General features: G+C 42.5%; 1 protein-coding gene across 2 annotated transcripts; it reads right to left on the bottom strand.

Annotated features, from left to right (window-relative positions):
* Positions 1-10,206: 10,206 nt before the first annotated feature.
* LOC309549045 (cytochrome P450 2K4-like) lies at positions 10,207-86,829 on the bottom strand. Of its 2 annotated transcripts, XM_082249006.1 has the most exons (10): positions 86,775-86,829; positions 82,406-82,602; positions 72,801-72,963; positions 69,858-70,007; positions 65,926-66,086; positions 48,803-48,979; positions 45,589-45,730; positions 44,971-45,155; positions 20,674-20,815; positions 10,210-10,455 (listed from the first exon to the last, which is right to left on the bottom strand). In XM_082249006.1, the coding sequence occupies exons 2-10, from the start codon at positions 82,586-82,588 to the stop codon at positions 10,277-10,279; spliced, it is 1,482 nt and encodes a 493-aa protein (XP_082105132.1). In that variant the 5' UTR covers positions 82,589-82,602; positions 86,775-86,829; the 3' UTR covers positions 10,210-10,276. The 2 variants fall into 2 exon arrangements, with proteins under 2 accessions (XP_082105133.1, XP_082105132.1); XM_082249007.1 differs by lacking the exon at positions 20,674-20,815 and having other exon boundaries at positions 10,207-10,455.
* Between the last annotated feature and the right edge of the window lie 30,282 nt (positions 86,830-117,111).

Raw genomic sequence — 117,111 nt, 5'->3', positions numbered from 1 at the left:
CAAAAAATAAAGTAACACTTTTTAATCAAAGTATAGCATTGAGTCATTTAAACTCCTGGGATATTGATCTGGTCAGTTAAGTAGCAGAGGTTAATCAGTTTCAGCTACTTTGGTGTTATTGAAATTAACAAAAGGTATCAGGATGAAATCCTTGGATCCATTGTCCTCGTGGTGCATGACAATGCCTGGCCTCATTTGGCAAAAATTGCAGCCAGTTCCTGGACGATGAAGGAATTGATACCATTGAATGCCGCCCGCGCTCTCCTGACCTAAATGCAATTGAACACGTCTGGGACATTATGTTTTTCTGTCCATCTGATGCCGCCAGGTTGCATCTCAGTGTGTTCAGGAGCTCAGTGATGCCCTGGTCCAGATCTGGGAGGAAATACCCCAGGATACCATCCGACATCTCAATAGGAGTATGCCCTGATGTTGTCAGGCTTGCATACAAGCACATGGGGGCCATAAAAACTACTGATTACTATTTTGAGTTGCTGCAATAAAATTCCTTATGTGTTTTCAAAGTGTTCCTTTAAGTTTTTTGAGCAGTGTAGTTAGCTTTGTGACATCACAATGTAAATTGGAGAGACAAGGCAGGTTTTATCTTGAAATTAAAAAAGAAAATAAATAAATAAAGTATTATCTGGGAAACAATCGCTTCAAATATTGTACAGTGTCTGGACAGTACTTAAGCAGCTTGGTTAGGCCAAAAGATAAGAGGGAGAGATGAAGTAGGTTTTATCTTAAAATAAATATTAGAATATTAGTTCAGAGACAATATATGCAAATATTGTATAGGGACTGGAAAGTATTTAAAGTGGTTGTTAAGACACTTTGTTGCCTCCGTCCATTCTTTGTGTTTAATAAAGTTAGGTGCCCCAGTGTCTGTGCTTTATAAAATAAAATGGCGTTCTATACCTTTTTCAGAGTGCCTCTTGGTGCTCACATGACTGGCCAACTCTCCCCACTCTCGATCTGACAGCTACAGCGGGAGGGGCAGAGAATCCCCCGCTGATGTCAGACGGGAGGAGAGAAGGTGAGAGGGGAGAAGCGGCCGGTCACATGATCGTTGAGCAGCGCTCTGAAATAAGGTATAGAACGTCATTTTTTTTTATAAAGCACAGACACTGGGGCACCTAACTTTATTAAATACATAGAATTGTATGAACATTTAAATTAAATTTCAAGAGCAGGAGAGGAGGGGCGGGCACTGTTACTAGCTGACAGGCAGGGAGGGAGGGGAGAGGAGGACAGAGGAGAGCTGCGGATGATGGAGTCACGTAAAACTGACAACGGTGTCAGGGCTCAGCAGCCATGATAAACCATGGTTAGTTTACAAAGGGGAGAAGAGCACCAGGCAGGATCAACCAGGTCTTTCAGGTGATACAGGGGGCCAAATTACACAGCACAAGCACTGTCCTGCATAACATGCTTTAAGAAAACACGATCAACATTTTTTTTTTTCTTAGGGTAACAAACACTTTAAGCAAAAGGTTGGACCACAATATGAGGCACTTCATAAGCATCATTGTGGTGGGCTGCATTTTGAAAAAAGGGTTTTTCGCTTTTTTTTCCATTGTGGTTTGTTGGCAACCTATTCATGATGAATGGGCTGTCTAAACTCATGGCCTGGTAATGCATTTTATATCATGCTTTAAAGAGCGTTGCTTAATGCACAACAGCGGAAGGCATTCCTGTGAATCAGCCCTCCGGACCACCATACTTTGACATCAGCACATGACCCGGCAGGCACACTCATTGCACAAGGGGGTGGTTTTTGTTTACATTCAGCCCACAGCATATACATTGTAAAAAGACACTGTCTTTTGGAACGCCCGAACAATGGCTTTATCTAATTGGATACAGCTGTCATTTGGGTGACAATTTTCTGGCTGGCTCCTTCAATTTTTCAATCAAAGGATGTTGAGAGAGGGGGCAGACAGGAACACCCACACAGTAGTGACCAGTGTATGGCCAGCCTAATGCCCACAAACGAGGGAGATGGGGAGTAGCAAAATTGAAAGAATTAACCAAATACACCTTTTTTCACAAGGAATTGTATTATTTTATTTTTAAAGGATCATAAGAGTTCTTCTTTAATTTTCTTTGGGCTTTTCAAGTTAATGTGTATGGACAAGTAGTAACATGCAAGAAACATCTATAAAGGGGAAAAGAACTGGCTAACCAGTGTCCAAAAAAGGCAGGCACTGGTCAAAGAACTAGTCACTATCAATGCCAATGGCCTTCTTGCTGTTCATCTTTCTCTGAGATGGCAACCATCTTGGTAGTGGCAGATCCTGTGCCTCATTATGTCAGAGCTTCCAGCAAGGAGAATAATGAGCAGCACAGTGGAAACATCACCAAATTTCACTCAAAATCTCAGTGCCAAAGGAAGGCCTAACACTGCGGATATACAGCATCCTCACATACCAGAAAGTGCACAGCTCTTTCTCAGGCGGAATTCCAAAGAAAATGTAAATTAATCAGAAGACTGCTTTTGTACTTCTAATATTTCTAAATTCCCCATGCAACATAGCAAATCTTTACTTTTTGAGTTCAGTTCCACTTTAAAGCAAAGCACAAGGCTTTCATTAAAGACTGAAATGTGAGTTTCTTTGGGTAACTACACTTTTGCACATCAGCATTCTTCTTTGCACTAATTAAAGAGTAACTCTTCTTTTGTTGAGAAAAAAACATTCCCCTCTGGGTGATCGCTGTACATTGCAGGGATTTTAACAAACTTTGTTGCAGATTCCTACCTTTTGTTATTCTGCAGAAATCCACGTTTGTTCCTCTGTGCCCATGTGGGAAAGTGAGTCTAATGGGAGTGGTTTCTTAATTATGAACCAGCTGTGCACCTGCAGAGCACTAATAAGGTAATCTGCTGTGTCTGCATCCCTTTGGACGTGTTCCTATTGGGAGTATCTCACCGAAAATGACATTTTTTTCCAGGGAATGCCTGAAATCTGACTTGTATCTTAGTGTAGACTTCTGGGAAAATCAGTGAGCCAATCACCCAAGCAGGAAATGATATTTCTGGGATATGGTCAGTATACATTCTGTGTACAGAACAGCTACAGGTAGCCATATTGTATTGCATGTTCAGAAAATGACAGTGGCTGCAGATTGAAAAGGAAAGTTAATTTTGTATAACATTCAATTACAATATGATTTGTGTCTCAATTGTATATGCTATATTATTTTCCTTTGTTTGTTATTTTTCCCCTTAGTCCCCGTTCACACTGGGGCGACCTGTGAGGCGACCTGGTCACCTCACAGGTCGCCGTAGGTCGCCTTCCATAGGGAAGCTGCGGACCCGTTCTAATAGCACAAGTCGCTCCGACTTAGAAAAAGGGTCCGGAGCTTCTTTGGGGCGACCCGGAGCGACCGTCATAGACTTCAGTGTTATGAAGTCCGTGGCGGCCGCTCCGAGGTCACGGCGCGCTGCTCACACCGCGACCTCGGAGGTCGCCCCTGGAAGTCGGATCGCCCCAGTGTGAACGGGGCCTTACGAAAAGGAAGTTACCCTTTAACCACTTTAGCCCCGGAGGATTTGGCTGCTCAACGACCAGCCCTATTTTGCGATTCGGCACTGCGTGACTTTACAGGACAACTGCACGGTCGTGCGACGCTGTACCCAAATGAAATTGACATCCTTTTTTTTTCCACAAATAGAGCTTTCTTTTGGTGGTATTTGATCACCTGTTCAGTTTTTATTTTTTGCGCTATAAACAAAATAAGAGCGACAATTTTGAAAAAATAACAATATTTTTTCACATTTTTTTATATGAAATTCTCAAAAAAATGTAAAAATCTAAATTTTTTAACATTTTAGGCCAATTTGTTTTCTACTACATATTTTTGGTAAAAAAAAAAAAATCGCAATAAGCATATTTTGATTGGTTTGTGCAAAAGTTATTACTAACTACAGGAAAGATTTATGTCAGTTTTATTGTTTTTTTTTTTTAACTAGTAATGGCGGCGATCTGCAATTTATTTTTGCGGGACTCCGACATTGTGGCGGACAGATTGGACCCCTAACTGACATTTTTTACACTTTTGGGGGTACCAGTGACATTACTACAGTAATCAGTGCTATAAATATGCACTGTTACTGTAAAAATGACACTGGCAGGGAAGGGGGTTAACTTTACTGGTGATCAAGGGGTTAAGTGTGTCCCTAGGGGCGTGATTCTAACCGTCAAGGGGCGTGGCTTGTGAGATCATCACAGAGACATGCGATCCTATATAGCAGGATCGTATAGCCTCAGTGATGATCTAAGGGAGAATGACAGACGGCTGTGTTTATATCAGCTGTCTGTCTTTCTATCTCAGCTGCGGGAGATCTCGAGTGGCCAGCGGCCATCGGAGCCGCAAGTCACACGCGCTGGCTCCCCACGGAATGAGCGGGGGGCGGGAGCGTGCCACTGGCAGTGCGTGCTCGCCCCCCACAGAAGCCTGAGTAAGTGACGTAGTGGTAAGTCGCTTTGCCCAGCAGCGGGAGAGTGCCACAGTATATGTACGTTGGGCGGGGCGCAAGTGGTTAAACAAATTTGGTAATATTACTTGTGTTGTTAAGCCATTAAGCATCTTTGCAGGGACAATGTGGCAAAGCCCTATTTTGTCCCTTCTGTTCCCAGTACAGTATTTTTATGGTTCTCTCTCTAGTTCTGGATAGGATCACTACACATTTTCTTGCAGAGGCCTTATATACTGTGATGTAAAAACCAGCTGCTATCGGAATTTTCCCAGGTGTTAGTTGAACATTAGGGATGACCTTAAGAGTCTTGACTGGGTTCACACTGAATTCGGATACGGCTTACAGCAGGGGGTTCGGTGCGTCCCTGTTCTCTGTTTCAGGGATGAATCAGGCCTGAATTGTTGGCTTGATTCAGACATTAAACAGAGCCAAGGACACACAGGACCCTTGTGCAAACCGCTCCGCAGCCACCCCAGGGATGTGTGAACTGGATCCTTTAAGAGCTGGTCACAGTCTCCTGTCATGTGAATTGGATGTGGGGAAACCCGCATTCAATTTGCATAAGTGTGAACCCAGCTTATAGTTCAATAATAACAGTTTGGACCAAACCCTGGCTATTTGGGTATTCGGACAAATGTACTATGTACCCTTTACCTATTCACATAGGGGAGGAGCAGATATCTGAGGGCCCCCTTATTTTAAGGGGGGTGTCCACATTCTGCTAAGTCCATCTGCACCCCCACAACCACTGGGTCAGGATTGTGGGAAAGAGGTCCTTGTCCCCAACAATATGGGCCCTCCATTAATGAGGATGTGTGGCCTGATGTGGCTTAGAAGGGGAGGGCAGCATGGCTTCCCCCACTTTCCTTACCTATCAGACTGTTTGCTTGGATTAAGGGTCTGGTAGTGATTTCGGTGGTAGATGCCCATGCTTGGGTTTCCCATTTAAAATTTGTAACATATCCAATAGGTATGGTATGGAATTTGGGGGGGACCGATGTAATGTTTTTTTTTGCAGGGTTTCCCCTTAAAACCTTACCACATCTGAAAGGTCTGGTATTGAAATTGGGGGGTATCCCATGTAATTTTTTTTTAATGTATAGCAAAAGTGACATATAGAAAAAAAAAACAATGAATTTACTTTTGCCTGCCAGCTTTCTTTATTTTGTAGATAATGCAATAGGGACCCCCCAAAATACACAGCAGACCCTAATCCTCCTAGATGGTATGTACTTTGAGGGGGGGGGGTCCCCATTGCATAATTTACAAAATAAAGAAAGTTTGCAGGGAAATGTGAATTAATTAGATTTTGAACTACTTTTTTTTTGTAAAAGTCACTTTGGCTATACTACTTTGTTTGGCAATGCACCGCCACAGGTTTAGGGGACCCCCAAGCAGGTTCTGTAAGATAACTTTTTCTATATGTAACTTTTTAAAGATACACTTTAAGAGTCGGTTCACACTGGGGCAACACGACTCTGTACTACTTCGGGGGCGACTTTTGCATTACCATGCACCACAACTTCGGAGCGACTTGCAGGGACTTCACATAATGGAAGTCTATGCAAGTCGCTCCGAGGTCGTCCCGAAGTAGTACAGGACCCTTTTCTAAGTCGGAGCGACTTGTGTCGCTCCTATTAGAACAAGTCCTGTAGCGGTCAATGGACCGCGAGGGAGCGCGACTTGTCAGGCTGACAAGTTGCCTGACAAGTCGCGCTAGTGTGAACCGACTCTAAGCATTAATAAATTGACTGCTCCCTGCAAAATGATATTTAAAAAAAAAAACATGCACAGTGCCCAGGCGACCATGAACTTTTTTTAAATTACCCTTACAAATGAAGAAAATTGATTTGAAAGATTTGTCTCCCATTGACTTCAGTGGGGTTCGGATTCAGAATCCAAAGTTTTGATATGTTCAGCTGAACTTCCCAGAACCAAACATAGGCATATTCAGCTCATCCCTACTGTCAACTCCATCTACTTGATGGACAATGGTGCAAGACTTTACTTCTGAATGCGACTGCCTGCAGTTTTTAAAAATTTGCACTTGTTTCACAAATGGCTCATTACACTCAGCTTTATTACATGGATGCAAGATTGTTTTTCTTAAACTGTTTTATTGAACAATTTTTACATGGCACAAATGACAATTATGATACACAACTGCAACATCACATATTAGTAACACAGTTCCTTTCCAAATATTTGGAGGTTTTATTCCTAAATAAATGGAAAAAGTCCATTCCTATAGAGAACCTCAAAGTTCACAAATTCATACAGAGGGGTTAGGAAGGGGTGCTTACTCTCTGCTTACTCCTCCCCACTTGTTATAGGTCAGACTCTACCACCATGCCAATGGGCAGGTTAAAAAAAGAATGCAGTAAGGTAAAAAAAAACCTTTAGCCTTTACAAAAACTTTAATGGCCGTGTTTCCCAAGTTGATATTTATAGAGCTTTTTCTGTCAGATTACACTGATCAGCACAGCAGCCAATTGACTGCACCGCTAATCAAAAAGAAAATGCCAACAAACCAGTTTGTGAGAAGTCATTCAATAGATCAACTTCTCATGAACGGAAACAGCCATACATATGGATTGAAATTCATTCCCTGCTGAACCAGCCAAACTTCAATCCATCTGTGGCCAACTTTACACCAGCACATCCTCAATGATTCTTCCTTTGAGAACAGTGCCAGGTGATAGTGTCAGGCCTAGCAGCCAATCGTTAGGCCCAAGAATTGTCTGAGAGATTGGCATCATTTTGCCTTCTTGCATTAGGGTGTCAGTTGGCCCTTTTGAAAAGACTGTGACTTTGCCCTGTATGGGGACAGGTACCGATTTGCATTGGCTTCAGAATTATCCATTGACTTAAAAAAATCAAAACTTTTGAGGTTGGGCCAAACCCATACTGATTGAAATGTTCTGAAGTTCACCCATCTCTAGTGCTAAGTCACCTATTAACATGTCTACCCTAGATGTTGCCATGTTTCCTTAGATGTTGCCCCTATACCTCTAAGAGGGGGTTTGCTTACCAGTGCAATGAACTTTTAAATATTGAGAGCAGAGGTAAAAAGGGGCAGAAGCAGTTGGCTGTAGGCCCATTGATACTTGCACTGAGAGATTGGATAAGCATTGTAGAAGTGCGAGAAGTTAAGTTTGACTCTAAAACACCCTTTGGAAAGGCTTGTCACAAGCTCTGCTGATGTACAGTTATATCGGAGTTATGCCCTGGCTCATTATGCCTTTTTACTTACCTACAACCTTGTTTTTAGGGAGACTCAAGTGAATATGAGAATACCATGCCAACAACCTGGGATGCCAACAAAGCAAGGCACAAGTGCTAACTATATTTCTGCAATTTAAAAGGTTTTTGTTTACTTGAGCAGACGCATTTTTTTACAGCAGTCCTATTAGTAACTTTTCAAGTCTGTATAGATACAGCACATTCCTGACAAGTCAAAAAATATATACTGTATGAACAGATGACCAACTGTGATTAATATAGTTAGGTTCCATTGATGATCCTGTAGCCACCCTGCCTTGTGCAGGAGTATCTAAATTTGGTTCTCAATGGCTGTATTTGGCCAGTGCTAATTTGTAGTCTGTGGTTTGTTCAGTGTCCCCTAAGCTTAGCCTGGCTGTCGGTCCTCCCTTCTGTCAGTAGGTGGCTTTGTTTCCTTTGGTATTGGCTGTCAACAGTACAACTGCATCTCTAGTGTGCCCACGCAGGGACCACCTCATCTTAACGCGTTTCATCAATACTGGCCTAAAGTGATTGTAAAATACATTTTTTAGAAGTGATCACATTCCCTCTGTTCTTCAAATCCCCTGAGGAAGACACGTGGCCCCCTGTGTCGTCACGCGTAGGGGAAGGGCAAGGACGGACGGAGCGCTTCGCTGAGAGATTTGCGAGACTGTCAGGCTGTTGGACTCCCACTATACCACAACGGTACTTTAAAGATTGTTACACGTGGATGGCTTTTTAAAGGTGCATGGATGCACCAAAGCATGTGAGTGCATTACCACATTTTTAATAAAATTAAAAGGTTTTTAAAAGGTATAAGCACCATTGTGAGCTTTTATATTTTTCATGATATGCTGATTACTACGGAGAAAGTGGCTGATATATGGGATATGATCACCTGGAGGCGTTAACCATTTGATATCCAGCATTTGAGCCCAATTGAATCTAACATAAGGTGAGCGCCCAATCACAAGAGGGTGCACGATTAGGAGTGAGTTGTGACACCCCGGTCACTCCCCTGGTTTGGGGACACCGCCACGAATTGGTGGCTTGAGCATTTATAGAAGATTTATTTGCACAGATTATCACAAAAGACTTTATTGGACACTTGATTGCTATTTACCGCATGGACTTTTATATTTATTATTTTACCACAGATACTACTTATCATTTATAGCATTGTATGGATTGATATGCAGTATATTTAAGCACAAGGATTTATTGTGATACACACTTGTGATTTAGCACTTTGCACTGTTTTCTAGCACAATTCATATTCATTTCTAGGAATCGCACTGTACACAACTGTATATATTTTTTTACCTTTCATCATTGGATTTTATTCATGATACAGCATTTTAAGATCATGAAATTGGAATCTTTTGCTTGAGGGTTATACACATATATATATTTATATTATTTTTAGAAATCGCACTGTACACAACTATATATTTTTATTTTTTATTTTTTTTATATATACTTTTCATCATTGGATCTTATTTATGATCTAGCATTTTAAGATTATGAAATTGGAATCTTTTTCTTCAGGGTTAGACACATATATATATTTATATAATTATTATTATTTATTTTTTTTGCTACATATTTTAAATTTTTACACATTTGGATAGATTTTTTTTTTGCGCAACACTAATTATATATTTATTAGCTCTTTGCACTTTATGAGAAGTGAAGTGTTTGCGGCATTTTTAAAAATCTAAGACAGGAAGGTTGCTCGCAGGAATCTTTGATTCTTTTGATCACATTCCTTCTGTTCTCAGTTGCATAAGCTGGGGGAGGAGAATCAGCAGCACACTGAGCTTCCCAGTGAATGGCTGTGCAGCGGCGTGTCAGGACAAGTCTGATCATTGGAGGAGAGCATACTGAGTTCCCAGCATAGCTAGAGAACTGACCATGATGTGTTCTCCAGCTTAGTGTGGTCAGTTTTTAGTAGGAAAGCAAGGGGACTGGCAGGAACACCAGGGATTTCACATAAAGGAAGCATTACAAATATAACAGGACAAGTACAAGTACATACAAGTACATGGTAAAGCAGTCTCATATCAGGAATATGAAGTGTTGGGGTAACAAACGCTATAACTGCATGCCAGTAGTGGTGAAATGCATTAAGTAGGGCTGGTCTAGAGGGGACACTATGGATGCATGTATGATGTTGTACTGTTGACAGCCAAATAAACGTATCTGGAAGAGCAGATATTGGAGTGGCCTTTTTCATGAGTATCTCATGAAGGTGAATATTCATCAGTATCTTATGATAGTGAGCAGAGACAGACTTTTTGAGCAGGCATACTGGGCATCCGCAGACAGCAAGAGGCGCAGGTCTTGAGCAATGCTGTGAAATTGGGGCATTCATCTTCACAATTTATTATTTCATCTTGTTTAGTTTTACAACATGCTATCTTCACCAATCAGGAGGTTTCCATATTGTACCACATTTCTACAAGTCAAAAGCATTCCTTTTGAAAAGAATAAACCCTGTTCACAATTATTATTTATATATATATATATATATATATATATTGCCAGTTTACTTTAATTGCGAGGGATTGCACAGATCTCATGCTTCAGTGGAGGGGTTGTGAAGCCAACAGCGCCTGTAAGGTCCAGTTTTGCTCCAGGTGGAGCCTGAAAGGTGAAGTTTTGCAGCAGTGTTGTAAAGAAGAGGAACAGTTCCATTTTAGCCAAAGTCTCTCCAGCACAACTTCTCTTACCTTGGAAAAAAAATAAAGTATAAAATCATAAAAAATTATTGACTTTTACAGCTGTAGGACAGACATCTTTCCATCTTTGTATCTTTCTAGGTCCAGTTGGGGACATACAGTATCTCACAAAAGTGAGCACACCCCTCACATTTTTGGAAATATTTTATTATAGCTTTTCATGTGACAACACTGAAGAAATGACACTTTGCTACAATGTAAAGTAGTGAGTGTACAGCTTGTATAACAGTGTAAATTTACTGTCCCCTCAAAATAACTCAACAAACAGTCATTGATATCTAAACCGCTGGCAACAAAAGTGAGTACACCCCTAAGTGAAAATGTCAAAATTGGGCCCAATTAGCCATTTTCCCTCCTCAGTGTCATGTGACTCCTTAGTGTTACAAGGTCTCAGGTGTGAATGGGAGCAGGTGTGTTAAATTTGGTGCTATCTCTCTCTCTCATACTGGTCACTGGAAGTTACACATGGCACCTCATGGCAAAGAACTCTCTGAGGATCTGAAAAAAAGAATTGTTGCTGTACATAAAGATGGCCTAGGCTATAAGAATATTGCCAAGACCCTGAAACTGAGTTGCAGCACGGTGGCTAAGACCATACAGCGGTTTAAACGGACAGGTTCCACTCAGAACAGGCCTCGCCATGGTCGACCAAAGAAGTTGAGTGCACGTGCTCAGCATCATATCCAGAGGTTGTCTTTGGGAAATAGACATATGAATGCTGCCAGCATTGCTGCAGAAGTTGAAGGGGTGGGGGGTCAGCCTGTCAGTGCTCAGACCATACGTCACACACTGCATCAAATTGGTCTGCATGACTGTCGTCCCAGAAGGAAGCCTCCTCTAAAGATAATGCACAAGAAAGCCCACAAACAGTTTGCTGAAGACAAGCAGACTAAGGACATGGATTACTGGAACCATATTAAAGTGTTGATCCTGCGAGCAAAAATGGGTATTGTAATTCTATGTAATGCAGCGGGCACAGCACTCTCTCATATGTGTAAAGCAGAATAAGACAAAACAGTGCCACGCAAAACAAATGAGGAAATTAAACAAATCCAGAAAATGTGTGCAATAAATACAAAGTGCAATAGTGCTAAATATTATAAATGTGAACAAATGAAATAATATAGATTAAAAGTAATATTCACAATAATAAAAAGGTGCAAATCGTGCAAACGATGATAAATCGTGCACACCAAAATGAGTGAATATAAAAGCAACTGAAAATATGTATACAGGGGCCACCCTGTATGCAATGATATAAAGTGCTGAGTGTGCAGAAGTAAACACAATAAGATATAATTGTATAGAACCAAGTGAAAATAAAGTGATTGTGACTAAGCAGATATAAACAATAATCAATTAATAAAGTGCTGATGCCGTTTTCCCGTTATCAGAGGAATATTGCACTCTCCAGAGGTGCACTCTAACAAGTCCACTATGAGTGATCCAGTGGTATCCTTTGTGGTGACAAGTGCCTTCACCTCTCCACCCTATCATATATTTTTCCCCCTGAGGAAGACACATGACCCTGTGTCGCCACGCGTAGGGGAGGGGCCCGGACGGTTTTCTGCTGTATCCAGGAAGTACAGGAGCAGCTTTTACAGATCTTCCACTTCTGCCTGGTTACCATCACACACGCTGATTAAGAAAGGCTATTTTTAGTTTGGTGCACTGCAAGCACCTTTTAAATGTGAGTACCTGTCTATATGTTTTTTATTATGGAATACATTTAAAGAGGTAAAAGCACTATTCGAGTCTCCCTTCTTTTCATGTTACAACCACCTGGGTGTTGTCCAGAGAGTGACGTTTTTCTGAGGGACTGTCGCTTACTCCCTGGCTCCAGGAAAGGTGGCCCTTGAGGGGCAATATTATGCGTTTAGATCTATGCTTAGCCGCTAGGTCACAGGAGCGGAGGTGAGGACCCAATCACATAGGGTGGAGAGGTGAAGGCACTTGTCACCACAAAGGATACCACTAGATCACTCATAGTGGACTTGTTAGAGTGCACCTCTGGAGAGTGCAATATTCCTCTGATAACAGGAAAACGCCATCAGCACTTTATTAAGCGATTATTGTTTATATCTGCTTAGTAACAATCGATTTATTTTCACTTGGTTCTATACAATTATATCTTATTGTGTTTACTTCTGCACACTCAGCACTTTATAACATTGCATACAGGGTGGCCCCTGTATAAATATTTTCAGTTGCATTTATATTCACTGTAACGGACCGTTTCAGCAGACAAGGGGTTAAAATCTGTTTAGGCGATATGCCCCTTTTTGAGAAACAGGCACAGCTACTTGCAGGACACCAAACTCCCGAACTGGATACAAAATAGCACTCCAACCTGGAACCTCACGAATAGCTGCTAGCAGACGAACAGGAAAAGCATACATAAGCTTACACTCCTAGCAATCAGTCTCCAACAGCATACAGTGAATCCCCCAAGAACGAGACAAGGCTCCGTGTGAGGTTCAAGCAGTGGTCTGACTTAGAACTGTTTATTAAATCCACACAAACACATTATATACACTATCAGGTAATGTGAGTCTCATTGCATTAGCATATGCAGATAGATTTGTAAACAGGCACAAAATAACACTAAACTAATTATCTAGCCACCTGGCCAGAACAATGCAAGGTCATTAGCATGTAAGAATGGAACAGGAATACTTAGCACACCCGACAATAGGTGAATGCAAACCCACCTCAGGCCAAAAGCAACATTTTCATAACTTCTAAAATATGCATCACATTCAAATAAAACTTAAATTTTTAGAATCAGCATACTTCAAATGCAAACATAACCAAAAATCATAGAAATCCCTCCAGGGGTTAAAAAGTTAGACGAAAGTCCTTTTCTGACCGACCGCAGGCACATTTTCATGTCCAAATACAGTCTTAAAGGGGTAAAAGCCCCTAGGTCCATAGTCATATTGCAGGAGGCAAGCAACCAGGCTTCTCCAACGCCCAGTGGCGAGATTGGTCTCGTCACATTTCTCCCCTTTTCCAAACAGACTAACAGGGTATCTGACCTTCTGCCGGTCAGTGCCCTTGTTAGTCCAACAGCCCACCCACAAAACAGAGACAGCAGTACAGCCCACCCAAAATAACTGGTTGCTACACCTGGGTAGAAGAGAAATTTGTCCATGTCCAGGTGCCTCACCTTGGCTGTGTGAGAGACTGGCAGACTGCCTTGGTGGGTTGCTGAGTGGGCAGAGACCTGCGGTACTCTGCCCTGGTGCCAGCGCTACCACAGAAGTAGCCTGGTTGGAGACGGGTTGTTGGAGGGGGAGACCGACTGTCTCCCCTTTGGCTAAACAGCCTTGTTGCTGGGGGTCAGGACCGACTGTCCCTACCCCCTGTGCTGTGAGTGCAGAGACCACGGTCCCATCTGCACCGTTGGGGGGCTTACTGTCTCCCCCTGGTATGTTAAGCTGCTGCTGTGGGATGGAAACTGGGCTCCCAATTCCCAATAGCTCAATCTGCCGCTGGGGGACAGGACCAACTGTGTCTGCCCCTTGTAACTCAATCTGCTGCTGAGGGATGGAGACTGCGCTCCCAATTCCCTGGATATCACTCTGCCAATGGGGAGAGGGGGTAACAAGCTCCTCTCCCAAATATACTTCCAGCCCCTGGGGAGGGAGACCGACTGTCTCTGCTCCCAATACAGTGTCCTGTTGCTGGGGAAAGGAGACTGGGCTCTCTGTTTCCTGCAGGACACTCTGCTGCTGTGGGATGGAGACTGAGCTCCCAATTCCCAACAAATCAATCTGCTGCAGGGCGACAGGACCGACTGTCTCTGCCCCCTGTAACTCAGCCTGCCGCTGGAGAATGGAGACTGGGCTCCCAATTCCCAATAAATCAGGCTGCCGCTGGGGAATGGAGACTGGGTTCTCCTCTTCCCTTAACTGTACCTGCCGCTGGAGTTCCTCCCAACGTGCCAGCTGGCCCTCTCTCGCTGCCCTGTCTAGCAGAGTCCCGAACACTAAGTTCTTCACGAACCACTTGGATCTCTCCAGTGGATTGGGTCCAAAGAAGTTCAGCCGTAACCACACCATACGGTCATATTCTCTCAGAGAGTATCTGTACTCCACTGCTGGTTCCATCCTGTTGCTTTAAGGGTCGCTGTACTGAGACATGCGTTGCCCCCAACTTGTAAATCCATGGAATGGTGCCTCCTGTAGCTGTCCTTCTGGCTGTGAGAACGATCCTGCCGCTTGCCACCAAATGTAACGGACCGTTTCAGCAGACAAGGGGTTAAAATCCGTTTTTTAAACTCCCGAACTGGATACAAAATAGCACTCCAACCTGGAACCTCACGAATAGCTGCTAGCAGACGAACAGGAAAAGCATACATCAGCTTACACTCCTAGCAATCAGTCTCCAACAGCATACAGTGAATCCCCCCAAGAACGAGACAAGGCTCCGTGTGAGGTTCAAGCAGTGGTCTGACTTAGAACTGTTTATTAAATCCACACAAACACATTATATACACTATCAGGTAATGTGAGTCTCATTGCATTAGCATATGCAGATAGATTTGTAAACAGGCACAAAATAACACTAAACTAATTATCTAGCCACCTGGCCAGAACAATGCAAGGTCATTAGCATGTAAGAATGGAACAGGAATACTTAGCACACCCGACAATAGGTGAATGCAAACCCACCTCAGGCCAAAAGCAACATTTTCATAACTTCTAAAATATGCATCACATTCAAATAAAACTTACATTTTCAGAATCAGCATACTTCAAATGCAAACATAACCAAAAATCATAGAAATCCCTCCAGGGGTTAAAAAGTTAGACGGAAGTCCTTTTCTGACCGACCGCAGGCACGTTTTCATGCCCAAATACAGTCTTAAAGGGGTAAAAGCCCCTAGGTCCATAGTCATATTGCAGGAGGCAAGCAACCAGGCTTCTCCAACGCCCAGTGGCAAGATTGGTCTCGTCACATTCACTCATTTTAGTGTGCACGATTTATCATCGTTTGCACGATTTGCACCTTTTTTGCCAAAAGCTAGAGGCCATAAAAGAGGTTATAAATTAAAGTCTCTCCCGGTTTTGCCATCATTTCAGAAGTTGGGTTCAGAACATACTGACCAAAACAACCTGCTGGAAGAAGAATAGTGAAGAATGAGAAGGATAACATCATCCATTATCCAAGGCACTTAAACATTTGAGGATACAATACTCTGGATGAAGTTAAGTGGTGGATCTGGTGCGGGACTTCGGTGTGGACCCTATCCGGGTGGTTATTTCCATGTTCTCAGCTCGGTTGACCTTCCGTAACAGGAGGTCTAAAGTTCTGGTAAGAGAATCACCTTATATGAGCACGTGGTGACCGTCAGGATTGTGTTATTACTTATGGTGTTGGACTTTCCTGCATTCATTTCTGCACCTTAGCATCTGGTTTCACAGTATTTCATGGACTTTGCATAATCTGTGTTCTTTTTCCAGTTATTTGCTATTGTGGCACTGTACCTCATTACATACTTTTTTATTATTGTGAATATTACTTTTAATCTATATTATTTCATTTGTTCACATTTATAATATTTAGCACTGTTGCACTTTGTATTTATTGCACACATTTTCTGGATTTGTTTAATTTCCTCATTTGTTTTGCGCGGCACTGTTTTGTCTTATTTTGTCTTAGATTACTGGAACCATGTCCTGTGGTCTGATGAGACCAAGATAAACTTATTTGGTTCAGATGGTGTCAAGTGTGTGTGGCGGCAACCAGGTGAGGAGTACAAAGACAAGTGTGTTTTGCCTACAGTCAAGCATGGTGGTGGGTGTGTCATGGTCTGGGGCTGCATAAGTGCTGCCGCCACTGGGGAGCTACAGTATATTGAGGGAGCCATGAATGCCAACAAGTACTGTGACATACTGAAGCAGAGCATGACCACCCTCCCTTCAGGGACTGGGTATTCCAACATGATAATGACCCCAAACACACGCCCAGGATGACCGCTGCCTTGCTAAAGAAGCTGAGGGTAAAGGTGATAGACTGGCCAAGCATGTCTCCAGACCTAAACCCTATTTAGCATCTGTGAGGAATCCTCAAATGGAAGGTGGAGGAGTGCAAGGTCTCTAACCTCCACCAGCTCCGTTATGTAGTCATGGAGGAGTGGAAGAGGACTCCAGTGGCAACCTGTGAAGCTCTGGTGAACTTCATGCCCAAGAGGGTTAAGGCAGTGCTGGAAAATAATAGTGGCCACACAAAATATTGACACTTTAGGCCCAATGTGGACATTTTCATTTAGAGGTGTACTCACTTTTGTTGTCAGCGGTTTAGACATTAATGGTTGTGTGTTGAGTTATTTTGAGGGGACAGCAAATTTACACTGTTATACAAGCTGTACACTCACTACTTTACATTTTAGCAAAGTGTCATTTATTCAGTGTTGTCACATGAAAAGATATAATAAAATATTTACAAAAATGTGAGGGGTGTACTCACTTTTGTGACATACTGTATGTAATTTGCTGACCAACCCCTACATACACCATCTTTTTTTATCCTTTGCAAAGTTGGTGCAACATGGTTTTTTTTAAAAAAAAATACTTTCATAGAGTTTTAAAGTGTTACTAAACCCACAACAGTAAAATCAGTCTGTATATGCAGTAAAGCTTGCTTGTTATACTCACTGTGGAACCTAAGGGGTTTATCCTTGTTTAAAAAGGCTGTTTGATCCTGTCTTCTCTGATCCTCCTCTTCTTCCACTGACCTCAATCCATCTCCTGATAGCACAGAGGCTGGTGGACAAGCTGCATATGCTCAGTTTGTTGAGTATTGCTAGAGAGTTTTTTTTATTTATTTTTTTTTCTTGGGAGAGTGAATGTGATCAGTACAGGGCCATTCAGCACTGTCCAGACAGAGGTTCAAGGGTCCTGCAGCCTGATAGAACCGAAAACTCCTCCTACAAGCTTTACTCAGACACTGATAGAAGTCACAAGACTGCTATATACTGCTGATGAAAAAAGGTATTTAGTAGTTTATATTTACTAAAACTATTGCATTTCCATGTTCTTTGTACTGTGGGAGACCAGATACAGTGAATGCAGGCTCCTTGGTTTAGTAACACTTTGATGGCTGTAGTCCCCAAATGGATATTTATGGAGCTTTTCTTTTTGTCTTACAGAGGCTTTTTTTTAGCCTGTACATTGCCCATTTTTCCATCTCAGAAAACTGGACAGTAAGAAGTTACTAAGGCCCCTTTCACACTGATACGTTTTTCCTGCGTTTTTACTCTGCAAGAAAAACACAAGTGTAGCACTTTACAGGTAGGTGCTAGGTAAAGATATAGTGGGTCTTGTCTGCCTAACAGCAGGGCTGTGATTTGTTAGGTAGGGTGTCAGGGCTTCCAGATGTGCCTGCGGAGGGGAGAAGTATCCCCACTGGCTCCTGTGAGAGGCTTCTCATAGGGCAGTGTGGGAAGCCCAATCAGGGGACACATCCCAGCTTGTAACTACCCCAGAGGGCAGATTAAGCTGCAAAGGATTCTGGGAGTGGGTATAAGTTTGGGGGGGAAGTGCGTGGCACGGTGTCTTTGGCGGGAGCAGAGTCCCAGGAAGGAGAGTGCGGCTGTCTCTCCTCCTGTCTGAGGAAGTGGATGTCGCGGAGTGTCGTCTGGGAGTCCAGAGAAGGCTGAGCTGAGCTGAGGGGATCCGGTGTGCCGAGAGCCTGTGGAGAGAGAGAGAGGTCCAGTCCCAGGAAAGCCTACACAGATCGTGAGTACTGAGGATTGCCCCTGGGGGTCTGCCTAGAGTCAGAGGGGACCACTCCGGAAGAGGTTCGGGGATCCAGTGTCAGCTAGCTGTAAAGGGGTACCTAGGTTGCGGACCCTGAAGTGTGAAGGGGGTAAATAGTCAGTGGACCATGAAGAGTTCAAGGAGCAAAGGGGGCACCTGCAGTCTGGGCCCTGAATTGTATTGCATGTGGCAGTTACAGTGTTAGCTATTTGGAGTTCTACATAATACTACCACAAGCTGTACCAGGCGGGGGAAAACTATTCAAAGACTTACACAGTTAAGTAGTGTCAGGAGTTCTACAATTCTCAGTCTTGGATCTACAGGACTATAGGTTGGGGATTCAACACTTCTGTTTTACAGAGTGTTCGCAGAGTCAGTGAGCGTTGGCTGGCGCTGGCCAGTGTCAAAGAAGTGCCAACAGGCATTTTTCCAAGATCAAGTCCCAATTGTAATTTAGTTCAAGCCAAGAGGAGTATCCCACTCATTCCCTTCTCTAATCCCCTTAATTTACAATAAAAACCACAAACAAAGATGCCGGAGTTGTCACTGTCTCAATTGTCGCACCTGGGGACTCCGCTCACAAGGGCTTGAGAGGATTCCGGTACTAATGGCAGACCCACATCAGGCCACAGGCCTGGAAACCTTGCTACACAAGAAAACATTTTCCCCTTAAATCCTATGGGACTTTTCACACAACTGCGCTGTGGATGCGGTGCGTTTTGAAAAGACCCGCATGCTGCATTTTTGGTGCGGTGTTGAAAACCGCACTAAAAACGCAGCTTTCCATTGAAATAAATATGAATTGTTGCAAAGTCGTGATTTGCATTTTTGGTGTGTTTTTGAGTCACATCCATTTTTCACAGGTGCAGACAACCCAAAATGGCACCAGAAACGCATCTGAAACAAAGCAAAATTGTGGTAAAAACGTATATTCCTTTTTATCGCGATTTTGCTGCAGAGTAGTGTGAAAGGGCCCTCGATGTGGCCTCATTTGTAACTATCGCATTGGTGCTATCTGCTGACTTGTTCTGTCTCTGTTTTGGTCACAACTATATCCAGATGCTGGGTTACATCAATATGGAGAAGGAGACATTGCCTTTTATTCTTTTCTCCCTCTACTGACAGAGCTTTTTTCAGCCGTGTGGTATGTAAAATATAGTTCTGAGCCTTGACCATACCCATTATTTGGCATTGCTTTACCTGTGTTCCCCAGGAAAAAGGGGTTAGGGTGGGATTGTGGGTGGAGTTTGGGTGGGCAGTTGGCTAAGGAGGATAATTTCCTGCGCCTACTGTATTCTCTGAGAAAAAAGCTCTGGATACTGAAATTATGCTGCACCATTCTTCTCTGGCCAGCAGGGGGAGAGATAAAGCCAAGCAAGCCCAAAGACTTCTATTGCACCCTATACCATGCTTATTCCAAACCTAGACTGCACTTATACCAACCCTATACCGCATTATACCTAACCTTTACCACATCTGAACCAAATCTACCTTGCACCTGTGCCAAGACTATACCATACTTATACTGTACCTATACTGCATGCAGGTTAACTGGAACTGTCAATAAAGTTGGAGTAAACCCTTACAGTGGAAGTAAACCCTTAAAAACTTTGAATAGACTAGCTCTCTGCTAATCTAGCTCTATGCACCCACCCCGACATAAAGTTCCAGCTGCTTTTATCTCCTGTGTCGGAGAACTTGTCAGAAGTTATCATGCTGATAACAGAGGGACAGAGCAGCAGAAAGACATAGGACTTATGGCTTTGGAGATAGATAAGAAAACACTACAGATATATGTGTCCAGGTCAAATTTCATGAATGGGGGTTTACATCCTCTTTAAGTGCACCAACACTCTTAAAAGACCCCTACAATAGCCGCTAGAAAAGCATCTTAAAGGACTTCCCCCTCCTGTAATAACTATTCGGCAAATCCCCTTGTATCCTGGCCCCCTGCACTACCATCTCTCTTTCGTTTTGGACAGTGCAAACCCATTCGGTCTAGGACTAGCATCACTGCCATAAATGTGTTATGGCAGTGTAGTTACAGCATTTGGTAGATTAACCTTTGCTACTGCTCATTGCCTGTACTTGCAGTGTCCTTGCTACTGTTTACCATTGCTAATCTATTTTATGCTTGCCTAGTTACCAACCATATTTGATAAAAATAGATTAAGTTTGCCTTTACTACTTGGTTTGGTGATTGTTTTCTTTCATATAACAATATTACTGGGTACTGAGTATTACTTTCAGTGACGTCCTGTGATATTGTTTGTTTGTGTACTCAACCTGGTGTGCCAGATTGGCTGAGGTTCTTGAGAAGGTTGAGGCAAAGAACAGGGGCTTATCCTATCCAGCAACTACTCGAAGGGTAGCGCTGCACAGCCATAGAGGGACCTTTATACATTTGTGAAAATTTAGAGTTTCTCCCCTTTGGTTTACTCACCTGCAGAAAATGGTATAAAAGCTTCATTATTAACAAAATTTTCCTCTGAATCCAAGAAATGTTGAGGATAAAACTCTTCTGGTTTCTGAAAGTGCTCTTTGTCTTGTAGGACAGAAAACAGTAATGGAATCACTTGGGTTCCCTGCAAAGAATATATGAGAGACATTTGGATAAGTATCAGGTATTTGTTGATGGATCTGTTCAAGGTGCACTCTGATCAAAACTAAAAATTACGTACTGAAATGCATTCTGAAAGCTCAGGCTACCAACTTAGTCCTTCAATCTTACTATCCAGACATTGATTCAGTGGGCAGTAGGGGGAATGCAATACTAATTTCTCAAAAAATCACAAATCTGCAACAAACCATTACGATTTAAAGTGGTTGTAAACCCTTACATATACCCAGAGAACTGACAAGCCCCACATTGCACCCTATCTCACAGTATTCACCCACTCTTATATCCTCCTAATGAGGTGAGTTCTATCCTTGTTTTTGGTTTGGTTTTTTGTGTTGCCTTACATAATACTGCTTTGGAAAAGTTGCATGCTCTCCTCCTGCTTCCTGAAGAAGCATCTGAGACTGTGAAACATGTTGAGGATGAGGCTTTTTCTGGAGATAATGTTTCCCTATATTTTGTTACATTGATATTTACACTCTGGGATCATACATATCCACTTAGGGAAATCATAATCTGTAATATGAGGTGCTGCATCATCTATTTTATTTGTATACCTTGATATAGGGTTTTTTGTTTGTTAATACACTTTTGTAATAAAATTGTCTTTTTTATATGAACGAGTGTATTGTTTCCATGGGGTACCAAGAAAGTCTGAGATGAAGTAAATTGAGAGAGAAGATCTTCTCTGAACAGGGGTCTTTACTGGGGATGGTCTTTACCGGGGGTAGTGGTTTTGTACTTCCGGGGTTAGGCTGGAAGGGGGGCTGTTATGAAGAGGGGAATCTTTATTGGGGGTGTTAGGCTAGGAGGGGGGATATACTGGGGAGAGTTGTCTGTACTTGGGGTTACGTTGGGATGGGAGCTGTACTAAGGATAGGGGTCTGTACTGGGGGTACTAAGCTGGGGGGGGAGGGGTGTGCTGGAGAGAAGGATGTCGAAGTGGGTAAGGGAAGGGCGCTGTACTTTGCGGGTGGATTGGGAGGGGTGATTTAGAACTGTTGGTGGCGATCTGTACTGTGGGGGACAAAGTCTTAGGGGGAGTGGTTTGTACTGGGAGGAGGGGGGTCATTTTGGTTGTATTCAGCACACTGGCTTGTGTGCTTTGCACCCCTAACCCCTGTACTTTGTGTGATAGACATTCCTGTCCTCTGCACTCCTGAGCCCTGCATTCTCTGTGGTAAGCACATCTGACCCATGCACTCTCTGTGTTATGCACCCCTATGCCCTGCACTCTGTGTGTTATCCACTCCTGAGCTCTGTATCCTCTGTGTTATGCACGCCTGAAACACACACAGAATTCAATTTGCATACACTGCCTTGTTCCTGCAAGTAATTTTTTTGGGGATGGGCCCTGGTTGCCATATAAGCTAGGTACACCACTGTAAGATCCATATCCTGTTTAATGCCAATTGAGTAACTATCGCTTTTTAAGGGCCAGTCACTCTGAAAGGAACTTAGCAAGAACAAAAGACCATGCAAACTTTGCTACGTACCTTTTTTTATTTAATCCATTTTTATTACTGTTGTAATTGTCTAATTAGGAATATCTTGGATTGAATTCTGTAAATATTTTTCTTGCACAATTTTTTCTTTTCTTTCATTAAACAATATTTCCAAATCGAACAAACAAGTAAAGAATCCTTGGCTTTATGGGGGCTACTATATTTTAGACTCTGTTCATTCCTGTCTGGGTGTGACAACAAGTATCGCAGACATTGATTAGGCCTAGGTTCACATATCTGCATTTTGGGCAGGCTTTGTTTGCCTGGGCACGGCAGCCCATTCAAATGAAAAAACTTGATTTTTAAATTTTATTTTTTTGGGAATGTTATATAGCAGAAAGTGAAAAATATATATATTTTTTTCAGAATTGTCGCTCTTTTTTTGTTTATAGCGCAAAAAAATAAATAAATAAATAAATTGTACGGGTATTAAATACCACCAAAAGAAAGCTTTATTTGTGGGGAAAAAAGTACATCATTTTTTTTTAGGGTACAGCGTCGCAATTGTCAGTTAAAGTAACACAGTGCAGAATCGCGAAAAATGTCTAAATTAATCTGAACACGCCACATTTGGAGCAGTGAAGATTACCACACGCACCCAAACAGTGATCGTCCCACACATGTGAGGTATCATCGCAAACATCAGATCATGGTCAGTAATTCTTTTTTTTTTTTTACTATTTCTTTATTTGATTTTCCATATACAAAAAGGTTAATAAATATTACATAAAGCTTTTAAGTACACTTTAACATATAGCCCTCCTAATTTCCCCCCCCCCCTATTTTCCCAGAGTTTGCCCTTTTATTTAATTTCTTTCTCTCTTTTCTCTACTTCTCCTTTTCCCCCCTCCCTTCTTTCCTCGTAACCTGTTCAATACATATTGCTGCATATTTCCTCATTCTCTTAAATTCCCCCCATCTTTCCCATACATCCTGGCCACTTTTTGCGATTCGGCGCTGTGCGACTTTAACTGACGATTGCGCGGTCGTGCGACGCTGTACCCAAACGAAATTTACGTCCTTTTTTCCCACAAACAGAGCTTTCTTTTGGTGATATTTGATCACCTGTGCGATTTTTACTTTTTGCGCTATAAACATAAAAAGAGCGTTTATTTTGAAAAAATAACAATATTTTTAACATTTTTTTATATGAAATTCCCCCCCAAAAAAATGTAAAACTCAAAATTTTTTAAAATTTTTGGCCAATTTGTTTTCAGCTACCTATGTTTGGTAAAAAGAAATCACAATAAGCGTATTTTGATTGGTTTGCGCAAAAGTTATTGCGTTTACTAACTAAGGGAAAGATTTCTGTCATTTTTGGTGTTTTTTTTTTAACGCGTAATGGCGGCGATCTGCGTTTTTTTTTTTTGCGGGACTGCGACATTGCAGCGGACAGATCGGACCCTTGACTGACATTTTTGACACTTTTGGGGGTACCAATGACATATCTATAGTAATCAGTGCTATAAATATGCACTGTTACTGTAAAAATTACACTGGCAGGGAAGGGGTTAATTTTATTGGAGAGGGAGGGGTTAATGTATGCCTGGTGCTTACTAACGTGTGTGGGGGGAGGTGACTGAGTGACACAGGGACAGATCGCATGTTCAGCTATGCTGAACACTGCAATCTGTCACTCCTTGTCACTTAGGAGATCCGCCCGCTCTGTTTACACAAGCGGACGGATCTCCAAACTCGATTCCCCGATGATCGGGGAAGAGCAGCGGCGATCGCCGCCGCTCCTCCCCTGGCCCGACTCCCACTGTGACTGAAAACAGCGGGAGCGCGCCTACAGGGGGAGGAGTCCAGCGACGTAGGTCTACATCGCTGGATGGAATTGAGCCACTTTGCTGCAGTACGGTCAACGTGACCGGTCGGCAAGTGGTTAATAGCTTCTCACGAGCTCACAAAATATGGAAACAAAATTTGACAAATTTGACACGTGACCTCTCTCAGCCAACAGATGTTCACAATTCAACATTTAAAAATGCATGGACAAAAATTGTTACACCATGCACCAAGACTTGCTAGAAGTCCAGATTGTTTTTGGTAAAATAAACTTCTACTAAGTTAATTTATTTTAAGAATACATCACACCTGCACCATTTACTATGAGCTGAAATCAGTCTCAAGGAGATTTAATACATATGTATATAATTCCCCAAGATTAGAAAATAGACCGGTCATACTGCAGTTAGAATGATCTAAATTCAAATCTTGATCCTCTAAAGAAAATCTAATGGTTCAGTCAGATGTATATGGCAAGCAAATTGCCTATAGAAAATATAGAAATCTATACTTTACCAAAAACTTCAATGTCTTTTGCCTGGGATGTCACTTTTCAATAGCCCGCCAAATGTCTTCCATCAGTGTGTCAGAACTTCTTCAGAGCATCCTACTTCCTTCCTGCTCTTTCCAATTCTCTCCCGTCTCTAACTTACATTAAACTTTTATTCTTGGTAATGTGCATGTGGATTTTGTTTTCCACGTGAAAAACACGTCAGATGGGGCCTCATTCTCTATGTGGCTCTACCTCGCCATTATCAACAGGGGGCACTGTTTGTCTGTATAAAAATTTGGGGAAAATAGTTTGATTCAACTATTTTCTCCAAGATAACCTTCTGACCGAAGCCTTGGAGAGAAATCTAAATCTTAGTATGTTAGCTATCTTGCCAACTTACTGTCAAGAATACTGTATCTTGTACGATATATATTGCTTGAATAGGGTCTGAAACCACAGCAATTAACATTCCTTGAAAGTTAAGTAAATTAAAGTGAAATCCTTGTATACCAATTAGTTCTTTATGCAAAAAAGGAACTTGTATACATATCACCCTATTCTATATATTTGACGCTTATGCCTACTGTATTAATAATAATACACATATAATTCAAGGAGTACCTCCCCCCAAAATATAATGAATATCAGTTGAATATTATAAAAGAATACATATAAAATGTTCCTTGAACTTATCCAATTAAGTAGGCCTATGTGTATGCTTCATGTAATACAACGATACAATAATATTGTCGCTAATACATTCACTACAAATAATAATAATGTTTCCTCAAGCAATTTTTAAATGAGCCCTTAAAAAAAATGAAATATCCTGATCCCTTGTTCATTGTTGAAATCGAGACAAGAATGATATCACTCCCATTATAACCTAACCTGGCACCATGGCTAGTCCTTATCTTGGGGTGTTGTCTGGGCCCCTTTAATTTATTTGCCTGAGAAGGTCTTTGCTAAGACTCTTAACATTTTCTGTAAGAATTTTTACCCAAGGACAATTAACTTACATTCACCTCATGAGTGACAAAAATGGCTGCCAGGATGCCCATGTAACAATATGTAAAATAATAATATGTATGGGCCTCATATAATTCCCTTTAGCCTCAATAGCTCTGACAGTCTAGTGGTTATCTTTTGATGTCTAAATTATGTTTAGAATTTCAGATTTCACAGGGTTGATCTTCAAATTTGGAAGTTCTCCATATCTTTTCATTTCTTTGAATAAATTTGGTAGTGGTATTCCGCTACCTTGTGTTCTTCATGTCCAATCATCACCCCCCATATCCCCGTTATTTCATGTAGTTGCCAGTAGTGGTTCCAATGACAACACAAATAGGAGGGGAGAGAGCGGACACCCTTGTCTTGTCCCATTGTACCCCTTTAAAAGTCCCCTTCGCCGCCCCCTCTTTCTTTTCCAAATTCAAATAACTGGGACGTGGGTACCTCTATCCTAAGTATCCTATATGTAATTATCTTTGGAGCTTGTCTCTTACTAGTATACTATACTATACTATAAATATACAGTGCCTTGCGAAAGTATTCGGCCCCCTTGAACTTTGCGACCTTTTGCCACATTTCAGGCTTTAAACATAAAGATATAAAACTGTAATTTTTTGTGAAGAATCAACAACAAGTGGGACACAATCATGAAGTTGAACGAAATTTATTGGATATTCCAAACTTTGTTTACAAATAAAAAACTGAAAAATTGGGTGTGCAAAATTATTCAGCCCCTTTACTTTCAGTGCAGCAAACTCTCTCCAGAAGTTTAGTGAGGATCTCTGAATGATCCAATGTTGACCTAAATGACTAATGATGATAAATAGAATCCACCTGTGTGTAATAAAGTCTCTGTATAAATGCACCTGCACTGTAATAGTCTCAGAGTAGTGCCATCTTAAGAGCATTAAAGGGCCCCGGGCAATGCAATGCACTGGGGCCCTGCCTACACAATCACCCACAAGAATACAAATTTCGAATTATTGATAAGGTGATATTTATTGGTACAGCAGTGCCAGGCTAATGACAGCTTCCAAGTTGGGCAACTGGGTCCAGTGAACACACACACACGGATGGGAGTCAGACTCGACTGTCCTGTGTGTGCCTGTTCCCATGGAGGCGGACAGGCATTCCTGCAGTTGTGGACTCCCCCCTCCATGGCCCAAGTGGCTTGACAGCAGCGCAGGGCCGACAGGCGCTTGCCACCTGCTAAGGTTCGTGGCAGGATGCACACAGGAATCGGGGCTAAAGCTTGGTTGGGGCTAGGTCGCTGCCCAGCGTGCCCATTCAGTAAGATGGCCCTGTCTCAGAGGTCCGTTTAAAGCACAGAGAGCATCATGAAGAACAAGGAACACACCAGGCAGGTCCGAGATACTGTTGTGGAGAAGTTTAAATCCGGATTTGGATACAAAAAGATTTCCCAAGCTTTAAACATCCCAAGGAGCACTGTGCAAGCGATATTATTGAAATGGAAGGATTATCAGACCACTGCAAATCTACGAAGACCTGGCCGTCCCTCTAAACCAGGGGTGTCAAACTCCATTTCATCGCGGGCCGCATCAGCATTATGGTTTCCCTCAAGGGGCCGGTTATATCTGTAGGATTAGATGTCCAGAGCACCCCACGCCCCCTTACACCCCTACATGAGATGTCAAGAGCCCCCTCCTACCATCAGAAGTCAAGAGTTTTGCACCCTTCCTTACATCACAATGCACCCCCTTTCCTTGTGCTGCTACCAAGAAGAAAATGCAGGTGGATCTGAGAAGAAGTGAAGGGTCTGGAGGAGAACCAGAGGAGGGCTGGTGTAACGCTCCTGCGTTTTTATAGTAGGCTGGATTTGCAGCTGCAGAATCTCCACTCAGTAGTCATGTAGAGATGTGTTGAATAACCAGATCCAACTCTCCAGACTCATCACTGTGGGCCCGTCAGCTTCAGCATACAGATATACACACACTCAATAAGATGTTCCTGGAGTGATAGGATGTATATGATAGTATGAAGGTGATGTGCTGAAGGGACAGGTGAGAACAGTGGCAGAGATGGTAAGCACTTGATAGAAATGTTCAGGAGAGTATTAGATGGTATTTAGGTAGAATGCAGATAGGTTAGTAATCGAGTATGGTAACTGGTGGTAAGGACAGCAGATGACAAATACAGGATAGGCTAACCCAGTGCAAGGATAGATGGTAGTAGACTCAAGAGCTAGCAATCTATGTAACAGTGCAGATGATAGAATTAGTATGCATAGATAGTAACAGTCCTTAATGTGCAGAGGTAGGTAGTGTAAGTTAGGTTATGGAGGATTCCCCTGTGGGGTACTTATCACTAGTAAGGTTTAGTAAGTAGAGGGGTCCAGTAGTGAGGGAGTGATCCGGTAGCGAGATACGGGGATCAGTAGCGAGGTTCCGGTCTGTTCCAGGTAAAAGCAAATAGCTGGAGGTTCCGGCAGCGAGACAAGCTTGTAAGCATGTAGACACACAGGCACAGGGACGGATAGGAGCAGAGAGTGAAAGCAGTAAGCCAAGAGTGATCCGGTAGCGAGATACGGGATCAGTAATGAAACTAGTTCAGGTAGCGAGATACAGGAGCGAGTGACATCAAGTATGGCTGCTTCGCAGACGGCCTGAACGAACTAACCATGCGGTTAGAACGAACAACGTGAGAGAGAACGCCGGCGGTTGAAATAGCCGCTCAGAGCGGCGCTCGGCGATGACGTCATCCGTCTTAAAGGTGTATGCGTACCACCTAATTAGAAAGGTGGGACGCATATTGAAAGGAAATGGAAATTAAGGGTACCAGAGGTACCAGAATCTTACAGTACCCCCCCCTTAAGGCCGGCTCCGGAAGGCCTATCGCACTGGTTTCTCCGGGTATTTCGAATGAAACCTTCGTATAAGCCTAGGTGCGTGAACATCAGAGGTATCCAACCAGGTGTCGTCTTGGGGTCCATAGTTCTTCCATCTTATGAGATACTGGAGTCTTCCTCTGTGGATACGAGAATCCAAAATCTCCTTAATCTCATATTCTTCTCCGCCTTCAACTTGTACTGGAGGTGGAGGCAAGATGGTAGGCCTTATTCCTTGGTTAGGAACATGGGGTTTCAGTAGCGACACATGGAAGATGGGATGGATCTTGAGATCTGCCGGTAAGGTGAGCTGTACTGCAGCTTTCCCAATAAGTTTCTTAATTGGGAAGGGTCCCAGAAATAAAGGTCCAAGCTTTTTGCTATGGATCTTTAACCTTAAATTTTTTGTCGATAGCCAAACGAGGTCCCCAATAGCATACTGAGGAGAAGGTCTTCTACGAAGGTCGTAGTACCTTTTTTGTTGACTATGAGCGTGTGAGATAGTGGTATTAAGTAAACCCAGAGAGTTTTTTATTTGAGTAAGATAGTCCGAGGCTACTGGGTTACTTGATGGTAGGATGCGTGGTGGAAGAAGTGTGGGATGAAACCCATAGTTCAAGTAGAACGGACTTTGCTTAGTAGTACTGTGGGTTTCGTTGTTATAAGCAAATTCCGCCAGAGGGAGAAGGTCCACCCAATCATCCTGTAGGTATGATGTGTAGCAACGCAGATATTGTTCTATACACTGGTTGACTCTTTCAGTCTGTCCGTTGGTCTGAGGGTGGTAGGGTGAAGAGAGCTTTCGCTCAATCCATAATATTTGACAAAGAGCTTGCCAAAATTTGGAGATGAACTGAGAACCACGGTCGGATAAAAGAGTCTTTGGAATTCCATGTAACTTGAACACGTTTCATCAGTAGTTCCGCTGTTTGTTTAGATGAAGGTAGTCTACGGATAGCGATGAAATGTGCCATCTTTGTCAGGTGGTCCACTGACACTAGAATGGTATTAAATCCTTTAGATGGTGGTAGTTCTACTATAAAGTCTAAGGACACAACTTCCCATGGAACCTGGGGTATTGGTAGACTGCAGAGTAGACCAGATGGTTTTGTAGTGTCAATTTTGGACCTTGCACAGATGTCACATGAAGAAACAAATTTTTGTATAGACGTCTTCATATCAGGCCACCAAAACTGCCTGGTAAGCAAATTAAGGGTTTTCGTAATACCCATATGTCCTGCCATGGGCACATCATGTGATAACTCCAAGATCTTGGTGCGCATAGTAGGGGGTATGTAGAGTTTGTCGTTGTATTAGAGGAAGCCTTCTGCATCAGTACTTAGTTGTGGTGGAGGTGAATCCAATCCTATACTGTGCAAAATCTCTTCGTTCAGGGAACGAACAACCCCAATAATACATTCATAGGGTATTATAGGAATAGAAGGGATTTCGGCGCAGTTATCTTCGGTTAATCGTGATAGCGCATCCGCTTTTTTATTTTTGTCTGCAGGCGTGTAGGTCACTAGGAAGTTGAATCTTAGGAAGAATAATGACCATCGTACCTGCCGGTGGGAGAGAGTTTTGTTAGTCTGGAGGTATTGAAGGTTTTTGTGATCTGTATATATGAGTATTGGTAACTGGGTACCTTCAAGTAGATGTCGCCAATTCTCCAGTGCCAGTTTTATGGCAAGCAACTCTTTTTCACCCACTGGGTAATTCACCTCTGGGCTGCTTAGTGATTTTGAGAAGAAAGCAACTGGGTGGAGTGGTGAAGCATTTGTTGGTCGTTGGGAGAGAACTGCTCCTACTGCCATATTTGACGCATCTACCTCTAGAATATATTGGAGGGATGGGTCTGGATGGCGTAGTATGGGAGCAGAAGTAAAGCTTGATTTTAACAAGCAGAAAGCTCGATTTGCTTCTTCTGACCATTTGAATGGTTTCTTTATACTTGTCAGTTGTGTGAGAGGTCTCACAATAGCAGAAAAGTTCTTGATGAACTTCCTATAGAAGTTTGAAAATCCAAGGAATCGCTGTAATGCCTTACGAGTTGTTGGTATAGGCCAGTCCAGAATACAGGATATCTTGCTCATATCCATCTTAATTCCGGTTTTGGATATGATGTATCCTAGGAATAATATTTCTTCTTTATGAAATAGGCATTTTTTTAATTTCACGTATAGATTGTGTGCGAGTAATCTGGATAACACAAGTCTTACATGTTTTATATGTTCAGACAGAGATCGAGAATAGATAAGTATATCGTCCAGATATACTACAACACAGACATCAAGTAAGTCTCTAAAGATGTCGTTTATGAACCTCTGGAAAGCTGCGGGAGCATTACACAACCCGAATGGCATCACAAGATATTCGAATAATCCGTATCTGGTTCTGAATGCTGTTTTCCACTCATCTCCGTCACGGATTCGGATTAGGTTGTATGCCCCTTTTAGGTCCAATTTAGAGAAGTAAGTAGCCCCACGCACTTGTTCGATGAGTTCAGGGATGAGCGGTAAAGGATAGCGATCCTTTATCGTAATCGTATTTAATTGCCTATAATCGATAATAGGCCTAAGACTTGAATCCTTATTGCGGACAAAGAAAAGTCCTGCAGCTGTGGAAGAAGTAGAGGGTCTAATGAACCCTTTTTTCAAATTCTCATCTAAGTATTCCTTGAGATGAGAAAAGTTCATCCTGTGAAAGAGGATAAACATGACCGAAAGGCAATTTGCTGTTAGGGAGTAGATCGATAGTGCAATCATAATCCCTATGGGGAGGCAACACTTGAGCATTTTTCTCAAGGAATACTTCGGACAGATCCTGATAGCATAATGGTGCAATCTCATCTGACACCACAGACAGGATCTTTCCAGAAGATGGGAGGTTACACGTAATCTCGCAATAGTGAGAAGGGAAAGTTAAAGTCCGTCAGTTTCAATCTATGATTGGTTGATGTGTGTGTAACCAAGGAAGTCCCAAAATAATGGGATAATGGGGTGAAGGTAGTATATCAAAAGTGGTGGTCTCCATATGAGACTCGTTAGCAGTGACAAGGAGTGCTTGTGTCTGGTTGGTGATTGGACCAGAAGATAGCGGCATACCGTTAATGAAACTAACAGAAACAGGTTTAGGTTTTGAAATAATAGGTATTTTATTTAAGGTAACAAAACATGTATCAATATAGTTCCCACAAGATCCTGTGTCGATCATAGCCTTGGTGGTAATCCTAGTCTGGTCCCACTGTAATGTTAGATGAACAAAGAGATAGGGGTTAGAAAAGGAAGTCGTTAATCCTCCTAGCAAGACATGTGAACACTCACCCTCTTTTTTGCAGACAAGGGGACAGACGCTCATCAAATGATCCAGGGATGCGCAGTACATGCAGAGGTTTCTGGATCTTCTTCTGGCTCGTTCAGTAGTTGATAAAGGTGGGCGTATGGTTCCTACCTCCATGGGAGTAGGGTCAACGGCCGAAATCCGAGAAGGACTGGACAATGGCATTCCCATTTTCTCAGCCTTTCTTTCACGCAGTCGCCTGTCGATGTTGATACTGAGTTGTATTAAGGCATCCAAGGTGCCAGGTAAATCCGCTCGGGCGAGCTCGTCTTTAACAGCTTCTGATAACCCGAGTCTGAATTGAGTTCACAGAGATGTATCATTCCACCCTGAATCAAGGGTCCATCTTTTGAACTCTGCTACAAAGTCTTCTACAGGTCTCCTACCTTGTTTTAAAGCCCTCAATTGAATGTCAGCAGTACTCTGCCTATTGGGGTCTTCATATAAGCTAGCGAGTTCCGCTAGGAATAAAGAATAGGAGTTGAGAAGCTGATTATTTTTCTCAAAGAGAGAGTCTGCCCAGGCCCGTGGATCACCCGTTAAGTATGAAATAACGGTATAGACTTTAATTTGATCAGTAGGGTATGTACGAGGTTTTAACAAAAAAAGCAATTGACATGCGTTTTTGAATTCACAAAATTTTTTCCGATCACCTGTAAACACTAGAGGAGGGTTTATTTTAGGTTCAGGGGGCTGAGCAGCAGTAAGCCGTGAAAGACGGGTTACCTGCTGTGTCAGAGTTTGATTTTCTTCTTTTACTTCAGTAAGAGCAAGTATTAATGCATTTACTTGTTGTGGTAATTGTGGTAATTCTGCTGAATCCATTTTTTGGGTTCGTTCAATCTGTAACGCTCCTGCGTTTTTGTAGTAGGCTGGATTTGCAGCTGCAGAATCTCCACTCAGTAGTCATGTAGAGATGTGTTGAATAACCAGATCCAACTCTCCAGACTCATCACTGTGGGCCCGTCAGCTTCAGCATACAGATATACACACACTCAATAAGATGTTCCTGGAGTGATAGGATGTATATGATAGTATGAAGGTGATGTGCTGAAGGGACAGGTGTGAACAGTGACAGAGATGGTAAGCACTTGATAGAAATGTTCAGGAGAGTATTAGATGGTATTTAGGTAGAATGCAGATAGGTTAGTAATCGAGTATGGTAACAGGTGGTAAGGACAGCAGATGACAAATACAGGATAGGCTAACCCAGTGCAAGGATAGATGGTAGTAGACTCAAGAGCTAGCAATCTATGTAACAGTGCAGATGATAGAATTAGTATGCATAGATAGTAACAGTCCTTAATGTGCAGAGGTAGGTAGTGTAAGTTAGGTTATGGAGGATTCCCCTGTGGGGTACTTATCACTAGTAAGGTTAGTAGTAGAGGGGTCCAGTAGTGAGGGAGTGATCCGGTAGCGAGATACAGGGATCAGTAGCGAGGTTCCGGTCTGTTCCAGGTAAAAGCAAATAGCTGGAGGTTCCGGCAGCGAGAAAAGCTTGTAAGCATGTAGACACACAGGCACAGGGACGGATAGGAGCAGAGAGTGAAAGCAGTAAGCCAAGAGTGATCCGGTAGCGAGATACGGGACCAGTAATGAAACTAGTTCAGGTAGCGAGATACAGGAGCGAGTGACATCAAGTATGGCTGCTTCGCAGACGGCTTGAACGAACTAACCATGCGGTTAGAACGAACAACGTGAGAGAGAACGCCGGCGGTTGAAATAGCCGCTCAGAGCGGCGCTCGGCGATGACGTCATCCGTCTTAAAGGTGTATGCGTACCACCTAATTAGAAAGGTGGGACGCATATTGAAAGGAAATGGAAATTAAGGGTACCAGAGGTACCAGAATCTTACAGCTGGAGTCAGCTTCCAGAGTCTGCTGAATGCTGAGACTAGGGGAGGGAGAGGCAAGGTGGTGTTACGGCTGCACAGACAGGTGCAGAATCTGTAGGAGGCGTTCTGCCCTCCTCTCTGATGTGAACTGCTGAGAACAGGTGGTGCAGGATCTAGCAAAGGAGTTCTATCCTCTCTGCTGCCGACTACAGAGACAAGGTGGAGGCAGAGACAAGGGGGGTGCCGCAGCTGCAGGAGAGGTGCGAGGGCCACATGAAATAGCCTGGGGGGCGGCATTCGGCCTGTGGGCCTTGTGTTTGACACCTGTGCTCTAAACTTTCAGCTCATACAAGGAGAAGACTGATCAGAGATGCAGCCAAGAGGCCCATGATCACTCTGGATGAACTGCAGAGATCTACAGCTGAGGTGGGAGACTCTGTCCATAGGACAACAATCAGTCGTATACTGCACAAATCTGGCCTTTATGGAAGAGTGGCAAGAAGAAAGCCATTTCTTAAAGATATCCATAAAAAGTGTCGTTTAAACTTTGCCACAAGCCACCTGGGAGACACACCAAACATGTGGAGGAAGGTGCTCTGGTCAGATGAAACCAAAATCGAACTTTTTGGCAACAATGCAAAACGTTATGTTTGGCGTAAAAGCAACACAGCTCATCACCCTGAACACACCATCCCCACTGTCAAACATGGTGGTGGTAGCATCATGGTTTGGGCCTGCTTTTCTTCAGCAGGAACAGGGAAGATGGTTAAAATTGATGGGAAGATGGATGGAGCCAAATACAAGACCATTCTGGAAGAAAACCTGATGGAGTCTGCAAAAGACCTGAGACTGGGACGGAGATTTGTCTTCCAATAAGACAATGATCCAAAACATAAAGCAAAATCTACAATGGAATGGTTCACAAATAAACATATCCAGGTGTCAGAATGGCCAAGTCAAAGTCCAGACCTGAATCCAATCGAGAATCTGTGGAAAGAACTGAAAACTGCTGTTCAAAAACGCTCTCCATCCTACCTCACTGAGCTTGAGCTGTTTTGCAAGGAGGAATGGGCAAATATTTCAGTCTCTCGACGTGCAAAACTGATAGAGACATACCCCAAGCGACTTACAGCTGTAATTGCAGCAAAAGGTGGCGCTACAAAGTATTAACTTAAGGGGGCTGAATCATTTTGCACACCCAATTTTTCAGTTTTTTATTTGTTAAAAAAGTTTGAAATATCCAATAAATTTCGTTCCACTTCATGATTGTGTCCCACTTGTTGTTGATTCTTCACAAAAAATTACAGTTTTATATATTTATGTTTGAAGCCTGAAAGTTGGCAAAAGGTCGCAAAGTTCAAGGGGGCCGAATACTTTCGCAAAGCACTGTAATAGCGTCGGGGAAGTAACTAGAGAGTGATTTACCACTCCTGCTGAACAAGGGAGTATTGCTTTACATAGATATCCTTCCTATTCCTTTGCAATAGACAGCCTGTTGATTTGTGGATGGCTGACCTCTCCCCTCCAGCAGCTCCTGCAGTACTCCCTGCCGGCTCCTAAGGTGTTCCGCCTCGGTAGGTTAGCGACTTCTGTCAAGTCTGACCGGGGACAGCCAAGTACCATCAAGTCCCGCAAGAAATTGCAGAGTCTCTCCGCAGTCCTTTGGTCTTGGTGTCTCAGGTCAGCAGGCCGTCCTCTCTCTCCTCCCATGAGGCTTTGGACTCCTTCACCCACAGCCACACAGGGTCTGCCGATACAGCTCTCCTCGCTGGTGCCTTACTCACCATCACAGGTGACAGAATCACTTAACAACCACCACCGGCCAGCCTCATACCGCAGGGGATTTGAGGTTAGCTCCTGCTTTACATGTGTGGGATAGGGTCTCTTGGCGTTCATAGAACGAGCTCTGTGCTGGCGCCATCAACAGGCCCCCCCATGATGGGCAGTAATGCTAGCACTAGACTTCCTCTGTAAATCTAAAGTGGTAACCTGTAAAAGCTTTTAAAGTGTCACCTATGTATTGTAAAATTGACGTCGTTTGTCGTAAGTACAAATTTGTTGATAGTAAAATTTACGTTGTTAAAGCGTGACATGCTTGGTATCTATTTACTCAACCTAACTTTTATATTTTACAAAAAAATTGGTTTGATTGTGTTTTTTTGCTTTAAAAAAAAAAATTCAAAAAAATTTATTTTTTCCCCAAAAATTTTGTTTGAAAAACCACTGCGCAAATACTGTGTGACATAAGAAATTGCAAAATCCACTAATTTGTTCTCTAGGGACTCTGCTTTAAAAATATATAATATTTGGGGGTTCTAAGTAATTTTCTAGTAAAAATAAATGATTATTACATGTAAACAAAAATTTCCAGAAAAGAACTGGTCTGGAAGTGGTTATACGCTAAGTTTTGGAAATAGACAGCTGCACGCCAAAAGGCGTTTAATGCTTAAGCATTCATTCATTACATTGGCAAGAGCAAATTAATATTTTGGCCAATAGAATCCATTAACTCTCAACAGCTTGACATGCCAAAGTGCTCCTAAATGCGTGTGCAATACATGGCTTTAGAGGCATTTTTGAAGCAATTTTTTTACCTGCCAGGAGTAAAAGACGTTCAGAGGAGAAAATCAAATGCCCTGTGTGCATGAGGTCTCAAAGTTTGACATTGGTACAGAAGGTGCTGTGTTTCTGGTAAAAAATATAGTGAAGGCTACTTTTTGTGTTTGTAAAGGGTTAACTGAAGGGTTATTTGACTCCAGTGGTGATCACTTTCAGTCTGTTGGTGCTTAGGCTGTTGTTCAGCAAGCTGGAAAATCTCTGTGCAGGCTTAGAGCAATCTTCACATTTTGGTGGCAATGGTGGTATCTGAGCCATCTTCACACCCCAATCCAAGCAATCCTGTATAGATAATAGAGAGAGCTGGGAACACTTCACCACTCTAATGCAGGAAACCTTTTACCAAACACACCCATCATAGACTCCTAGCTATCTCTCACATACACTGTTGTATTAAAGGATTAAAGTGGTGAAAACCACAGTTTTTTTTTTTGTTAATCCCGAAAGGCAATGTCATAATGTGCTAGTATACATTGCATACTAGAACATTATGTGAAACTTACCTTAGAGCGAAGCCCTTCAGCAGCACGCTGTCACCACTGAAGGCGCTTCCATTTTCACCTGGTCTTTCTTTTGGGTTCGTGGACTCCAGCTGTGTGAGTGGCCGGAACCACGATAATGTTACTCGCATGCATATGCATGGGAGCCACCGTTCATGGCACAGGACTTTGAAGGAACGGCACGGTATGTTGTTCCTTCAGAGCGCATGGCTGGCTGCATCAAATAAAAATATCTCCTGAACGGTACATGTTTATGAGATATTTACTGTACCACTGTACCTATAGGTATGCCTTACTATAGTCATTCCTATAGGTAAAAGTCATGTATGGGAGTTTACTCCCACTTTATTTATAAAAAAAATACTCACAGCCACTAGCACCAACAGTAAAATGTTGTAACGCTCCTGCGTTTTTATTGTAAGTTGGATTTGCAGCTGCAGAATCTCCACTCAGTAGTCATGTAGAGATGTGTTGGAATACCAGATCCAACTCTCCAGACTCATCACTGTGGGCCTGTCTGCTTCAGCATACAGATATACACACACTCAATAAGATGTTCCTGGAGTGATAGGATGTATATGATAGTATGGAGGTGATGTGCTGAAGGGACAGGTGTGAGCAGTGACAGTAATGGTAAACACTTGATAGTAATGTTCAGGAGAGTAGTAGATGGTAATAGGTACAATGCAGATAGGTTAGTAATCAAGTATGGTAACAGGTGGTAAGGACAGCAGATGACATATACAGGATAGACTAACCCAGTGCAAGGATAGATGGTAGTAGACTCAAGAGCTAGCAATCTATGTAACAGTGCAGATGGTAGAATTAGTATGCATAGTAACAGTCCTTAATGTGCAGAAGATGATAGTGTAAGTTAGTTATGAAGGATTCCCCTGTGGGGTACTTATCACTTAGTAAGGTTTAGTAAGTAGAGGGGTCCAGTAGTGAGGGAGTGATCCGGTAGCGAGATACGGGATCAGAAGCGAGGTTCCGGTCTGTTCCAGGTAAAGGCAAATAGCTGGAGGTTCCGACAGCAAGACAAGGCTTGTAAGCATGTAGGCACACATTGAACGAACAACGTGAGAGAGAACGCCGGCGATTGAAATAGCCGCTCAGCGGCGCTCAGTGATGACGTCATCCGTCTTAAAGGTGTATGCATTCCACCTAACTAGAAAGGTGGGACGCAATTTTTGAAAGGAAAATGGTAAATAAGGGTACCAAAGGTACCAGAATCTTACAGTACCCCCCCCTTAAGGCCGGCTCCGGAAGGCCTATAGCAGTGCTTTCTCTGGGTATTTCGAGTGAAACCTTCGTATAAGCCTAGGTGCGTGAACATCAGAGGTATCCAACCAGGTGTCGTCTTGGGGTCCATAGTTCTTCCATCTTATGAGATATTGGAGTCTTCCTCTTTGGATACGAGAATCCAAAATCTCCTTAATCTCATATTCTTCTCCGCCATCAACTTGTACTGGAGGTGGAGGCAAGATGGTAGGCCTTATTCCTTGGTTAGGAACATGTGGCTTCAGTAGCGACACATGAAAGTTGGGATGTATTTTGAGATCTGCCGGTAAGGTGAGTTGCACTGCAGCTTTTCCAATGAGTTTCTTAATTGGGAAGGGTCCCAGAAATAAAGGTCCAAGCTTTTTGCTAGGGATCTTTAATCTTAAATTTTTTGTCGATAGCCAAACGAGGTCCCCAATAGCATATTGCGGAGAAGGTCTTCTACGAAGGTCGTAGTACCTTTTTTGTTGACTATGAGCGTGTGAGATGGTGGTATTAAGTAAACCCAGAGAGTCTTTTATTTGGGTAAGATAATCCGAGGCTACTGGGTTACTTGATGGTAGGATGCGTGGTGGAAGAAGTGTGGGATGAAACCCATAGTTCAAGTAGAACGGACTTTGCTTAGTAGTACTGTGGGTTGCGTTGTTATAAGCAAATTCCGCCAGAGGGAGGAGGTCCACCCAATCATCCTGTAGGTATGATGTGTAGCAACGCAGATATTGTTCTATACACTGGTTGACTCTTTCAGTTTGTCCGTTGGTCTGAGGGTGGTAGGAAGAAGTGAGCTTTCGCTCAATCCGTAGTATTTGACATAGAGCATGCCAAAATTTGGAGATGAACTGTGAACCACGGTCGGATAAAAGAGTCTTTGGAATTCCATGTAACTTGAACACATGTTTCATCAGTAGTTCCGCTGTTTGTTTAGATGAAGGTAGTCTGCGAATAGCAATGAAATGTGCCATCTTTGTCAGATGGTCCACTGACACTAGAATGGTATTAAATCCTTTGGAAGGTGGTAGTTCTACTATAAAGTCTAAGGACACAACTTCCCATGGGACCTGGGGTATTGGTAGACTGCAGAGTAGACCAGATGGTTTTGTAGTGTCAATTTTGGACCTTGCACAGATGTCACATGAAGAAACAAATTTTTGTACAGACGTCTTCATATCAGGCCACCAAAACTGCCTGGTAAGCAAATTAAGGGTTTTCGTCATACCCATATGTCCTGCCATGGGCACATCATGTGATAATTTCAAGATCTTGGTGCGCATAGTAGGGGGTATGTAGAGTTTATCGTGGTAATAGAGGAAGCCTTCTGCATCAGTACTTAGTTGTGGTGGAGGTGAATCCAATCCTATACTGTGCAAAATCTCTTCCTTCAGGGAACGAACAACACCAATAATACGTTCATAGGGTATTATAGGAATAGAAGGGATTTCGGCGCAGTTATCTTCGGTTAATCGTGATAGCGCATCCGCTTTTTTATTTTTGTCTGCAGGCGTGTAGGTCACTAGGAAGTTGAATCTTAGGAAGAATAATGACCATCGTACCTGCCGGTGGGAAAGAGTTTTGTTAGTCTGGAGGTATTGAAGGTTTTTATGATCTGTATATATGAGTATTGGTAATTGGGTACCTTCAAGTAGATGTCGCCAATTCTCCAGTGCCAGTTTTATGGCAAGCAACTCCTTTTCACCCACTGGGTAATTCACCTCTGGGCTGCTTAGTGATTTTGAGAAGAAAGCAACTGGGTGGAGTGGTGAAGTATTTGTTGGTCGTTGGGAGAGAACTGCTCCTACTGCCATATTTGAAGCATCTACCTCCAGAATATATTGGAGGGATGGGTCTGGATGGCGTAGTATGGGAGCAGAAGTAAAGCTTGATTTTAACAAGCGGAAAGCTCCATTTGCTTCTTCTGACCATTTGAATGGTTTCTTTATACTTGTAAGTTGTGTGAGAGGTCTCACAATAGCAGAGAAGTTCTTGATGAACTTCCTATAGAAGTTTGAAAATCCAAGGAATCGCTGTAATGCCTTACGAGTTGTTGGTATAGACCAATCCAGAATACAGGATATCTTGCTCATATCCATCTTGATTCCGGTTTTGGATATGATGTATCCTAGGAATAATATTTCTTCTTTATGAAATAGGCATTTTTTTAATTTCACGTATAGATTGTGTGCGAGTGATCTGGATAATACAAGTCTTACATGTTTTATATGTTCAGACAGAGATCGAGAATAGATAAGTATATCGTCCAGATATACCACAACACAGACATCAAGTAAGTCTCTAAAGATGTCGTTTATGAACCTTTGAAAAGCTGCGGGAGCATTACACAACCCGAATGGCATCACAAGATATTCGAATAATCCGTATCTGGTTCTGAATGCTGTTTTCCACTCATCTCCGTCACGGATTCGGATTAGGTTGTATGCCCCTTTTAGGTCCAATTTAGAGAAGTAAGTAGCCCCACGCACTTGTTCAATGAGTTCAGGGATGAGCGGTAAAGGATAGCGATCCTTTATTGTAATGGTATTTAATTGCCTATAATCGATAATAGGCCTAAGACTTAAATCCTTATTGCGGACAAAGAAAAGTCCTGCAGCTGTGGAAGAAGTAGAGGGTCTGATGAACCCTTTTGTCAAATTCTCATCCAAGTATTCCTTGAGATGAGAGAGTTCATCCTGTGAAAGAGGATAAACATGACCGAAAGGCAATTTGCTGTTAGGGAGTAGATCGATAGTGTAGCAAGGAATACTTCGGACAGATCCTGATAGCATAGTGGTGCAATCTCGTCTGACACCACAGACAGGATCTTTCCATAAGATGGGAGGTTACACGTAATCTCACAATAGTGAGAAAGGAAAGTTAAAGTCCGTCTTTTCCAATCTATGATTGGTTGATGTGTGTGTAACCAGGGGAGTCCCAAAATAATGGGAAAATGGGGTGAAGATAGTATATCAAAGGAGGTGGTCTCCATATGAGACTCGTTAGCAGTGACAAGGAGTGCTTGGGTCTGGTTGGTGATTGGACCAGAAGATAGCGGCATACCGTTAATGAAACTAACAGAAACAGGTTTAGGTTTTGAAATAATAGGTATTTTATTTAAGGTAACAAAACGTGTATCGATATAGTTCCCACAAGATCCTGTGTCGATCATAGCCTTGGTGGTAATCCTAGTCTGGTCCCACTGTAATGTTAAATGAACAACGAGATAAGGTTTAGAAAAGGAAGTCGTTAATCCCCCTAGCAAGACATGTGAACACTCACCCTCTTTTTTGCGGACAAGGGGACAGACGCTTATCGAATGATCCGGGGATGCGCAGTACATGCAGAGATTACTGGATCTTCTCCTGGCTCGTTCAGTAGTTGATAAAGGTGGGCGTATGGTTCCTACCTCCATAGGAGTAGGGTCAATGGCCGAAATCCGAGAAGGACTAGACAATGGCATTCCCATTTTTTCAGCCTTTCTTTCTCGCAGTCGCCTGTCAATGTTGATACTGAGTTGTATTAAGGCATCCAAAGTGCCAGGTAAATCCGCTCGGGCGAGCTTGTCTTTAACGGCTTCTGACAACCCGAGTCTGAACTGAGTTCGCAGAGATGTATCATTCCACCCTGAATCAAGGGTCCATCTTTTGAACTCTGCTACAAAGTCTTCTACAGGTCTCCTTCCTTGTTTTAAAGCCCTCAATTGGATATCAGCAGTACTCTGCCTATTGGGGTCATCATATAAACTAGCGAGTTCCGCTAGGAATAAAGGATAGGAGTTGAGAAGCTGATCATTTTTCTCAAAGAGAGAGTCTGCCCAGGCCCGTGGATCACCCGTTAAGTATGAAATGACGGTACAGACTTTAATTTGATCAGTAGGGTAAGTACACGGTTTTAGCAAAAAAAGCAATTGACATGCGTTTTTGAATTCACAAAATTTTTTCCGATCACCTGTAAACACTAGAGGAGGGTTTATTTTGGGTTCAGGGGGCTGAGCAGCAGTAAGCTGGGAAAGACGGGTTACCTGCTGTCTCAGAGTCTGATTTTCTTCTTTTACTTCAGTAAGAGCAAGTATTAATGCATTTACTTGTTGTTTTAATTGTGTCACTTGAGTGGGTAATTCTGCTGAATCCATTTTTTTATGGTTCGTTCAATCTGTAACGCTCCTGCGTTTTTATTGTAAGCTGGATTTGCAGCTGCAGAATCTCCACTCAGTAGTCATGTAGAGATGTGTTGGAATACCAGATCCAACTCTCCAGACTCATCACTGTGGGCCTGTCTGCTTCAGCATACAGATATACACACACTCAATAAGATGTTCCTGGAGTGATAGGATGTATATGATAGTATGGAGGTGATGTGCTGAAGGGACAGGTGTGAGCAGTGACAGTAATGGTAAACACTTGATAGTAATGTTCAGGAGAGTAGTAGATGGTAATAGGTAGAATGCAGATAGGTTAGTAATCAAGTATGGTAACAGGTGGTAAGGACAGCAGATGACATATACAGGATAGACTAACCCAGTGCAAGGATAGATGGTAGTAGACTCAAGAGCTAGCAATCTATGTAACAGTGCAGATGGTAGAATTAGTATGCATAGATAGTAACAGTCCTTAATGTGCAGAAGATGATAGTGTAAGTTAGTTATGAAGGATTCCCCTGTGGGGTACTTATCACTTAGTAAGGTTTAGTAAGTAGAGGGGTCCAGTAGTGAGGGAATGATCCGGTAGCGAGATACGGGATCAGAAGCGAGGTTCCGGTCTGTTCCAGGTAAAGGCAAATAGCTGGAGGTTCCGACAGCAAGACAAGGCTTGTAAGCATGTAGGCACACATTGATCGATCAACGTGAGAGAGAACGCCGGCGATTGAAATAGCCGCTCAGCGGCGCTCAGTGATGACGTCATCCGTCTTAAAGGTGTATGCGTTCCACCTAACTAGAAAGGTGGGACGCAATGTTTGAAAGGAAAATGGTAAATAAGGGTACCAAAGGTACCAGAATCTTACAAATGTAAACCTTCCCTGGAAGCTTCACTGTAATTGGTGTGTAGCTACATTGCCTACAATGAGGGTTTTGTTGTAGCAAGTTATTTAGCCTGCCCAGGCTAGGAAGGAGTTATCTGGGAGTGGACTCCTTTCCCATGCTTTTTGGGCCCTGCCTCCCTGCCTTGTGATTATTTAGAGAGGGTAAAGGCCCACCGCCACTGCCGCCATGTAAAGTAAACTGAGAAGGGGCTGCTATGCTATGTAGTCCCATGGAGCACCGGAACCCCAGAGGAATCTGCCAGTCTTGGAGGACACCATAGATGGACGTGTACCTTGTTAAGTTATGCCTGGGCAACCTAAGCTTTGACAGTTAGGGAAGGGATTGAGTTATGTTTGTATGAGCATTGCCCTGAAAGAGAGTTATCAGTAAAGTTCTTGAAAAACGTTCGAAGCCTGGTCTAAAGTTATTCATGGGGTGCATGGTAACATATGGTGTATCAAAGAAGAGGGCCTGTGAAGCACATATTGAGTACGAAATAAGGGCACTACAAAAGTGAACTAGTTGGACGCGTGATATCTGGCAAAGGAATTCCTCCTTAGTGGTCGGTTCCCCCAAAGTAACCAGGACATAACACATGGTATGGAGACTCCTGTACCTAGCCGCATAGTACAGGAGAGTGAAGACGTTAGGGGAAGAGACCCTATTCTGTCACAAGGAGTGAGGGGGCAGGGGTACACTGGACTGGTGGAGAGGGCCTAGGCTCAGCAGTGTCCCTCCTAAATGCCACGTACATGGAGCAAGGGTGTGTACTAACACAGGACAGCACATTTCACAGAAGAACTCTGTATGTTATACTACTGCACATGGTGTACAGCTCATCTCTTAGCCGTGTTACCGCCATGATGTTTGGCTTTCACATAAATGTGGCATCTCCTGGTCCAGGGCATTGATGAGTGAGTACATGAGAAAGGTACCTACACTTGCTGGGGGAGTAGGCCCTGCCCACAAGTGATACAGCATACAGAGAGGGGGTAAGCCCAGAAGCCCCTTACCAATAAAGATGTAAGAACAGCGGTGCACACTGGGTCTAAGGAACCACCCATTGTTCACCAGAGCATCCAGGTTGCAGCCCTCAGTTACATTTGGAGTGGCAAGGGTGAAATGAAGCATGGTAAAAAAATGTGAAGATCGAGATCAAACAGGTAAAAGGTGAATAAAAAGGTTTAGCGAGAACCATGCAGAGGTTGTATATGAGTATCCGAACTGAAACAGAGATCAAGAGTACAGGGATAGTTAGGGAGGTCTTTGCTCAGGCAACGCACAAATGCACAAACCCCCCTAGGCTTCTGGGACACACCATAGGTCCCAGAAGACTACGGGACCATTCACAAAGCACAGCGCCCCTCGCCACAAGGTTTCCTTTACCTGAGATGCCAGGGTCTGCACCCAAAGCCAATAGAAGAATTGGCTCAGGTGAGGACATCGCTGGATCCCTGGACAGGTAAGTGTCCTTATATTAAAAGTCAGCAGCTACAGTATTTGTAGCTGCTAACTTTCACTTTCAATTTCAATTGGGGAGCCTGGAGCTCCTTTTTAACAGGTCAAGAAGTGAGTTGAAACCTGTCAAACATTGCCTCAAGGACCAATACAAACATTTCAGAAGTGTTTTATCTCCCCAAGCCTATCCAAGACTCAACAAAAAAAAAGTTTGGTCTGGAGTTAGTCAAATTGGCCGAAAGCATGACAACATGCTGTTTTTTTTCCAGGCAGAAAACTTTAGTCTGTGCCACTCAATTCAGGATACACCTTTGTTTTTTTTTCCCTCTATATAAGTAACACCTGGCTTCAGTAGCTATGGGGGTGCTCAAGAGTTGTCAACAAATGCCTTTACATTTTTTATTCTATTGATGAATGAAGGATAAAAAGTAATACTTACTTTGGGTATAAAGAATCCTTTCAAAGTCACATCCTGAGTAGTGGCATGCGGAACACTTGTTGGCACGATATTACCAAACCTTTGGATTTCATGGATAACAGCATCAGTATACGGCATTTCTTTTCGGTGTATCAGGCAAGGATGTCCGGAACCAATGACTTTTTCAATTTCCTTTTGAACATTTTCTGGTATTAAAAGAAAGGCACACTGGTTTACTTAGGGGTTTTCCTGTTTTCTCTTAAGATATATCTAGTCTCTTCTCAACCTTCTTGTTAGTTAAAAGGTAACAAAGCCATTTCAGCAGCATTTTAGTGACAGATAGGTGTTAACCATAAATGGATTTCTCAGTTTCCTATAGTTTTAACCTGTCCAAATAAAAATATGGAATCTCTCCCTCCTAAATTAACATTTAAGAGTGTTAGCTTTAGAACTCTCAGCAATGGCATTAATGTTCCATATTCATTATCAGGTGACATGCATCATGGACAAATTACCTTTAACTCAGTCATATGGCCTAAGCAGTTGTTTGGGAGTTGTCATATAATTGGGAAGATTGAGGTGAATGTTTATTACCGCAGTGATGCTCAAAGAAAACAGCACAGAAAAGGAATCGCTTACTTTGTATCTCTGGGTATTTCATCATTAGCAGGAGGCCCCATCGGAGAGTGGTGGAGGTTGTTTCCATCCCAGCAGCAAACAAGTCCATCACCAGAACTGTTAGATTTGTATCATTGAAATATAACTCTGGGTTTGGTTTTTCCTGAAATTCATACAATTCAGAGTACTTTAGCTGTTATATACAGGACTGGATTTCTATCACTAGGGATTGAAGACTCACAATCTTTGGGTTGCAAAGCATTCCTATTCCTGATAATATCTCGGATTGATGAGGGTGTAGAAATTGCCACCATCCCATATATCTCAATAAGCTTAAGAAAGTAAAGGGCACCTCCTCTAGGTTAGGGATTTTGAAGGCAATAATACATAAAATGATATTAAAAAAATAATTATTTATTGATTCATAGAAGAAAAAAAAAAAAGACATTCACAATATTTACAGGGAATGGACATTCCCTCCTTCTGTGGACCTTCTGGTCTAACTATTCGGAAATCTCATTTTTTGGGGTTTTCCTGGCTGGGTGAAAATCAACACCACTACCTTAGTTTTTGATACTTATCTGTGATTTTATTGTCTTCACTTCTATCATGTATATATTATGAATGTCTTTTTCTTTTCTATGAATCAATAAATAATTAATTTTTTATTATAATTTTATGTATTATTTCCTTCAAAATCTCTAACCTAGAGGAGATGTCCTTTACTTTCTTAAGCATTCCCACTTCTGCCACATCTCTATGTTAGGATCACCTCTTACACAGAATTGTCTTGTTTATTGGCCCCAACCTGATTTAGAATTTTGTAACAATATGCATATAAGGTTATAAGGGATGACTGTATACTTATTGGTAATGAGAAAAAAAAATGTGGCAAGTAACTACCCATGTTGTTACCAAGGACCTAAACTGTGGAGGCTGTCCCCAAAAATGGAAGCTGAGAGAAAAGGATTGGTCACAAGAATTGCACATGGTCACCCTGTAGCTGATCTTTTCCCTGTAGTCCCGGTCCACAACTGACAGGGAGAGGAGCAGAGTGTAGTTATGCTGTGTAGGCTGTTGTCCTTGTGTGTGTTAACAGAGGGACACTCAGAGGGACACTCACAGCTGCAATTGTAGACTGTAGCCTGCTGGGTCCACCCACAACCAGTGTTAATTTGATGTCAAATTTTGATTTTGATTTAATTTTAGTCACAGTCTTTTGACTAAAATGTCATTTTAGTTTTAGCCCTATTTTAGCCTCTTGACTAAAAGGTCATTTTGGTTTTAGTCCTATTTTAGTAATCTGAATTGTTTTAGTTGTATTTTAGTTGACTAAAATCTCCAATAAATTTTAGTCAACTAAAATCTACATTTTAGACAACATTATTTAAGCATTTCTCTAGAATTTCCAAACTCATTGTTTACTCCTGAAATAAAAAAATCTATAAACAGGCTATTATTATTATTATACAGGATTTATATAGCGCCAACAGTTTGCGCAGCACTTTACAATATGAGGGAAGACAATACAGTTACAATACAGTTCAAAACAGGAGGAACTATTTATGGTATTAATGTTTGAACATGCACTACAGACACAGATTTAGCCATAACCGAAATTCATAAGCAAACACAAATATTGCTTTTTGACAAACAGAAGTACAACTTTAAAATATATAAAAAAAAAAACAAAAACATTAAATTCTGTTGGCAGTAATGCTCATATTACCTGAATATATTACCAACATTAAATATTGAAAATATAGAAAATATGTATATATATACAGTATATATATATATATATATATATATATATATATATATATATTTTTTTTTTTTTTTTCAGCAGCTTGGTAGATGCCCCCTACTTATTCTTATGTGGTAAGGCAGTGTCAGTTTTGACGCCAAATTCGATTCAGTTTTAGTCATAGTCTTTGGACTAAAATGCCATTTTAGTTTTAGTTATACTTTAGTCATCTGAATTTTTTTTACAAAAAAATTAAAAATCAGGCTAACTTAAGACTTTTTTTTTTTTTTCTTAATTAATGAAAGTTTTTTTTCCCAAAAAACTAGTTTGAAAAATTGCTGCACAAATACCATGTGACATAAAAGGTTGCAATGACCATTTTATTCCCTAGGGTCTCTGCTAAAAAAACATATATAATGTTTAAGGCTTCTGAGTAATTTTCTAGCAAAAAAATCATGATTTTTACATGTAGGAGAGGAGTGCCAGAATAGGCTTGAGCTGGAAGTGGTTAAAAAAAAATGTAAAAACTAATTTAAAAAAAAACTGGAAAATAATAATTTAAAAAAAATTGTAAAAAAAAAATTAATTAAATTAAAGGCAAATTAACATGGGTTCCCTGGTCTTTACTGTGTGAATGAGGTGTCTGTTTGTCCGGCAGGAGACGTCTGTTACTCTATGTAGATACAGCGGCTGTATGAACACAGTTATGGGTGTAGAGGTGACCCTGAATGCACACTGTCAATGTATGGGGCCATATACCTTTATCCACACACCTATCATATGGGGACCCGAGGCTGTGTTTGTACAGCTGCTGCATCCCCATAGCATAGCATAGGCTGCCTGCACACAGCAATACCGATATTTAAAAATAAATAAATCAAAAACACCGATTCACACTGTACAGGCCACAGCACCTTTGTGCATGAGCCTCACTTACACATAGAACTTTTTTCTTTTTTTTTTGTTCCAAACACACACAGAACTTTTTATTAACTCAATACAACTTTTTCTTTTACATTAAGTCCCCGTTCACACTAAGGCGACCTGTGAGGCGACCTGGTCGCCTCACAGGTCGCCGTAGGTCGCCTCCCATAGGGAAGCTGCGGACCCGTTCTAATAGGAGCGACACAAGTCGCTCCGACTTAGAAAAAGGGTCCGGAGCTTCTTTGGGGCGACCTGGAGGCGACCGCCATAGACTTCAATGTTATGGTCGCGGTGCGAAGTAGCGTCGCTTGTATGTGAACGGGGCCTTAGGAGGACATTTGTAAGCTATGTTATGTTTGTTTTCACTAATAATGATTTTATTGTATTTTTAGTGAAAATGTTTTGATATGTTTGGGGATGGAGCCCTATCAGGTAGGATGTACCATCAGGTAGGATGTACCCTGTCAGGTAGGATATCACCACCAGTTAATCTTGTCCCCCTTTACAACTTTCATGAAAATGAGCAGGTAGAAAAAAGTAGGTTCTGTATAAAATGACAAATACCTCCTTTTGTTTGACAAGGAAGACATCAATGAAGTTCCTCTGATCATTGACATCCAGGTGATTCCTCTGCTTGGTGAAGGTTTCTCTGATAAAAGACTTTAATTCCTCAGTATTTTGATTGACTTCTCTGTGACTCCCAGGTAGCCATCGGACCAGAGATGGAAATGCATTGTACAACTAAAAGAAGAAACATGCAGGTAAAAGGTAAGTAACCATATTCTATGAATGGAAAAAGTCACAACATTTTAGGTTTATGAAGTCTACCTGTATGTATTTTTTAATGCAAGCAGTGTAAATATCTGAATTTTAGCTAGTATGAACCTCTTGCAGTCCAATAACAACATTACTGGAGTGCGAGAGGAGAAAGCAGTACACAGAGTCACTATGTTCATGTGATGACAAGAAGTAGAATGATAGGAAACGGGAGCAGAGAGATGAGCTCACAGGCCCCAGGTCCAGGACAACATGGTCTTAGAAGAAGTGGGTCAAATGATGCTGGTGATCAGATTGAGGACATCTAGTGACAGAAAGAAGTACTGCCAAGCCAATTTCTGGATTAAAACTGAATGTTGCAGGAAAAACAGATTTTTGTGATTTTATCTTCACTGGTTGATTCATTTTACTCATGTTTATTTATGTCTGGAATTCTGCTTTAAAAGAAGAATAAAGGGAAGAACAAAAAGTGGTGCCAGCTTTGCAATGGTAGAATCATGACCGATTTCCTTCGAGATTATTTGTTCCATCTGAATGCCATTCTGTATTGGCTCTATGCAAATATCATGTGAAAATATCTCTGATCACAACGGCAGATCACATTTCCTTTTTTCTATATGCTGGGTGTTATTCTCAGTAGAGATGAGTGAACTAGTTTTAGATTGTGGGTGAACCCAGAAATCCCAGACCTAGCAGTGAACCCCATTGAAGTCTATGGTAGGCGCAAATGCCATTTTGTTAAAGTATAAGTTCACCTTTTGGAACATGTTACATGTTCCACCTGATTTTAGGGTGGAACATGTAGCATGTATCCCGTGCTGCATCCGCTGCCTGCTTCCCCTCCCTGGGGCAGCAGTACAGGGAGAAGTTCCCCGTACTAGCTGTCACTTTTTGAAAACAGCGCGGCTGTACTGGGCTCCACCCACACGGCCGCGTCATTCACTCACAGAATGAACTACAAGTCCCAACATCCTTAGTGGCTGTCAGCTTATAGTTCTTAATGAACTACCACGGCGCTGTGGTAGTTAATTGAGTCTTCCTGTCGGTGAGTATCGGCTTGCCCATACGGGATGTAGGAGACCTGCAATGCATCAGCGATCCCCTGATCTCTGGTGCAATTCTTTACAGGCTACTAATACAAAAAAATTATAAATGTACATTTTTTTACCTTCAAAAAGATGTGCATTTATTATTTTATGTACAAAGGTGAACTTTTCTTTTAAGGCTAATAAGCTATCTTTTGTTGAAAAAAGGACATTGGTCCGTACTGGCTGAATGGGCGGACCCGCACGGTTGGTTCCTATTCCTTAGGGGACGTATTGGGGGACAGTTGGTCACGCTTGCTAATGTGTATGTACCTAATTCCCATCAGGATACATTCCTGAGGAAAACTCTGACGTCCCTAATGGACTTTGCGGAGGGCCGATTGATTCTGGGGGGCGATTGCAACCTTCCCTTGGATCCGTCGGTTGACACGTCCTCCGGGGTGTCCTCGGTCCCCCGGGGCACCCGAGCACAAATCGCTAAGCTCCTCAAAGAAACTCCAACTAGTGGATGCGTGGCGTATATTGCACGCTGGAGAACGGGACTACACCTACTTCTCCCATCCTCATAGCGTGTATTCCCGTATTGATTTCTTTCTAGTCCCTCACCGTCTTCTCCCATCGGTTGAACGTATTGAGATTGGCTCCATCACATGGTCGGACCATGCACCCGTCCTTATGTAGGTGAGCCTTGGGGGGGCTGGCCGTGAGTCGGATTGGCACTGGCGGCTGAATAAAAGCTTGCTGCAAGACCCGGAGGTGTTAGCGGATGTCTCCCAACAGCTCCAGACCTATTTTCAATTGAACGATACCCCTGACAGCAATCCTGGGGTAGTATGGGAGGCCCACAAGGCCGTCATTCGGGGGGTCCTGATTGCTCACGGTGCGCGGGTGAAGAGGGACAGAGAGAAGCAGTTGACCACACTTATGGGAGACATTGCTCGTCTGGAGGGCCAACACAAACGGCATCTGGATGGCTCGTCTGGTGCTGAGCTGACTAGGCTGCGGAACCAGGTGGCTGAGCTCTTGAAATATTGTGCTAAAGCGGCTCTGCAGCGCTGCAGGCGGGTCCACTACGAGTCCGGCGATAAGCGTGGGCGAGTTTTGGCCAGGGCCCTCAGGGATCAGCAGGCCTCTTCCTATATCCCCTATGTAGCGGGTGTAGATGGCCATAAACTGCATCTCCCCAGGAAAATCTCCCAGAGGTTCGGGGACTTTTACTCAGCTCTATACCATTTGCCCCAAAACCCCTCTCACGCTGAGGATGTCTCCTCCTACCTTGACTCGGTCCGTCTTCCGCGATTTCCGTCGCCGGAGAGGGATGCTATGGAGGAGGCGTTTACAGTGGAGGAGCTCTCCGTGGCCATTCAATCGGCAAAAAAGGGCAAAGCCCCTGGCCCAAACGGTCTGACGGTACTGTACTAACAGCACCTACAACCCCAACTTCTCCCTCACATGCTTAAAGTGTTCAATGCGATTGGCTAATCTTCCACATTCCATGCAGACTCCCTACTGGTCCATATATCGGTCATCCCTAAGGAAGGGAAGGACCCCGCGGCGTGCGGGAGCTACAGACCGATTTCATTATTGAATGCCGATCTTAAGCTTTTCACCAAAATGTTGGCGTCCAGATTGCAACCTCTTCTCCCAGACCTGGTTCACCTTGACCAGGTGGGGTTTATGTCCACCAGGGAGGCCAGGGACAATACCACCAAAGCCCTGAACCTGATCCACCTGGCCAGTACCGCTCGCAAACCGACCGTCTTCTTGAGTACGGATGCCGAGAAGGCTTTCGATCGGGTGAGCTGGACGTTTATGTTTGAGGTGTTGAGACGTTGCGGTGTTGGTCCTCGCATGTTGGCCTGGATTACCAGTATCTACTCTTGTCCCCGGGAGAGGGTTAAGGCAAATGGGGTGTTTTATAAACCCTTCAAGATCCATAATGGCACCAGGCAGGGTTGCCTCCTCTTGCCCCTCTTCTTTTCCCTCTCCTTGGAGCCCTTTCTCTCCAAAGTACGCTTGAACACTGATATCTCCGGTTTGACAGTGGGCTCTACCTCCTATAAAATCTGGGCATACGCTGACGATCTTCTTTTTTCTTTGACTAACCCCCTGATCTCTCTGCCTAATCTACTCCGCGAATTCGAGCTTTACGGGGCAGTCTCGCATCTTAAAATAAACTATCATAAATCGGAAGCGATGGGGATATCCTTACCTGCCCAGCTCCAAGGCTCACTTCGTCATAGTTTCTCCTTTAAGTGGACTTTGACGGCCCTAAAATACTTGGGGACACTGCTGCCACCTGACCCTGCTGACGTTTTCCCTATGAACTTCCCCCCCCTCTTGACTACCAAACGTGTTTTACTAGACAAATGGTCGACCGGACTCCACTCATGGTTTGGCCGCTGCAACATCCTCAAGATGTCTATCCTACCGAAATATCTATACTTGTTTCAGACCTTACCAGTATCGATCCCTGCTGCCTTTTTTAAGCAGGTGCATGCCACATTTACCAAGTTTATTTGGGCTGGCCGCCGCCCCAGGCTCAGTGGAAAGATCCTCACGATGCCCAAAGCTTATGGAGGAGTGGCAGTCCCTGATGTTAAGAGGTACTACCAAGCGGCCCACTTGAATAGACTAGTGGGCTGGTGTAGACATACTCACCTGAAATTGTGGACGACTCTTGAGATGTCCCTTTTCCCGATACATCTTCCGGGAGCGCCGTGGTGTATTAGCTCAATACCAGAGGCAGTTAAACGTCACCCCCTGGTGGGCCCGACCCTTAGGGTTTGCTCCTCAGCTCTCACTTCTGACGGGTCGCGGACTGTGTCTTCGCCCATGTTCCCAGTTTTGGGAAACCAGGCCTTTCCGGTGGGATGTGGTGGAGGCAGATTTCGAGCCCTGTTAGAACTTGGGCGTTTCCGGGTATCACACTTCTGCTCGGCCGCGACTTGGCCCTCTCTCACACAGCTGACAGCAGTAGACGGCCCATTTGCACTTACTCGTTGGCAGGTGCTCCAGCTGCTTCACTTTTTCCGTGATTTGGGAGATACCCCCTTACCGCATGCACTATCTCAGATATACACCCTGCTTTCGGAGCCCCGGGGTGACTTCGTTCTTCCCGGCATCCAGAAATGGGAAAGGGACCTGCAGAGGACCTTCACGGTGACCCAACGTAGGAACATTATCCGTTTCTCTATGAGATCCTCGATCTGTACTCGCCTCCAGGAGGTTAACTATAAATTGCTGAGGTATTGGTACTATACCCCCGGCGAGAATAGCCGGCTTCTTTCCAGGGGCGTCCGACAGATGCTGGCGGTGTCAAAGTGACTGGGGTCCATGCTCCATATGTTCTGGAGCTGAAAAGAGGTGAGGAGGATCTCCCAAAAGGTGACTGATTATGTCCTCCAGGATGATCCAGCCCTCTTCCTTTTACACTGTTCCTCTGTCCCTCCAGCCCGCTATAAGAAATCGGTCTTACTTCACCTCCTAAACGCAGCCAAGGCGTGCATAGGCTTGTACTGGAAGTCCACAACCCCTCCGTCGATACAGCTTTGGCTGTCCAGAATTAAGCTCATCAATGATTTTGAGGACCTGGTGCTGACCTCGCAGGGTAGGAGGGAGCTCTATACAGCGACTTGGGGCTGCTGCAATATGTTTGCTTATTCGGATAAAGGAAGGGCACTCCATGGTATAACCTAATTTCTCAGGACTGGGAAGCTGACACACCGCATGGGATCCATCCGGTCTCCCCCGCTCTTTTCCTTCCCCCGTTTCCCACTGGGTTCTATACCAGTCGAGATAACGGTGTTGCTTATACCCCTGCGCTGACTCCCTACCTCGTTCCCTCTCTATCCTCTCCCCGTTTCCCTCCCTCTTTCCCGCCTCAACCCCTTCCTGTCTTCATCTCCCCCCTCTTCTCAGGAAACCTAACTCCCACCCGACTTCCCCCCACCGGTTCTTTTATCCCATTGTCCCCCTGTGTTGTAAGCCCTCTCCCTCTCTAGTGAGAAATGTTCTTCAGTTACCTTTTCTTCCACAACAGATGATGACATAACTCTCTTAGTACATTTCATCATGCGCACCTAATGACCTGTTGCTGAGTCTCCACGTCACTGAATATTGTTTCATTATTCCACAAAGTGTCATGTTGATGGTTTTCAATTGCTCACTTGCTCCTTGGGTTATGTGCTTTAATAATTTGATGATGCCTTTCTCACTTGTTTATTGTACCTCAGATACAAGCTACAACACTGTAATGCCTTAATTTTTATACACCTTGTTGATGTTACCTATGTTGTCCCAAATAAAGAATTTGAAAAAAAAAAAAAGAAAGAAAAAAGGACATGGAAGCTGTGCACCGCCGTTGAAGATATACAGTATGAAGATATATGCCAATGCAAAACATTGAAAAACAAAGTTTTCAGTGGAAAGAGTTTTTTTGTTAATGTGGCTTAAAGGGCAATATTGAAATTTTACAAATCTTTTAAATAACATCCAGGACCCAACTCATAAAATTTGAGCCCACCTGCAGCCTTGGCGTTCTGTAACTAGCCCTACCAAGCTGGGTGGGAATTGTGCTGACATGGAGCTCATCAGGAAGGGAATATTATGGTAAGTATCTTTCATTCGATTTTATGTTTTCCCTGACGGCTCCATGTCAGCACAGCTGGGAACTAACTAGCCACAAAGGGGAGGGATAATGCTTCATACTCCTTAATTTTGGCTAAAAACAGAAGCCAGGATGCCTCTGCCAAATTCAACTATGTTTAAAGCTGCTTCTATACAGTAATGAGCCATATACTGTACGTATCTATTCACCTCCACATTGCTGCATTGCAGATCATCTCTGGGAACGCTCTGCCTGCTGCCACAGGTGGTAATGTGCTAAACCTTGCCCTGCCAGGGATCAGGACATGAAAAAGTTTTGTTCAGAAAAGCAACAAAAAGGTAGGAATCTGTAACAGCATTACAATAATATTCTGCAATGTACACCCCCCACCCCAAGGAAATTGTTGTCATCATAAAAGCATTTTTTTTTTTTTGGAAGGGGGGTGAAAAACTGGAGCGTACAATAGGCACAACAGTCAATAATTGGCTACAGTAGTAGTCAGTAACAGGCGACTCCTCTACCTTCTCTGGAAATGCTGGACTTTTGAAGGGGTTGACAAAATAGCACAATGGTAAAGCAAACATGAGAAGACACCAATGATTAGGACCGGAGGATTTTCCTGCTTTACGTCCAGGCCACTATTTGCAACTTGGCACTGTGCAAATTTAACTGAAAATTGCGTGGTCATGCAACGCCGTACCCAAACGAAATTTACGCCCTTTTTTCCCCACAAACAGAGCTTTCTTTTGGTGGTATTTGATCACCTCTGAGCTTTTCATTTTTTGCGATATTAATTAAAAAATGCGACAATTTTGAAAAAAATAACAATATTTTTCTACTTTGACAGTTACAAAATATATTCAATTTTTTGTCATATATTTAGGCCAAAATGTATTTAGCTACATGTCTTTGACAAAAAATTTCTCAATGAGCGTATTTTTAATCGATTTAAGACCGGAAGATTTTACCCCATTCCTGACCAGGCCATATTTTGCGATTCGGCACTGCGTTAATTTAACGGACAATTGCGTGGTCGTGCGATGCTGTACCCAAATTAAATTTATGTCCTTTTTCTCCACAAATAGAGCTTTCTTTTGGTGGTATTTGATCACCTGTGCGATTTTTACTTTTTGCGCTATAAACAGAAAAAAAGCGACAATTTTGAAAAAAATAACAATATTTTTCAAATTTTTTTTATATGAAATTCCCCCCCCCCAAAAAAATGTAAAAATCAAAATTTTTTAACATTTTAGGCCAATTTGTTTTCTGCTACATATTTTTGGTAAAAAAAATTGCAATAAGCGTATTTTGATTGGTTTGCGCAAAGTTATCGCAGCTACTAACTACGGGAAATTTATGTCCATTTTTATTGTTTTTTTTTTAACTAGTAATGGCGGTGATCTGGTGGCGATCTGCGATTTTTTTTTTTTTTTTTTTGCGGGACTGCGACATTGCGGCGGACAGATCAGACCCCTAACTGACATTGACACTTTTGGGGGTACCAGTGACATTACTACAGTAATCAGTGATATAAATATGCACTGTTACTGAAATAAAGACACTGGCAGGGAAGGGGTTAACTTTATTGGTGATCAAGGGGTTAATGTATGCCTGGTGCTTACTAACGTGTGTGGGGGGAGGGGGTTGTGTGACACAGACACAGATCGCAGGTTCAGCTATGTTGAATCCTGTGATCTGTTCCTGCCTGTCACATAGGAGATCTGCCCGCTTTGTTTACACAAGGGGGCGGATCTCCTCACTCGATCCCCGACGATCGGGGAAGAGCGGCGGTGATCACCGCCTCTCCTCCCCTGGCCCGACTCCCGCTGTGTCTGAGTACAGCGGGAGCGAGCCTCCGGCAGCGCGCGTGCCGCCCACAAGGGGAGGAGTCCAGCGACGTAGGTCTACGTCGCTGGACGATAACGAGCCACTTTGCCGCAGTATTCTCCATGGTCGGCAAGTGGTTAATGCCACTTGTGAACAGACAAAGTATTACTTTGTGAACCAGTTATGCAGAATACTACACGTGGGGGAGTTTAGGTTATGCACAGTGGCTGCAGGGAGCAAGGCACAACAATACCTAGCAATGCAGCATTCATTTGTATACAAAGCATTTTTAAATGTAACTCCCCCAACCTGTTAACACTAGCACTGCGCCGGCGACACTCTGCTGACACTGCTGCCCACTTCGCATGGACGCAGTGGACCCCAGACAAGCCACACTGAGGACCAGCAGCAGGACTCCCTGGATTATGGGTCATTTAGCCGTTACACCAGGGACCGCGTCCAGTTTAAAACGCCTAAACCCATGAGCATGAATGGACAGCCAGCCCTTTAGACCAGCCAGATCCTGCACAAAAGAGGAAAAAAGAGGAATGCCAAGGCTGCTGGTGGTCTCAAATGTATGAGTTAGGCCCTGGAAACTTATTTGGGGGGGGGGGGAGGCTTGAAGCAATGCCTGTGTAATCTTGAGGTCTATGGACTCAAGTCACATCAAAGTCGGACCAAAATAGTGCAGGAACTACTTTGAAGTCACACAGATATGAACAGTAGTCATTGTAAATCATGGGGTACGACTTGTCATCGACTTCCCAGTCCAAGGACAAGTCGCACAAGTGTGAAAGGGGCCTTATAGGAATCTGGAAGCCCCTTTACACAAAAAGACAGCCCCCAGATATGTGCGCCTTCAGGGGAAATGAGTACTGGAGTACAATAGTACCTAATATTATCCATTTTCAAAAAAATTATTTTACAAGTCATGTGTCCACAGATAGCAGCCATCTTGGCCATGACGTATCCATTTAGAGTGTGCCCCTATCCTCAATTGACTACTTCATTTGGAAGGATTTGGAAACAGGGATTTCGGGCACAAGAGTTTTTTAAAAAAATTCTTTTATTCAACAAAAAAGTATATTTTAAAATCATGGAAAAATACAGGCAAATAATTGTGTATTGAGGACACAGTGAGACCAATAAATGGTCTATGCTATACAATATCTCAGTACATAGAACTTATAACAGTGATTTACATACAGTTCAGAGTACAAGATCATTAGTAGTCATATAATTCTTGGAACCGTGTTACTCAGTATCAGAAGAGAACCGCCGGCGGACACCCAAGTAGTAAGGTGCCGGTCAGCGGGGTCAACTGAGAGTATAGATTAACATTCACCATGTAACATATGACCTTTGCTCAACATGTTTCGCTTTCTTAGACAAAAAAGCTTCATCTGGAGCATATCATTTCTTTTGTCTGTGTGAAAAATAACAGTATTTAAATAAATTACATATATATGTTACCTCATTTCCAGTATGTTATAATTACAATTACATATCATTTATTTCTCCTTTTAATTGCATACAATCGCATTACACATCTCAAATGAGTCCTTCTACTTTTACCATATCAACACAATATAACATTGAGTCTTAGATTGCATTCAGACACTAAAGGGGTTTGGGGGAAACAATGGAGGCTGCCAATAGTGAGTATATGTGGGGATCCATGCTGTAGTTATAGTGTCAGCATGTATATCATGTTTATATATCTAGTATACGGAAGAAAAATATATACATACCTGTACATATAGTAATCAGGCACATATCTCAATTTCCATAGGGAATTCTTTAACGAGGAGGACTGTGCGTTTTGGGAAGCTCAAACATAGGCAATATATAGTGACATAGTAGTGAGGGTAATCACTCCATGTCTATTATCTGAATGGATGAGAGCAAGAGAACAATATTTCTCAGAATAGTGGGCACCCCAGCGAAGCTCTCGGCTCTGTCACAAGTGTGTGCAGATCACACAGAGGCAGGAAATGCCTCCGTAGTCCGCTCTGGTGCCACAGGAGGTTCCGCCCGGATAGGGCGGAACCATCCTGCGGCCTATCCGGCCGCACATATCTCACTGATGAGGCCGACCTCCATGCTTACCCAAAAACTATGTAAACATGGTTACATAGTTTTTGATAAATAAATACATTACCGATACATATCTCCTGGTTTATCAGGAACATTTCTGTACCATAGTGAAATATGTTTTTATATATGCATTTTAACCACTTGCCGACCGCCGCACGACTATCTACGTCGGCGGTCAGCCCCTCACAGGCAAACTAACGTAGGGCTACGTTGCTTGCTTGTGAGGGTCTAGGGAGCGCGCGCGCGCCCCCCGGGGCGCGCTCCCGCTCCCGCGTGGTCACGGACCCCCCCGCGCGTGTGACCAGCGGACCCGATGTCCGCCGGTCACTCGGCGATCGGCGGGGGAGAGGGAGAATGTCAGGCAGCTTGTGTAAACAAACTGCCTGTCATTCTCCTCGCTGCAAAGACACTGATAAAACGGATCTGGTATGTAGATCCGTTGATCAGTGTCCTTACAGCTAGAGCCACAGCCAATCACAGTAGAAACCACGCCCCTAGGGACACACACAGCCCCTCCCTTCCAAATAAAGTTAACCCCTTCACTACCAGTGTATTTTTACAGTAACAGTGCATATGTATAGCACTGATTACTGTAGAAATGTCACTGGTAACCCCAAAAGTGTCAAAAATGTCAGTCAAGGGTCCGATCTGTCCGCCGCAATGTCGCAGTACCGCAAAAAAAATTGCAGATCGCCGCCATTACGCGTTAAAAAAAAAAACAACAAAAATGACAAAAATCTTTCCCTTTGTTAGTAAACGCGATAACTTTTGCGCAAACCAATCAAAATACGCTTTTTGCGATTTTTTTTACCAAACATAGGTAGCATAAAATAAATTGGCCGAAAATTTTTAAAAATTTTGATTTTTACATTTTTTTTGGGGGAATTTCATATAAAAAAATGTGAAAAATATTGCTATTTTTGCAAAATTGACGCTCTTTTTTTGTTTATAGCGCGTGATCAAAAAATCGCACAGGTGATCAAATACCACCAAAAGAAAGCTCTGTTTGTGGGAAAAAAAGGACGTCAAATTCGTTTAGGTACAGCGTCGCACGACCGCGCAATTGTGCGTTAAATTCACGCAGTGCCGAATCGCAAAATACCCCCTGGTCGGAATGGGGGTAAAATCTTCCGGGGCTTAAGTGGTTAAAATATATAATCTCTGTCTTGTTTTGCTTCGTTTTTCATTTCAGGCAATTAGAATTCTCATGTAATTGCGGACCGATCCTGTGGGGGCAGTGTGGGTAAGCATGGAGGTCGGCCTCATCAGTGAGATATGTGCGGCCGGATAGGCCGCAGGATGGTTCCGCCCTATCCGGGCGGAACCTCCTGTGGCACCAGAGCGGACTACGGAGGCATTTCCTGCCTCTGTGTGATCTGCACACACTTGTGACAGAGCCGAGAGCTTCGCTGGGGTGTCCCCGCGCTTGCTCTCGAGCGATGTCCGGTGGGAGTGGCCGGGGCGGTGACGTCTTTTGACGAACCGCCCGGGATCCACGCCATTTAAGGGCGCCAGTTACAAGCCCTGGTATGGCGGAGGTTCCCCATCCGGTGAGGACTGTGCGGAAGCTGGGAACAGCGTGGCAAGGGGTAAGCTATATATGGCTAGCAATAATACTTTAACATTATACTCTCTGATACCCGTGACTTTACTCCAACCTTACTATACTTAACAGCCGATATACAAGCAGAGGAGACATGCTCCCTACATTAAGCTCTCGTCCTTTCCAAGTTTGGTGAGCCGTGTTAAGGTGTTTGTTTATGTCTGGGATTCTTTTACTACATAGGGATCTACTATACTGGGTGGTACTCTATCTATCTACCTCTATATCTATTTCCTATTTCCTATGCCTATTTTAAGCACGCCTTGTATGTACTCATTTTGGACTCTATGCGGCAACTGTCTGTGGATATGTAACCCTGGTCACTCTCCTACTATTATGGAGGGAGGTGGGCTGGATATTAAATTGACTACACACACATATTTACATATGTATATAAAAGTAAATCAATATACATGATATGCATTTACTATAGGGGTAGCCCATTGACGCATGGGTAAACTCTATATGTCGGTGTACATCCGTTTAGAAACGCATGACATTTGCCCACTCTTACGGTCCAGAGCAATTATGTGTCTATTCTTTAGCCCCTTTTGAGGCAGATAATCTATGGGCTCTATGGGTGCTTATATACTCTCATAACATGCATGAGGCACACTTATTCTATCACTTTGGAACACTTGAGTTTATGGGTTTAGCACTCTCACGGGCTCTCTCTTAAAGCGATATCATAGAATATAAATGCCCACTATTCTGAGAAATATTGTTCTCTTGCTCTCATCCATTCAGATAATAGACATGGAGTGATTACCCTCACTACTATGTCACTATATATTGCCTATGTTTGAGCTTCCCAAAACGCACAGTCCTCCTCGTTAAAGAATTCCCTATGGAAATTGAGATATGTGCCTGATTACTATATGTACAGGTATGTATATATTTTTCTTCCGTATACTAGATATATAAACATGATATACATGCTGACACTATAACTACAGCATGGATCCCCACATATACTCACTATTGGCAGCCTCCATTGTTTCCCCCAAACCCCTTTAGTGTCTGAATGCAATCTAAGACTCAATGTTATATTGTGTTGATATGGTAAAAGTAGAAGGACTCATTTGAGATGTGTAATGCGATTGTATGCAATTAAAAGGAGAAATAAATGATATGTAATTGTAATTATAACATACTGGAAATGAGGTAACATATATATGTAATTTATTTAAATACTGTTATTTTTCACACAGACAAAAGAAATGATATGCTCCAGATGAAGCTTTTTTGTCTAAGAAAGCGAAACATGTTGAGCAAAGGTCATATGTTACATGGTGAATGTTAATCTATACTCTCAGTTGACCCCGCTGACCGGCACCTTACTACTTGGGTGTCCGCCGGCGGTTCTCTTCTGATACTGAGTAACACGGTTCCAAGAATTATATGACTACTAATGATCTTGTACTCTGAACTGTATGTAAATCACTGTTATAAGTTCTATGTACTGAGATATTGTATAGCATAGACCATTTATTGGTCTCACTGTGTCCTCAATACACAATTATTTGCCTGTATTTTTCCATGATTTTAAAATATACTTTTTTGTTGAATAAAAGAATTTTTTAAAAAAACTCTTGTGCCCGAAATCCCTGTTTCCCAATCCTTCCAAATGACATTTTCAAAAAAAGTAACAATATAAAAGAATCCCCACACCAATACCTTTAACCCCTTTCTGTCAGTTCCTGCCAACCCTTTAAGAGTACCTTAAAGCGGAGTTCCGGCCAATTTTTTTTTTTTTAGCAAAAAATACCCCTAGAATAGTCAAGGCTAGTGCATTTAAACAACAATATCCTCTAAACTGTCCCCTATTTAGTGTTCATGCTGCATGAATTACTTACATTGTGAAGTTCTTGTCCAGCGCGGTCATCTGTGGTGTGGGCAGCTGCGCGTCATCCCACAGCTGGTTCCGTGTCATTGCGCATGCCCAGAAGCTATTCTCCATCCATCGGCAGAGAATGACGCGCCTGCACCGGAAGTGACGAGGGACACCGGTGCAGGTGCATTGACTCCTGGGATTGATGACACTCATCTCCCAGGAGTCAATGCAAAGCAGGAAATGACGTCGGCATAAGGAGGAAGTGCAGTGATTTTTCATCAAAAATAAGGTAAGCGAACCAAAAAAAAAAAATATCCAATTCGTTTTTATCATGTGATAAGGTTATGTATGATGGGAAGTTCAAAATGAGGCCGGAACTCCGCTTTAACACCAGAGGACTGGCTGCCACAGTGATCACATGACTGGGAGCCCATCCTACCATCAAGATTGGTCTGAGACAGCATGTTCACTGTGCTGGGGACCCGTAATTGAGTGTGCTCTCAGCACAAAACAGGCATGCATATACAGATGCATCTCAAAAAATTTGAATATTATCAAAACGTTAATTTATTTCAGTAATTTAATTCAAAAAGTGAAACTCATATATTTTACATAGATGCGTTACACACAGAGTGATATATTTCAAGCATGTCTTTCTTGTAATTTTGAGGGTTATGGCTTAAAGCTAGTGAAACATTTTCTGTATTAAAAAACGTATTTTTTTATTTTTTATGTAATATTCTAATTTACTGAGATACTAAATTTTGGGTTTTCACTTGTAGATCATTCGTCAGTCATAATGACCCATTGCCAAATTATGTTTTCCCAGAGTTCCTGCAAGGATTTTTTTTGTTCTTTCTGAAATTGGGCTTTAATATCATGCTGCAGTTTTGGTGGTCGCCTGGAGCTTTGAAGACAAACTGAACTAGCAAGAAGACGTCTGGAGCTGCTTGCTTTGTGGACTACAGGCCAACTTACAAGAAAAAGATGAGCCAGCATTTAGGGTAGGCAGGTGGTACTTCCTCAATGTTCCCCCTCCTCCTTGGGAGTCAAGTGTGAAGCACATAGAAGTCCTACCCTGGGGTGGGTTCTTTGGACTAACCCTGTGAGTGGGTCCTTTGTGCTAACCCTTGCATTTGGGGTAACACTTTGCCCAAAGGCATGCTCACCTATGCCCGAGACCAGGCAGCAGCTGCGGGCATGTGTAAAGTCAAACATTAAAGTGGTTGTAAAACCACTTTGTAATGATCATACAATCCCCTCTGTTAGATAACTTTATGTGTACCTTATTTCAGAGCGGCCTCTCGGAGCACACGTGACTTCCCACCGCTCTCCTCTCCCAATCTGACAACTACAGTGGGAGGGGCCGAGAATACAGCTGGGAGGAGGGGAGGAATGATGGAAAGTGATGGGTGGTCACGTGAGCACCGAGAGGCGCTCTGAAATAGGGTACAAATTGGCTTTTTTTTTGAAAGCACATACACTGGAGGACATAACGTTATCGAACATTGGAGATTGTATGAGTATAACAAAGCTATGATAGCAGCAGGAGGGGCGGGGAGCAGAGCGGCACTTTCACTAGCTGATAGGCAGGGAAGGGGGGAGAGAGGACAGAGGAGGAGACAACAGGATGACAGAGGCAGGTAAACTGACCACAATATCATGGCTCAGGAGCCATGATAAACGTGGTCAGTTTACAGAGGGGAGGGCAGCACCAGGCAGGATCAGCCAGGTATTTTAGATTATACAAGGGGCCAAATGTAGTTTTTCATGCTTTAATGGAACAGGATATTTTTTTTTTTTTTTAAGGTTACAAACAATTTAACCACTTAAGCCCCGGAGGATTTTCCTGCTAAACGACCAGGGGGTATTTTGCGATTCGGCACTGCGTGACTTTAACAGACAATTGCGCGGTCGTGCGACGCTGTATCTAAACGAATTTGGCGTCCTTTTTTTCCCACAAACAGAGCTTTCTTTTGGTGGTATTTGATCACCCGTGCGATTTTTACTTTTTGCGCTATAAACAAAAAAAGAGCGTACATTTTGCAAAAATAACAATATTTTTCACATTTTTTTATATGAAATTCCCCCCAAAAAAATGTAAAAATCAAAATTTTTTAAAATTTTCGGCCAATTTGTTTTATGCTACCTATGTTTGGTAAAAAAAATAGCAAAAAGCGTATTTTGATTGGTTTGCGCAAAATTTATCGCGTTTACTAACAAAGGGAAAGATTTCTGTCATTTTTGGTGTTTTTTTTTTTTAACGTGTAATGGCGGCGATCTGCGATTTTTTTTGCGGTACTGCGACATTGGGGCGGACAGATCGGACCCTTGACTGACATTTTTGACACTTTTGGGGTTACCAGTGACATTTCTACAGTAATCAGTGCTATATATATGCACTGTTACTGTAAAAATACACTGGTAGTGAAGGGGTTAACTTTATTTGGGAGGGAGGGGCTGTGTGTGTCCCTAGGGGCGTGCTTTCTACTGTGATTGGCTGTGGCTTGAGCTGTAAGGACACTGATCAACGGATCTACATAGTAGATCCATGTGATCAGTGTTTTTACAGCGAGGAGAATGACAGGTGGCTTGTTTACACAAGCTGCCTGACATTCTCCCTCTCCCCCGACGATCGCCGAGTGACCGGCGGACATCGGGTCCGCTGGTCACACGCGCGGGGGGGTCCGTGACCGCGCGGGAGCGCACCTCCGTGGGCGCGCGCTCGCTCCCCAGAGCCTCACAGGCGAGCGACGTAGACCTACGTCACTCTGCCTGTGAGGGGCTGACTGCCACAGTAAATATACTGTGAGCAGTCGGCAAGCGGTTAAGGCAGCCTCCTAACTCAGGGATGAACCACATGTGTACAGTGCCCAAAGTACGGAGTTCCTTCTTAAGCTGCTTCATCTCATGTCCTACACACTTATACTGATGTATGTGTTGCATTCAGGAGGGAAAGGCTGAACTTTTGCCAACTCTACCAGTTAGCGTACCTCTGTTACCTCACACCCAGTAACAGAATGGGGTCCCATCGGGCACATAGCGCAAAACTCATCTGTGCTATCACTTAACTCTTGTCTTCCCTTACCTAGTGACCAGGCCATAGATCTCTGTAATGCTAGTCCACCCTTGGTGACCGGCACAGATGGACAGTTAGGGAGAGAATCAAAGCATTGACCCCCTTGCTACCGGAGAACCCATCACCTAACCAGATACCACACCAACGACTGGTTGCAGTTTCTCCTAGCGATTACTTATGGCAAATACCTCTTCCTTCTTGTCTCGTTGAAGGAACCTCTGTTATAGTGATGTTACACATACCCCATATTGTGGTTGTAGACCCAAGTTCTTCAGTAATACACCATGACCTCACATGCACCACTTTGAATAACTTCAGACAAAGTTCTGAGCAGCTGAATCAGCTTTTATAGTAGATTTGGCACAACATGTATAACATGCAATAACATTCATTTCCTAACTAAACCTAACTATGGCTGCTCCTGGTTACCTGCACAGGTGAAGTCTATTAGAGAAGAGTCTGTGCTTGGCTATGCTCTAACCGAGAAGTCCATGTCCCTGGGTTCTTCTGGTGAATCAGCTTTCCAGAGCAGAATCAGCATTCCAGAGCAGACCATAGGTCCTAGCAAGCATCTAGTTGCATGTGTTCCCCATGTGCTTCACCATGTGTTCTCCTGGGGCCCTTAGAATCTGGACCTCTTCCCATTTATAGAGCACAGGCTGGACCCCAGAGGAAGCCCGTAAACACACTGGAGAAAGGCGGCAAACTATTAACCCTTTCCCTGTCCTAGGCAGCCAAGTGCTAACTAAATATGCAGCAGGCAACCTGCACACAAGCAATATCATGGTAAAATGTTGCAATAAAAATAGCCTTACCAAAACCATCGGGGATCCGACAATCCTGGCATTATCATTGACTATTGTTAAAAGCCTCAGAAGTTTTGGATCGTCGTAGTCAAAGCGATGACCAAGCAATATGGACACAATTATATTGGCCACAGCGGCATTCATTATCATAGTGTTTTCAAATGGTTTTCCTGAAATACAAGTGGAGATATTACTAAGAGCCTAAAGTTAAGTAATAACAAACATAAATCTAAGCAACAGGGATGAAGTAGTCAATACAAAAAGAGAGCAAGGAGAGAAGGGGCTAACTTTATTTTGTTTAACAAATGCAGAATATATCCTGCCTAGAAATGCGAAGGCCTGGAAAAAAAACAGAAAAATTTGAAAAAAAAATGTTTCCGTGTTTTTTCAGAGTGTTTTTTGGTGTTTTTTTTTCCCCCGACAAAATCAAAAAAGTGTAGAACATATTCTTTTACAACAATAAATAATATATATATGACATTGTACTCAAACTGTATAACATGAAGACCTTAATGAAAGATTTTTGAGACGTTATATAAGGTTCTCTCAGCTCAAGACAATCAAATCCTGGAATACGGTTTAAAGAGGTTGTAAACTCGTTTAAAAACTTTTTTTTTTTTTTTACAACCTGCAAGAGAAAGACATAATGAGCTAGTATGCATCGCATACTAGCTCATTATGAAATACTTACCTTAGAACGAGCCCCCGCCGTGCCGCTCTGTTACCTGTATGACGGGCGACATGACATGTCGCCCGTCTTCCGGGATCGCGGCATCCGGTCATCTGATTGGCCGGAGCCGCGGTGACGTCACTCCCGCGCACGCGCGCGGGAGCCGACGGTCACGGCACGGGGCTCTGAAGGAACGGCACGATCAGCCGTTCCTTCAGAGCGCATGCGCCAGTGACGTCACTGGCTGCATTAAAGGTAAATATCTCCTAAACGGTACATGTTTAGGAGATATTTACAGTACCTATAGGTAAGCCTTATCATAGGCTTACCTATAGGTACAACTTCCTGAGGAGGGTTTACTTCCTCTTTAAGCAACATTGTACTTCTCAACACAGTTCTCAAACCAGAACAATTTGCATTTCTGCCACTAGGGGGCAGGTAACGGCTCCAGTATAGTTTGCTTGTGGGTTCCATCTTGTACCCCATATGGTTGGGTGATTGTTGGGATACAGAAGATAGGTTGTGTCCTCTCTGGGTTTAATTGACAACTAAGAGGGTAAATTTGTCTGACAAATAAGTTTATCTTTATAACCTTTAAATGATTCATATTAATGTTCTCCACCACCACAGCATAATGTTTCCCTATGGTCTGGTCAGTACATTGTTTTTTTCTTTTCCTCCTCTCAATAAAATGGTGAGAGTTTAGAAACATTTCCACAGTGCAATGTCTGCTAAGAGCAAAGTTGACATTTGGAAATATTGTGAGAAGAAATATTCTTTTTCAAATGCTACAAGGATGACAAAACACATCCTTGCGTGTCAGAGGTGCCCTAAAGACATTAACCACTTGCCTATTGGGCACTTATACCCTCTTCCTAACTAGGCCAATTTTCAGCTTTCAGTGCTCTCACATATTGAATGACAATTTCTCAGTCATGCAAAACTGTACCTATATGAAATGTGTATCCTTTTTTCCGCACAAATAGAGCTTTCTTTTGGTGGTATTTATTCACCACTGGAGTTTTTTTATTTTTTTGTGCTATAAATGAAAAAAGACTGAAAATGTAGTAAAAAAAAAATGCATTTTTCTTAGTTTTGGTTATAACATTTTGTTATAACTTTTTGGAAATTAGTCATTTTTCTTCATACATTTTGGCCAAAATATGTACTGCTACATATCTTTGGTAAAAATAATCAAAATGAGTGTATGATATTTGGTCTTTGTGAAAGTTATAGATGGTGCCAGTCATTGAAAATTGATCACACCTGAGGTACTGATGACCTATCTCATTTCTTGAGACACTAACAAGCCAGGACAGTACAAATACCCCCAAATGACCCTTTTTTGGAAAGTAGACATCCCAAGGTACTTATTAAGAGTCATATTAACAGTGTTATTTCTCTCACATGGCATATGCATACTTGCAACTACACCCCAAAACGCATTCTGCTACTCCTCCTGAGTATTGCGATACCACATGTGTGAGACTTTTTTACAGCCTGTCCACATACAGAGGCCCGTTGGGTCATAAATTACACATTTAATTACACATTTAATTTCTTGACCTATTATACTTTTGAAGGCCCTGGAGCACCAGGACAATGGAAACGCCCAAAAAAATTACCCCATTTTGGAAAGCAAACACAAAATCTAGGAGGCATAATGCGTGTTTTGAAGGTGTAATTTATTCTCCACATGTTTTTGGAAAATGTGGAAAGAAAACCCATTTTTTTTTTCTCACAAAGTTGTCAATTTATAAGATATTTCTGACACATAGCATGTACATACCCAAAATACATTCTTCTTCTCCTCATGAGTATGGTGTGAGACTTTCACACAGGCTGGCAATAAACAGAGGCCCAACATGCAGGGAGCACCTTCAGGTGTTCTAGGGACATAAATTACACATTTAAATTCCTGAATACCTATTACACTTTTTTGAGGCACTGTAGTGGCACTGAAGAGGCATGAATGAGGCACGAATGAGCACTGGTGTGGCACGAATGAGCACTGATGTGGCACGAATGAGCACTGATGTGGCACGAATGAGCACTGATGTGGCACTGATGTGGCACAGATGAGCACTGATATGGCATGGATGTGGCAAAGATGAGAATGGATGAGCATTGATGTGGCAGGAATGAGCACTGATGTGGCATGGATGAGGCAGTGGTTACCTGTTCTCGTGTATAATTGAAATGTTCTTAACATATACAGTTCTTGCTATTCCATTTGTAATAAAAAAATCAGAAAATCTGAGGACAGTCCCCAGACTAAGTTTGTCCCCGGCACCCACAAAAATTCTTTAAGCACCCTCTTAGCACCCCCAAAGTTCAGATGCCACTACTTGCATATGTTACTTTTTTTTTTTTTTTTAGTACATGCACATCCACTGTTGATGCCAGAAGGCCGAGGGATACAGCTGCTCTGACCACATAAGCCGATAATCTTTAGTTAGACCTGTCAGCCTGATTTCAGAGGCGGATTGATATACAGCCTCTTTGCCGCTTCCTCAGCCAATGTGAAAACATAGTATGTGCCTCCTTCCTCAGCCTGCCTGATTTGACTTCTAAGTTAAGCTGTATCAGGAGGAGGTAAACTCTGCACCCTGTACATCGAGCACCCCATAAACTCTGCACTCTGTACATAGCGCAACTCTGCGCTTCTTTGGTAGAAATAAAATACAAAATATGCATTGAAACGTTTTTCTCCATCTTATCTTCTTAACATTTGGTAGTCATATCCCCAAAAAATTCTAAGAGGTATCTTTTTTTTTTTTTTTTTTTTTTAATCTCCTGGACAAAATGTGAGAAATAACGTATATATCATGCAATCATTCCATAAACACATACCACATACACTGCATATATCATTTGAGGAAAATATGCTTATAAAATAGTTTATCATTTGCCATTTAAAAAAAAAATATGTCCCTGGATTTCATTTTAAAAATCTGGTCACCTTATGATGGGGGCCTGTGACTACTTGCTAACAAGGAATTAAACCTTAACTAACACAAGATCCCAATAAGGACCTTAGGCCTGACTTCTGAAGAGATGGATCTCACACATGAAAATGATGTCAATGTAAGGAGACAAAGGGAGAATTTCCCTAAGTGAGTGTGTGAGAGGCCAAAAGAACCTGAACAAAAAAACTGTAGATGTAGTATGGCCTGTCTCCTAAATACAGTTGTGGGAATATATACAGATAGTAAGAATATATGGGATTGTGCAACTTTAGAACTTTCAACCACACTACGCTACTACTGACCTTTGTAGGCTTTAAAAACTTTTATCAAATTTTGGCACTCTTCAGTGATGTTATCTTCAATTGTTCTTTTCCCCATCCCGAAATCTCGCAGTGTAGAAAGGGTGAATCTTCTCATGGCTTTCCAGTTGTTACCATTGGAAAATATAACGCCTGAAGTAAAAATAACACATACATTCTATTAGTTTAAAGAGAAACTCTAGGCAACAAGTAAACTGCCTAAAACCCAGCTGAAGGTGTTTTTTTTTTTTACTACTGTAATGCAGTCAAGCTTCATAAATGGCAATAAATGTAATCTTTTTTTTAATATACTGTATCACTGTGCTGTAGCAGGGGGTTAAAATGCAACTTAAAAGAGCTTTTCTACTCATCAGCACTCATGATCCCTGCGCAGTGTTGTTGATTTCCAGCTTGCTACCAGCACGGGGCATCTTAGCCCTTGCTGCAGCACAACAGTACAGTAAAAAAAAAAAAAAATGTAGCCACCCTGCAGTATGCAGGAGTGTCTAAATTCTAGTTCTCTGTGTCTGCAGTCAGCCAATGGCAGTGTGTAGTCTGTCTTTTATAGCTCCCCTAAGTTCAGCTTGGTTGTCGGTTTTCCCTTCTGTGGCATTGTCACCTCTGGATTATGAAAGTGCATGTCTTTTTCATGCCCACCAACAGGTTTTTCCTGTGCCAGTGGTGCATTATGGAAAGGGTATAAATATATGGGGCTGGCTGAAGCAAGTTCTTTTCCTCCCTGGCTCTGGCCTAGGGACAGTGCCGGGACAAGGATGCGCCCCCCCCTTCCCTTAGGGTTAGGGTCAAGGCGACCCCCCCATCAATGCAATAAACCGTTGCAACCAGGGCAACTATCCCTCCTGCCCCCCCCCCCCCCTGTCCCAGCCCTGCCTGGGGAGAATGCATGTGATGGAGCTGCTGCTTTAGGCCTGCATGTATGCCTCAAGGGGCCAGGATGTGATTAGGCCCAGAGCTGAGTGCTGGTGTTGCTGATTTACTGGAGGCAAGATAGAGTCCCACGGGGGGGGTTTAATAAAACAGGAGAGTACAAATTCTGGTGCAGCTCTGCATAGAAACCAATTAGCTCCCAGGTTTTATTGCTAAAGCTTATTTGAACAAGCTGAAGTTAGGGGCTGATTGGCTACCATGTACACCTGTACCAGATTCTGACTGCAACAGCTTTAGTAAATCTCCCCCATGGTGACTAGCTGTCTCTTCTGGAGAAGTTTAGGAACAGGATGAAGATCCATGGAGTTTGGTTGACTCTCTTGTAAACAAGGATGCTGTCGCTACTGGGGATGATTGAAAGAGAGTTCCAGCACAGGAGTCAGTCTCAATTTAAAGCAGAACTAAAGTCCCGCTGAAAAAAAACTGTGAGGAGGCAGTCTTTTTATTGCAGAAGAGACATCCCCTACCTGTCCATCTCATCCGGCACTGTAAACCGAGCTGTGCATGAGCAGCTCAACTTACAGTGCCGGGCCAGTCTCTGAGTGCTGGCATGACAGCATCCTGCACATGTGCAGTAGTAACATCAACCCCTGCCAGCCAATAAGGAGGCCTGAAGACCGGCATTTAGATGAGGATGCAGATGCCGGTGCAGGACCATTGGACAGGTAAATATGGGGACTGTAGTTCTGCTTTAAAGGCCCTTTTGCTGTGCTGTGCTGTATGAAGCGACGGAATTCTGTTTTAACCTAAGCATCTAACCATCTCTCCCATGGACTGTGAATAATTAAAATCCTTTTTGTTTCACATGTTGGCGCTGAGCACATGCAAACATAGGCCTCTGATTGATACAGCGGCTGCATATTTTCATGCAATAGCGCCAACAGAGCAGACCGGCGGCTCACAGAAAGCAGCGATCAGGAGTTTTTTCCGATCATGTGACCGCCGTGACAGCCAATCACGGCGGTCACTTGGCCATAAGCCCCGCCCAACCTCCCGGAATTTATAACCCCTTCAAAGGGCCAGCGGGAGGTGGCACCAAGGGTTATATCTAAAAGTGACTGGCATCCATCTATCTACATATCCCACAATGCCTAAGTGATCTACCCCTGAGGTAAATGTCAACCTACCCTGTCTCTGGGGTACCACTACTTTTCCAGGGGTCAGGGGGTGCTACATTTGTTACAAAAAAGGCACATTAATTACTGTTCATACAGCCTGTCCAATTTACTTTATTTTGTGATCTGTGAAATCCATTGCAGCCATAATTTACAAAGCTTTTTTCATGGTAAGTGGGAAGTCCTGCCTTCTGATGCCACTGCTGTGTCGATTGCTTATATCTATGGATTTTTATAAGTGCTTTACCTTTTACCTTGCATCAAGGGCTCCTTCTCACGTGCAGACATTTGACAGACAGTGCAAAGGCATTGTGTCGTCTCCTCACTGCTTGATTTAACCAAGTAAATACTGCACTATTGCATGGCACGTGGTTGCGAGCGGTTGAGGTTCAGCCCCATAGACTTGCATTAGTCTTCAGCAGCAATAACACCTTCCAAATGGGACATGCTGTTTAATTTTTGCAGCTGGCTACAAAGCACAACAGTACATGTACAGGTTCAGGTGGGCAGTTGAGAGGTGTAAAAACACTGGCTCTAACACCTGATTTTCCTGACCCCTAGACACACATGTGAATGAAGCCTTTAAATCCTGTCTATAATGAATATTGGAGCAGTTCCCACCTCAAATAAGCAGCTGTGGTGCATTGAGACAGCAACATGTAGCTGCCTTGGTGGGGTTTATGTAGTGTGAAATGAAAATTGCCTGCCTAGTATGTTTTACCACTGCACCAGAAATGCACTATGAAAATTTGGGGTCTTTTGATGTGCAACCTTGTCAACTCACCCCAAAATCTATTCACATGACCAGTATGTTCCGTTAGTTCTCTGAATAGTAATTTGTAAAAAAAAAAAAAAGTAGAACACATTAAAAACATTTATATACCATGTTCCTTAAATATGTCAAGAAAAACTGGTATAGGTGGTCTTCCAGAAAACTCGTTGGCGTGGTTGACCAGCGCATCTTTCACTGTCTCATAGCCACACAGCACAACCATTTTCTGAGATCCTATCTGTAGACTGTATATTGAACCATATTTCTCAGCCAGCTACAAAAAAAATGATTAAAAAAATTTAGAACCGTGTAGTGTATATCGACACAAAGATCTTGTTCACATAAAAATAAAATATTTAAAACCTAAATCCTGCCATTTTTTAACTGCATCATTAGTGGGAACCTGGGTGATCGTAGCTATGCTCCTTCAATGTTGTTGAAACTAGCCACAGAGTGAATTTAGAAGCTCCCATGTCAGGGACATATCTACAAACCATGGGTCCACATAGCAAAATTATAAAATCCCTTTAAAGCACCAGACATTTTGACAACCTTTTTTAATATGTGCTTTTAGTGCTGGTGGCCTGCTGTGCTGCCCCATTATTGTTACCTATTTTTATTTTCTATCAACTGGTGTTCTGTGCTCCCCTTTCTATTTTATTCCCTTTTACATTGATGGTCAGTGGAAAGCCCTCATGATACCTCCTGTTAACATCCTTTTTCATTACATATTCAGGTGCCTCCCTTGCATAGAAATGATCAATTACACCAACACAGGGTGGTACTGTTGGTGTATGAACTGTAAAAAACAGTGCTACATCCTCATGATTAAAGTATATATACATAAAGTGGGAAATATGGACTTTTAAGACACAGATATTAAAAAAGTACACATTTTATTTTCACAATTTATATAAAAACACATGTATACATGATAAAACATTACAATATAGACAACACAAATGATTATTTAACCCACTCTGGCCATTGAAATCAAGGCCAATGGGAAAATAAAACCATGTGATGTCCTGCTGTAGGGATAAAATGTGATGTAAAACTGTCAACAAACTCAACATGTTTCTAGATATTTCACTTCTTCAGGAGCTTACTTTCTTTTATATTCTTTTATACATTCTATATGATGAAAACATATCAATGAATACACAGGTTAAGGACAAAATTCACATATATACAATATCTTAAACGTGTAGAAAAACAATACCAAGTGAGTTATTAAAGGGTAAATTCATACTAGGTCTGAGAACCCTAGACCAAAACCAGCATGCATATAGGGCAGAGGCAGATGTGGGGACACACCAGAAATCACAACACAACATATACAGTGCCTTGCGAAAGTATTCGGCCCCCTTGAACTTTGCGACCTTTTGCCACATTTCAGGCTTCAAACATAAAGATATAAAACTGTAATTTTTTGTGAAGAATCAAAAACTAGTGGGACACAATCATGAAGTGGAACGAAATTTATTGGATATTTCAAACTTTTTTAACAAATAAAAAACTGAAAAATTGGGCGTGCAAAATTATTCAGCCCCCTTAAGTTAATACTTTGTAGCGCCACCTTTTGCTGCGATTACAGCTGTAAGTCGCTTGGGGTATGTCTCTATCAGTTTTGCACATCGAGAGACTGACATTTTTGCCCATTTCTCCTTGCAAAACAGCTCAAGCTCAGTGAGGTTTGTCAAAAGCAGTTTTCAGTTCTTTCCACAGATACTCGATTGGATTCAGGTCTGGACTTTGACTTGGCCATTCTAACACCTCAATATGTTTATTTGTGAACCATTCCATTGTAGATTTTGCTTTATGTTTTGGATTATTGTCTTGTTGGAAGACTGTTGAAAATCTCCGTCCCAGTCTCAGGTCTTTTCTAGACTCCATCAGGTTTTCTTCCAGAATGGTCCTGTATTTGGCTCCATCCATCTTCCCATCAATTTTAACCATCTTCCCTGTCCCTGTTGAAGAAAAGCAGGCCCAAACCATGATGCTGCCGCCACCAGTGGAGATGGTGTGTTCAGGGTGATGAGCTGTGTTGCTTTTACGCCACACATAAAGTTTTGCATTGTTGCCAAAAAGTTCGATTTTGGTTTCATCTGACCAGAGCACCTTCTTCCACATGTTTGGTGTGTCTCCCAGGTGGCTTGTGGCAAACTTTAAACAACACTTTTTATGGATATCTTTAAGAAATGACTTTCTTCTTGCCACTCTTCCATAAAGGCCAGATTTGTGCAGTATACGACTGATTGTTGTCCTATGGACAGAGTCTCCCACCTCAGCTGTAGATCTCTGCAGTTCATCCAGAGTGATCATGGGCCTCTTGGCTGCATCTCTGATCAGTCTTCTCCTTGTATGAGCTGAAAGTTTAGAGGGACAGCCAGGTCTTCGTAGATTTGCAGTGGTCTGATACTCCTTCCATTTCAATATTATCACTTGCACAGTGCTCCTTGGGATGTTTAAAGCTTGGGAAATCTTTTTGTATCCAAATCCGGCTTTAAACTTTTCCACAACAGTATCTCGGACTTGCCTGGTGTGTTCCTTGTTCTTCATGATGCTCTCTGCGCTTTAAACGGACCTCTGAGACTATCACAGTGCAGGTGCATTTATACGGAGACTTGATTACACACAGTTGGATTCAATTTATCACCATTAGTCATTTAGGTCAACATTGGATCATTCAGAGATCCTCACTGAACTTCTGGAGAGAGTTTGCTGCACTGAAAGTAAAGGGGCTGAATAATTTTGCACGCCCAATTTTTCAGTTTTTTATTTGTTAACAAAGTTTGAAATATCCAATAAATTTCGATCCACTTCATGATTGTGTCCCACTTGTTTTGATTCTTCACAAAAAATTACAGTTTTGTATCTTTATGTTTGAAGCCTGAAATGTGGCAAAAGGTCGCAAAGTTCAAGGGGGCCGAATACTTTCGCAAGGCACTCTATATAAAAATATGATTATTAACCCCCTGTAAAATATAGTAGAAATGGGGGGGGGGGTGTTCTGTGTAAAAGTTGTTTATAGAGCAGAGACCATCACCATTTTACAAGCTGCATTTTAATATCATAGAAAGTTGACTGACCTATCAGGATCAGTGTACTCAGGACCAGTAGTTTTACAAGGTAGAAAAGGGCTGGTATGTTTGTCTTTAAAACACTTGCAGAGTTGAGAATGTCTTCTGAAATGGGAATTTATATATTATAATAATGAGTATATGATTGTACGTATAGGTCGACCAGGGGAAAGAGATGGGGGATAGAGGAAGAGGGGGGGGGGGGTAAGGGGGTAAAAGAAGTAAGGGGGGAGGGGAGGAAGGAGGGAGAAAAGAAAAAAAGGGGGGGGGGGACTTTGTGGGTGAAGCATGGTCAGGACTTATGAATGAAATTCATACTAATTGTAATACTACCAATGATTTGGATTTTAATCAATATACTGTATATCTAAAGCCAAATATCTCCTTAAAAAGAAGTCCAATTTGAATTGTTATATTGCATTTTTTCAGAAGTACGTACAAGACAATATTTGTCCGATAGGCCTTAGAATCCAAATCTTCCCCTCATTTAAAAATGTGACCCCTAAATTTAAAAATACGGTGCCTGGGAACACACACTGACAAAATGTAGCTTAGAGGCTTATTAATCTGCTGATGTCTCAAAATACAGAAGATATGCAATCTTTAGATCAAGAACTCCTAGCTCTCCATACCTTATTTGAAGCTACAAAAATCATATCCATTTTGATAAGAGATGGCAGGAAGTTAAGGATTATCTTAATAAACCTAATAAGGACATTACTCAGAAAAAAACAAACCAAAATGTCCAAAGATAGGGTAGCCTTCACTGAGGGCTACGCCTATCGTTGGCATTATTCTACACACCCCAGGAGACTGGGCAATGCACACAGAATATCAGGACCAAAACTTAAAAATTTTAAATAAAAAAAAAAAAAGAATATCAGGACCAAATCAGACAACTATCCTTAGGGAGGAGGAGACTGAATCTGACTCTTCTTTATCTATTTCATCCACACAATCCACATTACCCAAACCCACTTCTTCATGGTCCAACTACAATCTGGGTCCACAAAAAAGGAACTATAATGGCTGTAGCCATCAGACACTCTACCCTAAGAAACGCCCTGAGGATCATGCTAAACACACCACACTGCCCATTACCCATCACAGCGAGCAAACTAAACATGGGTGTGTACCACTGGGACCTTTGGTACCCCGGCGTGACACATACCTAGGTCCCTTTGCTACACAGGCCCTACAGTTACTACACAATCAGTTGACTTTGGTCCCCTCCACAATAGCTCAGAGTTCAACATCACCTTCTTCACATACCCCCCAAGAATTTCACCAATTCTATGTCATCTCTAGCTATGATTCCTAGCATTCCTTCACCTACACAGATGACCTCTACCACTCTCAACTCTTCTAATACCAAACAAACCACTCCTAATGCTCATTTAATGTAAATGGGCACACAATCAACAAATGTTCCACAGGCTTCTATGAACCCACTTCCCACTTAGAATTGAGTGGGATTAATCTCACCCCCTAATAACCAGGAACTTGACCTTTAAAAATATGTATGATGAAGATTGAAAACGACTGAAAAAGGACAGAGAACTCTCAGAAAGTATCGAACATTTTACTATGGAGGACTTTCGAGCACTCCGGGTCTTAATATTACTTCTTGAAGAAAATGGGCTCTCTGAGACCAATGAGTCTGTATCTAACACCCAATCTTCATATTCCGATTCCTCCCAAACCACTACATGGTCTAAGATGACTGTGGGTAACCACTTTAAACTCAAATCCCAAAAACTCCCAGATTTAACAACTAATCCCCATGTTTGGGCATTTCTTACAGCCACTGTCCTTGACATCAAATGCATGCTTATTGGCCCTCTCCATAGCAATTTATCTCCTTTACAACATCAGGCCTTGACCAAACTCCGGAATCATCCGGATTTGGTGATTAAACCTTCTGATAAGGGAGGACATATTGTTCTGCTTAATGTGTTTTTGGATATTCTTTCCAATAGACAATTGTACCGACAAATTTCTCTGGCCAAAACCATAGAGTTCCAAGCAGAATACAAAACACTTATTGGCAACACTTATCAGGATAGAGTCATTGATCAGGACATTTACACATACCTGAATACCCACTTTCCACGGGTGGCTACTTTTTATGCATTGCAAAAAACCCACAAAAATCCTAAGTTACCACCTGACCTACCCATTGTGTCCGGCATAGGCTCGCTTACTGAGAACGCCAGTAGGTTTGTGGATTTTTTTTTCTTATGCCCCAGGTTACTAGATTACCTTCATATGTCAAAGACACGGTCAATCTATTCAAACAGATTGAGGCATGGTGGTCCCTCCTGATGCAGGGCTTTGGAATGGTACGCACTTTCTTTATGAAACAGGTACAGACCCAGTGGCCTATCAAAGAGTTCATCCTGAAAGTCCCTTGGTATATTTTTATTCATAACTGGTTGGTTTCTAAGGACTCCCATTACCTACAGGTACAAGGCGTGGCCATGGGCACATGTTGTGCGCCAGCCTATGCCAACCGGTACCTGGGGGGATGGGAGCGTGAGATCTTTTCAAATGAGACCATGAGGGAGTTTATTAATCATGCGCTAATATGGTTACGCTATATAGATGATTTATTTATCATCTGGACAGGGACCAGCTTACTCCTTGAAATGTTTTGAGGAGACTCAACATTAACACCTTAAATTAAAATTCACTGTCCACAGTCATCCCAACACCAATACATTTCTGGATCTTTATATTTCAAAACATTCTGAAAACTGCCTGATCACAAGTTTGCACCGCAAGGAAACAGCGGGCAATACTATCTTACACGCACACAGCGCTCACCCAGCGGCACTAATTTGAAGCTTTCCATACACCCAGTACATGAGACTTAGAATGAATTGCACTGAACTGTCAGACTTTAAATACCAGGCGAACATGTTACGCCAACGACTGTTACAGAGAGGATTCACAAAATCACTCTTTCGTAAGGCTTACAAGAGAGTCTTCAAACAGACTCCTAACTCACTCCTCTATAAATATAACAGCAAAGAAGATTCCAATCCAACTGTTAAAATTATTATCAAATTCTCGGGCCAGCAACAACAATAAAAAAATATTCAATCTCACCACTGGCATCAGTTACATGATGATCCTACTCTAAGGAAGTACATCTGTAACCAACCTTAAATTGTGTTCACACATGCTACATCACTCCGTGACAGACTGACAAATAGCCACTACGTTCATGCTTTGACAGGAAACATACAGACAAAAACAAAAGGGGATTTACAGATGGGGACATTGTTCATTCTGTCCATGGATACTTACTGGCTCACGTTTTATCCTTCCAAATGGGGACAAGTTTTTCCCCCAATTTGTGACAGACTGTAGTACCCAAGGCATAGTTTATCTAATGTTATGTAAATGTAAGGCATTTTATGTTGGGAAGACTATCCGTCAATTTAGGCATTGACTAAACAATCACGTATATTATTCAGCAAATGATAAAATGCTTACCCTGGTGAGCAGACATCTTGATCTATATCATAAATTCAATACGTCCATGGTCTCCTTTCTGGTCCTGGAGGTTGTCCCCCAGGATCCTATGGGAGGAGACTGGGACAGAAAAATATTACAAAAGGAAACTCTCTGGATAGAGCAACTCAACGCTACCTATCCACCCGGAATCAATGAGGCACATTCATATAAGCCCTTTCTATGATTTATGCTAGTTCTGTCCTAATTTACAATTAAATGGATTTATTACATAATTCTTGATTCCCATTCCCTTTAACTCAAAAACCCTTAATAGGAGCTTAGACATTGTCCACCTATTATGTCTGTCAACTGGGGTGAAGCAATTTTTGGTATAAAACAATTTTTTAGGATTACAGGACCAATGCCAAGCTTGTGTGAGATGTGAGTTTCTTTTTAATATGTCACATCTGTTATTTCCATCATTAACTGTCATTAGTTAATGCCTATTCCTTTGAAATGCATTTGTACACATCTTGCAGTTTTTCAGTATTATTTGTTATTTGTTTTGTTTTTGTTTGTTTATTTATTATGCTGCGTCTGGGTGCCCTGTACTGGACCGGCTACTTGGGCTTTTGGGGGTTTGATGTGCGGCCGGGTAGCCACTGCTTTCCTGTCAGTGCCTCCTTGGTAACTGCCAGTGAACATGCGGTGTTTGGAGGCAACACCAAAGGGCGTTCTTCCCTGGTGACGCCTTCTCTTGGGATTTGCTATTAATTCCTTTCTCTGCCCAGTAGCGGCGACTATGTCAATGGTCATCTGCGCATGCGCGTGGGGTTACGGAGCCTGTGTGGTCCCGTCTGGCTGGGACAGGTAACGCCAGCGCCATAATGGTGCTGATGCCCTGATTGAGACACGCATATAAGGCTTCTAGGAAGCCTTATATCGTGTCAGATGCCTCCATCACCAGCTGCTGTTTCCTTGCTGTCGGACCAATTACAGGTATTTACACATTTCTTATTCCACACTTGCAATGTTTTTGCTGGGCTATGTTTGGTTTGCTGTATATACACTCACTGAGCAAACTGTATCTGTGTTCTAAATTTGGTCCTACAGATTATTAGACCTCTTGAACTTCCAGGCCAAAAGAGTATCAATCATCTGTATGGGGTTCTCTTAACAACATGTTACCAATTCTTTGCTATATGGTGAACGACCTTTCTGTCCATCCTTCAAAGCAATGATTTACCAACGAGTATATTACTTTTTCCTTTGAAAGCAGCATTACTTTATTGTTAAGGTGAGACCCCGGCCACTTTTCCTTACATAGTTACATACTGTAGTTACATAGTTACATAATAGTTGAGGTTGAATAAGAACAATAATCCATCCAGTTCAACCTGTGTAGGTGTGTGTGGACGTATTCATTTCCCATACCCCTGAATGTTTTGATCTTTGAGATGTATGTCCAAGAGTCTTTTAAAAGTATCCATCCTGCAGTTACCACCATTTGTGGAAGAGAGTTCCACAATCTTATAGCCCTTACTGTGAAAAAAACCCTGCAGAGCCTGAGGTTAAATCGCTTCTCCTCTAATCGCATTGTGGGGCCATGTGTCCTCTTACATTCCTTGCTACTGAATAGTTTTTTTTCTATTCTGAGATCACCATTGAGGTATTTGTAAATCGCTATCATGTCCCCTCTCAGGCATCTCTTCTCCAGGGAAAATAAATCAAGCGCTTGTAAGCGCTCCTCATAATTAAGGTCTTCCAATCCCCTAATTAGTTTAGTTGCCCTTCTCTGGACTCTCTCCAGTTCCAACACAGCCTTTCTGAGGATTGGCGACCAGAACTTGACAGAATACTCCAGGTGTGCCCGGACCAGAGTTTTATAAAGTGGTAGGATTATAGTTTTATATCTGGAATATATCCTCTTCCTATGCATGGTAATATTCTGCCAACTTTGGCAGCTGCAGCTTGACATGCATGCTATTGCTTAGTCTACCTTCTCCCAAGACTCCCAGATCTTTCCCCATTCTTGATTCCCCCAGAGGTTCCCCCCATAAAGTGTATTTTGCTTTTATGTTTTTAGTCCCCAAATGCAATACCTTACACTTCTCCATATTAAACCTCATTTGCCATGTCGTTGCACACTCTGTTATTTTGTTCAGGTCATTCTGTAAGATTTCTACATCATGATGTGAAGTTATTACCCTGCTTAATTTTGTGTCATCTGCAAAAACTGAGATTGAGCTAACAATCGCGTCCTCAATGCTATTTATGAATAAATTTAACAAAATTTGTCCCAGGACTGAGCCTTGGGGAACCCCACTTACCACTCCAGACCAGTCTGAGTACGCGTTATTTATTACCACCCTTTGGACACGCCCTTTTAACCAGTTTTCTATCCAAGAGCAAACCTTGTAGTCTATGGCTGCAGACCTTAGTTTGTAAATTAAGCATTTGTGGGGAACTGTATCAAATGCCTTAGCAAAATCCAGATACACCACATCCACAGGTCTCCCCCTATCTAGCTCACAGCTCACCTCCTTGTAGAATGTTAACAGATTGGTTTGACAAGAACGTCCTTTTGTAGACCCGTGCTGATTACTGCTGCTGATACTGTTGACTTTAGCAAATTCTTGGATATAGTCCCTTGTCATCCCTTCCAGTAATTTACATACTATTGACGTCAGGCTGACCTTCTCCTTTTCCTTTTCCTTTTCCTTTTCCTTTCTTACCCATCCCTCCCTTTCACAACCTCTATCTATTCCCTTCCTCCCCCCTTCCCCCCTCGTTTTTCCTTGTTCCCTGCTCCCTCTCTGCACACTGCAGTCCACTAATCCCCCTCCCTCACACTGCAGTCCACTAATCACAGGCAGTGAGACATTTCCCAATCTGTGCAGCTGCGGATCAGGAAATGTCTCACTGCCTGTAATTAGTGGGCTGCAGTTCCTGGAGGAATCCGGCACGTGCAAGCTCAAACATGCCCGAGCCCATCTCTAGCAGGCACAATTACCAAAACATTTGATGCTGCGCCCTGGTGGCATTCTAAAGGATGCCTCAGACACCCTTTATGAATTCCCTGGTATGTATTCCTTATTATAAAACATTATTATTGAGCTGGACTCCATTTAGATACACTTTAACCACTCACTTGAAAGTTCTAAATCTTACCTCATGAAATGTTATGTAAGGTTTATTCATATTTATAATGTGCATATTTCCAATAACAGGCAAACATGGTGGTCCAGGAGGATAATTTGGATGAACTTTTTTCTTCCGACTGGATGAAAAAATTGCCAGAAAAACACAGGTGATAACGGAGAGGACAAATGTAACTGGGTCAGTTAAATACATGTCTGCAGCAAAACCTAGAGACAAAAATAGAAATGAAAGTCATAAAATGAACTGAACAAAAGCAAATCCGGGAAGCTGGGAAGATGTGCTTTGTATCAATTACAGTAGTGGACAGGTTCCTTGGCACACCTGCTGTACAAATTATGAGCTGCTGTATTATACCTGCTGTAAAAATAGGAGTTATAATGCCCAATTATTCACTAGGCCAATACAACGTAATTTTTTCCTAATTTGTTTTTGTCTGCAATTCTTATTTTTTACATTCTGACTCATGACTCATCGGTTGTGAAGGACGCAGCAGGTGGCTTCCCGGCCCACTCCTTAGCAACCAGCTATACACAGTTTTTTTAAAGAGAAAAAAAACACAAAACACAAAATACATGAAAACTGCATGCAAAAACGAATCAAAAACACGGGTTTAAAAATGCCAAACGTGCTGGAAAAGCGCATCAAGCGCAGCCACATAGATGTGAACCTAGACTTATTGAGGAACCCTAGAGTTATTGGTCTCTTTAGGGTGTGATGACCCCTTCTTCAGGGCTTCAGGCTTAGAACTGTATCTTAGGCTCCATGTACACGGGACATTGGAAATGGCCGTTTAGGAGGAGTTGGGCGTTTTTTTTAGAAGCCCCTGAACCCATCTACATTTTATCTTATCTTCCCATGTACACAGGGTCGTTTACAGTCATTTGCAGGCAGTTGAGTTCAGGGACATTTTATGGAACGCAATTATTTGCGTTCGAACGTGTTTTACCCGGCGTTTGAAACGCAGAAACGCGGCCGAACATGACCAAACGTGACCGAACGTGATGAACATACGTTCAGCCACGTTATACGTTTTTTTTCTTCCATTCAAAATCAATAGTTCCCTATGGGAGCCTATTGATTTGAATGGAAGTCGCACCGCAAGTCGGATCAGGATGATCCGACTTGCGGCGCGACTTGTGCTTTGAGAATCTTAAGGGGGAACTCCACGCCAAAAATGGCGAAAAAACGGCGTGGGCCCCCCCCCAAAATCCGTACCAGACCCTTATCTGAGCATGCAGCAAGGTAGGGCAGGAAGGGGGAGGGGACGAGCAAGCGGCCCCACCCCCCCTGGACCATACCAGGCCACATTCCCTCAACATGGGGGGATGTTGGTGCTTTGGGGCAGGGGGAGCTCTGCACCCCCCACCTCAAAGCACCTTGCCCCCATGTTGATGAGGACAAGGGCCTCATCCCCACAACCCTGGCAGGTGGTTGTGGGGGTCTGCGGGCAGGGGGCTCATCGGAATCTGGAAGCCCCCTTTAACAAAGGGGCCCCCCAGATCCCGGACCCCCTCCCTATGTGAATGGGTATGGGGGTACACTGTACCCCTACCCATTCACCCCATAAAAGGCAGTGTATGTAAATAATGACAGGAGACGTTTTGGAAAGTTTATTAAAAATCTTCATCCGGTCTTCTCCTGCTCTGGTCTTCTCCCTCTCCGGTCTTCTGGTCTTCTGCTCTTTTGCTGTCCGCTCTTCTGCTGTCCAATCTTCTGCTCTTTTGCCTCCCCTGGTCTTCTTCTTCTTCCTCCGGTCCTCCTCCGAAGATGTCTCCGGTGATTATGTCAGTCTCCGGTCTCTGCAGCTTGTTATATAGCGCAGAAGAGCGGACAGCAAAAGAGCAGAAGACCAGAAGACCGGATAAGCTCGGATAAGGGTCTGGTACGGATTTTGGGGGGGACCCCACGCCGTTTTTTCGGCGTGGGGCTACCCTCAAATTCCATACCGGACCCGAAGGGCCTGGTTTGGAACCTGGGGGGGACCCCACGCCGTTTTTTTCCCATTTTTGGCGTGGAGTTCCCCCTTAAGATTCTCACAGCGCCGCAAGTCGGATCATCCTGATCCGACTTGCGGTGCGACTTCCATTCAAATCAATAGGCTCCCACAGGGAACCATTGATTTTGAATGGAGGCAGAAAAAACGCTGCAAAAAGCAACTTGGCCAAACGTGCAATAACGCCAATGGAAAAAGCTACTGAAAGCACGTTTAACAGCTGCTTTTTCCCAGCGTCAGACCTTGCTTTGCAGCACGTTTTTTCTAACGTCCCGTGTACATGGAGCCTTAGTGCATTGTAATTGTTCAGCGTGGAACCAGGATGGGATTCCTTGGGAGAAGTGGGGATTTTTTGCTGTTATTGTGGATTAATTCCAAACCCTGACACATTGGTTATGTTCTATACAATAGAAAATAATTCTAACAATCTAAACATTTCAAGAATTTTCTTTACATCGCTTATCACTTACTGCTACAGTCTACTGATACAGCATTTTAGGAGCACACAATTTGGTTGTAATATTGTTCCTTTAAAAAAACTCTTACAAACAAATACATATACTTTTACAGTACCGGTATATTTAAGCCAAAGGGTTAAAATCCATGCTTTTTCTGGTATGTGCCCTATTGGGGCCTCTGCTTTCTGAAATGTATATTGTTTGGGGGTTCTCATTATTTTTCTAAACTATGTGAAAAATGTCAAAATTGCCCCAGATGGCAAGTTGTTCTTTTTTTTGCATTTTAGAGGAAGCAGGTATTCTGTAAACATTTTAAAACATATTTAAATCCAACTACAGCTTATTAATTTGTGTATTGTTGGTCTTTACAAATTAATAAAAATTGATTGTTAAAAAAAAAAAAAGCATATCTAAACCCAAGATAAATTATATTACCAAAAGTATTGGGACACCTACCTTTACAAGCACATTAACTTTAATGGCATCTTAGTTTTAGTCTGTAGGGTTCTATATTGAGTTGGTCCACCCTTTTCAGCTATAACAGCTTCAACTCTTCTGGGAAGGCTGTCCACAAGATTTAGGAGTGTGTCTATGGGAAAGTTTGATCATTCTTCCAGAACCGCATTTGTGGGGTCACTGATGTGGGCGAGAAGGGCTGCCTCAAAGTCTGCGCTCTAATTCATCCCAAAGGTGTTCTTTCGGTTTGAGGTCAGGACTCTGTGCAGGCCAGTCAAGTTCCTAAACCCCAAACTCACTCATCCATGTCTTTATGGATCTTGCTTTGTGCACTGGTCCAAATCATTTGGTGGAGGGGGGATTATGGTGTGGGATTGTTTTTCAGGGGTTGGGCTTGGCCCCTTAGTTCCAGTGCGTCAGCTTACCAAGACATTTTGGACAATTTCATGCTCCCAACTTTGTGGGAAAAGTTTGAGGATGGTCCCTTCATGTTCCAACATGACTGCGCACCAGTGCACAAAGCAAGTTTTGTAAAGACATACATGAGCAAGTTTGGGGTGGAGGAACTTGACTGGCCTGCACAGAGTCCTGACCTCACCTTTAGGATGAATTAGAGCAGAAACTGCAAGCCAGGCCTTCTTGTCCAACATCAGTGCCTGACCTCACAAATGCTCTTCTGGAAGAATGGTCAAACATTCCCATAGACACACTCCTAAACCTTGTGGATAGCCTTCCCAGATGAGTTGATGCTGTTATAGCTGCAAAGGGTGGGCCAACTCAATATTGAACCCTACGGACTAAGACAAGTTCATGTGCGTGTAAAGGCAGGCTTCCCACTTCTTTTGGAAATATAGTGTATATCATTTAATGTGAACTGTTAGACAGGGTCAATTTGGTTTGTTGCAGGTTGGCTGGTAAGAGAGCTGGGAATTTCTGTTTGTTGTTTTTTAACATGCGTCACCCTTCCATGTCCTTCCATGTGCTTCTATGTGCTCCTTGCTGCAAAGGCCAGTTCTAGGTTGGGGTGGTTGCCACTTGTTTGGACTCTGCTAGGCATTTACAGACTCAGAGTGAAGGGTGCTTTTAGGTAAATCTTGTTAAAGAAGAATTATAGTGAAAAACGGCTGACCTCTTCTAGGCAAACTGCTGGTTAACTTATAATTCTGGCTTTAGTACTATCAGAAGTTCTTAATTTTCTTTGACATTATATTCCACATTATCAGGGTGAAGAAGTATTGAAGCCAAGAAGGCAGAATAGAAAACTCATTTTTTAGAAAGTGGTTAGCAGTTGCAGCACCCTTATACTGAATACCCAGTGTCATGCAAATGTATGAAACACTGGATAAGTATTAGCCGTATTCATCCAAAAGCTTTGTAACTTAAAAAAGCTCAGCAAAATAATTGTGCATCAGCACCCCCCCCCTCCAAAAATGATGATTTTAACACCATACAGACCTGGTCTATTTCTTACCTTTTAGCTTAGGATTGTATTGCAGTCCTTGTTCTCAGTCAATGTTCAGCTGAAGTTATGGTCAGTACCCTTTGGAATGTATTTATATAGCTTACAATACAAACAAAGCTCTCAATTCTAGGAAGTCTTGCCTGCGTGTATTGAAAAAAAACTCAAAAACATTATGTAATGGTTTATAAAAACTAGTTTCACAGGAGATCTGTAAAAACATTCCTAAAGCCGTACACACCTTTCACTTAAAGGGTAACTCCACTTTTGTGGGGAAAAAAATAGCAAATTAAGAAAAAACAATATAGCGTATGCAATTGCAGCACAAATCATATTGTAATTGAATGTTATTAAAAATGACCTTTCCTTTTCAATCTGCAGCTGTTGTAGAATTTCAGAAAATGCAATACAATATGGCTACCTGGAGCTGTTCTGTATGTATACTGACCACACCTCAGAAACATAATTTCCTGCTTGTGTGATTGGCTCACCAATTTTCCCAGAAGTCTGCCTAAGATACAAGTCAGATTTCTGGCATCACCTGCAACAAAAATGTCATTTTTGGTGAGATACTCTCAATAGGAACACTTCTAAAGGGATGCAGGCCCAGCAGCTTCCCTCATTAGTGTCCTGCAGCTGCCACAGCTGAATGATAATTATAAAACCACTCCCATTTGACCCATTCAGCACAGGGCACACAGGGATTTCTTCAGAAAAACAAAAGGTAGGAATCTGCAACAAAGTTTGTTATAATCCCTGCAATGTACAGAGATCACCCAGTGGAGATTTTTTTCTTCTCAACAAAAGTGGAGTTACTCTTTGAATTCACAGTAATGTATACTATGACTTATTATTTTTAACAACCTGAGTGTAGGCAGGTTTGGTTTACTTTCCCCCCTGTAGGAGGCGCTGTATTGCAAATCACTGTAGTGAGGGGGTACAGGAGGAGAGGAGCCTTGTTCTTCTGCAGCCACCGTAGGTGCCACCGATTGGACACAGCGGTGAACCGATTGGACGCTGTAACCCTGGTTGACCTCAGTGGCTGTCTTTGGTGTAGGCAATGCTTAAAAATATCAGTACCCTGGTGTGGTTGATGTGCGGTTGCATAGTGGATAGAGTAGGGACAGGATCCACGCTGGATAGGTACAGCATGCTTAGCCCTAGGGGAAGGTTCCTAGCTAGGAGGTACAGATTAGTGAACAGGACTTTTTTTCTCAGAGAATAGGTGCAGGTACTCCCCCCTTTCCAAGTCAGTCCTTGTCTCCTCCTTCTTCCCACTTCTGAGCACCGTCCCTTGGTTCGACCTCCTAACCACTTCCCAGTTCCACACCTTTTAGAGAATACAGAAGGAAATAAAATTTTGCCATGCTAAGTGATTTGTATGGAATTTGTAAGTGATAGCAAGGAAAGCAGTAAAATAGATCCTCTGCAACCAGCAACAATACACCTCTCCACCAAAAAAAGATCCTCCCAACAACAAAAGACCCCCAGCAACAATAGACCCCCCCAGTAACAACAACCCCACCCAGCAACAAAGACCCCGTCAGCAAGAATAGATCTCCCAGCAGCCAGCATCAATAGACCCGTTGGCAGCCAGCAACAATAAATAGACTCCTTCTTCAACATTAGATCCCTCCCAGCAACAATTTACCCCCCAGCAACAGTAGATTCCTACCTGCAAGCTTTCTTTATTTTGTAAAAAACAGCCTAGGTAGCCAGTCTGTATGACGAGGCCACAGTGTAGTGCACTGGGAACAAGATTAGAGATTTTTTAGATTTTGGATAGATATAACCGGTGTAAAATTGATCACTGAAGACAACTTGGCAATACGCTGCAGCTGGGGAAACCTGACTGCCAATTTGTGCACCAGAGTTTCCCCCTCTCTGTAGGCTCATGTTCCTACCACCCTCAACCTCAGAACCAACATCTGAATCAAGTAATGGCTGTGCATTGTCAAGGAGCAAGTGGCTGACGCTGTGTTCAAATAAGTCTGCTGACTCCTCCATGCCTGATGCTGGGGCTAAGGCAATAGCTGTGGACAAGGAGGCAGAATAAGCCACTCTGGCAGCTGCAGTGGACTGCACACTGGTCTCTGCTTGGGTGACAGAGGATGAGGATGGTTTAGTAAGCCAGTCCATCACCTCCTCTGCATGCTGTGGCTGGATAGTACGAGCAACATCACTAAACAGAGGAAATGATGCCCTGCCTGAGGACTGACCATGTCCACCTTTGCTTGCGGACACATACGCTGCTGGCCCCCTCACAGTGCCATGGGAAAGTCTGCCTCTCCTTGTTGGCCTCTCAGTCAGGGCCGCTGACAGGGGAGGACCGTCAGTCCTCCTATAGTGGGCCCGGGCACACAGGGGGGCCCCAACAGCACAGAATCGGTGCGGTCTGGTGGAGGGGAAATTACAGAAGGAAACCCTGTGTGGCTTTCTGCAGCAGCTTAAAGTCAGTTTCTCCCCCTCCTGCCAGCTTTCAGCTGCTGCAGGGAGAGACACAGACACAGGGCATCGTTCCTGTGAATACTTCTATACCCATGTGCCACCTTTTACTGTGCCAATCTCACCTTCTCCCCCCTCCTGTAGCACTGCAGGCTTCCCTGTCCTGGAAAAAAAATAAAATTTTGTTGACAATTGTCAAAAAAAATAATCTTTAAACATTGTAATGAATCATTTAAAAAAAAAAAACTGTTAAATAAAATAATTGTAAGGCCTCATGCACACGGGGCGTTTTTACAGCCGCTGTAAGTAGCGTCAGGCGTTTTTTTTTTTTGCAGCTTAAAAACGCCCCTCCATGTTATTCTATGGCCTCATGCACATACAGACGTTTTTGAGCTGTAAGTGGCCTAGGCGTTTTTAAGCTGCAAGAAGAACCCACGGCCTGCGCGTTCTGAGGACCAGCGTTACAGCTGTAAAAATGTCTGATGCTTCTAAAGGCTGAATAACGTTGCTATAACGTTGCTTAACGTGCGTTAAGCCACGTTATACGTTTTTTTTTCTTCCATTCAATGGTTCCCTATGGGAACCTATTGATTTGAATGGAGGGAGCATCGCAAGTCGGATCAGGATGAGAATCTTGAGGGGGAACTCCACGCCAAAATGGGAAAAAACGGCGTGGGGGTCCCCCCAGGTTCTAAACCAGGCCCTTCGGGTCTGGTATGGAATTTGAGGGTGTGGGGTCCCCCCAAAATCCATACCATACCCTTATCCGAGCATGCAGCCCGGAAGGCCAGGAAAGGGGAGGGGACGAGCGAGCGGCCACACCCCCCCTGGACCATACCAGGCCACACGCACTCAACATGGGGGGTGTGGGTGCTTTGGGGCAGGGGGAGCATTGCAAAGCACCTTGCCCCCATGTTGATGAGGACAAGGGCCTCTTCCCCACAACCCTGGCCGGTGGTTGTGGGGGTCTGCGGGCAGGGGGCTCATCAGAATCTAGAAGCCCCCTTTAACAAGGTGGGCCCCCCAGATCCCAGACCCCCTCCCTATGTGAATGGGTATGGGGTACACTGTACCCCTACCCATCCACCCCATGAAAGGCAGTGTATGTAAATAATGACAAGAGACGTTTTGAAAAAGTTTATTAAAAATCTTCATCCGGTCTTCTACTCTCCGCTCTTCTGGTCTTCTGCCCTCTGCTCTTCTGGTCTTCTGCCCTCCACTCTTCTGCCCTCCGCTCTTCTGCTCTTTTGCCCTTCTGCTCTTTTGCCTCCTCTAGTCTTCTTCTTCCTCCGGTCCTCCTCCGACGCTGTCTCCGGTGATTATGCAGGTCTCCGGTCTCTGCAGTTTGTTATATAGCCATTGTGGGCGTGGCCTCCTGATGATGTCATCAGGAGACCCCGCCCCATTCACAAAGGGAGGGGGTCCGCGATCTGGGGGGCCCCCTTGTTAAAGGGGGCTTTCAGATACCGAGAAGCCCCCTGCCCGCAGACCCCCACAACCACCGGCCAGGGTTATGGGGAAGAGGCCCTTGTCCTCATCAACATGGGGGCAAGGTGCTTTGGGGTGGGGTGTGCAGAGCTCCCCCTGCCCCAAAGCACCAACACCCCCCCATGTTGAGGGCATGTGGCCTGGTATGGTACAGGGGGGGTGGGGCCGCTCGCTCGTCCCCTCCCCCTTCCTGCCCTACCGAGCTGCATGCTCGGATAAGGACAGAAATGTGCTGCGCTATAGATAGTGATTGTGATATCACCAAATTATATCATTAGTGTTCAATACATACATAAAAACATAAAAATGTCTCAAAACCATATAGCAAATGATCCGTGAAGGAAAAATGGAAAAAAGAGGATTATTTAATCCAAAAAATGTCCATAGTGAAATGGTGTATAAATAAAAGAAATCAGCCACAAGTCCCAGTGATCATTAAATCCACACGACACTTGAAAGATGAAAGAAAACACTGATGTGCAAGTCACCAAGTGGTTAAATAAGATGGCAGCTTACCGAAGTGAAAGGGTCACTCAAAATTAATGAGTGGACCTATATAAGCTTTAGGTTGTAATACCAGGACCGGCCACAGAGTGTCACCTCATCGGCTCAAACCAGATATCCACATAATAGGAACAGGGGAAAATATAGACAGGGACATAGCGTAACTCCGCATATAAAATCAATTTGACAGGGCTTATAACCCTTCCTTACTCTATCCAAAATGAAAAAAAACACAACAAAAAAAGTCTTGCCTATAGTTCTATTTTAAGTCCAATAAGGCACATTTCTTGTATTTACAATTAACAGGTCTCAGCTCTTGCAGCTGCTCTGCCATTTACTTTTATTGGTGGCTGTATGTGGCCGTGTGTTTATAAATGCCAACGGCTTCTGCCATCGCTACAAACCTAGGCCAGTTACATCCACCACTCCAGTCCCATTCCTTTAGTCCTGTTCCCTTACCTATAATAACATTTAGGTTATTCACAAAAGTGTTCACACTATTTGTGGTGCAGGAACGCACACAAGAGCTTGCATTTTCCTGCACCACAAGAAAACGCATTGCCCTCTGCAGATGTTCACAGTTGTCAAAAATTCCTAGTGGCACCCCCACAAATCTAGCAAACGCAGGTGCGTTTACAGCCCCCAAAACACATGGTACCACAGTACCATGCAGTTTGGTGTGGCACACTTTTAAAAATCACTTCTCCAGTACTTTTTGCACATTCCTGCACGTTTTGGCTTCCCATTGAAATTAAGGGGCTGTGTACAGCTCACCACACCGAAACACGCAAAAAAAATTGTACAATCAGATGCACCTTTGTGGTGTGAACCCACCCTTAATTGTTTCAATATAGTCCTTTTCTTAATTATTTTTTTTCATTATTTTTTTTTTCCATTGTTTTTTTCTATGAATATGTTGCTAAATCCCAACTCAATACAGTTTTTAGATTTAGCAGAAATTTTGTGAATTATGTTTTTATGGGCTGTGTAAAACTTACTACACAGAAAAGCACAAAAAACAGGTACAATTGGACGTACCTTTATGGTGTGAACCCACCCTTCAGTGTTTCAATATATTTATTTTTTTCATTATTATTTTTTCAATGTTTTTCTACGGCTATATTGTTGCATCCCCACTCAATACAGTTTTATCTTTTAGATTTAACAGGAATTTTGTATATTATGTTGTATTTGTGACCAGTAATAATGATTTTAGTGTATTTTGAGCCAAAATATTGTTTTGCTAATTTCGGGGAGGGGCCCTTTCAGGTACGGTGTACAGGGCCTCATGATTTCGAACAGCAGCCCTGGCTACAGTAAATGATGGGAGTAAAAATAAAAGTGCCTGAACAAATCACAAGTTCATGTAAGTGTCTCTTGGTTGGTAATAATACCTTCACATAAGAGCAATGAGAAGTGTAGAAGGAGAAAATTTCCCTAAAGAGTCTCCAGAGCAAACGGGAAAGGGGGGGGAAAAAAAGATGGACTATCTCTGTATCCTTTACAGATTACACATAAAGTAAAAATATTAAAATGTTATTAATGCAAAATGGATAAAAACTGGATATCCAGATACATATTGAGACATTAATTACAAAGACAAACAAAAAAATTATAAAATCTATCTATACATGTTACACTAATACTTGGTATACTCCAAGATTGAACAAGTATAGTAGGTCTTCAGGAACAGAAATCCTCTATATGTTTTACAGAAATCTACCTTTTCTTCAGGAGGAGCAAGACTAAAGAAAAAAAGAAATGACAAGGTATACATAGTACCAAACAAGCAAGATAATATTACATAATATAGAGAAAGGTTAACAAAAAAAAGGGGGGGGGGGGGGGTAATGCTTTTGCTTACCAATATGGACCAACATATAAAGGGCCAAGACAGTGGTGCAACCAATACTCCCCTATGACGGGCATGGGGGACAGATAGTGGGTGGATAAACTGATGCTGAAGTGCACAAATTAATACCTGACATATTTCAAGAGATCTCTTTGCTGGCAATAACTAAATTCTAACTGAATGGAGGGTGCATACCCTGCACACTGTAGAGTCTGTTTTATATAATTCAAATAAAAATTATATTTTATTACCAATGGCCTATGGTGCATAGCGGGTACACACTCTCCGTTCAGTTCGAATTTTGATGCTGAAAAGCAACCGAAAAATAATTTTAACAAAAATATTAATGTTGTGTGTGGATCGAAGAACTAATGAAAGGGGGAAAAAAGAGAAGTGAGGGGGAAGGAAATGGGGAAAAGGGGAAAAAAATGGGTTGGGGAAGAAAGGGGAAAGACCAGAGGAGAAAAGGGAAGGGAAAGAGGGGAGGAGTACAAAAGATGATGAGGGGAAATGTGGGGGGGGATGGGGGATAGGGAGGAAGAAGGGAAATAGACAGGGGGATTGGGAGAAAAGGAGGAGGAAAAATGGGGGGGGGGAAAGGGGGGACAGAGGAAGAAAATAGTGGAAAGGAGGGGGGGTTGAGTATCCCCGCCCTCTTCCCTTCATGCTATTTTCTTAATCTGTTCAGGGTAGCGAGATAAACCATCTTTTTTTTCCCCCAACTTTTCCCGTTTTCCCTGGAGACTCTTTAGGGGAATTCTACACTTCACATTGCGGTCATTAGGATGATGGTACCCCCATATGGTATACCCTATTAGTTTGATTGGAGGCTTTCTCCTTGTTATTTCACATGAGAGCAGACATTCATCTAAGGGAAAATGATCAAGATTTATATTTTCTGATTATCTCTGTTGTTCCCTCAAGATTAAGTGGAGGATTAAGGTTGAGTGTCTCCTTCCTGCATTAAGAAGTAATATGAGTTTATTTTCTATGCACACATTGCACAAAGACTGGCTTTGGTATGCATGGTACAACTACCATCTAATGTGTACAGCTTACTGGTGTCTTTTTTTAAATCATATACAAATGCAAAGAAGAGGTCAGAGGAGTTTTAGCTAATGATTATGTTCTGCAACATTACATAAGTAACATGAGCTTCCTTTCTGGCTCACATTGAGTACGTTTTCTTGCTGACAAAGGTGAAATGAGTTTTCCTATTGAGAGAGGTGAAGCGAGTTTTCTTTATTACCCAGTGAAGCCACTTTTTTGGACAGAGGTGAAGCGAGTTTTCTGTCTGAACCTGGTGAAGCCTTTTCCTTTTTTGGACAGGGGTAACGCCAGTTCTCTGACTGATCCAGGTGAAGCAAGTTTTTCTCTTGACAGAGGTGAAGGGAGTTTCCTGGTTTGATAGGTTGACTGAGTTTATTACAGAAAGTGAAGTTGAAGTATGGGTTTTGTAGCCTTATCCTTCAATAAGGATTAGTAAATCTGGCTGGGCTTGATCCACGGAGGGTTTGTTGAATCTATTATGCAATCCAAACTAAAGCCCCATACACACGCTACGAATTTCCGCCGACCGCTCTTCCGTCTTTTGTGGCATGCTAGTCTGATGTGGAAAGTGAAGAGGTTATTTTCATACGAATTTTCCCGTACGACAGAATTCTACTTCAGAAGGGATGTCATGTGTTGGATTGCTTTGTATGTGTTCTTTCGTCTCTGAGCATGCGTAGTCTTGCTCATAAGATTTTTCCCCGTCGAAATCTGTACTAATGAGACGAAAATCGGACGTGTGTTGATGGAGGACAAAAATTTTATAGCCTGCACATCAGGATTTTTTCGGCCGAAAAGTCGGAGTCGGTTGTTGGAAGCACCATACTAACAAGCCGAAAATCGGCAGATCGGTCATCGGACGAAATTTCCCGGCCGAATTTCTTATCGTGTGGTAGGGGCTTTAGAGTTGAACCCCAATGAAGTCATGCTATATTCTGGTCATTTTAAAGGCTAATAGGCAAGTTATTGTAAAATAAGGAGCATGGGGGGCTGAGCACTCTAGAATTTTTTTTTTTTATTTTTTAACAAAGCCAAAAAAATAAAATAAAAAAATACCTTACAGTTAGGGGAAGGTCCTCCTTTGGGAAAACCCCCAATTTATATCAGTTACATATTTGGGAAATGCTTTTAAGCCCCATGCAGTGTTATAGGATAATATGATTTTCACGAATAGCGCGAGAGACTCTGGCATCACATATTTTGGATGCGTAGTTGATTTTTTCAAATTTTACATTTAGCTTGACTTCAATATGGCAGAAACACCCCAATATTCTTTACACCTTGGGAAAAATGCTTTTTCATGTAGTTTTGGCTGCAACACCTGAATTTTTTCTTTTAAGCATAATAGGCTTGAAATGACTTCTGGAGGTAGCAGCCAGAACAGATATTAAAAAAATATTGGAAAGTTTAGTCTGAAAGATTGTTCAGTGCTTAAAGGCCCGTACACACGATAAGAAAATCTGAAGGGAAATTTCGTCCGATGAGTGATCTGCCGATTTTCGGATCGTTAGTATGGTGCTTTTGACAGCCGATTACGGATTTTCGGATGACAAAAACTGGATGTGCAGGCTATAAAATTTTTATCGTACGTCCACACAACGTCCGATTTTTGTTTAACTAGTACAGTTTTCGTCTGAAAAAATCTTAAGAGCAAGACTAGGCATGCTCAGAGATGAAAGAACACATACAAAACAATCCAACACATGACATCACTTCTGTAGTTGAATTCTGTTGTAATGGAAAATTCGTATAAAAATAACCTCTTCACTTTCGACATGAGACTAGCATGCCACAAAAAACGGACGACAGATCGTTCGATAATCTGCTCGTGTGTACGGGGCTTTACAGCGTGAGAGCAGACAGTGCAGTTACAATACAATTCAATACAGGAGGAATCGGAGGGCACTGTTCGTTAGAGCTTACAATCTAAAAGATGGGGGGGGGGGGGGGGAACCATATCAAGAACTGTCTTGGCTGGGCAGATTAGCTGCTTTCAAGATGATGGCCCTCACCAAAATGTTATATGTGTTCCGAACTTTACCAGTCCCCCTTCCGCCGTCGATCCTAAAATCACTCTCCCACATATTAAAGCACTATATCTGGCAAAATAAACATCCCCGATGTCCTTGGTCACACCTTATCAAACATAAAAAGATAGGGGGAATGGGTATGATACAGTTATATGATTATTTTCTAGCATCCCAGCTTACTCAACTGCAAAAGTGGTTCTCCGCGAGCCCTAACATACACTGGACACAAATAGAAGTTGCTTATAGTAAAGTTGGTCATCTACACCCAGTGATGGTAGTAACTGCGTTTAAGTAAACGGCGTTACTTAACGCAGTTACTTTTGAGGGTAACGAGTAATCTAACTGAATACTCGTTCCCTCCCTGTAACGCCGTTGCCGCTACTTTCGGCTGCGTTACCGCAATTACATCTACTGCTACTAGATGGCAGTAGATGTCATTGTAATTCCCCCTCTCCTCTATGACCGCTGTCCACGGTACTGGAGAGAGAAGAGGAGGAGACGACTCAGACGAGAGTGTGGCAGTGAAGGAGTTGCCCGGATCAGCCCCGCCCCGTTGCTCATGGTTAAGGCGGACAGGGCAGTGATTGGCGTGTCCCAGAGGCAGTGTGCTGTATGCTGTGTGTGGAGGGACGGAAAATATCGGCAGTACAACGGCCAGCCAGGGGCAGGTTTAATGGCCTATCATTTCACCCTGAAGACTGAGGACATCTTGTGGCAGAAAGTACTTACTACTGGGGACAAGGGTTTAGAGGAGATTGGTGCCTTTGATATATGTCTGCACAGCGGAGGACCCACATTGGCCTGGACAGTTGAGGAGATCTGTGACCTCTTGCCTCAGGGAGTCCATCATCCATTCATCCTGAGAGAGGATTGTTAGAGCCTTTTGGATTACACACACGCGCTCTTTGGTGTGTATTGAGGTAAGCGGCCACTACACACCTATCGACATTGGAACGATAAGAAGATTGTTTTATTGCATTTATTCAATTGACCATCCAGTTTGATACCGTATTGAAGACTTCTTCACTTATATAGCATTTGTGTTCTAGCACTTGAATTTTTTGGACTTTTTTTGGACTTTCAGTTTATTGATTTCATATTCTTCACTGGCACTACTTATATATTGATTTGGATGTTATCACGCTTATTATGGATTCACATTGTTTGGTATACAGCACTATTTGATTTGAACCATTTCAGCTATATCAACAGCAGTTTTACATTGGGTTTATATACACAATTGGATTTAAGTGATCTTTAGTTTTTTTCAGCAGTTCTTTAATTGTGTTGTTTTTTTCACTAGCACATTTCATTCTACACCTCACTTACTTGAATCAGCACCAATCTTGTTCACTATACACAGAGAGCACAGCGCGCCAGGCCCAGGAGGAGGGCTTAGAGCATGCGGCGGCGAGTCCGGCGAGCGGCGACCCATTGCCACTTCTGCCAGCCTGGTGGCGAATCTGGCAATATAATAGATATTAAAAACAATCAATATTAAATAATATAGTCCAGGAGTCGGACCAGGACTCCACCAGGGCAGCAGGAAGTCCACCACCAGTCCACCAACGCACATCAGCCCAGAAGAGAGAGGCACAGATAGTGTGCCAGTGCCTGCCAGGCCACACCACCACCAGCAGCCAGCCCAGCACAGCAGGTACGAAAAAAAAAACCTCACAGTCAGTCACAGACAGTCAGGACTCAGACCCCCACAACCACCATCACCAGTGTGCCACACCACCACCACCAGGGTTCCACACCACCACCAGGGTTCCACACCACCACCATCAGTGTGCCACACCGCCACCACCTGTGTGCCACACCACCAGTGTGCCACACCACCACCACCAATGTTCCATACCACCACCAGTGTGCCACACTGCCACTACCAGTGTGCCACACCGCCACCACCAGTGTGTCACACCGCCACCACCAGTGTGCCACCACCACCACCAGTGTGCCACAACGCCACCACCAATGTGCCACACCACCAGTGTGCCACACTGCCACCACCAGTGTGCCACACCACCACCACCCCCAGTGTGCCACACCGCCACCACCACCACCAGTGTGCCACACCGCCACCACCAGTGTTCCACACCGCCACCACCAGTGTGCCATGTCACCACCAGTGTGCCACGCTACCGACAGTGTGCCACGCCACCACCAGTGTGCAAGTGCCACCCACGCCACCACCAGTGTGCCACCCACACCCCCACCAGTGTGCCACGTCACCACCAGCCAGGCAGCCACCACCAGAAGCAGCCGGTGTTGGGTTCAAATAAATACCAAATGTTCTAAAATACTGTATATAGTGTTTTTATTCTTCAATCAGTTAATATAAACATCTTTGCTATTAAAGATGTTATAGAACGTAATTACATTTTGGAATATTAAAAAAAAAAAGTCACAGTTACTTTGATGAGTAACTAATTACTTTTTCAATGTGGTAACTGAGTCAGTAACTCAATTACTTTTTGGGAGAAGCAATTTGTAACTGTAACTAATTACTTTTTTAAACTAAGATGAGCAACACTGTCTACACCATCTTCTCTTAGCAGATAGCCGGAAACCATTACGCATGCCAGACCTATTGATCACGACTCGAACCTCCGTCATAGCATGGTGAGAACTGCAAAAACACACGAAAGCGGGGAAAGCACACTATAAACAACACCTACCCATTCAAATATTAGGCATCCTCATGCCATGTCTAAACACCCAAAAATGGCAAGACAGGGATATTCATTGGCTTGAAGACCTTTTTTGTGGCACTCAACTTAAAAGGTGGGGGGGTGTCAAGCGATACAAAGGGTAATAACTGTGGGGGGTGAGCTAATAAAGAAAATAAAATTACAGTTGTTAGGTGGAGGCAGGGTGGGCTTCTTTGAAGAGAACACTTTTCAGGGATCGCCTAAAAGTGGATAGAGTAGGAGATAGTTGGACAGATTGGGGTAGGGAATTCGAAAAGTTGGGAGAGGCTCGGGAGAAGTGGCATCCAATGGAGGGATTGTCAGCGAGGGGTAGTAGACACTGAGTGGTTTACAAAAGCTATACAAAGGTTTTCTCTTGAAAAAAGTAACAGATTGGCCAATGGCATAACAGTTTAAAGTGTATGTATTCTTTGTTCACATTCGTACACTGCATTGCCTTAAATGTTTAAAAAAAATGTCAAATAAGAGTGCCAAAAAACACTTCATAACCATAACCCCATATTCACTGATTAAAAATATAGATTTTAAGTTTGTGTTTGGTAGTAATTGGCTAGCATTGAACCCAACACATGAGCACTGGAATAGACAATGAATAGACAGATACAAAGCAGGTTTTATTTTGCAGAAACCAATTATCCGAAGGGACAAACACAAAAAATGTTCTCGTACGATACCAGACCGTACGATTTTAATTCAGTATAGAAGTCAGAAGAACAAGACTGCGCATGCTTTGAAACCAAAAAAAGTATTTATACAAAAGGTATACAATACAGTACATCACTTCCAAAGTTGTATTCTGTCATACAAGAGTTTTCATGGGTTGAGTAACCTCTTCATTTTTGATTTGAGACTAGCATGCAAAAAAAAACAAAAAACAGATGATCAATTGTCTGATATTCTCATCGTGTATATGGGCCTTTAGGTTAGGCTGAAATAAAAAAAGAGAAAGAGAAATGAAATAGGTTTTATAAAATAAACATTTAGAGTGTATTATCTATTAGACAAAAGTCACAAATGCTGTATAGTGGCTGGACGGTGAATAAGCAACTTGGTTAGGCCTGCAATGTAAGAAGGTGAGATGAAGCAGGTTTTATCATGAACTAAACATTATATTTTATTGTTTTGGAGACAATAGATAAAAAAATTATTTAGCAGGTGTACAGTCCATAAACAGCATTATTGATACACAATTTAGGCCTTTTTTAACAAATCTGCTGCCAACAGCACCATTGTGGTCTGCAGCCTTTGCCTGCAGCGTATCACCTGAAGTAACATTACCAGCCATTTGGGTACTACGTGCATTAGGAGACACATGAATCATTATCACAAACACCCTTCAGAGTGTGTGTATGTTTCACTTTATTTTAGAAAGTAGATGTGTACATCTTTATCTTGTAATAGGAGTGGCCAATATTTGTGGAAGATTGCATATATTTTGTATGATTGTGTAATCTCCAATAATTTAGATTAGGTCCTTTTGATCCCTAGCCCCAATATTCTACAAATACTGTAGGTGATCTTGTTTCTTATTTTTTGTCCTATAATTGAGGACTTTATCTGGATATCCCCTTGCTTTGAATCTATTCCAGAGGACATTACATTCCTCCTCAAAATCATCTTTAACAGAGTAGTTCCTTTTTGCCCTGACAAACTGCCCTACCAGGATCCCCCTCTTCAGGGAGGTTGGATGGTGACTCTTCCAACAAAGAAACGTATTTGTAGATTTCAGTTTATGAAAGATTTTCATCCGTAGCATTCTATTTTCGGCCCTGTATATTGTCAGATCCAAGAAGTCTGGGCTGATCTCCTGGATATCACTTGAGAAGAACCTGGTTATCATTTAATGTTCTCATAAAATCACTGAACCTTTCTTTGGACCCCTGCCACAGATGTACAACGTCATCAAATGAAACTTACCCATAGGGAAATGTGGGGTGTGAATTCCCTTAATTCTTTGGCGAATACTATTTTTTCCTCCCACTGTCCGAGGAAAACATTTGCAAAAGTCTCTGCAGAACAAGTACCCATCGCTATGCCCTTCAGCTGCCAGTTTATAGTTTAATTTCCTCTATGTCTCTGGAAATGTACTCTCTTCTTTCCCAAAGAGTGTCTACATGTTGCTAAGCCAAAATCATGGCTTATATTCATGTTTAATGCCCCCACATCCAGACCCACCAATCGTGTCCTCTCCTATTGGCAGATCACAAAATCTCTAGAGTCTTCTATATACAACAGGAGGCTCAACACATGTGATCTCAGCACTGTATCTATATAGACACTGATGTTCAGTGTAAGTATAGTGCTACCCCTGAAGGAGCAGCTGGAAATTGCCCAGATTCTTTTTCCAGAAGATTGCCCTTTAGCCAGGCACATGATCTCATTTACTCTTTGCCTCAAAAAAACCTTTTAGGGTGTGTTTTCTTTTTTTTGTAGCACTGTCCCCGTAGGATAGTCCCCTGTATGATGACTTGTTGTTCCTCCTCGGATTACCAGCAAACAGTCACTTAGGTTACAGTTCAAACATTCATCCCTACTGGCAATGGCTTGTTGCTCAATAAACAGTCCAGGGGTGTTGGTTTTTAGTATTTATTATATGTACATTGGATAAGGACAACTCTCACTTGGCCACACCAGGTTGCTTGTAAAAGCAGTCACACTGCTTAAACCATACTGCCACATGTATGGAAAGGGTTAAATCTCCTTGCTCTATCTCCAGCAATAGACCTGGTGATCTACATTCTCTTCAAGATACTCACTAGCATCCCCTTTACTGACACCCATCCACTGGCTCTTCTAGCTGCAGGGGTGCCCCCCCCCTTAGGTTAGGCCTGGTGACAGAGATCTGTACTCACTGTACTGAAGAATCAGATCCTTCAGGGTCTCCTCTTCCAGTCAGCTTCACAGGACCTCCAGGCTCAGTTCCTTTCTAGCTCTTTAGGCCCTCAGGTCAACCACCTGAGGCCACACGGCACTTCTACAGAGGAGGAGGACTTCTACAGAGGAGGAGGAGACAGCTACCCCTTCCCTCCGGGACCCCGCTCTCCATCTGAAAGACCCCGAACACATGTGCTCCTGGAATTTATACAGTATCCCAGCATGCACTGAGGCATTTTCCTCTGCCAAATCACCAGGGCTGTACTAAACGCCTGTGCACTCATTTGTCAGGTTTCCTCCCACTGTCCAATATGCCTCCCTATTGGACCAGTGTGAAACACTCTACAGACAGACTGAGTTGCACCTGAGCACATTTAGCAGACCTCACTAGGAGATCCTGATCTCTGGTAGGCAGAGAACAATATAGCAATCCCTCTGGTAAGCAGAAAGGATTCAAAACTATACTCTCTCTCTCTAGCACCTACCTAGGAGGTTGCTACACAATAAAAGAAGAAAATCAAACCATAAAATCCTATATACACAATCCTATGCCCATAGTCAAACCAGAGGAAGGCAAAAAAAAAAAAAAACCACAGCATAGCATGATCCCATTTGTACCAGCAGGGGGAAAAAAATCTTCCTGATCACTCAAGAGGCAATTGGTTATTGCCTGGATCAACTTTACCTATAAATGCTAGTATCTAGTTATATTATGTACATTTAGGAAATAATCCAGACTTTTTTTTAAAAAAATCTACTGAGCTGGACAGAACCAGTTCTTGAGGGAGTCTATTACGCATTTCCACAGCTCTAACTGCGAAGAAGCCTTTCTGTATTTGGAGATTAAATCTCTTTTCCTCTGGATTTAGAGTGCCCCCTTGTCCTCTTTAATGACCTTTAGCAGACTTCTTTCTTTAGAACACCAAGAGCAGAGTCCCTTCACAAAGAACTAGATAGACTGAGCTCTTCTGTAGTAGAAGCGGTTAAAGCACACAAGCTTCTTCCATTAGAGCAGGGGTGCAAAATCAATGATACTATGGGCCACATCCGCATTATGGATGTCCTCAAAGTGCCGGTAGTATGTGTAAGATTATATTAGTTTATGTAGGGCTTTTTTCAGAAAAAAGGTGCCTAAACTCAACCACTCCCCCCACCAAACTGCACTAAAAGTGTGAGGATCCTAAAGGGACCATAAAGACTAGCAGGAAATTATGTGTGAAGTTCAGAGATGCGCTATGTGCAGAGCTCAGGGGTGCGCTACATACAGAGTGCAGAGTTCAGGGGTGTGCTGTGTACAGAGTGCAGTGTTGGGTGTGCTACATACAGAGTGCAGGGTTTAGAGGTTTGTTATGCACAGTGTGCAGGAATCAGACCTCTTTTACAGGCTGTTCAAATCTCACTTCCACCCCTCCCCCTGAGTGTAAGGGCCACAGGAAATGGCCCGGAGGGCTGTATTTGGCCCACGGGCCTTGTGTTTGACACATGTGTTTTAGAGCAACAAGAGCAGAGTCCCTTCACAAGGAATTAGATAGACTAAGGGCACCAGCTGATGTCCCCTTTGTCAAACACACAGCTGTCTCTCTAGCACAAGAGGGTTGGCAGCAGCCCAAAAGATCTCTCACAGCAGTCTGTACTCACAAATGTCCAGGGAAAGTTGGGGTCCTCCTTTCAACATCCATGCAACACCTTTCTCCAGTGAGACTATATCTTCAGAAAACAGCCCCTCAGTCTCTGTAGCTTCAACATCTAGGCCCTTGGGTTGCCAACCTGATGCCCCAAAAACAGCAAGCACAACGCAACACTGCCCTGGGGGGGCAGCTAACCCTCCAGCTTGAACTGCAGGTAAAGACCCAGAAGCTCTGTGTCTCAGAGTCTTTAAATAGACTCATAGCATGCTTCAGGGCCATCCTCTAGGATTGGTCAGGGCTGTATAAATATTCATGCTGCTATTTGCATTGCTTCACACCTATGTTCCAGAGAGTTCTCCAGTTCTCTGGAATGCAGAAGAAACAGTCAAACTAGCAGCAGCTGAAACACTGAGCAGATCTAACTAATCACATGCCGCTGCATTGAATACAGTGAGCACAACTAAATTTACACCACGATTACATCCACACTGGTTAAAGTGAGACAAGCTAAATTTACCTAGCAAACAAAAATACAGCTCCACTGAACACAGTGAGTTAGCACTAAATCAAATTAATCCTAACACCTATCTAGGAGAGTGCTAGCAATCCCAAAATACTATGGTTTGGGTGTTATTCTTATGTGCAGAGCAAAAGACCTATTTATAGTAAATAAGGAAACTGCTAGACTGTTGTAGTTTTACCCACAAGATGGTGCTGTGTTTCAAGGACATTTGCATGGATCAGAGAGAAGAAAACAAGGTAGGGTGAATGAGGAAGGGAAAGGAAGTGTGTGTGTGTCTCTGGGTTCCTAAAGAGATGGAGGGCTGGATTTCTAGTATTTGGGCCTGAAAGGAGAAAGACTGAACCGGAGGACATGGATCCGCAACACAGTTAGCTGAATCCTGTCAAATTGTGAGTTGTGCACTGACAGTAGGAGATGATATTCAAATTCGCCCCTGCACTATTATACAGCAAGGCTTTCCTTTTCTTACAGAGACTCTGGGGTGTGCTCGTTCCGCCTTCCAGATAAATATCTAATTACAGACCACAGTTGATAGAGATAATTACCTGGTCAGTAAAAGTGTTTAAATCTATTCGCTTCAAACAGTGCATTTAAATAAACTGATCCCTGCAGTAGAAGGAAGGAGGAAACCTATCATCCTTGAGGGGTTTGATACATGATCATTTTCCTGTTGCTAGACTGCCTGGATCTTTTTTTTCTCTTAAAGGAGACAGCAACCATTTTTTTTTGTCTTTTACATTGCAATGATTACTAACTGACTGCTGCTTCGACTTTGTGTTATTGCGGAGGACCAAAATCCAAAGGAGAAGGGTTCTTCTTTTCAGTGGATTATAAAACTATTACTTGAGTAGTTGAATGAGCTCAGACGGGCCCCAACTTCTGCCGGTCTAACACGGGACTATACAGAATAGACTATAGGATATAAAATATGGGTTAAGCCGGGCTAGGGGTACTAGACTATTACAAGTATTAGAGAGTTACGTATTTTTGTGTAAATATATATTTGTCCATCTCATTCCATTTAACCGCTATGAGGAGTCCTGTTAAAGTTTATTAAGGATATAAGGAGTTGTTTCTGTTTATTCTTTGCTAAGCCTAGTGAAATTAAACGCTCTTATTATACTTTATCCTGAGTTTGTGTGGTCGAGGTACGGGTCTGAGGTGTCACCAGATACATGTAAGAGTGAACCATACAATTGCAACAGCCAGCACCTACGGGTGGGCTACATAAGGTTCCTATTTCCAGAGACTATTAGTTTTCAGACTTTTGGAATAATTTCAAGCAGATCATTATGTACTTTCCCCTATCCATCAGTACCAGGTTGCCCCCCTTTTCTGCTGGTATTATTATTAAATTATCATTACATTCCAGCTCTTGCAAGGGCCTTTTCCATTTTACGTCTGCAAACGGATCCAATTTCTTAGGACTTTGGCCTTTGTCCTCCTCTGAAGGGATTCAAGAAGTCTCACCATGGAGATATCCTCTGTTGTAAATGCTCTTCTGTCCCCCCCCCCCCATTTTTTGGCAAATTTCTTCTTTAAAGCGATTTATCTTTAAAAAAGTTTAGAATTTTAACCCAATTGAAGGATAAAGTCGGATATAGGTACAAAGGTTAGACTCCTCTCTAATAAATGTAATATGCTGTTTATTGAACGTAATTAATGACAAATGTTTAATTCTCATTTGATCTCTTCCCTTCTCCCGTGGGGCACTTACGGTCTTCATTTAATTTGATGCTATACCCATAGTATCCACTAGGGACACACAAATAGAGCTTTCTTTTAGTGGTATTTATTCACTGCTGGGCTTTTTAATTTTTGCTAAAAAACAAAAAAAAAAAAGAATGAACAAGTAAATAAAAAAAAAAATTGTAAATGAGTAATTTTTCTCCTTCACTAATGTTCACTGATAAGGCGCCACTGGTGGGCACTGATGAGCACTGATAGGCGGCACTGGACATTGATAGGTGGCATTGATAGGCACTGAAAGGTAGCACTGATTGGTGTCACTGATGGGCACAGACTGGCATCACTGTTGGGGCTGCACTGATGATTAGTGCCCTGATTATCTGTACAGGTCTCCCCTGCGAGGAGATGCTACTGATCGTCTCTCCTCTGATAAACGTCACTTCTGTGTTTACATGTGATTGGCAGTGTCTGGACACATCCAATCACATGGGTAAAGAGGCGCGTCATCATGGGTGCGCCCAAGCGGTGACACTGGGGTGAAGTCATATGACCTCTTCCAAGAACGAAAGGCGATCCCCCCTATCCTCATTAACTATATGGCAAACCGGAGGAGGTTAGACCGCAAACTGTGACCTTTTGTTTAAACCACTTGAAGACCAGACTTTTTCTGGCACTTTTTGTTTACAAGTTTAAATCAGCATTTTTTGCTAGAAAATTACTTATAACCCACCAAACATTATACATTTCTTTTAGCAGAGACCCTAGGGAATAACATGTGGTGCAGCTGTGCATGGTAGCCAATCAGCTTCTAACTTCAGTTTGTTCAATTAAGCTTTGACAATAAAACCTGGAAGCTGATTAATTTATATTCAGAGTTGCACCAGAATTTTCACTCTTCCGTTTTAGTAAATCAACCCCTTATGTGCTTCAAGGAATTTGTCCCATCTTTGGGGACCAAAGAGTTTTAGCGGGGGAACTATGTAGCCAGGTGCTGGCTAAAACAATATGGAGATGGAGACATTGCCCCTTACTCTTCTCTCCCTCTATTGAGATATTGATGTTATGCTACACCATCCTACTCTGGCCAGAAGGAGGATTGCTAAAGCCAAGCAAGCCCATAGACTTCTGTGCACAGTGCCGAGATTCCTGGGAGTTGTAGTTTGAGACAGCAGCCATATAATGACTACACTTTAATGGTTACACCACAAATCCCAATAGGCACTGTGCCGTAGGAGTGAAGAGATCATTTTTTGTTAATCTGTCCAGGGAAAGTGCATCCTCAGGACTGGTGAGAGGGCTGTTGGCCTATTGCTGACACTGCTAGCAGGGAGTGAGCCACTCAGAGCAGAGTGTACCCAATCCATACTGCAGCCATATTGTGCCCTATATCGCACTTATTCCAAACCTAGACTGCATCAACACCCAATGTATACTGCATTATATCAAACCTTTACCACATCTGAAATACATCTACCTACCTTGCACCTGTGCCGAGCCTACAACGCACCTATATTGCACCTTAACTACATGCGGGTTAACTGGGACTGTTGTAAAGTGCATTGATGCTTTGAAACAGCCCTCATGATAGCCAGCAGAAGAACATCCCAAGGGACTGCCCCTTCTGAAATTATTATTCTACAAGTCACCTTTAGTTCCCCTGCCAACTCCGCTACCATCCTCCTTTTCTTTTGGATAGTGTATACCCCATCGATCTAGCATCGGTCAGAGTAGCATTGCCACTATAAATTTGCTAAATACTAACAATATTGAATGCAGCATTCAGGTCTATCAGAACTGTAATGGAATGTGAAGCTGTTATTGAAGTCTGCTTTCATTAAAAGAGAGTTCTGTTGTTAACTAATTTCTGCCTGGTTTAAAGTTTTGTTTAAGGACACACAGAGAGGGGTGTATGGATGATGTATCACATATGGCCAAACCAAAGGGAAAATAAATTACATGAAGAAGATGCAGTACAGGTGTCCCAAATGCAGTTGAGTTAACCCTTATGGGGTTGTGTTGCCATTGTCAGTGACTAAAGTACTAGCGTCTAGTGCAAGATAGCAGTCAGCCGGCTAGGAAGCTGGGGTAGCTTGGAGTGGGTAATGGAGGTCCCTGGTAGCAAAGGAGTCTATTTGCTTGGGTTCCTTCCCTACAATCAGCACCCAAACCTGGGTCCATTTGTGGTACAGGGCGCCCTAGGGATCAGGCTCGAGACTCATGAAGGGAGAGTGTGAGGCCTTGGGAGATAAAGCACAAGTTATGTACATTGAAGAAAGAATTCCGCGCTAATGGATCTAATTGTGTGGTTGGCTGCAGCCTACCCCAAAAATATAGTAAAACTATATCTGAAAGTGGAGAGGATATTAGGGTAATTGGCGCTGCCAAATGCTAAATTAAAATGTAAAAGTGTGTCTCATAGATCTAGGTACATTAAAATGTTCCGAAACAGTTATTACTGTAGGTGGTGGTCCCTATAATATAACTAATGGTCTTGATGGTAAGCCACAATAAATATTTGAAGATGTCAATAAATTAATAATAAAAATTGACCATTCATCAATAAATATCACAGATAAATACTTGGTAGCAATACATTAATAAGGCAACCCAATCAATAAAAGCAGTTAAGTATCTCAAAGTTCAAAGGGTAGTGACTCTTAAAACAATTGGTGTGAACACTAGGTGGCAGTGTTGATCAAAATTAAGTAGAGATGTCTGAGTGACTGGAAAGTGCCAAGTGCTATAATTAAGTCACAAATCTAAGTGAAGTGCAAAAAAATGGGTATCTAAGTGAAATCAAATAAATATAGAAACAAGCCAAGTAGTATAAAAATGCATATGATGTGCCAAGTGGATGATAAAAAACAATTAAATAGGTGAATTTATGGTGGTTAAATAAATATGAATATAAATAATAATAAATTAGTCCATATTAAAAGTGAAAAAAAGTCCAAAGCAAAATATATGCTCAATATAATAGTCCAAAAACGTGCAATATGGTGATAGGACGTGCCAAAGAAAATCGCATGGATAGAGGGGGTGTCTCCTGGTGTGGATCAGGATGTGGGTGCTGGGTGAGGGAATTCCGTGCTCCCCTTCCTAAAAAGCCCGCACTCACCAGAGAGCGGCACCCCTACAGGGGTAACCAGCGTTGGATAATTGGGGTAAAACCCCGATGAACCTCGGTGAGCCTCTCCTTTCCTGGTGGGACCAGTGGTATTTCCTCCCTCAAATGGTAGGTAATGGGGATGAGCGATGTGCAAATAGGGTAATGAGCAGCGCTCCAGCAAGGATGATGTCCGGGATTATATGGGTAAAGAAACACTCATATAGTGAAGTACCGTAATGTATGTTCTTTTATTAAACAGCTGCTCCTGATGACGTCAGTCTTATGACGAAACGCGTAGAGCGTAGGCACGTCAGTTCCGCACCTTGAGACGCACATCCGGCCGTTGAGGCGCACGGCGTCCGGATATACCGCTATACGAGGGGTTCGCGGTCCCTACTTTCTTTCAGACGCTTTATCCGGTTTCTAAATGTGAGTACTTGATTTTATCTGTTTAATAAAAGAACATACATTACGGTACTTCACTATATGAGTGTTTCTTTACCCATATAATCCCGGACATCATCCTTGCTGGAGCGCTGCTCATTACCCTATTTGCACATCGCTCATCCCCATTACCTACCATTTGAGTGAGGAAATACCACTGGTCCCACCAGGAAAGGAGAGGCTCACCGAGGTTCATCGGGGTTTTACCCCAATTATCCAACGCTGGTTACCCCTGTAGGGGTGCCGCTCTCTGGTGAGTGCGGGCTTTTTAGGAAGGGGAGCACGGAATTCCCTCACCCAGCACCCACATCCTGATCCACACCAGGAGACACCCCCTCTATCCATGCGATTTTCTTTGGCACGTCCTATCACCATATTGCACGTTTTTGGACTATTATATTGAGCATATATTTTGCTTTGGACTTTTTTTCACTTTTAATATGGACTAATTTATTATTATTTATATTCATATTTATTTAACCACCATAAATTCACCTATTTAATTGTTTTTTATCATCCACTTGGCACATCATATGCATTTTTATACTACTTGGCTTGTTTCTATATTTATTTGATTTCACTTAGATACCCATTTTTTTGCACTTCACTTAGATTTGTGACTTAATTATAGCACTTGGCACTTTCCAGTCACTCAGACATCTCTACTTAATTTTGATCAACACTGCCACCTAGTGTTCACACCAATTGTTTTAAGAGTCACTACCCTTTGAACTTTGAGATACTTAACTGCTTTTATTGATTGGGTTGCCTTATTAATGTATTGCTACCAAGTATTTATCTGTGATATTTATTGATGAATGGTCAATTTTTATTATTAATTTATTGACATCTTCAAATATTTATTGTGGCTTACCATCAAGACCATTAGTTATATTATAGGGACCACCACCTACAGTAATAACTGTTTCGGAACATTTTAATGTACCTAGATCTATGAGACACACTTTTACATTTTAATTTAGCATTTGGCAGCGCCAATTACCCTAATATCCTCTCCACAAGTTATGTACAGAGTCTGCGGGGGAAAAGTCACTTATAATGGGAAGTGCCTCCCTAATGCCAGTTCCCGAGTTTAGGCAAATACCTCTGGCAGCCTTTAGGGGCATAGGCAAACACTTCCCTGTGTCCTCACTTGAACCTGCTTACAAATTGCTTTACTGAAGCTGCCATCAGCTGACTTTAAGGGACCTTTCACACCATATAGGTTCATCCAAGAGCACAGTCTTTGTGCGTTCCTATGCACTTCAGCACGGCACGTTTTTGGCAGTCCATTCATTTTAATGGGCTGCCGAACAGGTTGGAACACACAAAATGTATGGCAGCTATGAATTTCAAAAGTGCCCTGTACCATGCTACATGGTAACTGCGGTACCTTGCAGTTTAGTGACCATGAATGCACCCCCTTTTGTTAGATGCGTGGGGGTACCATTAACAACTAATGGCACCCGCAGTGTCTGCTGAGGTTAGTGCATTGCAGTGCAGTGCTGGAAAACACGTTTTGTGTAAACCAAACCTCAGAGCACTCCGCAGTAAATCAAACATCCGGCTGGGTGCATTTTAGCAAGCATGCTTTTTCTGGGTATGATACATTTCACACTTGAATAACGTATGTGCAGTAATACATACATTTGGAGCATGTGCAGGTGTCAACATCCTATAGATCAGTGATGGCGAACCTTGGCACCCCAGATGTTTTGGAACTACATTTCGCATGATGCTAATGCATTCTGCATTGTAGTTGAGCATCATGGGAAATGTAGTTCCAAAACATCTGGGGTGCCAAGGTTCGCCATCACTGCTATAGATGTTCACTAAAGAGAGACAAATCACACCACTAAATGCAAAAGAAAGTTTCACTGTAAAAACTGTTATCATATGTGAAACTGATTATGTAATTTATCTTTTAAAAATGCCTCTGTGTGCTCCAGTATGTGGGACATACCACACAAAAATTGGGAGGCAGATAGGATAACATAGAAGGAACATAAAAAGGCCCTGGGTGCCTTCAGATTTCTTCAGGGGTGCCTTGACAAAATGCCTAATTATTGCTCAAAACGGATATACAAGCCAGAAAGTGGATAAAGCCTGCTTTGTAATTACACAAAGCCACAGGTTTTCATTGTGCACCATTACAACCTTCCAGCTGCCAGTGTCCTAATAACTAATAACCTCATCGATTGATGAGGAAGACATCGGGCACCTGCACAGCATCCTTGTTTATTTGCTTTTGTATTTGCCTTGGAATAATATGCCACCTCTCACGTGTGTGGATGTTGGTGAGTTATATAAAACCATTAGTTTCATTTTTTTTTACCTTTTTTTTTATAAAAAAAAGGTTAAAAACACTGTTCTAGACTATAGCAGGGGCATTGCTTGCTTCTTCATGAGTAAGCTCCAGTTGGTGGAGTGAAATGCGTTAGGGGAATGGCCTGGTGGGGGTCCAGGCGGAGAGTGCTACTTGTATACCCACAGCAGGTCTTGTTCTGATTTGCGGCTCTTGATCTTTTACTCTTGTTTGTCATAGTTTGGAGCGTGGATGGGCTCCTTCCTAGCCAGCACTACTAACAGTAGCAGGCACAGAAATACACTTCCTAGCACCCTGAGCAGCTCACATACATGCCACAGGGGCATTGCTGGGATTGTAGAAAACCTGGTAGCAGTTTTTGACACCCCAAGAACAGCAATTGGAAACAAAGAAAAAGAATGGTGCACAATACCTGTGCTGGTACCCCTCGTGGACTAAATGTGACAAACCTTACGAGTATAGGTAAAAGTATTTTTATACAATATGTAAAAGATAAAAACATCCATAAATAGATAAAGATGTAGAATCATATGAGTGATTATTAAAAACAACAATGATGGAAGTACCCATTGAACATCATACACCGGTAACAATGTTGGGCCCACTATGTACCGCTGCTTAGGGAATACCATAAACCGGCTAAAGGGTGAAGATGTTGAGTTCGTCTAACATGTTTTGGACTTAGAATTTTTGTTGAGTCCTTCAGAGACGTATCAAAGGGTACTAATTACTTTCTGAAAGCATAAACATTTACTATTAGTAATCATATATTTATATCAAAAATTCATGTTTATTATGCCTTAGCAATAGTATAGTAAAGTAAATATCAAACCATAATGAGCTCAGCAACATACTTACACAATTAAGACAACTATCCTGTTTATAGTATGACATGGAATACAAAATATTAACAGGCGATGAGGATATCCACTAGTGCCAAAATCGGACATGCATCCATACGGAAACTAGGTTGTTTCACAGGGACCCACAGAGGAAAACGATACCTCTGTGTTGGAATACCAATGGATAATGTCTAAGGACAAAGTAGATAAGGTGAAATAGAGACTGTTTATAGTATAGAAATATCACATCACGTCATAGATAATCCAAAAAAAAATGTATCCAAAAAGTTCAAAATACAGTGGTGCTCGAAAGTTTGGGCACCCCAGGTAAAAATTTGTATTAATGTGAATAAAGAAGCCAAGGAAAGATGGAAAAATTTCCAAAAGGCATCAAATTACAGATTAGACATTCTTATAATATGTCAACAAAAGTTAGATTTTATTTCCATCATTGACACTTTCAAAATTACAGAAAACAAAAAAATGGCATCTGTAAAAGTTTGGGCACCCTGCCGAATTTATAGCATGCACTGCCCCCTTTGCAAGGCTGAGACCTGCCAGTGTCATGGATTGTTCTCAATCATCGTCTGGGAAGACCAGGTGATGTCAATCTCAAAGGTTTTAAATGCCCAGGCTCATCTGACCTTGCCCCAACAATCATCACCATGGGATCTTCTAAGCAGTTGCCTAGAAAACTGAAACTGAAAATACTTGACGCTCACAAAGCTGGAGAAGGCTATAAGAAGATAGCAAATCATTTTCAGATGTCAATATCCTCTGTTCGTAATGTAATTATGAAATGGCAGTCATCAGGAACAGTGGAAGTTAAAGCAAGATCTGGAAGACCAAGAAAAATATCAGACAGAACAGCTTGCAGGATTGTGAGAAAAACAATTCAAAACCCACGTTTGACGGCACGATCCCTCCAGAAAGATCTGGCAGACACTGGAGTTGTGGTACACTATTCCACTATAAAGAGATACTTGTACAAATATGGTCTTCATGGAAGAGTCATCAGAAGAAAACCTCTTCTACGTCCTCACCACAAAAATCAGCGTTTGAACTTTGCAAATGAACATATAGACAAGCCTGATGCATTTTGGAGACAAGTTCTGTGGAGCGATGAGGTTAAAATTGAACTTTGTGACCGGAATAATACGTTTGGAAAAGAAGGGGCACAGAATTTAATGAAAAGAACCTCTGTCCAACTGTTAAGCATGGGGGTGGATCAATCATGCTTTGGGGTTGTATTGCAGCCAGTGGCACAGGAAACATCTCACAAGTAGAAGGAAAATGGATTCAATAACGTTTCAGCAAATTTTGGATTTTAACTTGATGCCATCTGTGAAAAAGCTAAAGTTGAAGAGAGGATGGCTTCTACAAATGGATAATGATCCTAAACACACCTCGAAATCCACGGGGGATTGCATCAAGAGGCGTAAAGTGAAGGTTTTGCCATGGCCTTCACAATCTCCTGACCTCAACATAATTGAAAATCTATGGATAGACATTAAAAGAGCAGTGCATGACAGACAGCCCGGAAATCACAAAGAACTTGAAGACTTTTGTAAGGAAGAATGGGAAAAAGATACCTCAAACAAGAATTGAAAGACTCTTGGCTGGCTACAAAAAGTGTTTACAAGCTGTGATACTTGCCAAAGGGGGCAGTACAAGATATTAACTCTGCAGGGTGCCCACATTTTTGCAGACCCCATTTTTTTTTTGTTTTCTGTTATTTTGAAAGTGTAAATGATGTAAATAAAATCTAACTTTTGTTGACATATTATAAGAATGAGATAAGTGCAAAGAGGTTGAAACGGCGCTACCTGTGAGTGGCTAAGTGCCAAAATGGTGTACCAAAACAAATAGTGATACCCACAATAAATAAGATAAATTCAATAAATCCAAAATAAAGTTCACAAGTGACGTTATGGTGTGAAAGAAGTGACCAATTCTTATCCTGAACCGAACAAAGGTGCAGTGATAAAGTGCAAAGTGCTGTGCATTAAATAAACAGGAATAATGGAGAAGCAGTGATTTTTATTCCAAACAACAAAAAAAACTGTACAGTGCAAATTACCAGTGATAAATGTGCTTTGCTGAGAATAAATAAATGTATATAAGATTGTGGTAAAAATAGATTAAACCAATAATTAAAGGAATTCCTACTAGGAAAAGATATTTGTGCAAATGATCAAATAAAGAAAAGTTCCAAATAAGTGAAAAAACAAGGTTGCATCCACCAGTGTGGCCACTAGGTGTCGCACCTTACATACGACCTGTTTATTGTAAATGCCGAAAAATAGGGAAGAAAATTTCCAGGGGTTCCTCCAGTGGAATGAGCGATGGTAGGCTCTCTAGTTCCTCAAAAGAAAAAGAGGAAACCCATCTAGTTCTTTTGAGGAACAAGAGAGCCTACCATCGCTCATTCCACTGGAGGAACCCCTGGAAATTTTCTTCCCTATTTTTCGGCATTTACAATAAAGAGGTCGTTTCAGGTGGATTCTATTTATCATCATTAGTCATTTAGGTCAACATTGGATCATTCAGAGATCCTCACTGAACTTCAGGAGAGAGTTTGCTGCACTGAAAGTAAAGGGGCTGGATAATTTTGCACGCACAATTTTTCAGTTTTTTATTTGTTAACAAAGTTTGAAATATCCAATAAACCAATCAAAATACATTTATTGGGATTTTGTTTTAACTAAAAATATGTAGCAAAATACAAATTGGCCTAAAATGATGAACAAATTTGATTTTTACATTTTGGGGTGGGGGGGGGGGGTATGTTATCTAACAGATAGTGAAAAATATTGTTGTTTCTTTTTTTTTTTTCAGAATTGACGCTCTTTTTTTGTTTATAGCGCAAAAAATAAAAAAATCGCACAGGTAATCAAATACCACCAAAAGAAAGCTCTATTCTATGTGGGAAAAAAAGGACATCAATTTTATTTGGGTACAGCGTCGCACGACTGCGCAATTGTCAGTAGGCTTGTGACGGTATCAGATTTTCATGCTGCGATTAATTGATTAAGGTTTTGCCACGGTATACGGTATTATCACGGTATTCAATTATTAAACTTAAATTATTAAATTTCTACCTCACTTGAATTTCATTGCTGAATTTAGGGGCTTTGGTTCACTTTTGCACATTATTATATAGTCAGTCAGTACAGACTCTGTGAACCAGGCCTAAAATAGGTCATCAAGCAGTGTCTGGCCTAACTGGTGATGACTGGTCCTGGCGCTCGGCTCCGATCCGATGGCCTGGTCATTAAGGGGGCAAATCCTTGTGGTTAAACCGGAAGGAGGTGTTGTTTATAAATGACTTTACTATTGCTTTAGGCCTGGTTCACATGTATGCGGGTTGGCGGCCCACATTTGCACAGGCATAGCAGACCACTGATTTGAACGGGCTGCTATGCCCTCATTTTCCGCAGAAAAAAGATGCATGCAGCATTTTTTTTAAATTCAGTGGCCTTGAAATCCATCCTGCTTTTGCACCATGCGACTTACCTGCAGTTCCTGCTCTGGCAAGCTTTCTGCGTTTTTTATATATGTGGGCACGGCATTTAAAAACACAGTTTGCGTGTGCAGCAACTGCAGATAAGTTGCATGGTGCAAAAGCAGGATGGATTTCACGGCCACTGCCTTTTTTTTAAATTCTGCATGCACCTTTTTTCAGCCGAAAGCGCAAGCATAGCAGCTCAGGCCCATTCAAATCAATGGGCTGCTATGCCTGTGCAAATGTGGGCCCCCAACCCGCATACATGTGAACCAGGCCTAAAGCAATAGTAAAGTCATTAATAGATAAAAACACTGGTCCTCTTGCAGGTTTAACCACTTCTGGACTGCAAGGATTTGCCCCTTTAAAGACCAGGCCATCGGATCGGAGCTCAGCGCCAGGACCAGTCATCACCAGGTAGGCCAGACACTGCTTGATGGCTATATAATAATGTAATGTGGGCTGCTATGCGTGTGTGTGTATGTGTGTGTATATATATATATATATATATATATATATGATATGCTGCTATGCCCATGTATGTATGTATATCTCTATCTATCTATCTATCTATCTATCTATCTATCTATCTATCTATCTATCTATCTATCTATCTATCTATCTATCTATCTATCTATCTATCTATCTATCTATCTATCTATCTATCAATATATATATAATATCTATCTAACTCTATCTATCTGCAGAAACTTGCTTGTATTAGTAATGTTTCTGTGTCTGAGCCCTGGAAGAAGCATGTGGGTGTGTGCTGAGTGGGAGCCGTCTGATTGGTTACAGGGAGGAGCTAAGTCTCTCACTCTAGGATCATATTACCAGAGCTGTTTCTATTGAGTGAGTGAACTGCTGAGTGAGTGAATGAGTCATCCAGCTCACTGAAATGTATCAATTCACAAGTCAGACTTAAGGAGCAGATAAACACGGTATTTTAAAAATGCCACAATAACAATACCGTGGGTATGCAATACCGCGATATATCGAATTACCGAAAAACGGCACATCTCTAATTGTCAGTTAAAGTAACGCAGTGCCGAATTGCAAAAAATGGCCTAGTCATTAAGGGGGAAAATCTTCCGGTCCAGAAGTGGTTAAGTGAGGGTGTGGAGCCCATTTAATATATACTTTTTGATGGAAGAAATATTTCTAACAAGCATTACTCTCCTGCTGGGGTGTGGACAGTATCGCTTGTATGTTTTTAGATTTTTTTTCTGTGTTTTCAAATTGGACAAGAAGGACAAGCCCATGCTTCAGTGCATATCTTGAGAAAGCGATTGTTTATTTGTGAAATGTGATGATAGTTGAATGCTG

The sequence above is a fragment of the Pelophylax lessonae genome (assembly GCF_965119305.1).
Source record: "Pelophylax lessonae genome assembly, chromosome: 3".
Classification (NCBI taxonomy): Eukaryota; Metazoa; Chordata; class Amphibia; order Anura; family Ranidae; genus Pelophylax; species Pelophylax lessonae.
This window is presented reverse-complemented; position numbering and strand designations above follow the sequence as displayed.

Bases quoted from the DNA above. Each gene is read 5' to 3' on its own strand.
- LOC309549045 (XM_082249006.1), bottom strand. From the start codon at position 82,588: ATGTATTTAACTGACCCAGTTACATTTGTCCTCTCCGTTATCACCTGT. The intron at 70,008-72,800 runs GTATATAAATGT...TTTTTACTTCAG, and splicing joins TGACATATTTAAGGAACATG to GCGTTATATTTTCCAATGGT. The intron at 66,087-69,857 runs GTCAGTAGTAGC...CTTGTATTTCAG, and splicing joins AGTTTTTAAAGCCTACAAAG to GAAAACCATTTGAAAACACT.